Raw genomic sequence first — 144,179 nt, 5'->3', positions numbered from 1 at the left:
CCACTTATTCTGTCTCTGCCTGTACTGTACATTGTTCTCGGTGCATCATGCAGAGGGACTCTCCCTCAAAACTGTAACCTCCTCTCAACTCCACTTCCTCCTGTGATATAGCATGAAGCGAGAGCGCAGGCTCGCATGCTGCTGAGCAGGGAGCCTGGGTGTTTGTCTCAGTGTTATTCAATGTTTTTACATTTAGTTTACTATTACACTGTGCATTCTATGGTATAATTAACTATTTTTGTGTTTTAAAAATCTTTAAAGAAAATATATTTATATACAGTTTGTATGGTCTGAAACGGATTAATTGTATTTACATAAAATCCTTTGTGAAAAATTACTTCGGGTCACAACCAAATCGGGTTACGACCAGAGTTTTGGAACGAATTACGGTCGTGACCCGAGGTTCCACTGTACCTTGCTAACTTTTTTCATTTTTGGCAAAGACATCACAACTACATTTTCACCTCTGATAGCCCCTTGTATATCAAGAGGCCCTTAGATACGAATGCTAACAATATAAATTCTTCTCAATACAAATGATCACATTTTTTTTTTTTTGGATTTTTAAAGTTTGTCCTGTTTCACTACTACGTGTGCAGAGCTGCGGGGGACAGCTAGTTAAAGATAAACTGAGAACACGATAACCTGCTACTTTGTCCATTTCATGAAAACCTCTGCTTCTGATTAGCCCAGAGCACCAATTTATTTACAGGTTCATGCATTCATTTTGCAGAATAATATTTATTGTCCCTAAATGAAGTTTATTTAACCAACTTTTTCAAGATTTTATAAGGTATAGACTTACTAGATTCATTCAAACTAAATGTAGACATACATGGGTTATCATATTGGATGTTTGAGTACCTTTTTACACTTTAAAACTCACTCAAATGATAAATGATTATAGACAGGCTCATGAGAGGCCTTGTGCGGCAAGGTTCTCATTAAGAGTGTGCAGTTTGACAGTGTGAAGAATGATGTGGTATTATGCTGCATGTCTGCTTTTACAGTAACTGGGCTCACTTATCAGTGTTGGTTTGATCAGCCCATATTTTATGATTAGTGGACCCAGTTACTTGTGTTAATATGTTAAAATTAAAAACATGTAATGGTACAAGGAAGCTGCTGGGCGCAGTGTTCCTCAGTATTTCTTCTTTGAAGATTTGATCATGATATTTCTCAAAAGAAATATCATATAGTAATGGTTCTCTTGCTACATCGTGACCAATTTGTCCTTTTTGTCTTGCACCCTCAAATGTTTTTCAGCTACATTTGGAAAAACATCAAGAAGCAAATCTGTGTTTGCTAGTTGAAGCTGAAATACAGAATCCGCTTACTTGATCTCTCACCTGTCAAGAAAATATTAGGAGCCCATAAGTTCCTTTGATTGAATCCAGAAATATCTCATGCCCTGCGACTAGCAGCATTAAGAAGTTCAAAGACTTTCTCTAAATTTTGTGCTGATTTTAAAAACTGTGCAGTCAGAAATTTCATTCTGTATGCACATGCTAAATGTATGCCTTTCAATAGATATTGTTGACAACACTGGTCCTTGTCTTCAGCTCACCATTAATTTACACTTTCTGCAAAATGTCATGCCTTATGTAATCCACTTCACTCCTTATAAAGCTTTTGAGTATACATGATCAAAAGGTGAATTCTTGCACAGGCATTCTTCTCTGGTTGAGTATTTGCAGTTCTTTTGGGTATTAAAATATTCTACATATTTATACACACACACACAGTTACAGTTCTTGCCAGCATACTAAGCATCTTTAGATTGCTGAGTAAACCACCAGGATCTCTTTTTCTGACTGAATATGACAACAACTTACAAGCAGTCAAAGATGTAGGAGAGTCCATTTCCAGTCCACACTTGTCTTATGGTGCTCAGCAATGTGCAAACAAAGGAATTTAGCTGAGCATCTGTGTATTTGGACAGATTATACCCACATATGTGTTAGGTCACAGAGTCTAATGAATCATTCCTTTTACTATTATCATTCCTTTTATGGATGGCTTAATTGTTAGAAATTAGACCCAAATGTATTAACTTTCAGTTATTTTGTTTGTACTTAGTTTTAGAGTGGTTTTTGTGTGTGTGTGTGTGTACGGGAGGGTATGGTGTTGAAAAGGTTTTGAATCTGACCTATTAAGAGAAATACCACCAAAGGTAAACAAGTTTTATTCTTTAGCATAACCCCTGTGAACACTAATATACAGTACTTGTTATAATGATCACAAAGCTTTGCTTTGACACTCATATAAAGTATTTTGCATGGCTAATGCAACCATGTTGCACTTCAAACATGCGACGAGATATGGAGCATATTTGTAGTGTATATGCTCCATATCTCGTCGCATGTTTGTAGTGTGGCATCTCTTTGAGTTTTACAGCCTTTGCAGCAGAAAGTGAAGAGTGACCTTGCTAATGTTCAGTTTTTCAGAAGTAGATACATTCAACTGACCCATTGTTGCAGTGTCTGCTAACTCACACAATATCACTCTTTGATTGTCTGACATGACTTGTTTACTTTTGGCAAAACTTCCTTATCTCTTGTCTGTGGCAAAAGGTTCTGGTTCATGCTGACTCGGCAAGAGTGGATCTTCAAAGGCATTTTACTTTCTTGTTTTAGAAATTTAGTGATAAGAGAATACTTGATTTTGCATTTTTTAGCATCCCACTTGACTTGGATCTGAAACGAGAAGCATACAGCACACAATAAACCACAAATGCAATTCACATAACGTACACAGAGCTTATATTTGGAATCTTACAAAATATCGTTACTATAGAATACACTTTTCAGACTCGGCTTTATCACCTTTCTTATGTCATATGGTGAAGTGTTTCAGTGCTCCATTAGCTTTCAGACATTTTGTTAGTCTGGAAATACTCTTAGCTTAAGCTGATGTTACATTTGGCAACTTCTTGTCATAGGGTATGCAGATCTGACAACCGCAGTCACAGACCTCTTTGCCGCACTATTTCAATTTATGCTACTGAAAATTGTCGCCCAGGCAACATTTAGCAATTGAGTGCTGACCTACTAACACAGTCGTGCTGACCCATTCTTGTGACTGCCAATAATGTGCTGCTTGACAGAGCTGGCACTGTATGAAAGGTTAACAGGTACAGCAAGTTCAGTCACAGTCTCTGCCATTTATCCTCTTTTCCATTGTGTTTTAGTGCATAAAACATGACACATCAGAAAGACAACCTCTCTTTTGTTTGTCAGGTTCAATACCCCCACATTCCTTATTCTTCATTACTACATTCTATGCATTGTACTTCCAGAATTATCATTCATTGGTTTTAGGCTCTCGTGCACTTAGACCCTACCCATGCACCTAAAGACAAAATCAAAATTGTTTAATTTTATTGGAGAAAGTCATCGGATATTTGGGGTGTCACATTAGGCAGTCAGCTCACTAGGATTATGTAAATGAAGGCTATGACTGAAAAGTGCTTCGAAAGTCGCCTAATGTGATATAGCCATTAATTGTAAAGGTAGAATAAATCTAGGCTAGCACAGGTCCATTAAAAGCATATACGCATACAAAAAGGGTGAAAAATAATTACAAAGACAAAGTTGCAGTCATAAAATTGATAGCATAGCAGAAATTAAATCCTGGTTTTCTTTGAATTTTTTTAAATAGTGACAAAACTGAGGTTCTCCTCATTGGTACAAAATCAACATTATCCAAAACTGATCACTTTTCCTTTGTTACTGATAATTCTTCTGTCTCCCCTTCCCCACAGGTGAAGAGTCTGGGTGTCATCCTTGATAGTACTTTATCCTTTCAGTCTCACATCAATAACATCTCCCGGTCTTCATCTCTCCACTTGCGTAACATTAATCACTCCCCACACCACTGCTATCCTTGTTCATAGCCTTGTCACTTCTCATCTGGATTATTGCAGTTCCCTTTTCTTTGGTCTTTCCCGCAGATCTCTTTATAAGCTTCAACTGGTCCAGAATTCAGCTGCCCGCATCATTACTAGAACTCCCTCCCTCACCATATCACTCCCGTTTTGCAGCAGCTTCATTGGATTCCAGTTAAGTTCCGCATTCAATTCAAAATTCTTCTGTTAACTTTTAAGGCTATCCATAACCTTGCCCTCCTTATCTGTTTGACCTCCTCCATGTTGCCATTCCCTCCCGCACTTAGATCCTCTTCCTTCATCCACTTGACTGTCCCCTTCGTCCGTCTTACCACTACGGGGAGCACAGCATTCAGTTGCTCTGCTCCCCAGCTCTGGAACTCACTACCTGAGCTTAGAAATATTGAATCATTTTCACGTTTCAAATCTAAACTTAAAACTCATTTGTTTAAGACTGCTTTTTCTTTTTGATTACAATTGATCTGTCTGATTTTAATTTTATATTTTACTTTTGTTTATAATCTTATGTTTTATCTATTGTTTGGTGTCCTTGAGTGTTTAGAAAGGCACCTACAAATAAATAAAATGTATTATTATTATTTATTATAATATTATTATTATTATTTATTATAATTTTATTATTATTATTAAGTATAGACCATTTTATTCTTTACATGCAATCATTGAGTCCCCATTTGAAAACAACAGCTCCCCCACCAACATTGATTAAAATGATGAGCATGGCAAGCTTCAGCTGTAAAGAGTTAACTCCACAACCAAAGGTTGAAAGATTTGTTCTAGGAAAACAATTTCCAGCTTTCTAAACATTTTGTGTGCAAAAGGATTCTATTTATAAATAAATAGCTGGTACGAGTGTTTGTTTACAGAGGTAGAAGTTGCATATTGTTTATGGCGATATCTTAATGTTTTATGGTGTTGTGTTTTTTGCTTTATTTTTTTAGATCTCTTTAGGTAACAATCATATGCCATTTTTCATTGTTTGTAAGTGTCAAGCTTTCAGCTGAATACTTTATATCTGTGTATTGGGGAAAAAAGAAATTTTATATTGGTTTGCGTTAACACGTCTTACGTACATTTTGTGACCAGAAAACACAAAGGAACTGTTAGATGACAAAACTGGTAAAAGGACAAAAATATATATAATAATGTTAAATTGCATTAAATCAGGATAGATCCAGATCATTGAGGTAATTTGTGTGCCAATGTGTGACATCCCAAAATTGTCTAAAAATAATGTTACAGAAAATGGGGTGTGTCAGTTAAAGTTACTTGTATTGTAACGTTATATAAGTGTTTATTCCAAATAGAATGTGAATGTTGATATAGGTAGATAACTTCAGTGTATTTAAAATTTAGTTAATATTCCCTTAGATTTCCAAAGACAGGTACTTTTCTGTGACCTCAAGGGGGAAAAAAAAGCTTCTCACTTGGATTGGCTCAGTTTATCCAGTTTTTCTGGTTGCAATGAATAATCCCATTCTTTGCTCATGATTTGCTAAAGATTGTATCATGTCAAGGGATTAAGTTCCTAATTGTCAGTTTGTATCATAATAAATGTGAAGGTTTATGCTTTGCCACAGAAGGGGTCGTTTATTCACTTGTAACAAACAAGTAATTCAAATAAGGTGTTTTAAATAAACACGGTTACTTGATTGGCCACTACCTTTTGCCCTTATCTCCCTGCCAACCTGATCAAGAAAAAGTAGTTATAGGTTGATTATCATAAAATAGAACACTAAGTAGTTTTATACATTAAAATAGCCTTATAACCCATATAACTACCTGTACCCCTGTGTAAATAATTTCAAAAGAAAAAAATTATATATACTATTATATTTTTACAGGAGTTTCTTTTAAACTGCCTTCATCGAGATCTGCAAGCTGGAGTTAAAGACTTGTCAAAAGAGGAGAGACTGTGGGAAGTTCAACGAATACTAACTGCATTGAAGAGGAAGCTCAGAGAAGCCAAAAGACAGGTACATTTGTAACGGCCGACCCCTTGTTTCCAGCCGGCAGCTACACCTCCAAGACCTGTGGCCTGGATAATTTACTGAGAAACCTTTCCTGTCAAGCCGTACTCCTACACAGATAAACTTTCCCCACAATCGACGGTTTGAAATGCAAAGACACAGTAGGCAGAATGTAAAATTAAACAGGAATAAATGTATTAGATGAGACAAGACACGCCACAAGACAAATGCACACCCAAATATTCCTCCACCCCAACAATCCCAAAGCAAAACTGAAAATATATATATACAAATCCCCTCCCTTGTCCACGTAACATATAACACACACCACACAAACGACAAATGACTAGCAAACAGAATGATCGTGAACTTGAGTCCGAACGTGAATAAATGTCCTGAATACGGATACTGATTAGCGGCAATTGTAGTGTTTGTATTTCCCGGCGTTTGGAACAACCTCACCGTGATTCCTCGGCGTGTGGCGAATGATGATTCGACCCCGGGGTCTTCAGCGGCAAGCAGGTTGAAAGGCAGTCCGGATGAATGAAAAACAAACTGGATCAAAGCGCAATGAAAATGATTCAGCAGGCAGGTTGTATTCGTGAATGCGGTATTGGTTCTCCTCTTTCTCTCTCTCTCTCCTCGTGCTAGTTCTCCTTTCGTCTCCTTCTTTTCTCCTTAAATAGTGACGGCAGTAATTGATTAATTGATACACAGGTGCTTTCCAGATTAGTGGTTGTGAACTCCTCCCATCATCCGTCCTCCTTTACGGGGACAACATTAACTGATACACATACACGCAGTCAATGGGACAATGAAACGAGACATGCACAGAACTGACATTTAAACACTAACTATGTGGCACCGCTACACATTTGCAGAGGCTTTAGAATCATTTTGGAGAACCAGAATCTTTTTACTGCTGAGCCACTAAAGTTGATGGTATTTGTTTCAATTGACCCCCTGAATATTCTGAGGTGCTAATATGACCAGACCTGAGTAAAATACACAATTTAAAACAGAAAGAATTAACACACAACACATAAACATTTTGTTACATAAGTTAGTTACCATATGTTCATCATCTATACAATCACCAGGTAATATAAAACAATGGATAAATAGATAGATCCTTTCTGATCCTTGAGGATAAATGTACCTGCTATAGCAGCAACATAGAACATAAAGAGCAAATTATTACATATAATTTAGGAAATAACTGTACGTTATAAGTAGGGTGTTGTACAACATCCTGTACACTTTATTCTAAATAATAAAGGACCTGAGCTGCATCTATTCATATTTGTAAAACTTGTTCCTCACCCAATTCAGTCTGTTGTTCAGGTGGATCCCCAATATTTAAAGGTCTGTGGCACCTAAACTGCATCCCCCAGTATAGTAATTGATATCAGAGATTCCCTGATAAAATATAAGTTCACAACCAATTCCTTTGTCTTGGTAAAGTTTAGCTTGCCCAGTCTCCATTTTCGATAACTTTTACAATCGAGGAAACATCTCGGAACTTCTGCAAATGATGAAAAATAAAGTTGTACTTAAAATTAGCTGTAAACAGGGTGAAGATAAGGAGAGGCAGGTCATTTCACTGGGATGCCCCAGTGTTTCCTTCCACCATCTCCAATCCTAAGTCCTGGAGTTGCTCAAACTGTCACATGTAAGATGGTCTTGTCACCTGCATGAACATTTGCCTGCATCATCTTGATCTTATCAAAAATCCAGAGAGGCTGGAAAATGGTAAAAGCAATTGAGAAAAAAAAGAACATGATCCTTAGGCATAGGCATTAAGTGTGTCCTGTTGCAATGTATGGTTTAGTCTTTTTACAATTGTTAATGTACCACAGTTCTTATATACAAACAAAGTTTTATTGTTGTAGTTGTGTAAAATTATTGCTTGTTGATGCAGGATATGTTAGGATATTCTATGTACCGTACAATAAAAAAATACATGCCTTTTTTATTTTATTGATTTTATTGTAATCATTCCATACAAATAGATCAATTTTTGCAAAAAAATAGGATTGAAAAACAAATCAACCCCGACCCCTGAGAAAGAGAGCATGGCTAATGGAGTAAAACTTAAAGCTTGTATAAATACATAAATTGATGAATTTAATAGGTGGATATGGGAAGAGAGTTACTTCCTCAGTGCTTTAAGAGCTTATGCTAAAATATTATAGATTAGATCCTGCCAGGTTTTGAAAATGTTCTGCACAGATCCTCTAACTGAGAATTAGATTTTTTCCAATTTCAAATAATATAAAACATCAGTTACCCACTGACTTAAAAAAGGAGAGCTAGAATTCTTCCAGTTTAGCAAAATAAGTCTGCGTGCCAATAGTGGTCAAAAGGCGATCACAGTTTGTCCTCCTTCGCTTTAAGCCCATCTGGAAGAACACCAAACACAGCTGTTAATGGGTTAGGAGGGATTGTGACACCAAGGCTGTCTGAAAGGCACTTAAAAATGTTTGTTCAGAATGATGTTAATTTGGTGCAGGCCCAAAACATGACAAGTGAGGCAGGGACTTGATTGCAGCGTTCACAGGTTGGATCTTGCCCTGGAAATATTTTAGACAGTTTTAAGTGAGACAGATGTGCTTGATATATAATTTTGAGTTGAGTAATTGTATGCTTTGCGCATATGGAGCTTGAGTGAATTCTCTGCATTGCTACCTTCCATCCTTTTCTGATATGTTGAGTGAGAGGTCTTTTTCCCATTCCCATCTTTTTCCCAACTGCTAACCTGTACCAGAGCTTATTGTGTGCCTGCAAATGCTGTCAGGTGCATTCATTGACACAAATGTCTTTGCTGAGGGATTGCAGAGTGTCAAGTCTCCCCCTGTCAGTGGCAAATACTCCCTGAGATAGCATAGTTGAGACATGTTTTTGGGATGCTGAGAGTTAAGAGCAAGTTCTACTGTTCCAGCTAAACAGCCAGATGCTGATCAAGCCGCTTACCTGTGACTGGGCTTACTACACAGCTTGACATGGTGCTGGTTACGAAAGCAGAAAATGATAACACAGTCTGTAGTGTATAGTACTATTCCTAGTGACTGCTGCTACATATTCATCTGTGTTAAAATGGGAATGGCTATTTGATGAGTAAACCGCAAGACAATGATTTTTTTTATATTATGTACATTAAAGAACCATCAACAACAAATAAAATCAAATTAATAATATATTGAACAATTATTATGAAAGCAAAGTTGAATCAATCGGACTCTGCAGCAGCATGAATAAAAGGTAAAGTACCAGTTAATGGAAATATCCCAAAAGTTGATAGAAATCAACATTTTGTACCTAATACAGTAATCCCTCGCTATATCACGCTTCGACTTTTGTGGCTTCACTCTATCGCAGATTTTAAATGTAAGCATATCTAAATACATATCACAGATTTTTCGCTGGTTTGCGGATTTCTGAGGACAATGGGTCTTTTAATTTATGATACACGCTTCCTCAGTTGGTTTGCCCAGTTGATTTCATACAGGTGACGCTATTGGCGGATGGCTTAGAAGCTACCCAATCAGAGCATGTACTGCATATTAACTAAAACTCCTCAATGCTATAAGATATGCTTACCGTGCAGTGCTTGATTGTTTGCTTGTCTCTGCCTCTATCTCACCCTCTCTGCCATTCTCTCCCTGACGGAGGGGGTGTGAGCAGAGGGGCTGTTGGCACAGAGGCTGTTTGCCTAGACGATACGGACGCTCCTCTAAGAAATGCCGCTTTATCGCGGTGCTTCCGCATACTTAAAAGCACACTTATTAATTTTTTGATTGTTTGCTTTAATCTCAAGCTCTCTCTCTCTCTCTGACGGTTCTCTGCGCCTGACGGAGGGGGTGTGAGCAGAGGGGCTGTTTGCTTAGAAGATACTGACGCTCCTCTAAAAAATGGCGCTTTATTGCGGTGCTTCGGCAAACTTAAAAGCACACGTATTGATTTTTTGCTTTTCTTTGCGTGCGCTCTCTCTCTCTCTGAAATTCTCTGCTCCTGATGCGCGCACTCGTTTGAAGAGAAGATATATTTGCATTCTTTTAATTGTGAAAAAGAACTGCCATCTCTGTCTTGTCATGGAGCACCGTTTAAACTTTTGACTAAAGGGTGTTATTTCATGTCTAGAGGGCTCTAATAATGTTAACAGTGTGGGAGAGTTTATAAGGGCTTAAAATATATAAAAATAAACATACAAACATATGGTTTCTACTTCGCGGAATTTCATCTATCACATGGGGATGGGGTTCTGGAACGCAACCCCTGCGATCGAAGAGGGATTTCTGTACTTGTATGCAACATTTGGTTGACCTAAGTGAAAGTGTCATGCTTACATACATGCGTGCGCACACACACAGACATAATTCCAAAAATTGTATTTTCGGACTTGGAGGTCTAAAACGTTGAGATTCATCAAAATTTCGAAATAGAATTTTTGAAAGATTAAAATACTTCATATACAAGAAAGTAAAAATGAAGGTTGCTAGATCAAAATAAATTGAAATTCAATTTTAAAATATTGGGGGTTTTATATGCATATACAGGTACATATCTACAGATTGCTGTAACAGAAGACCTGTTCTTTGTAAGTAAATTATTTTTCTATTCATTGGCTCAATTTTTAAAGTAGCCAAGATCCAAATCACTTTTAATCTTCAATAACATCTTATTGATGCAGATGGAGTAGTAAATATTAAGTTTAATAAAATGTTACAAGAAAAGGTTAATATATTCAAATGCAGAAAATGACTTGTTCACTGCCCACACATAATAAAGTTAAAGTTGAAGGTGTCATTTTCATTTTTTGTTAAAACATTTCATCTGACTATTTACTTGTTAACGACATGTAATAACTTGTTTTAATACATATGTGTATTTCAGGAGTGTGAAACCAAAATTGCTCAAGAAATTGCAAGCCTTTCTAAAGAAGATGTATCTAAAGAAGAAATGAATGAAAATGAAGAAGAGGTCATCAATATCCTCTTAGCCCAGGTGTGTTAATGAAGTGATGAAATCTGTTATTAACGTTAATCTGCAGATTGTCTGGTTTCAGCAGTGGGTTAACAGTTAACTGTTTCCAAAGATGTTTTTTGGTCTTCTTGTTTCAGTTTGATAAATTTAACCACCCAGGCTTTATTTTGTATTTCATTTAATTTTCCTGGTCAAAATAATATCATGTAGCACATTGAAACACTGATTAGAAAAACTAGCAACCAAAGGAAAGAAGTATAATTGATCTGTTTGTGGCAGGCTGAAAGAATTTGCAGCTGCACATGATGTCACCACTTGCAGGATCAGAGGCCTTGTTGGCAGCTAGCTGAAGGGATTCTCTCTTTAGTTCAGCTTGTTAAAACAGGTGCTGTCTGATTCAGTGATCGGTGTTTGAATTCCACTGCTGATACATATCAGGGTCTGCTTGTAGCAGTTGAAAGAGAGGTGGGGTGGACATGCCCTGAACATTGCTTTTTGCACGTAGCATGGATCCAGTTCAGTTAAATAAAGTGGGATTTGATGTTCCTCAGATGGCATGTCTTGCAAAATATTACAGCTTCCTGTTTTCTATACCCTTATAGGAAATCCATTTTTTACTAAATATTACTGTATTAGCATGAGCTGATCGGTGTGTGAGAGTTTTATTTGTCTAAATTTCCCTGAGACACACACATTTACTTTTGTTTTAAAAAATATCAGAAGCAGTATTGATAAAATGTAGTTAAATATGTAACTGCAATGTAAAATATAATCTTTTCGTTTTTATTGTTGCACAAATTTGCTTTAGTGTTGACATACCTTTATAACCTATAATACCATACCATACCATATTTATTTGTTGAGCGCTTAAAAACACAGCATTACAACTGACCAAAGCGCTGTACAGTTACAACAAGCAGGACTAAAAGCAAAATATTAAAAATAAACATTAAGAGAGAATTAAAACAGAGATACTAAAAACAGGTCAAGGGACCAAATAAAATAGAGAAAATAGCAAAAGACAAGTGGAAAATGAAACAGGTTAAGAATTAAAAGCCAATGTGAAGAAGTGCGTTTTAGGCGAGATTTGAATGTGGCGACTGAAGCGGCTTGCCTAACCACTAAGGGCAGGGAGTTCCAGAGCCTGGGTGCACAGACGGAGAAAGCCCTTTCACCACGAGCTTTAAAACGTGCCTTGGGAACGGTTAGGAGCAGCTGATCTGCGGATCTAAGAACACGAGGGGGATTGTGACAATGGAGCAAGACACTCAAATAGGCGGGGGCTAGACCGTTTAATGCCTTATAGGTTAGGAGGAGAATCTTAAAATCGATTCTGAATCTAACCGGCAGCCAGTGAAGGGTTTTCAAAATTGGTGAAATGTGTTGGATTCTGCTACTTCCAGTTAGAAGCCTTGCAGCCGCATTTTGAGCCAGTTGGAGTCTAGAAAGTGTGGCTTTACTGATACCAAAAGGCAGGAATTAGAGTAGTCAAGCCGGGACGTAATGAATGCATGAATTACTGATTCCAGGAGGTGGTTAGAAAGAATAGGCTTGAGTTTGGCGATTCGCCTTAGATGGAAAAAGCAGGATTTTACTGTGCTGTTGACTTGAGCATCCATTTTCAGGAACGCATCCATTTTGATTCCAAGATTGGAGACAGACGAAGTTACTGGAATGGGAAGAGAAACGAGGCCAAGGGGTGGAGCCTGTTTGCAGTCGGGACTAAAAACAATGACCTCGGTTTTGAATCGTTCAGGTGAAGGAAGTTTACAGCCAGCCAGTCCTTAATGTCAGATAGGCAGTTGAGGAGAGGTTTGGTGGAGTCAGTTGGCTTGAGGGAGAAATAAATTTGGCAGTCGTCAGCATATAGGTGATATGAAATTGCATGCTTTCTAAAAATTGCACCTAAAGGCAGGATGTAGATTGAAAAAGTAGTGGCCCTAAAATGGAACCCTGGGGAACCCCACATGGGAGTGGGACTGATTCAGATGAAAAATCGTCTAGCATGACTCTGAGAGTCCTGTTGCAGAAATATGACCTGAACCAGTCGAGGGCTAAGCCAGATACACCAGCCCAGGATTCGAGTCGGGAGATCATGATGTCGTGGTCGATTGTGTCGAAAGCAGCAGATAAGTCGAGAAGAACCATAACCACGTGGAATCCTGAGTCCAATGCCAAAAGGACGTCATTTAGGACACGTAAATGCGCGGTTTCTGTGCTGTGTTGGGGCCTAAAGCCTGACTGAAAAGATCCATTACCTGATGGTCCTGTAGGTGATGAGTTAATTGCTCATAAAATGATATAATAATAATATATCATATAATGATTTTATACCTGTATTGCTCTAGTTATAGTATGGTTTTACGATTATTAAATAATGATGAATGAATTTTACATATGTTCCAGTTTTTAAATGCTGTAAATTATCTTTATACTGTTAGGCATACCCAAACAAGATGATATAGATAGTTAAAGCATGGAAAGAGTAATGTTTAGTGAACTCATATTAAATGCTAAGAGTTATAAGAGAGACATTTCAACAGGTTAAAAAATAGTGTGTTGCTATTATTGGTGCATAATATATTCTGAATCTGTAACATGCATCTGCCTGTAAATTCTCACAGTATCCAGGCTGGAGTCGCAGAATAGGTGGGTACAAGCCTATCATATATGCACCTGGCATAGAAATGTACAATAAACCTGAGAAGGTTGCTACATGCACATGAGCAGTTTGAGATTCTATTACAGGAAACTGGAAAATCTGTTAAAATAAAGCCTGTCCATCATGATTAAGTGTAAAATAAGAAGTAACAGATTGGCACTTTTTAACACATACATGTTTTTTTCATTTCCCTTCCTCATCCAGAGTTCATGTGACCTTTTGAATACATTGCATTGTTGACAAATATGACAGCAGGTTCTGGTGAGGTGTGGGGTCGATATGGTAAGTCCTTGAAGGACAATACCAGTTCCACCGTGTAGTGTGAATGATCTGCCTACCTCTCTATGATGAAAAACATTTGTGTTATACCATTGTTTTAAGATTTTAGCCTTTTTTGTTGCTGTAAAGGTTGAAAGCAAGACAAATTATGTCAGACATTTTTCAACTTTAATAGACATTGTAATAAACACAACTTGCAATGCCTTGTTTGCATAAGTGTGTACAGTCTTCATAACAGGGGCTGTTAATAAATTAATTCCTAGTAGAGCTAAATAAAGTCAGTTGTTCTTGTACAACCTTCCTGATTTAAATATTAAAGAGAGAGACCCATAGTCAATAAGGAACTAGGAAAAGATCTAAAGGGTCTTACCTTTCAAAGTTACAAATAATTTCAATTGGATTACACATATCTTTGGATATTCTGAAGATTATTATTAAGAAATGAAGAAGATATGCCACCACCAGGATACTGCAAAGATCAGGGTGCTCCTCCCAAGTCTGACGGCTATGCAAAGAGAAGGTTTCTCAAGATGGTTAAAGGCAAACTGAATGTAACCGTGCAAATTTATGGCTATAACAGGCACATTACAACTATTTTGAATATTATGCACAAATCTAAGCTTATAGCATAGGTTGTCAAGAATAGGAATTTCTCACAAAAATTACATCCATGCTTTTATATAGTACATTCTCCAAGAGGAAATCTTTTCATTCCCGAAACGAAGTACTGGTGATCACCCAAAGATCACAGTACCTCATTATCTAGCATGGTAGTGTCAGCATCATGCCATGGAACTGCTGCTCTTTACTGGGAACAGGACTACAGTTAGAACAGAGGACAACGTATAGCTCCTGTCATATATTTTCTGACACACAATCTGCTGACCTCTGGGGAAAAAAGGTGAAGCCCACAGCCAGCTTTGTATGATCTTGAACTCTTGCTCGGAGAAGACTGGATTAAAATTTGAAACTCCAGAGTTGCTAAATTAATAGAGACCATTCGACGAGGCTTCTTAAAACAAGTATTATTCAAAGTATGTGCAATTAAATACTACTGTCAACAAGGTCTTATTGAAGGTTAAAAGAAAAGACTGGCATGATTTGTGTTAATTTAAGCCTGTAGATCAGCAAAAGATGGAATTTCAGTTAAGTGTGTGTAGACTTTGTTCTTTATGATTCACCACAACAAAAATGCAAAGTAACTTTACTTATTTCATTTTGTTTCCACCACAAAAATAGCTTCAAAGGTAAAAGTATAATATGTCAACCACTGATAAAAATTAATCCCTTTAAATTGCATTAAGCAAAAATAAACACAAATCATTGGGTGCTTACTTGCCTGTCTTAGTCTTGTTTTTTAATTCATTCAGGAAAACGAGATCTTGACAGAACAAGAAGAACTAATATCAATGGAACAGTTCCTGCGACGTCAAATTGCTTCTGAAAAAGAAGAAATTGAGCGTCTACGGGCAGAAATAGCTGAAATTCAAAGGTAAGTATTAATATACTGTATATCAAAGTACAATGTACTCTTTTATTTACAGCTCCTACTAGTGTTAGAATACCTTTTTAGTTGATTCTTTGTATTCTGAGATTATGGTGGTCTGTAATGTAATTGTTTCTTCATCATTCTTTTTATTCAAGATTCAGATTTGACTTTGCAAAGAGACTAGTAAAGACTGTCCTCAACAATTATGGATATCATTTAGTTAATTAGTGACATAAAGGATGTAAAAAATAGAATGGACAGATTATGTATATGAAGTGCAAGATTCCTGGTCAGACTAAAGCATATAAGTACACATCTATATATATAATTCTATATAATTCACTAAGGCAAGACAACCATGGAAAGCACGCTGGAAGGGGCGTGGACTCACTGAGCCGCCGACAAGTAAGACACCTGTGGCGCATGCAGAAAGAGCCACGGCCACCAAGTCCTGGCTCCTCGCAGCCACGTTGACTGTTCATAGAGGCATGTTTCTCGCGGAGGTGAATTGCCATATGCAGCGTGTAAAACGGTTTTCGAGGGGTATCCCATGGGATCCTCAAAACAATCCTTTACAACTGAGGTTAAAACACAATGAAGTAAGCAGTCTTTAAAAACCGAGTTTTCTGTTACGACGCACGACCGCGTGCACCACAGCAAACTTTTACTGTGTTGGTTCGTTCCGTGCATTGTTACAATGTTGCTTTTCTTGCTGATTTATTACATTACCGATTTTTCAAATGTTAATTTTCTCCCTGTGCTTAAAAATCATTAAAAACCGGCCTGATTATGCGGCGTACGGTACGCCACGGGTTGGATAGTTTATTTTAACCTCTTGCTTCTGGAGAAAGAGGAGGGGCTAATTTTGACATTGAGGAGTTTATTTGATAGTTGATTTAAGATGTAGTTTTTGCATTATTTCACATTTTTGAAAGCAGAGCATGTCTTCTGATCAGTCTCAACAGCTGATACAGTATGTAGCTCTATGTTATGCTTACAATCCATAGTATTCTATAGAAGCACTGGAACCCAGAAGACATGGCAACAATGTGCTTTTCAAAATTGATATTATTTGAATGTTGATTGTAACCAATTAATTTATTTTCTTCTATCTTGATGGCTATTCTATTTGCTACTGAAAACAGAAAATGGAAAGCATTGAAGCCTAACTGATTAAATATTACAGTGGAAAGCACAGCACCTTTTCTGCCTGTATCCTAATTAATTCCACAACACTATTAAGAACTCAAAACCTTTTAATTTCAAATTATTATGTCAAATCAGGCATAGCTGGATTAATGTTTACTATGTAAAAACACTTAAACATTTACCAAAACCTAATGTTCACAGAACATTTCAGTGTTTGTTTCAGTCAGTGTGTAATTGATTGTCATTAATATAATAACTTGATCTTCAAAACGTATGTAAATATTAATGGTTTGCTGATAATTCTTTTAGGGCGAGCTAAGCAGTACTTATAATGAACTATAATAATAACCTCAAAACGTGTGCCAAGCAGAGTAACACTTAGCTGTATTCCAAGATTTTTTCCTTTTCACAGTTCAAGTGCAGTGCAGAACTTTACTGAAGCAAATAGTAACAGTAATGTGTAATGGAATACAAATAATGTGAAATATGTACAAACTGCATTTTCTGTGTGTAGTAATAATGTTAAATGCAGAGCGAGGCCAACTTCAGGTACTTTTGAGAAAAGACTCTGATTAGAAGACAATAATATATAACATGACTGATCTAAAATTAATTTAGAGAGATTTCTATCTTGTTTAATTGTTGTTGTTTTATCTTAACAATCTATTATTTTAATGTATTTTTTTTTCCAAGTCGGCAGCAACAGCATGGACGCAGTGAAACAGAAGAGTACTCTTCTGAGAGTGAAAGTGAGAGTGAGGATGAAGAGGAACTGCAGCTGATACTGGAGGACTTACAAAAGCAAAATGAGGAACTGGAGGTGAGATGTCATTAGTAATGAATGCTTCCCTGACGGTCACTAGGAGAGTTACCTTGTTAAAGTCACTTTCTTCCCTATCGTTAGGGGACCTGAAAAAAATGTAATATTTAAGGATCAGATATAGGTATTTTTTTCATAGCCTTGTGTAAGTACCTTGAAAAAACATTCATTCTCCAGTAGTTTTGGATTAGTACTAAAGAGTTGTCTTTGATATCAGTACAAGCTTTTGGACCTTGGTGCTGAAATAAATAACAGCATTCGCCCAACCCACCTTAATGTAAGTGAATGTAAATATTACACATAGGAAGTAAAAATGTTGGGTTTGATTACACAATGTGAAATGTGAATGAAAATCGAGAGTACACCTTATGAGAAGGATTTAGGAGTCGTAGTGGACTCTAAGCTATCAACTTCCCAACAGTGTTCAGAAGCCATTAAGAAGGCTAACAGAATGTTAGGTTATATAGCACGATATGTGAAGTTCAAGTCCAAGGAGGTTATGCTCAACCTTTATAATGCACTGGTGAGGCCTCATCTTGAGTACTGTGTGCAGTTTTGGTCTCCAGGCTACAAAAACGACATGGCAGTGCTAGGAAAAGGTCAAGAGAAGAGCAACTAGGCTGATTTGAGGGCTACAGGGGGCGAAATACAAGTACAGATTAAAAGAGCTGGGCCTTTTAAGTTTAAGCAAAAGAAGATTAACATGAGATATAACTGAAGTGTTTAAAATTATGAAGGGAATTGTTAAAGAAAATAAAGACCATTATTTTTTATTCAGTTATATATACGGATCTTTGCTTCCTGCAATTATTTTTTGGAGGTTCCGAATTAAGCATGTGCTGAATATAAAAAAAAAAACTGCTTTTAAAGAAATAATACTTGTAACACAGCAATTGAGCATTATAAAGAGTTTTTTTTAATCTTTTTAAGCACTTGTTTCTGATATAAAGTTGACTTTAGGATTCAGTGATTCATGACTTAGTAGCATGAAATTACATGAATTTAAAGATTTGTTGTAACTTTAAGAGTGTCATAAGGTATTCCAACCAATTTTTTGGAAGGTTTCTTTGGTTATCCATTACTAACCAGCCACCAAAATTTGGTTGATCTAATAAGTTGGTTCTTGGCAAAAGCAACTCCGAAAGGGCAGTGAAAAGCTACATAACAGCATTGAGGTTCCAAAAAAAGGATGTCTTTTTCTAAACACATTTGCACAATAATACAGTAAAACCTCGATTATCCGTCAGTCTGCATTAACCCTCAAGGCAACAAAAAAAACAACACGACATTGCGCCAGTGTCGCTGCGAGCTCTGCACATTAGAACAATTCTCCCTTTTGCTAGCACATAGTGTTTTTCCCCAGCACCACGTGTTGTGCCACATATTGAAATCACAGTGTCCGTTACATACCTTCAACTTTAATAGCATTTCGTAGCTTTTCTTTTTTTGTTAAAGTTAAACTACTCTACATTGTTATGGCTGATAAACGTGTGTGTGTGTGGTGTTGGAATTGTCACAAAAAATTGAAATGATAAAATGTTTACGAAACAGTAGAAGCACTTCAAGTATTGCTTCAATTTACGGAGTAGGAAGAACAACAGTGAACGATATAAAGCATGATGCCAACAAACTTGAATAGTAGTGTCGAAAATGGAAACCACTGACAGTAATGTTATTCTGTATTAATTTAATGTTTTGCAATGTTATTTTCTTTTTAAATTCTGTTATATTATGTTTTGTCAATATATTATGACATTCAGGCAGCTTGTGATGCGCTGTGAAGGAGCAGAAAGGGTGGAATGAATGCTGTAAGTGATAGGACTGGGTGAAGGGCTTCTGAGGGGCGAGCAGACATACGTCTTAGGAGAAGAGTGACAGGTGAAGGTGAGGCGGAAGGAAGTTTTGAGTTGGGAGTCAGGAGACAATAAGCAGTTTAGTAAAAGACCGAACGGGAATGGCAGGAGATCATTATTGGGAAAGCTTTCTTTTTGCTCTGTAACCCAGATAACGGAATATAAGACAGAATGAAGACTCCAAAGTAAAACAGAAAACTCCAGTACCTCTGAATTGTATTTTCTTCTTAAGCTGATCATTACAATATTATATACATTAATTAATTTTGTAATTTTGTACTATGATATATTTTGTTAATATTTTTTTTTTTTGTAAATAAATGACTATTCACTAATCTACTGTATATCATTTTTAAGTAGTGCCACAAAGCTGAGACATACTCAAAGAAAGGTTTAATCTATATAATCTCGAAACCTGGCTGCAAAATTGTTCTTTTCACAGAAATACAGCACTGAAGTGCATATAACGAGTCCAAGACAAGACTGAGGGAAAGGGGAAAAAGGGCAGGCTTTTAAAGGGGAAGACAGGAAGTGAGGTCATGGGAATCTGGCACGTGTTCGTCACTCATTGAATCAGGCCCGGACGTGACATCAGGGGGGCCGGCGCCGGTTAGTTCTGTCTCCATTGGTTCGGTCCCGGAAGTGATGTCACGAGAGCCAGGTGGAGTCTCCCAGGGATGGTCTACAGGGAAGTGAGAAAAAGAGTCAGTGCACTCTGCCACAGCCCGGCCTGTCTCAGATCTGCCGTCACTCAAGCCCTTTAGCTGCCTCACATACGCACGTGTGTGACAGTAGCTGTTCTGTTATCCATCTTTTCTCTTATCCGTCACAGCCTCGGTCCTGACCCATGATAGATAATTACTATCTAACTACTTGGTTAATTAGTTTTACTATATCAATAATTTCAGTGGAGCAACAAACTATGCAACCATAAAATTTCAGATTCCCTCCTCCAGATGTGCTGACTGATTATATTTTTTTCCCCATACATATGTTCATGTTTCATTTTGCTTTGTTATATGCACATGGATTAAATGAGATGTTCAACATTTACTCAGGATTAAAGGGTATGCAGTGACTGTACAGGGCTGCTAAGTTTGAAGCTGGAGAGTACGATGCATGTATTGAAATAGTGGTGTTTGAATTGTCGGCCCCCAGTGAAGTGTTCAGTGTTCGGAATTGAGTTTGTCTGGTGGTTTTTAGCCAAAATGGGCGTCCAGTGCTGCACATCCTCTCTCTGACACACTAGCACTGAGGATGTTAAGGCAACAAATCATTCAACAGAAGTGTGTCAGGAAACACTGCTGGGACTCCTTTATACCAACAGCAATGTGCCTCCAGAATGCTTCACCGATTTCTTTCTTGTTAGTTTTCTTTCTATCTTTTTACTTATTCTGTTGTGTGTTCAGACCATAGCATGTCAGTATTTATTTTTTTTAAAGAGCTTCTGTAAAAAGTAAAATTTCTCCCCGGGGACAAATAAAGTTCTCTCTTTCAAACAGTGAAACTGAAATTTAAGCAAGTGTGCCTAAAAAATACATTTGTTCATATTTTCACTTCGAACACAAGCTGAACTTTTGCACTGTTTTTTTTTCCCCCCTTTGTAGATTAAAAACACACATCTAAACCAAGCAATCCATGAGGAACGAGAAGCAATTATTGAACTCCGAGTTCAGCTCCGTCTTTTACAGACGCAGAAAATGAAACAAGAGCAACAGAACCAAGAAAATGGGGTGGAGGAGTTGGGAAAACGCACAGTCAGCACTGCCAGCATTCATCAGCTTAGAGATCCGGGGCTGTCGGAGGCCAAGGCAAGCAAGGAACCTCCAAAACCATCGCCAAGCAAAGATCGGAGGGAGACTCCCATCTGAGGAGTCTCTTCAGTGAAACTGATATGGCAGCTACTTTTTCACCTTGTAATTGCTAAAGGTGTATAACATTTTGATTTTCGCAGAACTTGGGGGATATTGTGCCTAAATCCCTTCGTGCTGCAGAATAATTTGTTGGCGGTGACGTGATAGTCGGGGTCAGTTCTGCCTGAGAGTGTCATGTCCAGCTACTGTTGGTTGTCAGCGAGTTTGATTTTTTGACTGTCTCTAGCCACATCATAGCATTTGAATTTGGACACCGTATGCACCACATTATTAATTAATTCACTACCAATAATGATGTTTTCGACTAGATATTTCAACTTACCATGGGGTTGGTAGCAGTTTACTTCTTACGATGCACTTGTGATTTTTTTATTTCTTTTTTTAAAGTATAACAGTGTTAGGGAGAGTAGAATGCTCTAGCTGAATAAACCGGACATGAGCTCCACAAAGTCAGTATAAGCATCCCATTGAAACACTGGCACTGTTTAACACAGTGGCTATTACTGCAAAAAGTAGAGACGACAAAACTGTGAAAGGCTTGTTTGAGTGTGCACAAATAAAATGCCACAGGGAACTCTGAATGTAGCAGTGTTTAAGATGTACACAAGTGAATTGGGACCCACACATTCCATCTTCTCATGCCATGTCCTTGTGTCCGTCACTGTTCAGACCCAGCATTGTGACATCTGCTGTCCAAGAGCTGGAAACGTGAGCTTATTGTTTACACAAACACGCAGGTGTGCACATAAAAATAGGCTAAATAATAAGAGGCGACTGGCAAACCATGAACCATGTAAATAAGAGTGCTTAAGAAATGTCCATTCTGCATTTGTTGCGGTTGAGTTGTGTGCCCAAATGCTGACCCATTCTTGATGTTTAGCGTGTCGGTATGCAAAATAATTCCTAAAATGCACAATGTATAGAAAACTTCATGTTCTTCTCAGCTAGGGTATTGTTGCACTGCACTACGTGTGGTATACTTGTTGACAAGGCACTTCCAGATAATGGTGAGTGTCCGTCTACTCTGCTCGTTTAGGATGTCTTGCTGTTGGGGTCCTCTTTTTAACCAAGTGCCTAATTTTTAGAGAGCTCTCCCCTTGGGGCTGGCAATGTCGTTATCCTTGATTTTAATGTTCAGACTTCTCATAATGAGATTACAGAAGTTATCGTCTAACAGACACCTTCATGTTAACGCAGACATGTCTTGTCAGTAGAGCAGAAATGAAGTGTCCGAGGCGACATCTGTCAGAACGGTTTTGCATGTATACTGCTAATGCACATGAAAACGACGCTCGGTGAAGTGGGGTGGCATCACTTTGTTGGCAGTTGACGTGAGCCTGGCTTGTGATGATACTTCCACATAACTTGAATTTAAGATGAAGCTGCCTATTGTTTCTTGTAATGCTGAAACTGTCTTTTAAAAAAAAAAAATGACATGCCAAGTGTTTTGGGACTTCAAGTGATAAAAAGATGAAATAGAAACACCAAACCGTGAGCCTGATCTGCTAAGTCAGGAATGAGCAGCTCCGTCCTTGGAGGAATTTCTGTGTCTTCAACTCTAATGCATCGTCCGATCACAAAACAATTTAGCTTTATAAAAGGAACGAGGACTGAGGGGTGGAGCAAAGCCTCCGTGACGTCCTGTGACCTTCTGGGACTGACTTGAAGCGCTCATCTCAGCTCCTCGGCAGATAGGTGTGAGCCGGCGACACGTGCAACATTGTGGTGTTCGTTTGACAACATTTATACTAATACCGACTTTTGATACCTACATCTAACATAAGCTTAATATTTTTGGGGGATTTTTTATTTTAACTCCAAGAGGTTGTTTTTTATTTTTAAAATTATACTTTGCAGATCAATTCCCTAAATTAAAAATACATAATTAAGTACGTTGTTTTTTGATTGCAGTTTTTTTTTTTTTTTCCTTTTGTAAACTGCGGGGCTGGGGTGGGTGTGGATTTATTATGTTACTCCATAAAGTTTGTAGTGATGGCCGAAAGAGTCTAATCTCATGTTCATGCAGAACGGAATAGCAAGAATAGAGGTCCATGGTGACCAGTACTGGACGACGGCAAACAAAGTGGAAGAATGGCCAGGAAAAAAAAAAATCTCACATATGACATAAGCCACGTGTCAAGTCATCCAGTCGTTGGCTCACAATGGCCCAAACGTTTCTTCTTAATAAAATGTTGTTACATAAACCACTTGTGGACGCATTCCGACATGAAGACCTGCCTCTCACCATTACGTTTATGTTCGTGTGATATTCGTGGTCAACTGACCTGCTGCTTGATCGCGGCGGGTGCTGTTCATTGCTGTTCATCTTTTAGCCTTTCGTTGTACGTCTCCTGGCACACTGCTGATACCACGACAGCATAATGTGGGCCAGTGAATAAGTGCTTACTGGGTGGTCCTGTTTTCTGGAAGTCATTAACTTGCTGATATTTTATTAAAAATACATGCATTTGGGATGCTTGCAACATACAAATGTGATTTTTGTTTTTTTTGTTTTTTTACTATTGTTACATAAACGACTTCCAGCAAACGCTCTTGTGAGCTAAAATAGGACACACTTCGATGGGATGAAGCATCAATTCAAAAGCTATGATGAAAAGTGTAATCCTGTTTGTGGACTGCCTTCATTTTACAGAGGGGTTTATTTAACAATATTTTAGCAAAAATGCACATATTTTGCACTTTGTGAGCATATGACTTGATATGTGGATTTGTGGCATGGACTCTGCTGGCTATTGCTCTGTGTTGGGCACCATAGAACCCCCCGTTATATCAGAAACTTTGTATTTTCCGTTCAGCATGGAAATGAGGGGAGGTTTTTCTCAGCTGTAATTACATGGGCCAAGCAACCTAAGAATATATATCATTTTTAGGTGGATATATTCACACGCCTTCTTCCTTAGTTTTACTTATCCTGCTAAACCAATGTCAGTACTGCACTTATGATTTTAGTCATTCATGTTGGAGTATGGGGGCAGTAAACGAGCCAGGCTTGACTTTAAATATCCGTTTGTACTGCAAGTGATCCCCACGTTTTTATTCAGACCGCTTTCTCAAATTGTAGCCAAGTAAGGGCGCTTGGGGAACTCCTTCTTTTGGGTTCAGTTGAAAGGACATTTTTTTTTTTATGAGATTTAACAGCCTCATTTTTTTTCCAGCAGCCAAACAATGAGATGCCATCAACGGCACGGGTACCTTGAACCTCCTGGCCCCTAAGTGTCGATCAGAGAATATCTGTTCCAATAAAGTATTTTGGAAAGGGAAAAAGTGAAGGGCTAAGAAGTACTGATGTGCTGCGAGCCACAAAACATTACAATGGAGCTGTCACAGGAAACGTCAGGTGAAGTTTGCACTTAATACACGAGATTGCTACTGCATTTTGGAGAATAAAATATTAACCAGAAAATCAAGGAATTCATAACAGGCCCAGTCACTTGTAATAATGAGCCACAAAAGGCTGAACTTGACTTTTAAGAATCAGATTAATGCAAACTTAATCCACAAGTAAAATTGCCATGAATTATACCAAGCCAGGTGGCACGATGGCAGAGGTGCTTATGTTTAGGCAGAGCATGTGGCCATGGCACAGCACAACAATCATTGCGCTCGGAGCGCCTGTTTGTAAACACGGTCAACCCCGAGAGTCTCTCAGTTTAAGGCGTTAAGACAGTATGCTGCTGTCCTAATATGTCCGATACTTCTTTGGGTTTTGCTACTCTTGAGTTAACTTAAATATTCATGAGAGGGGTGAAGCTTTCAACTAAAACAATGGCATGTGAAGATGTTAAGTCAGTTTTGGAACAAACTGAAAGTGAACCATACGTTGAACTAAGCGATAGTGATGGCAGGGTGATCTGAATTGACACGCGTCTAACACTGTATGACTGAACTGCCATGATACGCCTAGTGACTTCAGTCACAGAACACTGCCGATGGGTGGCAAAATGACATTAATCTCCAAAGCAGCAACTGTCACGGTTAATGTCAGAGGAGTTGTGGAAGTTACTAAGCCTTGTGCTGTGGGAATCGCTCGTATGCATCAGGCACTGAAATTCTAACGTCTCGAGCACAAATAGGAAAAATATTAGAAGTGTGCAAAGAAACACACTTGTACTGTCCTGATTATGACATCAAACTGCACATCGATGACCAGCTCCAAACTTGTCACATGAAGGCCGTGAACTAAATCTCCAGCAGTGGAAACTACACACACTTTTCCTACTGCATCTATGATGATGTTTTGGTATTTACATGTTTATCTTGCACATTTTCCATGTTAAAAATATTCAACATTTTTGTCTTGATTTTTTTGCAAAAGGAAACAATGCAAAGGAGGCTACAGGACTTTCAGGTTCAATTCAAACATTTTCTGAATTACTTTTCTTCTGCAACTGGTGATGGTTCTTGTGGTAGTTTTGAGCACAGGACTGGAGCCAACCCTGCACCCAACCTAACTTGGTGTCTCCAGTTACCCTTAGCCCGGGTTTATACTTCACACGACATGACATCCTCCAGCGGATGCTCCTGCTACGCAAGCGTTTTACTGTTAATACTTGCATGCGTACTTTACGTAAATCTGGAGGAATCCACCAGGTGGCAATGCGAGATATAATCACTGTGAGAACAGGTTCGGCTTTGCTGTGTTGTGAATTGCCTGGAACACCTATTAAATTCCGATGACACCTTACCGCAATCTCTCTGAAAAGGATGTTTAATGATTAATTCCATCAAACCAGGGATGTGTTCATTCCAGCTAGCATTGGGCACGAGACTGAAACAATCCCTGGACAGGGCATCAGTTCATCGCAAGGTGAATACAAGCACTCACATACACTAGCGTCATTTTAGTGTCACCAAATCTGCATATCTTTGGAAGGAAACTGGAGCACACTGTGAAAACCCAGCAGGAAAACAAACAAACTCCAGGCGCGTGGCAGCCATGATGTGTGCGCATACACGTTCTGAGCATGAATTATAAATGAATCTTAATGTATATTTTGGAGATTAAATCATGGCCAGAGGATGCACAAACCAGGGATGCTGGGCCAAGAACTGAAATGAAGTCCCTCAAGGTGCCAACAGCAACATTTTATTTTAAGACTGCCCTTCCTAAACAGGAGTAATATTTGCTGGGGAGGTAATTACAACTAAATCTTCAAGCCTTAGTCAAATCTCTTGTCTCTGCTAACACCAAACTAGTCAACAGATGACTTTAAATCCACAGTCTGCAGTGCTGCATTAAATGAACTGCTACTTCTCACTTTCAGACATGGTCTATCTTGTCAGACATTCATTTAGTTCTACAGTGATGAGCCAAAACATTATGAGAACCTGCCTAATACTGTGGTTGCTCCCGTGTGCTGTCACAGCAGCTCTGAACTGCCAAGTCATGGACTACACATGACCTCTAAAGGTGTCCTTGTGAGATCTGTCAGCAGGGCAACCCAGAAGATTCTCCAACTGCTGGAAGTTGTGACATATGGCCAATGCATCCCACAGATGTTCAGTTGGATTGAGATCTGGAGAACTGCGGCTACAGCAGCACCTTGAACTCTTCATTATGGTCCTCCAACTATTCCCAAAGCCTGCAGAAACATGTCACTTCCATCTGGGAAATACTATTGCCATGAAAGGATATGGTTGGTTTGCACCAATGTTTAGGCAGGTGGAATGCATCAAATTAACACCCACATGGATGCCTGGACTCAAGGTTTCCTGGTAGAACATTATAGTTCTTGACTGTGTCGTTTACCTGGGGAAAAGTTGGTACTAAGATGCACAGACTTACTGAGAAATAGACACAATGCAACAGAAAACAGCATGCCTCCGACCAGGTGCTGCCTTCCATTGGTCCAATGTGCAGTTCTACCCCTCCATGCCCACCGTAGGAGCTTTTGACAGTCGACAAGAGTTTAGAACAAGCACCCTCATGGCACTGCGGCTCTGCAGTCTCCCACACAGCAGCTGTTACATTACTCCTCTAACCGTCATTCGATATCTGCTATTGGTGGCACAGCAGTTCTGTTGGTTCGTATTCGTGCCAGGCAGGATACATTTCCTGACCTTTCACATCTATAAGTCTTGACTGCCCACCCCTCAGTCAGCAGTTTGTGATTTTCCCCTCCTTGGACCACCGCTGGTAAAGAAAACGGCATTAGCTATCTTCTGCATTCAACACACTGCTGGACCAAATCAATCTGACTCCGGATACAAATGCCAACACAGTAGCACAACAAACGGGCCCACTTTGCCAACCAACATGATCGATCACCTCCAATGGAGAGCCATTCTAGGTCTGGAGATGAACGTGTGCCCACATCTTAAAGTAAGTGGAAACTCAAGTCCTCCTCTCCAAGTCGATAGTTGCTCACACAGGTCACTAATCTGTTGACGTCAATCATGGCGGGGCAAAAAAGCAACACATCTTAATGTGAAATTCAATAGACAGGATTACGAAAACTTTGTACATGTGCACGTTTAATAAAATAATAAAGTTTACACTTTGCCTATACATTCTGATATCAGTAACTTTACAGTTCAACATCAATACCTAGCGCAAGAGGCAAGATTTGGTTAGCAGTGCGTTAGTTATTAGGTTGAGAAACATGGTTACAAGAATATAAAAAAGGCCATTTGTAGTAAAAGCCCAGAATGGGTTCTTTCTGTACTTTAAGTTTTAAAAAGATAATCCCTAACTTGTTGAACATGAAGAAGTTCAAATCACCCTGTGAAAAAAAATGGAAAAGTCCTGATTAGCGTAGTCGGCAATGCACTTTACCTCCTGCGCTCCCACTAATCACCTGAGATACAGAACAAGTCGCCATGTCCACAAAAAAGAGCAACTGTCCTCCAGCCTGCTCATCCTGGCATGGGCTATGGAGGAGACACGGCATTGAAGTATGTGCCATTGTAACATATTTTAGGAACTCGGTAATCCCCTCCACCCAATCCCGGATACACCACAATAAGCATAAGGCCGAGTCCACTGAAATAAAACAAAATCTTTGACAGCATTTCATCCATCATGTAACACAACGCATAAAATCAGAAGCCAATCTTGAATGCACCTTCTTTACCACCGAAATGAGGAAACCCCACAATCAAAATGGTGCCAACAATGTGGATTTGGGCAGGGAGTGACAGAGAGGTGGATGTCCTCAGCCTGATGTCAGAGCTCATGGAGCGATCAACCTCAAGACTTCAGCCTTTCACAAACACAATCACACTTTGCTAGAAATGGTTAGGATGCTCGTCACATCCTGATACATAAAAACACCAAAGGTGTCAGCCTTCCCAATGCTTTCCATATGAATAATACGAGCATTAAAGCCGAGCGATGCGCTAAGAGACTGAAAAGAGTCATCCATGCCAACTCTGACAAATCACTAAAAGGTTTTGAAGTCGTTTGCTTTATTTGAAAAATTACTAACAGTTTCCATCACAATTCATTTTCATGATGCTCAACCATTGTGTACAAAATCTGAAAGAAAAGAAAAGGCCTTGATGATCGTGAAAGAGAGCACCTTAGTGATTCAAGTTAAAATATCTTCAAGTACACGTGTGGCCATCTTTTTAATAAGTTCTCATCTAGCACTTCCTTAGCTGGCGCCGCTCTCAGGCACTCTGAAGATCTGCATGTGGGAAGGGCGGCAACACTTCAGGTAAACCAGGACTGGGAAGGCAGTGGACTACACGTCATAAACTCCAGCAAAGCCAGCGAGACGACTGCTGTTTCCGACAAATTCATTAAAAGCCCTCCTTTACGAGATTAGAAACTGGACATTTCCACGTTTTCAGACGGCGGCGGAGGCAGCAGCAGCAGCAGCGGCACTCGATAAAAAGCAGCAACTGTTCTCCTGCCTGAGCGGACTGTTCTTAAAACAGACAGCCAGCTCCTCCTTTCACAGAGACGCTCCCTGCAGAAGAGCCCCCCCCACACTGCAGCCCCCCACAACCCCAACTGCTTGAGGCTTTCAAGTATTTACTTAACTGAGGAAGACGATTTTAAGGCTTCACCGGCAAGTACAAACATTTGAGAGAAGTCCAAAAATGTTCACAAAAATTAAATATAAAAAAGTGTGAAAGATAAAACCTTAAAGAGGACGCCAGGTATCCACAAGGTAGGGTTTCTTTTTCTTTTTTTAAATTGTGCCAGAAACCGCCAGACAGCCAAAAAAAAATGCTTTTGGTGATTCTGGGAAGTTTTGGTGCAGACAAGTGAGTCCCCGATAATAAATCTGCCTCAGTAAACAGGAAGACATCTTGGAACGACCGAAGGAAAGGCATTCAGTACGTCGAGGAGGCTGTGCTCATGGCATCGTCCGCCAAGCGGGTGCTGGCAGGATGAAAACTGGCAAAGTATTTGACATCCTTGTCGTGATCCATCTGGAGTGCTACCAAGGTTTGCTCTAATGACTCCTGATGGGAGTTGGCAGAGTGCAAGAAATAATCTGGAGAAAGAAACAAAACAACAACAACATTAATAATTGGACTGTTGCTGGCAATGACATCGACTGCATGCACTGGAGGCTTGGGGCACTTTGGCTCACTGCTTAGAGAATACAAAGAGTATCCACCTTAATAAAAGCAAATGTGTGTGTGTGTGAGTGAGAGAGAGAGAGAGAGACTGTCCAGTTGTGGTCTCCGTTTCAACAGATGGCGCATCTCAAACGTTAACACTGCTTTACAAAGCTCCTATGAAATGGCATTTGACAGAGACAGGCCCGGTGCTGCACTGCCAACGTTAACTCGCACTTTTCTGCCTCACAGGTCTGGTGAATTGTTCACACTAAACTGGCCCGTGTGTGTTTGAGTTCGCCCTTTGATGGACTGGCACCCTGCTCGGGGTCTGCTCCTGCTTTGTGCCCTGTGCTCCACTCCTCCAGGAGCAGGTTAGAAAATGACAGACATGACCTGGCACTTTGTGCCACCCCAGCCCTGGAGCTCCGCATGGAAGAATATCAGATTTGATTTTTTTTCTGCTTTTTAGTGTTAAAAAAAATAAGCACGTGAATACCAAAGCATTTGTAATGTCAGCAGTTTTCTGGGAGAAGCAGCGCACTTGGGGTGCCAATAGGGCCGCACAGGAGAACATTGGGAGGTTTCACGTTTACCGAGGGTCACTTCAGTTTGTTTTTGTACGGTTGGTTACCTTTAAACAGACCCACTTTAACACATTTAAGGTTCTTCCAAAGGAGTTCTGTGTTTTCCACGCAGAGAGGTGGGTGTTGGCAGCGAGTCACTTCAACTCATAACAACTTTAAACACCGCAGGGATCTGCTGCAGAACAGCATTTCTAAAAAAAGAGAAGGTTATACAGCCGCTGGTGAAGAAAAAGGTGGGCTGGAGAAAACCCCCCTGCATGCATTCAAAGTCCAGAAGACAGACGAGGAGGCTGCCAAAAATGCAGAACCCACCAGGACGCAACATCTTTTTGGAATGTCTACTGGTAACAAAATCTTTTTGGCAAGATGTTCACCAGTGCACCGAGGACAATCAAAAGGTCATAAAGTTACTACGGCTAACCAAGTACTGGGCCTCAGCCAGAGATACCAGTCTGCCATTGATGGAAGAAGTCAATCGCTTTATGGATTGGTTACCCTGTAAAAGCCACAGCGACACGGAGCACTGATGTAAGATCTGCAGGCACGACTGGCACTGGTCTGTATCTCTGACATTATGGTGTACACAGCATGACGTTAAGAAAGTAGAAAACATTGCAGAGCACCAACAAGGCCTTCAGATGCATGGCGGAGAGAGCTTCAAAGGCGTGGGCCTGCTTCTGGTCCGTAGTGCTTTTCAATCTGGACCTCAGAAGAATACAAAGCTTAACGATGATACCTAACAGAGGAGTGGAGAACGACAAAGTAGCTTAAGCAGATCAAATGTTACACTTTAGAATGGCCAAAGGAGTCCTGACCTCCATTCTGATAAAATGCTTGCCGTACACACCTAGAAAAAGAAACGGCTTCAAGTCCTACATCGGCCTCAAAAAGCATCAGCAAGCACCAGTGCCCCATAGACTCCTTTTTAAACCACACACACAGGCATGAAAGTTTCAGAATTGATACAAAAATGCATCACCTTACAAGACAACGTGCCTTACTGGATAAAGAATTACCAGGAGTGTGAAAAGGGCCTGGAAACAGATGTAAAAAAAGTGTGGCTTTCAAGAGCTGTACCTTTGTCTAAAAGACTTTGCCGGAGAGTCTTTGCAAGTAGGATTCGGACATTTGGAACTGGATCAAAGACTAACTGAAGCAGAGGAGGTAGCATGTACTCGGCAAACAGGTCCATAGTTACGCAGTCATCTTCAATCACTAACTAGACAGAAGAAGAAGGGCACAATTAAAAATGAATGAGGCAATACAAGCATTAAAAACCCTGCATCCTAGTGAAGGGCGTCACATAAACACGTTGCTCGTTTCTCTTCCATTTCACTTGAAGCCAAGCACAATAAGAAGTCTGTATGAAGATAGTCAGGTGGACTAAATGGACATTAGATGATGTTAAAGAAAAAAATACAAACCATAAGTATACAGTCAAGGCCAAAATTATCGGCACCCCTGGAACTTTCCCAGAAAATGCACCATTTCTCCCAGAAAGTTGTTGCAATTCCAAATGTTTTGGTATACACGTTTATTTCCTTTATGTGCATTGGAACACCACAAAAAAAGAGAAAAAAAGTCAAATCTGACATCATGTCACACAGAACTTCAAAAATGGGCCAGGCACCCTCAACTTGATATTTGGTTGCACGCCCTTTGGAAAAAATAACTGAAATCAAGCGCTTCCTATAACCATCAACAAGCTTGTTACACCTCTCAACTGGAATTTCTGACCACTCTTCTTTTGTAAACTGCTCAAGGTCTCTCAGATTTGAAGGGCACCTTCACTCAACAGCAATTTTGAGATCTCTCCATAAGTGTTCAATCAGATTTGGTGGTGCTGGCCACTTCAGAACTCTCCAACGCTTTGTCCTCAACCATTTCTGGGTGCTTTTAGAGGCATGTTTGGGGTCATTGTCCTGCTGGAACACCCATGACCTCTGACGCTGACACAGCTTTCTGACACTGGGCCCTGCATTGCGCCCCAATATCTTTTGGTAGTCTTCAGATTTCATGATACCTTGCACAGAGTCAAGGCATCCAGTGCCAGAGGCAGCAAAACATCCCCAAAACATCTTAGAACCTCCACCATGTTTGATTGTAGGTACTGTGTTGTTCTTTTCTTCGTAGGCCTCATTCCGTTTTCTGTAAACAGTAGAATGATGAGCTTTACCAAAAAGCTCTACCTTAGTCTCATCTGTCTACAAGACGTTCGCCCAGAAGGATTTTGGCTTCCTCAAGAACATTTTGGCAAACTCCCCACTGCTGACACAGAAACATAAAAAAGCCAGACTGGTCTTCCTGGCTCTCCTGCCATAGCGTTACATTTCGTTCAGATGTCGACGGATAGTTTGAGCTGACACTGTTGCACCCTGAGTCTGTAGAACAGCTTGAATATGTTTTGAAGTTGATTGAGGCTGTTTATCCACCATTCGGACTATCCTTCGTTGCAGTCTTTTATCAATTTTTCTCTTCTGTCCACCTCCAGGGAGATTAGCTACAGTGCCATGTGTTGTGAACTTCTTGATTATGTTGCGCACACTGGACAAAGGAACATGAAGATCTCTGGAGATGGACTTGTTGCCTTGAGATTGTTGATATTTTTCCACAATTTTTGCTAGCCCCTGTTTCTTGCCACAGGCGAGTTCAAACGAACATCATATGCTTGAAATAAAACGTTTTACCCACAATTTTGAAAAGGTGCCAATAATTTTGTCCGGCCCATTTTTGGAGTTCTGTGCGACAGGATGTCAGATTTGACTTTTTTTCTCTTTTTTTTGTGTTGTTCCAATGCACATAAAGGAAATAAACATGTGTATACCAAAACATTTGGAATTTCAACAATTGTCTGGGAGAAATGGTGCATTTTTTGGGAAAATTCCAGAATCGTACATAATTGTACATAAATACAAGAGATGCAAAAGCAACAGTGACAACCAGTCCAGTGAATTACCCCGTTTTTAGTATACAAAGCCTATAAAAAGCATTCAACAAATTGGAAATGTTCACAATTCATTTTGTCCATGTCACAGAGATCTGTTTTCACGTTCACATTAAAGAGCTTTTTTTTTTTTCCCTCTTGATCAGTCAGTGCGTTTACATGCACTTTAATAACCTATTTATTCAAGGAAATCTAGTTTCTAAAACGCCATGTAAACACTTATTTTGGTTAGAAAAACCAGGATATTTGTCTCTGAGAAACCAGATTAGCACACGCGCATTCCTCTGTGAGCACTCTGGTTATTTGACCATGTAAACTCTTAACTGAATTACGGGTTCTGAAGTCTGGGCATGTCCGTGGCCACGCGTCCAGCAGCCCCAAAGATAAAGGCCATGTCACACTACACGACAGTGACTGTTAGATGTAGTCTATACGCACACAGAGTCTTAGTAAGAGTGGAGTCGGCACCAGCATGCGGCCTTCAATCCACTCGTGTAAAGTGACATGTCCAGCAACTCACTGCCCCTCCTAGTCTGCAACTCACCCGGACAAAATCAAAAAGGTTTGATCGACTTTTTGAGTATCTACTTCCGATTAGACCTGGAGTGCTGCCTCCATGGGACATGCTGGATCACTGAAGACAAAGTCAAGCAACACAAAATGCTGAGCCCGAGCGGCTTAGAACAGAAACATTGAGACTGTAGTAACAAAGTGCATCGACCTTCACAGGCTTGATTTTCAAACGCGTTCACTTTTACTGTTGTTTATCCCTCAACAGTCAGGCTCAAAACCTTTTCATCACCTCTCATTTCAAGAAAATCTACTAAAGTAGGTAACTAAGAATTTTAAACATTCAGTTTTTAAAGCACGTCATGTTGGAGAGTTCTGTGACGTTAAGAGCAATTTAAGAGAATGGAAAATTTCAAATAACAGTAAGAGACATTTGAGTGGTTCATTGACAGTGCAGCACAATGTAATATGGTTGACGGTAGAGGGCACGTAAAGGAAAACAAACGTAATACAAAACAGACATAAATGATGGTTAGCAGTCTTACCTGACAAATGAAAGCAAACGCCTGTCTACCTGACCATTTCGGACAGTGACAGAACTTTTCCACCAACTCAATCAAAAAGTTGGTGGCTAATGTAGAATCTGAAGCAAGTTTTCTAATGATTTCACTAATCTGGGGAGAGAGAGAAAAAAAAATATTTAAAAACACTTTGTTTATTTGAGTCATGTCAGCGGATATGGTAAAAATATATAATCACTCACTTAGGCCACTGTGGATTACAAGACAGATTTTAATTTTTCTTAAATGTAAACGAACTTAGCCCTGATGTTACATTCAAATGGTGCTTGAAATAAATGTAAAAATAGCCAAGAACTACAAATTCTTATAAAAAAGAAAGATGTCCATTAATATTCAGGATGGGTTTGTGTAATATTTTTAGGGGACTTTTTATGGCCTTTGCAGAAAAATCTTTGTAGCATCCTTTGTCACCTGTTTAGTCCATCATTAAATCTTCACTGCTGTAAGAAACATCTGGATTGTGCATTCGCAAAGGCGGCAGACACCTCTTCTTCTAATGACTACAAACCAGTGGCACTTGCATCTCACATTATAAAGACCTTTGAGAGATTGGTCCTGGACCATATGGTAGACCACCTGGACCCAATGCAGTTTGCCTGGTCGGACAAACACTGTAGTGAGTGGAAGACTACAACTTGCTCCACACAGCTTATTCCAAGCAGTCGGGACTGTGATGATTGTGTTATTTGATTTCTGCAGTGCCTTCAATACCATCCAGCCATTAACATCTCGTCATGATTCTGTACTTCAGAGTGTATTGGATAAGGATGATGTGACAGAGTATAGGAGTCAGGTGGAGAAAGAATTGTCTGACACTTAACATCAATAAAACCAAGGAACTGATTATTGATTATTATCCTTAGAAAGATCTGTTCCTTTACACTTCCTTCATATTTTCTATGATTCTGTTATGGCCACTGCAATATTCTATACGGTGGCATCCAGGATAGTAACATCACTTCCAGAGAGGACCACTGAACTAACAAGCTAATTCAAAGGGCAAGTTAACTCATAGGACACACTCTCAAACCGCTGGAGGTAGCAGCGGAGGAGACAATTAAAACACTGCACATCCTTCCTGACAAATAACATTGCGTACTTTCATTCAACAAATTATGTTGCTAAAGATGTTTCAGGAATTGCTATTGGCGCTCCTTTATACCTGGCCCAACATGTCCATTTTTTTTATTTTATTTTATTGAAATCACACAACATTCCATACAAATTGATCAATTTTACAAGAATAGGACTGAAAACAAATCAACCCCCACCCCTGAGAAAGTGCGCAACAACATGCCCTTTATAACACCTCACTGCAACTGTAGCTGCCAAGTCAGCCATTTTCTTTCTTTTTAGTCATTCTGGTACATATTTGAGAGAAAGTCGTTGTTTGCCATACTATAATATCATCATATATTTATTGAACTTCTATAAAAAGCCAAATTCCACTTTAGGGACCAAAAAATGTTCAATATATCTATCGGACAGTGATATCCATAATGAGTCACATGATGAATCAAACGTTATTTGCAGGGCTGGTGGAGTATGGCAGGGAAGGTCCCTCATTCCCCGATTGTTGAAGTTTTTTAGAATGTGATTACTGTATGAGCCCGCAGTCCATCTTTACTCTACTGCTGTTAATTAGATATACAGTACCACATACTGTATATTCCTCTTCATGTCATAATCTAGTAATCCAGTACTACAGTCTTCTGAAATGTTCTCACACATACTTTAGTTCAACAAGAACTCATTTTACAGACCTAGCTGCAATGTACTGTATGCACTCGAGTGAAGAATGGTAATAATTAAGTACCTGTGCAGTATAGTTGGTGTACAGTAGCTATTGATAAGCATAATGAGAAGAAGCTAGTATTGTGCAAGTCTAGAAAAGCCATTTGGGTGAAACACTAAATGATAATATATTCTAGTGAATAGACTACAACAACCGCAACATCCTGTGCTTTTTAAATATTTAAATAACTGTTTATTTCCATAAAATGTGACAAAAACAACAGTCACCAAGATAAATCATAACCAATCTTACCAATTTATAAGAGATCCATCGGACTGAAGAAATTCTATCTGTACACAGGCTGAATGCTAAAGGTCTCAAGTACTCATATACATCCTTGCCACTGTAAAGCTCTAGTAGTAAAATTAATTGCCTGCAAACAAATAACACATTAAGAAATCACTAAAAGCACACGGCTGAAAATGAAACTTCACATATAATCTTTGAAATGAACACCTTTAACTCTCTAAGTAAAATACAGTAAATAGACAGTAATATGAAAATTTTAAAAACAAATGCTTATTCCAATACTGAGCTTCTGTATTTCTCACTGAAAGAATAACCAAGACGTGCTGGGTGTTGATGGAAGATGGAAAAATGAGAAACATGAAGAGTCAGAAATCACTTAAGTGTTAACTAGTAAAGACTGAAGAAAGAAACCCTATAAAAAAAAAAAAAAATAGTGTACAATTCACCTATTTTGTCCTTTCCAAGCTATTGCCTGTGAATTAACAATAATTATGTTTTTTAGACAGGAATCGGCCCTTGCATCATGATTGGATTTTTAATGTGTATATGTCTGCTGTGCTTTCTATATCAAAAACAACTAAAGCATTCATTTCTATAGTGCATTCTCATACACACAATGTAGCCCAAAGTGACTTTACAAGATGTCAAAGAAATAAGAAAAGAAAAATTTAATTAGGCAAGCATAATAATGTAAGTAACAAAAAAAATGTATATTCTGTGTTCTTAGTTATTGTTTCCATTATATTTCACTGGGGCGTGGTTGCTGCACTGCCACATAATGCAGTCAAACTTTCAATGTACAAGTGCACTTGGGTCCCAGTTTGAGGAGGCCCATCACGGTAGGCGAGTGGAACATCTCATCTCTCCAGCATGATGATCATCTTCCTCCGCTATCAGAGGAGCTTTGTAAATTCTGTATTTCAGTGGCAGCACTCTCTGAGGTGTGCAGACCTGGGACTGCCCAGACCTGTGTTGGTGGGTACACCTTTTATTGGTCAGGTTACTCGGATGGCGGTCATACTGAAGGAGTAGCCGTTGCTGTTGCAGATAAGCTCTTCCCAATGGGGTCTGATGTCACTCCTTTCAAGAGTGTTATTTGTGAGACTCTCTAGGTGCCTTGTCTGTTGTCTCAGTGCATGGTCTGAAAGTGGTGAGTGATGTCTTGGAGACGGAAGCATTTTATTTGCAACTTCACTCAGTGGTTGATGCGTGCCCACAAGGTGACACTCCTTTGGTCATTGGTGACTTCAGTGCGACCACTGGCACTGACAGGACTAAATATGTGGATTGTGTTGGATCCCATGGGTAGGCGACTATAGTGAAAGTGCCTCTATGTTCCTTGAATCTGAAAAAGGTCAGGGGCTGTGGATCACTGGATCCTGGTGCCAGTGCCCTGAGCCACATCGTTGGACTTGGTACTCCAGTACTGGTGGTGGAGTGAAAGAGATCGATCACATCCTTGTTGGCAGATGCTAGAGGCTCAGTTTGTGAATTCTGACCACAGATTTGTTGGTACTCTGAAGATCCAGCTTAGGTTCACAAGGCTACCACCTACAAGGAAGAATGAGGCTGGACCTGACCAGGCTCCAAGACCAGGCTATTTCTAATGAGTCTACATGCAGCTTGTGTGAGGAACTTGCAGACTTGGGTGCGACTGCTGATACTAATGTGACGTGGGAGACCTTCTGTGACAAGACCCTGAAGGTTGCTGTGGGATGTGTTGGTGTTACTGGTATTCCCAGAAGGAGGTTTTTCATCTTGTAGTGCATCCTAGATATCATCAATAGAAGTCCCAGCACACATTGTGATGGCAACTTCGGTCTGTAACGGGAACTGAGAAGGATGACTGTGAGGTCTCTGAGAGCAGATAAGGAGGCGTTTCTTAGAGGAATCTGTGAACAAGTGACATACTATATGTGGTCTAGTGACCCATGCCCTGTTTACTGAGGAATCGAAGTATTACACACATCTGAATCTGTCCTCGGAGAGTCACAGTCAGGGTGGGTGATGGAACAGTCCTTAAGGATGACACTGTAATTGTGACCCACAGAGCTAGCTACTTTGAGCAGCTGTTTAAAGCTGATCTTCCGGCGAGGATGTTGGACATTTCTGGGTTCATGGTTCTTGAGACTGAACCTCCAAATCAGCTGTGAACCACCCAATCTCACTGAGACTGCACAGGCAGGTGGTGAACCAACTGAGAAGAAATGAAGACAACAAGGATCTGGGGTGAACTTCTCCAGGCTAGTGGTAAGGCTGTCCTCCTTGCATTGCAAACAATCTTTGCTTCCATTTGGGAAACGGGCATCATCCCAACTGACTGGAAAACAGGACTTGCCATCCCTATCTGGAAAGGGAAGGATGATCGCCTGGATTGTGATCTGTGATCACTTGTTCACCTACTAGCGATCATAACAGTCTGTTTTTATGCCTAAGAAATGTACCATCGACCACACCCTGACACTAAGGGTTCTCATGGAGCACTAATGTGAATATCGGCAAAGTTTTATTGATTTTCGTAAAGCGTTCGACTCCCCTGTGAGATATCCTGAGACTTTGCAGGATCCAGTAGAAGTTGCTGGATATCATGGCTGGCCTGTACACCAGTACTGTGCAGAGTAGAGGCAGAATCTCTGATTTTCCCCAGTTGATTCTCAGGTTCATCAGGGGAATGTGGAAAATTTATTGGTGAAGAAAGATTCACTGATCTTGACTTTGCCGATGATGCTCTAATCTTCTTAGAGAAAAGGAAGGCTCTGATCAGGGCTTTTGAGAGACTGAGCAAGGAGTCTGACTGTCTGGGTTTGCGAGTGTCCTGGACAAAAAACAAGATGCAGGCCTTTAATGACCTCTTGGGCACAGACATTAGCAGTGTGCAAGTCTGTGGAGAGAATGTCAACTTTGTCGAAAGGTTTACTTACCTCGGCAGTGACATTTATGTGTCTGCTGTATCCTCCTATGAAGTCAGGAGATGGACTAGGAGAGCATGGGGTCGTCATAAGGTCACTGGAAAGGGGTGTGTGGGGATCCCGATAATTCTGCAAAAGGTCCAAGTCTGGTGCTGAGTCCTGGTGCTTCCTGACTCAGTACTGTATCTCTTCAAAGAATCCTTGGGTACTGCTGGCTTGACTTTGTGTTAAATCAGTGATTGCTCATGGAGTTCCAAACAAGGCATATTACTGCATTGTGAGGAAGCGTCAGTTACGGCACTACAGCCATGTGGTTCGATTCCCCGAGGGTGATTCAGCTCGCATGATCATCATTATTGAGGACCCGAGCAGCTAGACCAGGCCAAGGAGACTCCCATGTAAAACCTGGCTGTGGCAGAGAGAAGGTCATTTCTTGGGGGTGGAACTGGAGTGCAAATCTGCCTGTGGGGTTACCAACCAGGATCCCAAGCCGTTTCATTGTGTGGTGGGTGCAGCAATGCATTGTACCAGAGCATGCTCCCCAACCTGACATGACAAGTGCCTTTATGTTTGTTTTTTCCTCCTGATGCAAGGACAGTTGGAGCAATTGCCATTAGTGAATGAAAGGTCAATAGGAAGTGAATGTTTACAAGTTTGTCATCAACACAGATTTCCTGCAGAAGGGAAGCCTTCTAAAAAGGTCATAAGAAGCACAAGAAAAACAAAAACTAAAAAACGAGTCACCCAATTTTTGTGAGTGAAGAAAACCTGCAAGTGTGCAGAGCTGCAAATATCCAGGGACAACAAAACTGGAGGATTATGAGCTGGGGGTTCACTGGACAGGGGGTCATCTTAAGCAGCAAGTATAGAAGTACACTGGAGTAGTTATAGCAACTGAAGGTAGGATCGGGGGTCATGCTAAGCAGAAGTGAATAGGAGCTTCCCAGAATCAAACACTGTGAGACTAATTCAGTTTAATTTGTCGGGGATAGAGTCAACTTTATCTTTTCTACGTGGTTTGTTTTCCTGTAATACTTTCCATTTATAACTGAAGTTACATTTAAACTGGACTTTTCTGTTTTGATCTAGGATTGTCTTATTTGTATATTATATGTGTATGTATTTTTTTAGATCATTAGGAAATATAGTAAAATTGGGAGTGTTAAGTTTTGTGGGATGAGTTTTGGGAATTGTTGAAAGTGTATGGTATGTATTTTCTGTCATCTGTTCCAGAATACATTTTTAACTGCTCACATGCTAATCAGAGTTTCTTTCCTCATTTTCCGTGCTGACAGTGCTGTAGGTGGATTTTGTTAAGGGATAGGAAGAGCTTGGGACAAAATAAAGTTGTTGTGTTGGCTGCCTTTTCAGACTTCATTCCGTCTTAGGCTGAACCTTGATTGATGGCATTTGTTACATTTCGATGGTCTTTCACTAGGATGTAATACTTAATTCTTGAGTACAGTATTTAAGGAGTATGTAACAGCTCACACCAGTATCTGTGTTAAACCAGGTACTGTTACAAATTAATTTATTGTATTAAAAGACATGACCAACATCTTAATATATTTTCCTTGCTATTCTGGCATTACTCTTTTAATATCCTCATAGAATATTCTGGCACCTTAAAGGTAGCAAACCAAAAAGACTTTTTTTTCCTACTACAAGTTCTTCAGACACTTTGTGTTATTTTATTCAGTGAAGTAAAATGTGGTCTGTAAACAAATCTGTAAAGTCTGTTGGTTTTACTTGTATTTTGACTACATAATTAGAGGAGAAAGCAGAAATGTTAAATAAACATTTTCTTATTTGAGTAAGTGTAAAACATTCAAAGGCATTGCTGTAATCATATGAATTACAAAGATCTAATTTTGCTTTGATTAGTAAGTCAAACATTTCAAAATAAGCAGAACAATAGTTTCATCATGAAGGATGCATTCAGGCAAACAATTCATAATAGGCTTAACCTTACATACATTTTCTACAAGATTTAATAATAAAAAAATACAGTAAAGTTAAATAGGTGGACAACAAGATTAGATGGTCTTCGGTACAAAAAAAAAAAAAAGTTCTATCATTGCAGAAAAGAACCAAAAATGTAAACATTTGTCATTCCATTATTTGTATGTTTGGCTACAAAGAAATCAAACTTGACTAAAGGATACTTACTCTGCCAGTTCAGCTCTGAAACGCCAGTTTCTGCTATTATCAGTGATCAGGAATTCCTGCAGCTGGCATAAATATTCTCTCCTCATCTCCTCATGAAGCAGCTGGACACAACACAGAGCAGGCTTGTTTTAACCTTACACAAAAAAAGCTTTAGAGCATTTCAGGCTGATTACTCCTCAAGAAAGCTAATAAAGTGCAAGGTGACGCCATTACATTGGAGTTGGAACCCAAATGGATTGAAAGTCAGAAAAGACTTATCCACAAAAGATCTAAATATTCAACCCTTAATATTACTATACATTACATATACTGTATTGCAGTCAATACTCCAAAATGTAGTTACTGTTTAGCAGTTTTAACAATATCTCCATATCATATTTCAAACAGTGTATAGAGTGGCATGCATGGCACACTCATTATGATTTTTATTTTAACAAATGATGTTGGTATCACAGACAAATACTGTACATCACTGATAATGAACACACTAAACATAAATTGTGATCCATAATATTTAACTAAAACAATTAACAGTATTTTTAAAAACAAATATTTTTCCATTGAAAGTATTTTCACTCACATGTTTGTTACAGAAATTTAACTCAATTTACTAAATAAGTAAAAGAATATAGAATGCATATATTTTACCTAAAGCCCAACCTCCTCTTCCTGTTGTACTGTATAGTGTCACACACATGCGCTTGGGGAACAGCTTAAGGGCTTAGTTGTAATATTCTGCTGAGACACAAGGTGGTACTGACTAATAACAATCTAGATGGAATTCTGATATCCTGATAAAGTGCATGGTGTCAGAGGGAAAAGCCCAGTTGGAAGACTCTTCATTTCGGTCTGGAGCACCCCGACACACAAACAGGACGACAAACATCCTGTGCGCATGGTAACCATGGACTGAACAGCTATATTACAGACCTCAGCCCATAAGTTGAAGTCCTTAAATTGTCAATGGGGTTTAACATGCACTGTTCAATGCAGTTTGCAGCAGCAGGGACTTCTTGCTTGCTGCCCATTGCTTTACAAACCCTTCACCCTTAAACAATAGCCAACTGCAATTATGCCAAGAACACCATCAATGGCAAGATGGCTGGCATAACATTGTGCTTGGTTTTCGGATAAGTCCCAGTTCAATTTACTGCACCTTGATAGAATGATCCACGCATGAAGGCATCATGACATAAGGCTCCTTAAGACATGAATTTCACAGCACCATAAGGGGCCAGCAATACTGTACATGTAATGGAGTGAGGTGCTGTTGGCCGCTCCCTGGTCCTCATATTTGTCACCGAGTAAATCAGGTACATGGTTGAACAACAACTGGCATATTAGAGACTACCATCAGTTAATATGGAAGTGCCTTAGGCATGTATAGAGGATGCATAATGTGCCAGTCCACCAATACAAATCCGGAGTCTCTTCATGTCCATACTAGGATGTGCACAAATTCTCATCTGCGCCTGTGATGAATATTCCAAACTACAATTATTGTGGGTTCTGTGTGCGAGATTGAGAGGCTTCTATTTATGTATGCCATGTATCATAAATAATCTGCCATATAAATATCACTTTGATAACTCATTTTTGTCTTGGTGTTGCAATTTTAATGACCAGCAGTGTAGATATTTTATAGCAAAAATCCCTGAGGACGGCTGCGTTGGCAACAGGCTAAACAGCATATACTAGACAACAAACATAGTACTGTTATAATATTTAAGAGTAACTAAGGACTTCTGCACTTCTCTGCTACTGCTGAAAAGTCAAGCTGAATACCTTTGCTGAAGCAGTGTTTTTGGGTAAAGGCACATATATATACGTATTGCAACAGATTAGCCAAAAATGGAAATCAAATAAGGCAACAACCAGGATCTGCTGAAATGTTTAGTGGTTACTAAACCATTTCCAAGACTCTAGGACTCTACCACCCTACAGTAAGGGCTACTATGTTCAAATAGAGAAAATTCAAACAGTAGGGAATCTTCTAAGGAAACGCTTGCCTACCAAAATTATCCCAAGGGCACACAGTGTCGACTCATTTAATAAGTTACAGAGGATTGTAGAAAAACATTCAAATAACTGCAAATCTCTCTAACTTCAAGTATGTGTTCCATGACTCCATGATAAGAAAGACACGGAGTAAAAATGGAATTAAGGAGCAAGTAGCTAACCAGGTGAAATATTGGTACTCATCCCCATCTCTCACTTGCACCTAAACACCTGGATTATTCCCCAAGTCCTTTGAAATAATGTTTAACTTTCGACTTTGTTCTTTGAAAACAAATTATTTAAAAACAATATTGTGTGTTCACTCAGGTTCCCTTTCTTTAACATTGCATTTGGCCTAAAGGTATGAAGCAAATCACTGCATAAAAGATGCAAAAAACAGAGGATGTTAGGAATAGGGCAAATACTATTTCATAGCACTACATTCATCTATTCGCTCTCTTAAAATGTAAACAAAACATACTGTTTTTTTCTCAAGGGGGCAAAGCCCCCTAGTACCTCAAAAAAATTAAATGACATTGTTGTAATTAATGGCACATTTTTTTGTTCAGATGAAGTAGATGAAAAAATGTGGAATAACTCGTCGTAGCACAGCTCTTTCCAAATGTTCACTGATCTGTTCAACTCATTCAGAATTTGGCATTCCCTTGATATATTCTGCCCACTGGTATGCTCATACTATTATAAAGGAACAACGGAATACAAAAAAAACAATTTTGGATACAACATATTTTTGATGATCTGCGAGTGTAGTAGTTTGATCAAAATATTTGGGATGCTAATCGAAGGAGCAAATCAAGACAGCAAAATTTCCTTACTGATGAAAGAATCATTGGAGAAAAAGCAGCTCAGTTTTCCCTTGCAACACTGCAAGTCCTTAAAGAAATGGCTTACAAGACAAGAGAGTTAAAATGAAATACATTTTGAATGGATTAACAATGGCTGTGAGGCCCAACTTAAATCAGGTACTGTATGTTTCACTTAATTTTAACTTTAGTACTACAGGCTTCACCTGTATCATGGAGCCTGAGTAATTATTGGAATGCAAAGACATAACTACCATTAACCTAAATGACAACTATTTAAGTGTATCCTGGCCCCAAAAATGACCCAGCGTTTTGCTCAAACACCACTGGCATAAATGAAAATTGACAGAATTGTTTTAACAACATTAGTGAACAAAACAAACCCTAAAATGTAGCACTGCAAAGCTGCTTACCCTCACTTTACCCCTTTAAGATTCACATTCAAAGAAATAGTCTTTCGATCTTTCAGGGGCTCTTCTGACCATTTAGCTCTTTTAGAGCTATGATTATCTGAATAATATAAGACAGGTGAGCAACAAACATGACAAACTGAGTGAACTATAGGTTATGAATGCAAAAGTACACCTTGTTGCACCACATAGATCCTGCGTCACCTCATTTGGCAGACTGTTATAATGAACACTGCATCAGCTATGAGAATGACTAAGACTCATCAACCACATCTAGTTACACACCAAGTACCCAGCCACACTCAGTTCCATAGGCTACAGTGAGGTGTAATTGGAATGACTATACTACACTAGGTGTTAGCGTTAGCTGCATGTGTTGCAAAATTAAATTATAAAAACCTTCATTGCATACTTCAATTTTCACAAAGAAGCAGAGAGAGAGAGAGAGATACAGTGCTCAGCATAAATGAGTACACCCCACTACATTTGTCAGAAAACCTTTAGTTTCCTTTCCGTATCAACATTTTCTATGAGATACTGTACTACAAAATACTCCAACAAATGTGGGCCATTGATTGCAAACACGATTTGTTAATTTGCACACACAAAAAAGTGATTTTCTTAACAAATTCATTCAAGCCCATGTTGCAAAAATGAGTACACCCCAAATATAGTCTTAGGAGAAAAGCCACACTTAAGACTACAAAATTCTAATTAACAGGCATTCAACCACAGGCGAGTCTAATGATTCATTTAAGAGGTGTCAATAAAAGGGCATTACTTAACAAAGAAAAGACCTTCCCATTTCATGCTGTCAGCAATGGCTCCACATGGAAGAGAAATGTCAAAAAATCTGAGAAAGGAAATCTTATTTTACACAAGAAAGGTGAGGGTTACAAGAAGATCAGCAAAGCTTTACATATCAGTCAAAATACTGTAGCAAAAATTTAAGAAAGATGGAAGTGCAACCATCTTACAGAGACGTCCAGGCTGTCCACGGAAGTTAACATCCTGACAGGAGCATCTTCTGATGAGAAGGGTTGAAGAAAGTCGCCATGCAAATTCACTGCAGTTAGCTAAAGCAGAAGAAAGCCAAACTGGAGTGACCGTTTCCCGTAACACCATACGGCGCACACTGCAGAGGAATGGCATGCATGGGTGTCATCCACGAAGGAAGCCTCTCCTAAAGCCCATACACAAAAAAGCACGCCTAGAATTTGCTAGGGCCCATGCTGAAAAAGATGAAGACTACTGGGACTCTATACTCTGGAGTGATGAGACAAAGATCACTGTTTTTGGAACTAATGGTTTCAAAACTGTATGGCGTCGTAAAGGTGAGGATTTCAAAGAAAAATGATTGATCGATCGATCGAGAGAGAGATGTAGATGATATAGATAAATATGTAATTCTGGAACACATGCTCATGCCTCTGTGCTTATGCAAAAGTTACTGGAAAAAGCAGTTGAAAGCTATTTGACTGTATATATGAAGTGTTATTAGTTGACCTGATTGGTGAAAAATTAAATAGTAAGTGGAGTCAATGAGAGAATTTTGCTCTGTTTTTACACCAATTTAATAAAATACTCAGCAGCAACAGTACATATTGTCTCCTAGTAATTACAACAATGGATTTCTTTCAAGCATACACACACTTTAGCTGTCTGATCAATCATTTTTTTGTCTTAATTTCCCTTTTTGTTTCATTTGACATAAAGGGGGGGAAAAAGTCACAAAAGCAGTTCCTGAAGAGCTAGAGGTCTCAGTATAAAACTCTTAAATAACTGATCCATGACAAAACACTGAGAAATAGATTCAAAGAACATACATCTTGCTGACGCTCAAACTGACTACAAGCTTTCAATAGCAACTCGCATCATTTCAGTACTTGCTTCACAATTTGTGAATATGCTAAAACTGTGGATATGAACACTGCAACTAGTTCACCAGAAACACCTATAACATTTGTTCAAAGCTGTATTTACTTTTTAAAGAAAAAATGTATTAGTCTTATTTTAACATGAGCTTGTATGCCGAGAAGAATGCTCTGTGCAGACATGATGCCAGTCTATTTATAGCAAAATTGAGAAATACATTAAAAAAACGAAAATATTCCCCTCAGAAACCACTGTCCAGTTTTCTGTATTAATATAGACACATTCAAGCATCCCAACTCTATACCTTATATTACTGAATGCCATAGCATTTCAGAATAAACAAATGAAAGAGAAACCCCTCTATCTCTGACCACAAAAATCACTGTTTTGTTGATTTGACAGCAAGCACAAACTTCTTAAAAGTTTTACAATAGCTATTACAATTATGAAAAGACTGACTCACAATTATCTTACTCCAAGATGTGATTATATTAAAGAACATTTAACTAATTGGACATTTAAGAAAATGTGGTAAAGCACCAGAGTATTTTGCTATACCCCAAATTAAAAAGAGCTCCATGAACACCTTAACAGTATCTTGTGTTTTGGGTTTCTTGGGAGACATTATATTTAAACTTAACTATGGTGGAAGCGTTTCATTTAATTTCCTTATCTAACCTTCCCCCATGTGTTTCATTTTCTTATTTGTCCATGCTGGACTAGGCTATAGTCTTGCATTATTTAATGGATAATATTTGGATAAAGTATTACTTGATTCATTTTAGATACCATGCATTATGAAGTTTGTATTTAGAGTTTTAATTTGGATGTTTGACTGTAGGTTGAAAGATTTTTTTTTATGTTTATGACTGGAGTAAGGGATTATGATAAATTGGTTAGTATTAGGAATTTTCACTCTATGTCTGTCAGTAATGTTAGGGTTAGTTTAATAGCAATCTTAAATAAATAAAAAAAAAAGTAGTTAACTACTTTCTTCTAAGGTATCTGCACTGTCAAATGTATGCAGCACCACCCACTGGTAAATTTAAAATGAGGCTCATAGCTGAATGTTCCAGAATGTGAAATAAATTGCAAATAGAAAATTCAAACAGATAGCTGACAAAAAATGAGTATTTGCATTGCAATGTCCCTTAAAAATCAGATTTTTTCTAATAACAAATACCTTAAGAAAGTCATACAGGTGCTTGAGAACTCCAATCCTGACTTCATCCAAATCCTTAAGGAACCCATTAAAAATGGGAACCAGGTCGGCAGCAGTTAGCTGGTCTCCAAGAATAACTGCCAACTCATGGATTGAAAACGCAAGTGTTCTTCGGACTTTCCACTGTAGTAAAAATATATTAAGCAAACTGACTTAGAAAAAAATTCAAGGTACACAATAACAAAAAACATGTTACACTAAAGTTAAAATTCATAGTATGGTCACTTGGGTACCAGTAAGATTTCAATGCAAAATTTAAAGAGGGTTCAGATAAAAAGTAGTACTGAATCCAGCATTTTTGCTTCTTTAGCATTACTTGTGCCATATATAACAAAACACGCGGATTTCACTTCATCTTGAGTTTGGCAAAATCATGGAAATGTACAGGAACTTTGCCAAACTCAGCGAAATGTAACAAAGTCAATGGAGAAGAAGGAACTTGACTAGTTTTAAGTGGATTATAATGGTGAAATGGTACATTAAGTGTCCCTGACGGCTAGGGAAGCATCTGCCAGATAGACTGGACTTATTATAGTGACCAAAATGTGATCTGAACTTTGAGGAGACAAAATGTGTATCACAGACACAATACAACAAAAGGCCACAAATTAGCAATAAGTAAATAACATATAGATCATTGTCCTCACAGTGTTCCAGTCTTAGAACACACATTAGCCGTGCCATAAAGCAGGGTCATTGGACTGTCTCGTTCTATTGTTTGAAGATGCAGCCCTGGGCACAACTTCCCAGGTGTCTGTGCAGATGCTTCACACTTTTTTCTTCCATCAAGAAAAAAGAAACAACTTTCTATTAGTAGTAAATCTTTTGTTATTATTTAATAGGGTCTCTATCTAACAAGGAGGTTGGATACTTTAATGCTTGTTTTGAGATCATAGCTTTGCACATGGCTAATTATGCATGCAAAACTAACATTCTCAGCTATGGTCAGTTAATGCAGTGTTTCTAAGCATTATGACACGCAACCTAGTTTTGCCTCATTAAATTCAATGATGACTCGCTCGCTGTCAATGCAAATCACCCGTGAAACCGAGCACCATCAGAAGACACTTGGTGGGGGTTTAATTCACCCTTGATAAAACTTGGCTCATCTGATTTGGGGTGTCTTCTGTTGTGAGACAAGCTCAATTAGAAACAGTGAAACGTATCATGCAACTCTGGCGATCACTTAGGAACCCCCACCGGTGACAAGCTACAACAACCCACCGGTAGCAACACGTGACCCCACTGTGGTTGAGAAATATGGAGCTAATGAACCCCACAAATGAAAATATTGCAAGTTATAAAAAAACACATGCTATATAGAAATCAAAATGGAGTACGTGTTACTTTTGGACTGAAAAACAGAATGAAATTAGGATTGTATTCTGTTTATTAATTTCTTTTTGAAAATAAGTTCATAATTATATTTTGATGTAATAAATATTATCTGCAATAGCTAATCCTACAAGGTTAACTATATTGCTTAACTTTATCACAGAGTAATGCTGAATCAAAATATCTTACGATGAAACAAAGCAAAGCATACCATTTTTATGTGCATATAAACGTGATACAACGTCACCAATTGATTTAATAATGCAACAAGACTGTATAAATCAAGGACACTTTAGAAGTTCTTAAATATACACTACTGTAAAAGAGATGTGCATGCTGCTGAGCACACTTACCTGCATATCAGATGCCAGAGTTTCATATGTATCTTTTAAGCAGTGCCAGTTCTGTCTGCCAAGGGTGAGTGCTACACCAGGAAGGCTGTAGGCACAATGTTTTGCTATTTCTGTATCAACAGTCTGGGCACGGGATGGATCTGTCATGGACAAGTACTGATCCAAAAGCACTTGCGGTACAACATCCTTAAAATGAATAATATGCATGTAAATTATTAAAAAACGACAACAAACCTCTTGCATTAGGATATCAAGTTTTTATGTCACTGCAGGAGAAAGCTGGAATTAAAAGTTTACAACTAATTTAGAATATATCACTTTTTTCCCCCCCCCAAACACTTTTAGACATTTTTTTGATATTCTAGATCTAGACCCTACATACCCAAGTACACTTCAAATAACTTTATCTTCGTATTTGCCATGTGCACACAATGCAGCAAAAGCATTTTTGCAAGTCTCTGAAAGACCAATGAGAGCAGTAAAATATAAACAATGAATATTTACATTAAATACAGCAGAATATAAAGATAACACATATTTGGTATGCTCATGCAGTAGATAACAAAAACAGTTGTTGAGAAGCCTTATGACCTATCAATATAAGCTGCCCCTGAAGCTGGGGGTTTGATAATGTACAAAAATGTCACAGAAATTGACAACAATGCAATTTGCACTATAAAGCTGTGCAATTACCATATAAACTGTGGAGTGCAGGTCTTAGTGAACACTGTGCTAAGATTTGCAAGAAATAATTTGGGGCACATTAATCTCATTCTTGTATCAGAGCCAATGAAACACACAGAAGGTTTGATTTATAGATGAATGAGCAGTACAGTTGCTTTTCAGTAGCAAACTTCCTTGAGGGTGGAACAAAGGAAATAATTGAAAACAAAACAAAAAACCCACTATTTTTGAAACAGGTTAGTTGATGGTGATGTTTGTTATGCTTCTGATTTGTGCATGCAAAACATTAAATTTTTATACATCCCTCTCCCATTGTACCCATTCTTTCAATATGCCAGCATTCCTATTATTCATATCAAAACTGCCACTGTCAATAGTAATGAAAGCAACATCAGCCAGGCAAATGAGGACAGATGCATCCAGACAAGATGTAGGTGGCAGAGTGAACAAGTGCTTTTAATAAATCAGAAAGAGGAGACGCCCAATTGACAGTCATAGCCAACAATATTCTATAGGTCTGGGTCCCTGCTGTTCCATGGCTCCCAGCAGGGCTCCCAATCTGAAATTCATCTCTTAGGCCCAGGTCCCAACTGCCATCAGTGGCCACCACTGGACTCCCAATACACGCCTTAATGACTCCCACTGCCTTCTCGGACTTTTGTAGGATCAAAGCTCTGGGTAACTCCAGCTCCCTGGTCGTTCACATGTCAAGACATCCAGTTATATGCTCACAAAGTGCAAAAGCATGCATTTTTTGCTAAAATTCTGTTAAATAAATACCTCTAGAAAATGAAAATAGTCCATAAACAGGAAGCCCCTTCAAACTAGATGTGCTTTTCATCATAGCTTTTGAAATGATGATCATATTTGACCATATTTCACTTTAGATCACAAGAGCATTTTACTCAACACAAGTAACACTTTTGGTACTGTCTGGTGTCGTCTAGTGCTGGTAACCATAGGCTCCTGTTCTATCAGAATCGCTGTTGTGACCATTTGCCATGAAAATAGGAGATGACAATTTGTTCTTGGCCATCACTACAACAAACTATATGGGGTAAATAATATAAAAATATATTAAAGGAATTCTCCACCCGAAAAAAAAAAAAAAAAATCTAGTGAACATCCAATTTCTACTTGATAAATTTATAGTTGAGTATAAACTTCTCATTTTAAATCCTATCAGAATACTGAAGTGGGGGTTTACACTTGGACTTTAAGTCATTCCAAAACACTATTTCCTTTCTAACAAGATTTTGATGCAGACTTGCTTGTATGTTTTGGATCAATGTCTTCTTACAAGTCAAGAAATAGAGATGGCTTGATATTTTCTTAAAAAACTCTCAGATAAATATCAGAATGAATAGTTCCTTCAATGATGGCAAGTTGCCCAGGCCATATTTCAGTATAAAATTCTCAATCCATGACACTGCTACCATCATGTGAAGGTATTACTGTTTAATGTAGTGTCTTTGACTCATTACAGATACCACAGCTAGATACTCTTAGGGCTGTGCAACTGGATAAACCTCTTACACTCAAATTACTTTATGCTATAAACTCACTTCAAAGTGTGAAAGGAACCAGCTCTGATGGCTACTCAGGAATTTTATTAAAAAAAAAAAGTTTCAAATAAGTTAGCTCCGCTATTATTAGCAACGTTTACAGAAGCTAAAGACAACATTTTACCTCAAACTCTTCGCCAAGCATTAATTTTTGTCTTTTCTAAGAAAAATAAGGTCTTATTACAATGTGCATCATACAGGCCAATCTCACTTCTAAATAATGACATTAAGATACTTAATAAAACACTTGGATTATAATCTCTGAAGTTTATTTAATATGTTCAACCATTAAATCTAACAACCCAGAGATCTCACTATCTTTGGATGCAAAAAAGCATTTGACATGGTTGAATGGGACTACCTATTTACCATATTGGACAAATTTGGGTTTGTTCCAAACATATGTGCATGGATCAAACTACTTTATACTAGTTCAGAAGCCTCAGTTCAAATTAACAACAATACTTTGGAATACTTCAAACTATATAGAATGCAGTACTCGACATGGATGTTCTTTATCACCAATGCTTTTTTGCAGTTGCCATGGAGCCATTGGCTGTTTATTTTCGAAATGCACGAGATTAAAGAGGGTTTCCAGAGAAGTACTTGAACAGAAAATATTATATGCAGATGATAGGGTATTATATAAGTATAGATGATATATACAGGCAGTCCCCGGGTTACGCACGAGATAGGGACTGTAGGTTTCTACTTAAGTTGAATATACATGCAAGTCAGAACACGTTTATTATTTTAATAAATGCTATTGTTGACCGACTGTAACCAAGTGCTCTGCCAATGAATGATGGAGTTTCACCCCCCTCTGACCTTTTTATTATTCCTACTTTATTTTCAATGGTGATGGTTTTTCTCTTCTTTACTATATCAACAGCACTTGCATCAGATTTGTGATTCAGAGACATTCTTGAAGGGTGAAGACAAAAGGTTAAGATGAGCACTTCTGCACAGCACTGTCCGCGCTATCACAGCAGGAAGGCACCCATCAACACGTCTGATATACTGACAAGAGACAACTTCCTCCTATGTGCGTAACAGTACAAACAGGTTTGCTACTGAGAATGACTTAGGGTGACGAGGAGGGGTTCATCACTTGCTCACCACACAGTCACGTCCACTACAGTATGCTGCCTGCATCGTCCGCTCACCGAGAACAAACACAGTGCGGCCAAAGGCGGGTAGTGATTCGCCCAACCCCAATTCAACAGGCAGCCATCCAAGGCATACTACAATGCTACCCCCACCGCCCCATTCACTCTCAATGGCCCCCGTTCAGCCACAACCGGGTCAGCGCTTGCAGCATTACCAGACGTGTATAATGGGCGGGCAGTGAAACGCCCCCCTTCACTCCATCCAGCTTGCGTCCAGTCAGAAGCAGGAGCTGCTGCGGCGGCGTAGTGAGCGGGCAGCAAACCATCGTCCTGCACACGAGTGATAGCTGTGGCCCCGGTGACTATGGACTACGGGTCACTGCTTGCCGGCAAGAGCCGCCCGAGGGACACTACACTGCGCGAGCAGCGAAATCGCCCCTCTCCAGCCACTGCTTGCAGCATCCCCAGGCAGAAGATGACAGAGCAGCAGTTACTGAGGCACATGCGTCGCAGCTGTGACCTTGTTCGTAAGTCATAGGTCGGATGTCCGTAACCTGGGGACTACCTGTAACCTGACCCACAAAATTCCATGTCAGCATTCCTAAAAGCACTAGCAGATTTTCAAAAAAAGACTGCTTTTTCCAAGTAACTCAAATTCATTTGCGAGGCACCCAGGATCAAACCCATGGCCTTTTGATTTCAAGTCAGCAGTTCTTATCGCTGTACCACGGAAGCGGTCTTATTTCACTTGTACCTTCTGAGAAAATGTTTATTTGATATTTGGACTTCAGCCTTAACACATCATACAGTTCATGTCGACATTTTGTCATTTATTACTAAAAAATGAAAAACATTTCTGTTTTAACAATGTCTTTACATAGATTGTTGTAGACACTGAACACACATCAAATGTATGTATTTCAAATTGCGATCTATTATTTTCCCACTAAAACTCTAGCACTTTACTCAAAGATAATCAAGGCTAGAGCAGGGAGAACTTCTTGCCCTTTTTTGCGACAGTGGGGGTGATAGTATAGCAGGCTGTTTGTGCTTATTGACATTTACAAGACAAAAGATGCTGATGGAGAGGTGCGAAGGGATTTAAGGTGGGCTGGATTTACCAGTGTTATCATAGGCTTTGGTAATTCTAGTGTTATTGGGCAGCAAATATACAAGCCATTAAGACCTGCACATTGATACCAATTAGTAAATATAAACAAGCATGGTGTGCAATAGAATTTAGCACTACTTCTTTATATTTCCTGCTCGCCTGTTCTCTTTTGCACCTCTACATAATAACTCTTGTCCACCCTCTGAAACAAACATAGTATTTAAGGCTTGGAAAATATCTGGGATTAAAACATTTAGAGACTTGAATCTCAATAACGTTTTTGCATTTTATAAGCAATTAAGCTTCAGATTTAACTTATCAACACGATCTTTCCACTATTTCAAGCTAGAAACTTTGCTAAACCAAAACCTGCCCAATTTTCCTTTATCTTCCACCTACTGATCAAACTTGAAGACTCAGATAGCATCTCCAATTTCTAAAAACGTTTCAAAGTCCCTTCCTTTCAAAGATTCCAGGGCACAATGGGGAAAGGATTTTTCATTTAACATTTCAGAAAAGGACTGGAAAGCAGCCATGCACAGAATACATTATAGCTCCAAAGCTAAAAGTGCAAAACACTCAATTATTCAACTTTAAATATTCTATTGAGATCATTTATCTTGATTAAAACAACACAAAATGTTTCCACTGCAAGATTTAAACTGTGAACGTTGCAATCTAGCTCTAGCCTGACTGGGCCACATGTTTTGGGCATGCACCAAATTAACATTGTCAGACAGCCTTGGGAATCACAATCACTCCAAATCCATTAAAGTGGAGAGGGACAAACAAATCATAATTGCCTTTACCTCACTACTTGAATGTAGACTTATCTTGCTCAACTGGAAGAATCCCAACCCACCACCTTTAAGTCAGTGGGTAACTGATGTCCTACACTATCTGAAACTGGGGAAAAAAATCAAATTCTCTTTGTTAGATAGAGAGAGATACATATATAGCTTATTAATCTCAAAGGGAAATTCACAATTCAACAAATCTTTGTTGGTGGGCTACCCTCTTTCTTTTGGGTAGGGGTTGAATTTTGGCTTTAAGTTTGGTTTGATTTGATTGTATGAATTGTTATTTGCTTTTAATTAAAAAAATAAATAAATGTAGTCTTAACTTTCTTCCAGACATAGCAGGGTTTACTGTCCATAATGTTCAATTTTGATTTGCCTGACAAGTGTTAAGAATCATCCAAAGTAAACATGCTCAAGCGACTCATCCTTATTAGTAAAGAGTGTCTTTCACTTTGCTAATTAAATGTGCTTCCTATTGTGTCTTTCTGATAGAAACAGACTTAATGTGCAGTGACAAAACATTGCAATTGCCAAAATGCTTTTCTAGGTTTGTCTGTGACTTCTTGAAAAAGATATGTAAAAGGGAAATTTTGACAGGACTAAAATTTCTTCAATATGAAACTGCACATTAGTCTATGGTATGTTAAGGGAAGTATTCTGGAAAGATCTATTGATTTATGAACTTTGTCTAAAATGTTCAAAATGTTTGGAAGATAGTTATTTAAGTGTCGAACTGAATATAGCTTTCTGGAATATCCAATCAACTTTGAAGAAAATGCTTTTTTTCAATGCATGCAAAAAAGGTGACTTCATACAAAAAACCCAATTAGGTGATGTATTATCTAGAAAGTTTTTCCTTTCAGCTTCCTAGAGTTACTAGTAGTTGAGCTATAGAATGTGTGTAGATGAATGTTTTGAGGTAAAAGATGTGCCATTCAGAGTTAGTCAGTGTTTCTCTGCTAAAAACGGAACACTTTCCATCTTTATCAGATTGTAATTTAAAAAAATGATTGCCATGGACTACAAATTTCAGACCTGAAAACAAAAATTGCGTGTGTTTTGGTGGGGAAGTAAAAAACTGGTGCTTTTGTTTTCTTTTGGCTTGATATTAATACAGCAGATTTAACTTGTAAATTTTTTGTGTAGTTTATGAAGGAACATGTTGCAACTTAACAATCTAGCAGGGCCCATTTTCAAATTGTTTGATTTGGACCCTCATTGTATTCAGTAGATTAAGAATAACTGACATAAAGAGAAACTACTGCTCATAAAAATTACCTGCTGCTTGGATTTTCTCTCTTCTTCTGGGCTAAGACTGCCCTCGCTTATCTCTGAATCATCGTCATGTATAAAATGAAGACTAGATTTGAGACTCTATTGTAAAACAAACAAAAAAAATATATAAAGTTAAAAAATTGTACAAGGTGGGACAGCACAGCTATACAATGAACACTAGCTTGACAATAATAAAGTATATTCTTACAATGTACACACTCTATACAGTACAAGGTCTTGTTGCTTCTCCATGGAACCTTTGAAGAAATGCATAGTAACTAAGTATTTTAGGAAAATATTACCCATCTAACTAATCAAACAAGGATGCAGAAATTATGTAAATCATGAAAGACGGAACTGTGACTTTGGGCTTTGCACTACAACGTCTTGTACCTACTTCTGTTAGGAAAAAAAATGTGCCGAGTTGTTGCCATTTCATTTCTAAATTTCTTCTAATAATTTAAACTAAAATGTTTTTGAATTCACATTTTTACTCATTAGGATGTACCATGCAAACTACTGAAACTCTATAGTAATAAATGCAATACATGGTAGACTTGTTTGTAGTAAAATCACTAACATAGGCCATGCTGAAGTACACATATGTGAAAATATTTATGTCTAGGCTAATTTGATGCATTTTAACACAACAACACAAAAACATTATACTCCACAAGTTTACAACAAAATAAATCTATTTAGCAATAAACCAATACATTAATATTACATTGATAACAACATAAGATGCAACTAATTTTTGCGACAATTAAATTTCTGCCAATTCACTTTTTATAGGAATCAATATTTGGTATTGTCACTCCCTTGCTTAGTTAATCTTTATAATGGCCATATAACATTTAATGCAGAATATATAAAACAAGCAAAATTTTAATTTACCATAAACTACTCTTTATAAATGGAAAAGTTACAGACCTACAAATTAATTCTAGATTTCAAGAATATTAAAAGATGTACAAATGTGTTCAAATAGATAAAATAAAAGTGAACTAATGGCATTTAGAAAGCACAATTCTGCTTTGTCACTATATTACAGCATGCAAGATCATACGTATTAGACTTTGTGCTGCTGCACACAAACAATTTTTACCTCTACATTTAACAGTAGGGCAAAATAAAATCAGTAATGTTAATAGTTCCTATTAGTCTAACAATATATTACTTAGCTTTATATCATTCCAACCAAATGAACAGAGTTTTCATACCTCAGTGTCTGCTGTGTTTGTGATTAAAGGCACTTGTTCTGCGGTAAACTGGTCCCGACAGGCTGTATCTCTCTTGTGTTCAATCAGATGATCACGGTGCTTATGGCTGGAGCTTTTCAGATGGGAGTCTATTGTGGTGGCTCTCAGTGCAGCAGTCAATACATCTACTTGTGCTATACCAATTGAATACAAATATATTTCGTTTTTCTTAATATTTAATACTGTATTGAAATAGCCATGAAGAAAACAACATTTGACACCTGTTTCAAATACAAAATATGCATTCTTTTTCTTCATTAGGAAGATAAGCCATGTTTCATTAAAAGATAACAACTGAATCATATTTTATCTTTTTTAGTTAGCCATTTACTTCCAATTTTGGCTAAAACAACAACCAAATTTATTTGGCACTTCAGACATCTCTTAGCATCATAGTAGGCTCAATCTAAGAGGAAGTCTATTTAAGTCCAAACTACTTATGCTATACAAGACCTACTATAACATTGGTAACCTACAAAGCAGCAGTGATGAGGAAGTGAATCTATCCTCAGGTGGTGAAAATGACCCTTGCATTTGGCTGTCTGTTGACCCTACTTCACATAAAGCAGCTCCACCTCGTTTTGATTTTGTGGGGCAACCAGGAATAAAAAAGTGGATGTTGACAGACAAGATCCACTCACTTACCTGAAGTTATTCCTGGATGATGATGTGATCAACAGAAATGTCAAGACAAATCAGTGTTGGGCAAATAACTGTACACCTAAGCAGTTCAAAAAAATGGGAAACAGTATCTGCCGACTGTATGTGGGCCTTTTTGGGCTTATTGATATTGCAAGGACTTGTACCGAAACCTGAGCAGCGATAGTACTAGTCCAAGAACAAAATCTTGGGAACACCGTTCTTTGGAGAAATATGTCCGAGTGTAGATTTTCACTTATGAAATATCTGCACTTTACCAACAATGAAGACTTTGACGAGAATACCCATCCAGCACTCAAACTGATGAAAATCTGGGAGATATACCAGGCCATTGTTTTGCCTTCCAAAAGTTTGGAGCGTTTACATTGCAGACCATGGTGTCAGCATTGATGACAGTCTCGCTGCTTACAAGGGCTGACTGTCATTGATACAGTACATCACATAAAAAGGAGCAAGATTTGGCAAAAGTTCTATGAGTTTTCTTCATCTAAAACAGGATACATTTGAAATTTGTCCCATTCCCTGCGTACAAAGCCAAAGGGAAATAGAATCAGTACAGTATTGCTATATCATTGGTGATTACTTTGATAGATGCTCTGATGGATCAAGGTTACTGTGTAACCATGGACAATTTTTATACATCACAAGAGCTATTTGACATCTTGCTGCAAAGACAGACAGACGTATATGCAACAGCGCATCCCAACTTTTGTGACATGACTGAAGACTTTGACAAACCTAAATTACAGTACTCGCGCTGAAATGGAAGGACAAGAAAGATGCTTGTCATCTTAGCACTGTACAGACAAAAGTCAAACAGGTAACAAAGCCTTGTAATGTGGTCGATTACTGTACAATGGCTTGATGGGCGATGTAAATTGTGCAGGTCAACAATTTACTTTCTATCCCACTATGTGGAGGAAGCAAAAGAAATATTACAAAAAGTTATTTTGTCATCTGGTGGAACAGTGCATTTGGAATGCATTCGTGTAATATAAACAAGAAGCTGGCAAAACTGTATCTCATGCAAACTTTTCATGCCAGCTTGTAGAACAAATCACTACCGCACATCCACAGTCCACACTACCACTAAAGAGTCGTGGTCGACCCAGCACACCATGGATCAATCTGCAGCATCTTATTAGTAGGTATTTTACAGAAAATATACAGTACCTCCCACAGAAAAAAACAGAATTTGACTTGTACCTATGCAGTGTGCTGCTCAAAAACTGATACATTTGGAAAGGAAATCTGAAAAGAAACACGCCATTATTGCCCCAACTCTGACACTGGATTAGGTCTTTCATCTTGCTTTAAGATTTACAACACAAACAACTCATTTTGAGATTATATACTGTTTTGGCATCATTAGTAGTATTATTATTACTGTCATTGTTGTTCATTTCATATAATTATTTTTATTCATCATTACTATTATTTGTATCATTATTATACTTTTGAGATTTAACAAAAATGTAATTTTTCATGCAAAAAAAAAAAAAAAAGCTTTTTACATGTTTTTTGAAATAAAATGCAATGCTATGGTGGTTAAAAACAAAGTAAGAAAAACGTATGCATGCCTCTTTCACTGCTTTTTATGTACAGGCACCAGCATACATTCCTGATATAATTCTGGTTTATTGTAATTCTTCTAATAAGCTGTACACTGCTATATTATTGGTAGTGTTTGCTCCCACAAAATATTGCCATAGATGCCACAGGTTTTTGTTCAAATGCAGTTTATTAATTTAAAGCTAATTATGGACACAGAAGCAATTATTGCTCACCGAAAATCTCTATGCTTCATTTTAGTTAACTTGTTTGTTAAGATCACCAAGCCTTATTTCCTTCTTGGTCTTTAACACCTGCATTTACTGATTTCATTTCCTTCTTGTTTTCTTAACAATCAGTCAATTTACAATGAAATGCACATGACAACGAAGCCAGCCGTTCACTATATACCTGAACTGGGATGTGGCCCTGTCCTAGAGATCCAATGTAACTTTTAGCTATCACCCCAATCATTTTCTGGTTTTAACTGGACTCCTGCCTTAACTAAGTAAGCCGTTTCTTCCCAGTTTCTACATTTTGGTGTCATTTTCATAAATACAAAACCTAGAGTAAGCAAACTTTTATTGGAATGTAGAAAGCATTTATGTATGTTATGTGAGAAATTTGTGTTTTTTACCTTGGTTTTAAGACTTTTACTATCATTTTAAGTTTGACTTTGCCTGTTCCTGGTGTTCTGGTTATTTAAGTCATTATTTCTAAATGAATAATAAAGCATCCTTGCTGCCACCTTTTAGTGTCATTTGATGAGGTCTTTCCTCTGCTTGTCATTAAAATTATTTTCTTAGATTACAATTAAGGGAGCAAGCTGCACATAAAAAGGTAGGTTACTACAAAAATTAATCATTTAAAACTCAAAAATAAAAAGATTTCTAAATTTTTTATAAATTCAAATCCTGCTCAACCTCATTTTACTGAAAGAAAGAGTAAGAAAAAAAGACCAGCTAATTAAAAAGAGATCAGAGGTAAAATAAAGTTACCATTAAACTGGTTGTAACAAAACTGGCAACACAGTGGCATCCCAGGAATGAACTAGAAAAAACAATCAATCTAACATGGTCCCATTTCAAACTGTACATGTTCATTGTGAAGTTTTTTTTTTTTTTTTTAAACCAAACACAACTGGAAAGAAACAGAGCAGAAAGAAGAAGAACTGACAAATACTAAACTGCTCCATTACACAAAACATTATTCAAGGAAAGGAGAAATCTACAATGCAAGATTAATCTAATATGGCAGAATAAAAACACTAATAGGCCATAAAATATTTGTTTTTCAAATTAATTAAATGCACTAGTAGAAAAACCTTCACTCCTGGAATGCTGCAGAGGCTGAACCCTTATACTACTTTAATGACTTTTACTTTACTACTGCTCTCTTTACTACTCTCTCCTACTCCTGTTGAGAGTGCACCTTTCTTTCTCTCTCATCAATTCTTAAAACTCAGTACTTCTCCACTCTAACCTTTATCAGCTGCAACGCAGGTTTCTATTTTAAATTCATGTACACGTCTGGTCATTGCAATCCTTTAATTCCACTCAGCCTGTGCCATGTACCACTTTTGTTCCATCAGTGCCGATTGGATGCTTGCTGGTATATTAGCTTTATGTCCAATGGATTATTATGCATCAATATTTGAAATCCAGGGCTTTGAAATGCAAATTTAGCTATAATGGATTACAATCTTAGTATTTTGATGTGCTGATGTTATAAAAAGATACAAAAAATGTGTTAGTTATAACACGTAACTAACAAGTAAATGTTGACTGAAGGGGTCTGCTGTATTTTTGATTTCAGCAAATCAGTCCTTAAAGTTAAGAAACCACTGTATCAATATATTGCATGCATTTACACTTTTTTTAATAAAAAAAAAAGCAAATATATTGACTGATTAATTTGTAATTTTCTTTTGCTACTAATGAGTCCTAACAGTCACTTACACTATTCTAAGAAGGTAAAATGTTATTTTGTATCAGAACTGTAGAATGGAGGCAAACACCACCTTAGATACAGCAAAACCGAAGTATGCACAATTCATAAACCCAAAAGAGGACATAGGAAAGAGTGCAGCAAGAAAAACAATATCCTCACTCACGCTTAGAAATGCATGGGAAATGTACTTGGACCTTAGGGGGCAACTGGTTTTTCCAAGCGAGATCACAACCACCACCCACAGGATAGACATTGTAATGTGGCTGATGGCTGCAAAGATGGTCCTTATCACTGAATAAGAGGTTGGCGGGAATGCAACTATCCACCCTTTGGAAGTTGGATGCAGGGGTTTTGTCAGCACAGCAACCATTCAACGTCTTTGCTGAGCTGGCATGACTGGACCTAAATGAACAAAGGCTACTAGGGAGCTAGCAGAGGAGCTGCAGAAAGCAAGGCACTGGTTGTGGTTACAGATAAAGAGCAGTGTTTGGAGGTCAACACTACATTAAGGGCAGCCACAGAGAGTGCGGCTAGATGTCCCCAATAAGCCACTGTCCTCACCACCAGGAGATGAGCTGGGCCTGGGAGTTAAACATTTGAGAATGGTGCTTCCAGCTCACAACCCTGCAGCTAACACATGGGCACTGGTGAAGGTGTAGCAGGTAGGAATGCTGAAACAGGAGCAAAAGCTATCTATATGAGGATATGATGGGGATGATCACATATTAATATTTGAGATCTTTAAAAGAAATACCAGGACCAGCATTAATAAAAACATTTTTTGTGTATTTGTTTTTGCAAGTGATTAATTTTTTTTACATTAATGCGCTGTATGGTGGGATTTACTGTCTTGCTCATTTCTATGGCTAAAACTGCCCTGTAAAATCAAATTTTGACAAATCCATTTTTCACATCTTATACTTAGAAATTAGACAAATGAAAAACAATATGTAAATTCAAATAAGGGCTTGTTTACATGGAAGCAACAAACCTGATAATTTTCACTCTAGGAATTAGTTTGTTTGTGTTAACAAACAGATTAAAGATCAGTAATAAAAGGTGCTGTTTATTAAAAATACACACTACGGATAAAAAGTGGTTTGGGCACTGACACAAGCTATTTTGGCAATAAAGAAATATTCTAAAAGAAGCTGAAACTCCTCTTTAAAGCTTTACTACAAACAATATAAATACAGTGGTACTCTTCTGGCCTTTAGTCAAACTAACATTTAAAATAACCAGGATGCACCACCGTTACATCACATTTTAGAGTACAAACGTATACCAAATTATCAAAAGTAATAACAAAAAGAAATTTTGTAAATTCAGTTTGTGCTAAAATGTCTTTAGGGGCTTTTTTCCTTCAAGCATACTTTTTTCCTGGATTATATTCAACATAGTTATCCAGTGAAAAATTACAAACATAGAAAAACAAAAATTACACAAGGAAGTGATATCTAGTAGAATTAAGCAGCTGAAGGAAAGCTGCCTCTGACCATTGCTTGTGAATAAATAAAAGTTGAATGTTAATTTTAAAATGCATAATGGTTTTGAGAATATTTTTATATCAACTAGTACAATTTTTTTCATGTACATGTGTTTCTTTATTCAAATCAACAGAAATTTAATATTTATAAACATACTTTTTTGATTACTGTACATTGACCATATTGTCACATATTGTCCATAAAATTAGTCAGTCAAAAATGCTGCATGTTAAATTGCCATTCTTCAAAGTTGCAATGACACTGACATGTACAGTCATATGAAAAAGTTTGGGAACCCCTTTCAGCCTGCTTAATTTACTTTCAACAAAAAAGATAACAGTGGTATGTCTTTCATTTCCTGAACATCTGACTACTGGGGTGTTTTCCGAACAAAGATTTTTAGTGAAGTAGTATTTAGTTGTATGAAATTAAATCAATGTGATTTTTTCAATGTGTATGTGAAAAACTGGCTGTGCAAAAATGTGGGTACCTTGTAATTTTGCTGATTTGAATGCATGTAACTGCTCAATACTGATTACTTGCAACACCAAATTGGTTGGATTAGCTCGTTAAGCCCTGAACTTCATAGACAGGTGTGTCCAATCATGAGAAAAGGTATTTAAGATGGTCAATTGCAAGTTGTGCTTCCCTTTGACTCTCCTCTGAAGAGTTACAGCATAGGATCCTCAAAGCAACTCTCAGAAGATCTGAAAACAAAGATTGTTCAGTATCATAGTTTAGGGGAAGGCTGCAAAAAGCTATCTCAGAGGTTTAAACTGTCAAGTTTTACCTGTAAGGAATGTAATCAGGAAATGAAAGGCCACAGGCACAGCTGCTGTTAAACCCAGGGCCAAGAAAAATACAGGAGCGGCATATGCACAGGACTGTGAGAATGGTTACAGACAACCCACAAATCACCTCCAAAGACGTGCAAGAACATCTTGCTGCAGATGGTGTATCTGTACATCGTTTTACAATTCAGAACAATTTGCACAAAGAACATCAGTATGGCAGGGTGATGAGAAAGAAATTCTTTCTGCACTCACGCCACAGAGTCGCTTGTTGTATGCAAATGCTCATTTAGACAAGCCAGATTCATTTTGGAACAAAGTGCTTTGGACTGATGAGACAAAAATTGAGTTATTTGGTCATAACAAAAAGCACTTTGCATGGCACAAGAACACCACCACATTCCAAGAAGAACACCTGCTACCTAATGTCAAATTTGGTGGAAGGTTCCATCATGCTGTGTGGCTATTTCAGGGACTACCCCAGTCCAAGGGCCCCCCTTGTTAAAGTCAAGGGTCGGATGAATTCAACCCAATATCAAAATTCTTCAGGATAATGTTCAAGCATCAGTCACAAAGTTGAAGTTATGCAGGGGTTGGTTATTACATCAAGACAAAGACCCAAAACACAGTTTGAAATTAAAAAAGGCATTCATGCAGAGGGAGAAGTACGATGTTTTGGAACGGCCGTCACAGTCCCCTGACTTGAATATAGTTGAAAATCTACGGGATGATTTGAGGCAGGCAGTCCATGCTCGGCAGCCATCAAATTTAACTGAACTGGAGAGATTTTGTATGGAAGAATGGTCAAAAATACCTCCATCCCGAATCCAGGCACTCAAAGGCTATATTTGCAAAAGGAGGTTTAAATAAGTACTGATGTAATATCTCTGTTGGGGTGCCCAAATGTATGCACCGGTCTAATTTTGCTATGATGCATATTGCATATTTTCAATTAATCCAATAAACTTAATGTCACTGCTGAAATACTACTGTTTCCATAAGGCATGTCATATATTAAAAGGAAGTTGCTACTTTGAAAGCTCAGCCAATGATAAAGAAAAAATTTAAAAGAATTAAGAGGGGTTCCCAAACGTTTTCATATGACTGTAAATAACCAAATTTGTAAGACAATATTGGTGAGACAAGACATTGCTTCTCACTCATGCTGGAGTGCCTTAGGGAAGCACATTTGATCAAATATAGTGTAGGCTGCCGTGTTTGTGTTAGAAGGTTAAAGTGAGTGTAAAGTATTACAAAGGGCAAAGCGGCAGCAAGGTGTTTGGGTAATGATGTAAGGAAGCAAACAAAAGCAGGAAAAATAAAAAGACAGGAATATGACCAAAGGCCTATAAACATTGACTGTGTTGTCTGACATCATTGAAGACAAGTAGACAGGGTCACGGGGTGATTGGAAAACTCTGCATCAATTAGAGAAGAAATATGATATCTAAACACATCCCTCCCTGAGCAAGAGCTGCAAAGGCCATGGCATGAATACAGTGCATCCAGAAAGTATTCACAGCACATCACTTATTCCACATTTTGTTATGTTACAGCCTTATTCCAAAATGGATTAAATTAATTTTTTCCTCAGAATTCTACACACAACACCACATAATGACAACATGAAAAAAGTTTACTTGAGATTTTTGCAAATTTATTAAAAATAAAAAAAAATGAGAAATCACATGTACATCAGTATTCACAGTATTCACAGCCTTTGCCATGAAGCTCCAAATTGTGCTCAGGTGCATTCTGTTTCCCCTGATCATCCTTGAGATGTTTCTGCGGCTTAATTGGAGTCCACCTGTGGTAAATTCAGTTGATCGGACATGATTTGGAAAGGCACACACCAGTCTATATAAGGTCCCACAGTTGACAGTTCATGTCAGAGCACAAACCAAGCATGAAGTCAAAGGAATTGTCTGTAGACCTCTGAGACAGGATTGTCTCGAGGCACAAATCTGGGGAAGGTTACAGAAACATTTCTGCTGCTTTGAAGGTCCCAATGAGCACAGTGGCCTCCATCATCCGTAAGAGGAAGAAGTTCGAAACCACCAGGACTCTTCCTGCAGCTGGCTGGCCATCTAAACTCAGCAATCGGGGGAGATGGGCCTTAGTCAGGGAGGTGACCAAGAACCCGATGGTCACTCTGTCAGAGCTCCAGAGGTCCTCTGTGGAGAGAGGAGAACCTTCCAGAAGGACAACCATCTCTGCAGCAATCCACCAATTAGGCCTGTATGGTAGAGGGCCAGACGTAAGCCACTCCTTAGTAAAAGGCACATGGCAGCCTGCCTGGAGTTTGCCAAAAGCCACCTGAAGGACTCTCAGACCATGAGAAACAAAATTCTCTGGTCTGATGAGACAAAGATTAAACTCTTTGGTGTGAATGCCAGGCGTCACGCTTGGAGGAAACCAGGCACCACTCATCACCAGGCCAATACCATCCCTACAGTGAAGCATGGTGGTGGCAACATCATGCTGTGGGGATGTGTATCAGCGGCAGGAACTGGGAGACTAGTCAGGAAAAAGGGAAAGATGACGGCAGCAATGTACAGAGACATCCTGGATGAAAACCTGCTCCAGAGCACTCTTGAACTCAGACTGGGGCGACGGTTCATCTTTCAACAGGACAACGACCCTAAGCACGCAGCCAAGATATCAAAGGAGTGGCTTCAGGACAACTCTGTGAATGTTCTTGAGTGGCCCAGCCAGAGCCCAGACTTGAATCCGATTGAACATTTCTGGAGAGATTTTAAAATGGCTGTGCAACAACGCTTCCCATCCAACCTGATGGAGCTTGAGAGGTGCTGCAAAGAGGAATGGGCGAAACTGGCCAAGGATAGGTGTGCCAAGCTTCTGGCATCATATTCAAAAAGACTTGAGGCTGTAATTGCTGCCAAAGGTGCATTGACAAAGTATTGAGCAAAGGCTGTGAATACTTATGTACATGTGATTTCTCAGTTTTTTTTTTATTTTTAATAAATTTGCAAAAACCTCAAGTAAACGTTTTTCACGTTGTTATTATGGGGTGTAGTGTAGAATTCTGAGGAAAAAAATGAATTTAATACATTTTGGAATAAGACAGTAACATAACAAAATGTGGAAAAAGTGATGCATTGTGAATACTTTCCGGATGCACTGTATATTAATAGTTTATACAGGCATTTAGAGAAATTCTGCAATCTAGGCCAACACAACATTAGACTTCTATAATGTTAAACATTTTAGAAGTTAGCCAAACATGTTGATAATCAAACACTGAGTACATAATTGCTGAACTTAGGAGCTGGGAGCTAGGCTGTGTTATAATAAAGGACTAGATGAACTCTGTCAAGTGTTCTTTAAAGAAAGAATGTGAAGCCCAAGCATGGAGTGGAGGGAGACTTCAGGCCAGAAAACTACAGACAGCTGGTTTCGTGAATGGACATGGGCACAACGTAAGAGTTGCTCACTGTCCACAGACAGACATCAATACTGGAGTTACTGGTGTCTAATAATTTTCAGGTCCAGAAAATGCTATTATCGCAAGACAAACAAAGAGCTAGGTTCTAAGATGAGGAGTAAAATTCTGTCTATTCTAAAGGTGACTCCAGATTAAGACTGACTCCCATCAGAAACACCAAGGATTATAGTAGCATGTCCAGATTTACTATTCTGTCATACTCAATCAAGACAGAAGTAATTGAACCATTAGGATCTACTGCTAATAACAAAAGTATTTTGTTAGAGTATATAAACTAAAACCACTAAATTTAATTTTAACAGGTCCAGTTTGAGTGAATGTAGCAAAAAAAAAAAAAACCTTTGACTTCAAAGATCGCTGAAAAGTGGTGACGGTTTTAAAATACACTAAATACAATGGAATATCCCAAACCTTAGAAACACTAAGAAATGTAATGAGGAATATGCAGTGCATGAAACAGATGTTAAGAAAGGAAATACAAAAGAAAACATGTTGTAGAACATCTACTAGATAATTAACTTCAGCATTAACCATAGACATTATAAGGACATGGATCTATGGTTGAAAATGACAGAATGGTAAAAGACCGTTAAAGCGAGGTAGAACAAAAGAAATGTAAAAGTTGACCTGACAAGACTTTTTCAATACTTTAGTTGTAAAAAAAAGTTAAGGAGGTGGTGAAGTATACTAGTAACAGTGATCTTAAAATTATATACAGAAAAATATTAAATTTAGCATATGCCATAAAAAATATTTTTCATAAAATACAAGAGACTACAGGTAGACAAATGTTGATCCATTACATAAAAAAAGTTGACTGGGCTGATCCTACAACCTATAGACCAGTAAACTTAACGTGCACCATGAGTAAATTAAAGGAAGCAATGATTAAAGGAAAGACTGAAAAACATGCCAAGTACAAGTATACCACTCAACAACCAACACGGGCCTAGGCAGAGATGATCATGTTTTACAAATACTGTATACTGGAATTCTTTGAGGACATGACAAAAGCAAAAAGGTACATACTGATTTGTAAATTGTAGTGGGAAAAACACTGCTTAGATTAAATAGGCTGAAATATAACAAATCACCTGGATGACATTTAACCTCTCGTCTTTAAGGAGATAAGCAAGATCACATATAAACCCTTGGTACATATTTTTCAAGGTCACTGGGGAAATTCCTAATGACTGGAAAATAGCAGATATTATCCTGTTATGTAAAAATAGTGATCTGGCACATCTATGTAACTACAGGTCAGTAAGCTTAAAGTGCACCACAGGTAAATAACTCGAAGGAATTTTTAAGGATAAATATTGAGCAGCAGGTGCCAAGAACAAATGTGTTAATGAGCAGTCAACATTTGTTCAGACAGGGGAGGTAGTGTTTTACTAATATGCTGAAATCCTAAGAAGGATTGACAAAAGAAGATTGGCTTCGTTCGCCAACCCCCAGGTTTGGTCCAATGGAAATACAACTAATTTATTTTGTTTTCATGGGAATTGTTACATATGCATTATGTTCACTTTTTATTGTAAAATCTCCATAAAAAATTCTTAAAACACTTTTGTTCTTTTGAGTTCCAACATACTTAATCTTTTCAATGTGGTCTGTGAGACATTTGCTTAATGATTTTGTACCATAATTCAGAATAGGTTTCTCTGTTTGAGATCTCAGCACAAACCTATCTACATCATCAGCAGTTAAATATTTATTTTGCAAACTAACCAATACGTGAGGCAAACCCCGTTTTTGAAATTCGATGGTGTAAATGTATGCTTTGATTTGCCCGAGCACTGTTTCAAGTTCATTCAATAAAAATAAGACTTTCTGATAAAAACAATCTACTTATGAAAGTGGGAATATCCAGAGCCAATGGCATTGTTGTCAAGAATCTGTGGATTTCTGGCTATTGTGGAGTGCAAGTCATTGTAAGAAATAAATCCGGCTGACTGATAGTTCTGGATATTGTCATTGCATCATGATATAACTGTTGCAATGCTCTTGGACTACCTTGATATGATGAAGGCAATATTGCTGCTTTACCAATTTTGAATTTGTCTGAACTATTGATATTTGAATTTTGAATGTGATCAATAAGCTCTTGCATATGTTCCGTTCTAAGTTTAGCTTGATTCGACTTTTAGATATGCATTAATAATGTAATGTTGCAATAGACGTTGAGTTGATAGAAGTGGGTTAAATAAATGGGAACTTATCGCTAATTTGGACCAAAAATATTGTGTGAGCGTTATACGTTTTTCTGAGTGCATTTCTTTCATATTGTACGACCATCCTATTTCATCATCTGGGAAAAGCAAACGAAAGAGTAAAGGATCTGACTGTGGCAATGTATTTGACAGAAATGACGAATCATGCTTTTCCTTTGGATATACACAAATATCTACTCTGTCTTTGATATCTCTATCTTTCGAAATTACTATCGTTGACAATTCGTCACATGTGGGTTTATTATAAACGCGACTGTAATCTTTCAGATTCAGATAGAAATCCAAGACAATTTCTTCGTCCATGTTCTAGATAAATGTGTACAGTGCAACACTTTTGGACGTATCAATTTGTATCCATTATTGGCTGTATAATTTCTAGTACGTTGGATTGTTTAACTCTATCGATTCTATGTTGCAGCGCTTCTCCGTGAGCACAAATATAGACCTGACCAAATAGAAATTAAACTTGTTATAGATTTAATTGTTGCAGGACCACAGATTCTCATAACATATGGTCCATTATTGTGTAAATCAACGTTTTGTGCATTGAACGATGCTAAAGCAAGAAGATTATTGTGGATGTGTATATTTTGCCTGTAGTGTTTGTGGATTTCCCTCTTAATTCTCGCGGAAACGCCTCTTCATTGGGAAGTAGCAGTACTTTTCCCTGATGACAACACAAATTTGCCGATTTACAAGTCTCCAACTTAAACTTTAAAGCCTTACAATATCTACATACTTCCAACATATTACCTATGTTCATATATTAGATCAGTGTTTGCTATTCCGTTATTTCACCGAGTAATCTGGGCTAATTATCCCTTTTTTGTACATTCTTTTCTCTCCGACGCTTTTGGGTCTCTTTTCGATGCATTGCAATTTCTTCTTTGCTTAGTCGTGGACGTGTGATGTTTAACTTATTAATTTTGTTTGAGCTTATCTTTCTTCTTTGCTTAGTGAGATTATTATTGTTCTTTTTTTGCATTCTGTTGAGCATTCTTTTCTCTCCAGAGCTTTTGGGCCTCTTTTTTCGACACACTGCTCTTTCTTCTTCGCTTAATCGTGGTCGTGTCATCTTCAACTTATCAATCGTTTTAGAGCTGCTCTTTCTTCTTCGCTTTTTAGATGACCATGATCTTGTTTGAAAATGGTTGTAAGTAGGGCGGGGCAACAACTCAGAGGTTACATGACTGTGATCTTGTTTGACAAGTCACCGTCTCACTGGAACATGCTTCCAATGGATGTCAGTATGACATGCCTTGACCGTGTTGCGGGAAGTGAAAGTGTCTCTGCCTCTCTGAAGTGTCTCTCTTCAAGATCATGTCTCGTCGCAGGATTTTCTTTTATAATAGATTTGATAAAGTCCCACAAAAGAAGATGGGCATCAAACTAAAATACAAGTACATACACATAACAGGCAGAAAAGACATACCAATCTCTTAATTACTATTATGAATTCAATTATTCATTTCAGTGCTGGGGAATTTTTTATTTATTATTGCACCTGCCTACATGAAGCCATATTAAGCATGCACAAGCACTTCGGAGTAAGCATCCTCTTTAATAAAACCCCTGTGTGCGTCCAGGTGTCCGTGTGTGTGGGTCTTCTGGTGCACATACGCAGGCCATGCCGCGCATCACACCATGCCCCGCCCATGCGCACGGCGCCGTGGACGCACACACACTGGAAGCTGGGCACACAGTGAATGGCCTAGCCGCTGCTGCACACTATAAGAAATAAAGGACACCATTGTTGGGGAGAGTGCTGATTGGGTAGTTGCAGCTGCATACATAAAATCCGTTGCTGGGGAGACGCCAAACATACAATAATCAGCTGCACGCCAGCACATATTAAAATACTTGCTGGGGAGACGCTATGGGCATGATTATCAGCTACACGCCACACATTACATCAGATGCTGGGGATACTCTGCTGATTGCCCACTGTTGTGACAGAAAATTGAAGTCATATTACTGACATCAAAGCCAGTATTACTGTCAGAGAAAATTACAGGCATTTTACGGAAATACAAACCAGTACTACTGTGAGAGAAAATTAAAGACAAATAATACAGGTACGCATATTACAGCCACATACAAGCCAATATTACTGTAAGAGAAAATATTACGGACGTATCTACTAACATGCCACCCAAAAAAAAAAAAAAAAAGGTCAAGTAGGACAAAAGACACGGACAATCAAATCCTATATAAGCAACATCTCCTGGAAGAACGGTCAGCTCAACAAGTAAACATCAACAGAGGAAAGGCTGAAAGACAAAGAAAAATACGAGCAAATAGATCGATTAAAGAAAAAGACCGTCAGAAAAACGCTAAGAGAGAAAGACTCAGAGGAACAAACCTTAGAAAAAGTTGGCATTTACTTGCCAGAACCAGTATTCAGCCAGGGTCAGTTATATGTTACATTATCAAGAGTTAGAAGTTTTCCAGATGTTGTTGTCAAGGTTGTAGATGGTCCTGAGCAATTTTATTTTTATTATTATTTTACTTTAGGCTTCTTGCAAAAATATTTTTGACAAAAAAAAAAAATTAAGACAAGAAACACAATGAGGTCAAGGTCCCTTGCCATTTAATATAGACTGTTCCTACTAATGTTTATGCACTACTGTTCTAGTGCCCATTATTGTAATGGGCTTAATGTCTAGTAAATAAATAAGCACCAAGTCTGTGAGAAGGGAAAAAAAAAGACTACATCTATGGTGAAAAATAAAAAGATCAGAGACCTTTTACCTTAGACTTAAGCAATTATATCAGCAGTTGAAATATTAGTGACAGTATGCATCTTTTACAGATACATGCCGACATGAATCTTTCTGAAATACATCTACAACTTTTAAGCTTTCTTTTAAATGTGCTGCAGACCGCTGTGCATTAACATCAGTATTTAGGCAACATTAAATTATAAGCAAATCTACACAACTCTCTATTGTAATTTTTGAAGATGGGACACAAAAACTAAGACGGCACAATATCATAACAGCTGAAAATAAAAAGTAATCTGTGTGTTCATTTACACTTTGGAATAAAATACAGGTTTACTTTTATTATTTAACACTGAACCATAATGCATAAGTAAATTAAATTAAAAGAAACTGCCCTTTCACTGTACATACCTTTTACATCTGGGTCATCCACATGTGGTTCTAGGTTTTCAATCATTTCCTCTAGTTCCTTTCTCCGTGCAGGACTAATAGAAGACATATTCTCTGAAGAAATGGGATTCTGGAAGCTTTTTTGAGTATCCTCAGTTGCTTCTTGTGACAGTAGTTCTAAATCCAGGTCAATCTGGGGAATAGGAGTTCGCCAGTAATGGAATGAGTTGTATAGTTCTTGATCTGGTACAGAGTCACTTGCTGCAACTTTGCTTCTATAACATGAAGGAACACAGTCTGAAGACAATGTGGGCAAAGTTTCCTTAGAGCCCTCAGAAGTCTGTAGTGAGTCTGAAATATCCAGGTCGTCTACAACGGCCAAGATGTCCTGCCCTTGCGGGTTGCAACAAACTTGTAAATCATATCCCTGGGTGTTCTCTGCTGGCATTACACTAAGTGAGTCTTGCTGGTCATAGAGTTCTTGACTGTTGTCCTCATGACAATTATTGCTTTCTGCAGTTTCAGAAGAATGAACATTCTGCATAATCACATAAGGCTGGTTGACCTCTTTAACTTCTGTTTCCTGTTGATGTTCTTCTTCTTTTGTACAAAGGATCCCTTTCTCGCAGTAATCAGGATTAGACTCTTCTGAAATTCTCGATGTCGGTCCTGGATTCGAACTATAAGATAAGAAACTGTTAACTATGGAAAGTCTGTTGTGTCTGTAAATATCTTTCAACTTTGAACTGAACAGCAGGTATTAACTTGAAACCATTTGATAGACATTACTGTCATTTAGTGCTGGGAGATATGGACTTAAATTGACATTGTGATTATTTAGAATCAAAATGTGATATTCAATATATCTCAAATACCTCAAAACATTGAACATCAACACTATACAGACAAGCATCTACAAACTTGGCATGTTTTCTTCACTCAAATAATATGAAATATTAGCAAAGGGAACTTTTTTTTTAATTTAACAATTTCACAAATAGCTGTACCTTGAGAAAATATCTTAACACCCCCCCCCCACCACCCTTTTTCTTTAATTCTCCTCTACTTAAGTTTGTATGTATTTCCTTCTTTGTGCATCTGTGTCTGCCAGTCAGTAAACACTGCTGTCACTCCCCTAGCCACTTGACGGTTTTATATAGGGAAACACAAACTAATGTTATTTCCTATTTTCTAAATATAAAGAAATACAGATCTTCAGTCTTACAACATTTGTATGTGTGGCCTAAAATAATGAAACTGAACAGTTAACAGGAATGATGAGTAAAATACAACTTGGTGTCTTTGACAGCTCAAGTGAAAACAGTTATGAGAAAAAAAAATCCAGTTCTTGAAACAGAATTACAAAACAAATGTAACAATTAACAGAAGCGGAAGTAAAAGAATTTGCTTTTTATCTACAAAGGCACACGATGCTCATGAAGCAAGAACACTGATGCATACCAAGCTTAAAGAAGTGAAAAAACACTTACTAGAAAGGTAATATATAACTAAAGATAACAATTGAATAGACAATCTTTTAGAACAGTTTTTTTAATATATACACTGTGTGCACAATTATTAGGCAAGTGAGTATTTTGACCATATCATCATTTTTAATGCGTATATTCCAACTCCAAGCTGTATTAACTTGAATGCTTATTGGATTTAAGCACGTCAGGTGATGTGTATTTGTGTAATGAGGGAGGGTGTGGCCTAAGGAGATCAACACCCTATATCAAGGTGTGCAGAATTATTAGGCAGCTAGTTTTCCTCAGGCAAAATGGGCCAAAAAAGAGATTTAACTGACTCAAAAAAAGTCAAAAATTGTAAAAAGTCTTTCAGAGGGATGCCGCACTTTTGGAATTGCTAAGATATTGGTGTGTGATCACAGAACCATCAAACATTTTGTTGCAAATAGTCAACAGGGTCGCAAGAAACGTGTTGAGAACAAAAGCAAATTAGCTGCCAAAGATTTGAGAAGAATCAAACGTGAAGCTACCAGGAACCCATTATCCTCCAGTACTTTCATATTCCAGAGCTGCAACCTACCTGGAGTGCCCAGAAGTACAAGGTGTTCAGTGCTCAAAGACATGGCCAAGGTAAGGAGGGCTGAAACCCAACCACCACTGAACAAGAAACATAAGTTGAAGCGTCAAAACTGGGCCAAGAAATATCTGAAGACAGATTTTTTTCAAAGGTTTTATGGACCGATGAGATGAGAGTGACTCTTGATGGACCAGATGGATGGACCTGTGGATCAGTAATGGGCACAGAGCTCCACTCCAGCGTGGAGGTGGGGTACTGGTATGAGCTGGTATTTTTAAAGATGAGCTAGTTGGACCTTTTTGCATTGAAGATGAACTCAAAATCAACTCCCAAACCTACTGCCAGTTTTTCGAAGACACTTTCTTCAAACAGTGATACAGGAAAAAGACCATGATTTTTATGCAGGCCAATGCTCCATCACTTGCATCGAAGTTCTCCACTGCGTGGCCAGCCAGTAAAGGCCTTAAAGATGAAGGAATAATGACATGGCCCCTTCCTCATCTGACCTAAACCCTATCGAGAACTTGTGGGCACTTCTTAAACGCTAGATTTACGGGGGAGAAAAACAATACACCTCTCTGAAGAGTGTCTGGGAGGCTGTAGTCACTGCTCCACTGAAAGCTGATCGTCAACAGATCAAGAAACTGACAGACTCCATGAATGGAAAGGCTTATGACTGTTATTGGAAAGAAGGGTGGCTATATTGGTCATTGATTGATTGATTTATTTTTTCTGAAATGTCAGAGATGTTTATTTGTAAATTTTGAGGTGTTTGTTTATTATTCTCACTATAACAGATGAAAATAAACAAGTGAGATGGGAAAATTTTCATTTTTCCTTTAGTTGCATAATAAATCTGCACACTAATAGTTGCCTAATAATTGTGTGCACATATGTATTCCCCTGATGATGTTCACACTCACATTTCCGTTGTGAAACATTCAGGTTTCAGGTTTATTAACATTTTGGATTGACTGATAGCACTGTGTTTGTTCCATATTAAAATTAATCCTCAAAAATACAACTTGCCTAATAATTCTGCACTCCCTGTATATATACTTAATGTTTGATTATTAATGCATGCAACCTGGGAACTTTTACAAGTGGCAAACTGCCGTTTCTTAACGCTACAAGGCACAAAACAGAAAAAGCGGAGGGTTGCCAGGTCCTGAAAAAATTTCCAGCTTAAGGACAGCTCCAAACTCACATAGTCGCGCAAGGAACTAGCCTAGTACCTGAAGTGCACAAACTATCACACCAAAAAGCAGAGGGCAGGGCCTGCCTAAAAGATTTAAGAGCAATGGATTAGGTACATGCCGAAAAAAATTCGACAGCAATATAGAAGGTGTAAAGGTCCAAACAGCAAGGGAGTGGGGTCCCTAGTGGTTGAAGGGTATGCTAATAGAGTGGAGGAACGGGTCTGTAAAGCAACCCAAAACTCTGCATTGTTTAAAAAAAAAAACACAACCGGCAAAAGTCCAATTGCCCTGAACATGGCAACACTGGGTAACCGTACTAGGGCAAAATAGAGCGCCACACGGGATGAGACACAATATCATAACATTAAATCATTCAGGACAGTCTTTCTCAGAGTCATTAGAAGGCTCAATTCACCTACTAAACAAAAATAAAAACTCATAATGAAAATAAAATGGGCAAAAAAAAAAAAAAAGAATACTGTTTTTCATTCCGTCTGTACAAGCATATGAAAAGGACAGATGAGGGCTTATGTACTCTAAGGCATAATGTGAATTACTGATTAGTGTAGTTATTTGACCATTACTCTTATTTATTAGCATTCTGCTTGCGCAAGGCTGTATGGTGTAACAGCCAACGTGCTGAAATGCACGGTTAGCCTAACAAAGACACTTAATTTGCCACTGTTTCAGCAGTGAAAATATAGAAGAAATTGTAAAATTAAGACTTTAAGCAAACAAGTGCACCCATTAAATACGTGACTGCACATAAAGTTGCTAAGACTATCATTAATCAGGCTTCTGTGTGAAAAATGTTTGAACATAAATTAAAGAAGTCTTTTTTTATAATAAACAGTTATATAACAGTGAGCTTACTGTGTACTCACCACAGGTCATACTGTCAGGGTTCATTAAAAACGTTACTTGCTTTTACTGTTCTGCAATTCAATATAAGCTCCTTTTGTATAATGATTATATTAAACAATAAAACAATGTACCAAAAAAAAAAAACTTCTGCAATTGACCTCATGCGCAGCAGACATCTCTGCTGTTCTTTATTTCTGCCAAGTCATCCCCTAGATCAGGTTCAGTTTGTTGTGAGAAAGTAAAAAAAAATGTGACTGCTATATTGCCGTCAGCCACATTTCTTGCTTCACCAGTCCCTATCATGTCATAACCTTTCAAATTCAGATCAATATCCTAGCACCACTAGTACATACATACATACACACATATTAGGAAGTTGGCTGGTTTTCTATCCTAATACAGAGCCAGAGGGGAGATGTATTATATTTATACTATTCATGATGAGGAACACCCGAGTGAATGAAAAGTGAGGTACATCTAAGACAAAAATTAAAAGAGAATGAGTTCGAACCTTTTTATTTTGTCCTGTAATTTAAACTGACACTCTGTCTCAGTTTGAACCATGGGTGAACTTTTGTTTAGTACAGCATCTCACATTTTTAATTATTAAAAGACAAAGACGAATTTCTCCTCGTTCCTTAGTCAAATGTGCTGATTTTATATGTACACTTGTGAAGCATATTAGCCTTATATCTTCTTGATAAATCTAAATATTTTATTAGAATGATGTCTTACAAGAACAACAATTTTTTTTTTCTTTTATGGCACGTGCAATATTGGTAAATATTTTTGTGCATGTTTCATTAGATTTAAAAAGTATTTTTAAGAGTATTTTATCTATTTTAGTATTCTTTATGGTCACTGAACAACAAGTCTATAGAATTTCATTTCGTTAATAAGAAATGAACCTGTGGACTGCAATTTTATTATAAATATACCACTTTAATATAGAACATAAGGGTTGCACATGACTGGATATGCAAGAGCTTTGTGTGTATGGGGGAAATAATTAAAGGATATATAAAGTAAATCTGAATCATTTTCAAATTAAACCTTTAAAAAAAAACAAAAAACTGATCGGCGCATCCCTATTTCAAATACAAGTCATGATCTAAATATGACACATTCACTTTACATCAAGCAATAAGACATTACCTGCCACACTTCATCAAAATTATTTAAATACTGATTCAGGTAATAAGGATGACTGAAAAAAATCAATACATATATTTTCACTTTATACAAAGATGCACAGACTAAAATATTTTTATTACACTCTTTATGTGGTTTTTAGAAACTTTCAGCTTTACATAGCCATGCATAAAACCAAATAAATAACTTTATTAATAAAGTGATTAAAGTCACAATAACTCATGACTATCATGTTGCCTTTTGGCAAGGGGTGAGGTAAAAGTAAACTTAAGTTATTATATTTATATTTATTGCATGCCACTAATCCTTAGTTCAGCAATGAAGACCCACCTGTTTGCCGATGTTGCATTAGTGTTAAGCTCTTGTAATTCATTTCCATCTTTGAAGTACTGACCAGAACTTGTTGGACTGGCAAATGTGGAAATAAACTGGCCAAGAGACTGAAAAGCAGCCTGACGAACCTAGAATTAAAAGTTTAAGTATACATTTTGAATAAAATATCCAAAAATAAAAAGGAAAAGTAAAGAAGAAACTCTTTTTGGGACTGTTTCCATTTGAATTGCTGTTTGTATAGATCTCATTACAAAGAGTTACTAAATTTTACAAAATGGACCAAAAAAAAACAAAAAAAACACAAATATATAACTCTATACATGTTCAATGAAACTGTATAAACATTTTAGACAGGAAATATTCATTTGCCATGTTAGTGTTCTTCAGCTTGACATGAATAGCTCAAGTTTTTAAAATCTGTCAACAATATGTAGTATTTGTTCTTGTTTATAGCTAGTAGGGAACATATCAATGCTTCTCCCTGAAAGACAATTTGATCTGCCTAGGGAGCATTAAACATAGTTCAGATACCACAAATCCTCTCTTTCTGAATCTAAAACCAGTATAAACCTCCTAACTTCTGACCTCCTTTTCTTCGAAAATGTGCAATACTTGCCAGTTCTGATTATCCTTTGCACATCTGCCTGCTTCATTTTCTCAATATGCTTTGAATATCTGGTGAGTGGAAATTACATTACAAAAAGAGCATTATCACTTAAATTTAAATAGACAATATTTTTTTATGAAGTAGTGTTTTTCATTTATCTTCAAAGCAAAATTACTAGATTTTACTACACAATATTTGCAATTATTATCCCACATTTCTCAATACCCACCAACTATTCTGCATGTAAAAAAGTTACTTTTACATGGAGTACTACCGATTTCAGGTTCGAAACACATCTCTAACATACACATCTTCATTCGTTACTATCCTAGTTTGCTGTACAGTACAAGTTTGGGTATTATACTTTATAATACTATAAATGAATAATTACTAACCAGTCAAAATAATAATGTGACCCATAAAAGCTATGATTAGAAATTTAGCAAATACTAAAGGTGCGATAGAATTTTAATCTTTTACAATTTTTAGAATTGAGTTGAAAACATTTTCAATGAACCCAGAACCCCTGGTATTCTGATGCATTTAAATGAAAGACAAAATTTGCTAACTAATCTTTATAGATGTCTCATGGAGTTTGATTAAAAAGCTAAATATTTCTTTATTTTGGTGACAATGTCCAAAAAGGAAGTGTTGGTTACTGAACCACTTAACAATTGGGTGTTTAATAATAGCTTCTTTACTTTCAAATTATTTTGTTCAACACCAGATTTAGGACAACACAAACAACATATAGTAGTCATGTCACTGGCCAATGTGCTCCACCTTCAAAAGGTGCCATACTCCTAAGTCCAAATTGCCACTGAGGCAGAAAGCCACAGAACTGGGAACAACAGTGAAGGCTTTGTACATACAGTGCATTAAATAAAACAAAACCAAGAAGGTTTGTCTTTCATCATCTAAATTGCAAACCTCTACACAAACAATAAGAGAACAGCACAAGTGGTAGAAGACAAAATGCATTTGATTTGGAGCAGCTGATAATTAAGATGAAAGAACAACAGATATGAGAGGGTACAGTATCTGTCAGGAAATAAAGGAATGCCTAAGTAAGAATGAAAAGAGTTTTAGTAAAATAAGTGGAGAGTAAAATTATTTACAAAATGGATATTGCTTGGGGTACAACTCAAATCAGTGAAACATCAATTAACAACCCGTATTACACGTTTAAAACAAATGGCCAGTACTACAGATAAAAGAATGATCATCTTAGAAAACATAAGCAACATGACTCAGAATAAACTGGTATTCCAGACACAATGGTGCTTGGAAATGTTTTTCACAAAGGAGACATCCCTTCCATTCCAATTTAGTGGCAAAGAAACCATCAGAAATAGGGCAGCACACTAAAAATTACATCGTAAGTCCATCCCTAATGCTTAAAGCAGATGCCACTTTTATTCCAGCTCTCTGGTAATAATAGATGACGTACTGGTATCAGAGGCACAAATGGAGAAAAGACTCAAAGTCTGTCCGGTCTTTTCAGGATGAATTTGTTTAAATCAGAAGCAAGGACAAAAACTAGAAGCGAGTTACAATGAACATTCCTTAACAACTGAGTTCAGAACTGAAAGCAGCACCATTCAACACAAGAAGGCAAAATGCACATAGTACACTGGTGAACTTAACTGAGAATGATGGAAGTGAAAATGTATCAAGACTCAGCATTAGCCAGAAAGAAATATGAGGATTTAGCACATTTAACATGGAATTGTAAACTCCACAATGCTGCTCCGTTCAATTTACACGGTCATTTTCTGGTTTTAGTCAAGAGGTGTGATTCCCTCCTCCGAGTATTGACCGTGTTTCAGATTCAGTTTTTCATCAACAATAATTTTCTGTTTTCATTTTATCACTCAAAATATCCTGTCCACCCAAAAGCACCAGATTTCTTTTCTAACTGTAATTCAGTCATTTCTAAGGATTCAAATACTATAAATTGGGCCTCAACGATTAGTCGACATGATCAATGACGTTGACGCGTCATAAACAGAACCTTCAATAGAGGCCCCAGTCACAAACAACATTGGTTTTTGTAACTGCAATGCACTACATTAAAGTGTGGGAGCAGTATCATTTATTGTTTGTCAAGACGCACAAAGTCTTACCAACGAAAGCATCCTGGAGCTGTGATGCTGTCGTCTCTCGAGAGGCAAGTTTTAGCGACTAAATTTAGTATCACGTGTTAATGTTGTGTTAATGATGTTTGTATGGATAGATGGATACATTATTAATCCCAAGGAGAAATTCGCATACTCCAGCAGCAGCATACTGATAAAAAACAATATTAAAGAGCAATAAAAAAGCAGGTAAAACCGATAATAACTGTATAATGTTTACCCCCCCGGGGTGGAATTGAAGAGTCGCATAGTGTGGGGGAGGAACAATCTCCTCAGTCTGTCAGTAGAGCAGGGCAGTGACAGCAGTTTGTCGCTGAAGCTGCTCCTCTGTCTGGAGATGATACTGTTCAGTGGATGCACTGGATTCTCCATGATTGACTGGAGCCTGCTCAGCGCCCATCGCTCAGCCACAGATGTCAAACTGTCCAGCTCCGTGCCTACAACAAAGCCTGCCTTCCTCATCAATTTGTCCAGGTCTGAGGTGTCCTTTATGCTGCCTCCCCAGCACACCACTTCGTAGAAGAGGGCATTTGCCACAACTGTCTGATAGAACATTTGCAGTATCTTATTGCAGATGTTGAAGAACACCAGTCTTCTAAGGAAGTATAGTCAGTTCTGTCCTCTCTTGCATAGAGCATCAGTATTACCAGTCCAGTCCAATTTATCACCCAGCTGCACTCCCAGGTATTTTTAGGTCTGTACCCTCTGCACACAGTCACCTCTGATGATCACGGGGTCCAGGAGGAGCCTGGGCTTCCTAAAATCCACCACCAGCTCCTTGGTTTTTCTGGTGTTCAGGTGTAAATGGTTTGCACCATTTAACAAAGTCCTTGATTAGGGTCCTATACTCCTTCTCCTGCAGCCCACGATAGTGTCGTCAGCAAACTTTTTACACATGGCAGGACTTAAGAGTTGTATTGATAGTCCAATGTATATAGGCTGAACGGGACCGGAGAAAGTACAGTCCCCTGTGGCGCTCCTGTGTTGCTGACTACAATGTAAGACATGCAGTTCCTGAGACGCACATACTGAGGTCTGTCTGCAAAATAGTCCACAATCAATGCCACCAGGTATGAATCTATTCCCATCTCTGTCAGCTTAGCCCTAATGAGCAGAGGCTGGATGGTGTTGAAGGTGCTAGAGAAGTCCAGAAACATAATTCTTACAACACCACTGCCTCTGTCCAAGTGGGAGAGGGATCGGTGTAGCATATAGATGATGGCATCCTCCGCTCCCCCCTTCTTCTGGTATGCGAACTGCAGAGGGTTGAGGGCATGGCGGACCTGTGGCCTCAGCTGGTGAAGCAGCAGCCGCTCCATGGTCTTCATCACATGTGACGTCAGGGCGACAGGCCGGAAGTCTTTCAGCTCACTAGGACGTGATACCTTTGAGACTGGGATGATGCAAGATGTTTTCCCAAGGACTCTCCCCTGTTCCAGGCTCAGGCTGAAGATGTGCTGTAGAGGATTCCCCAGTTCCAGCACACAGGCCTTCAACAGTCATGGCGATACTCCATCTGGACCCACTGCTTTGCTGGCGCGAAGCCTCCCCAGCTCTCTGCTCACCTGGGCTGCTGTAATTATGGGTGGGGATGTCTCTCCTATGCTGTTATCAGCAGAAGGATGGGTGAAGGGTGCAGTACTCCAAGTTGAGAGTGGGTTAGGGTTTAAACCTGTTAAAGAAGTTGTTCATTTGGTTTGCTCTCTCCACATCTCTCTCAATGGTGGCGTCCCGCTTCGAACTGCAGCCAGTGATGATCTTCATCAAACTCCAAACTTCCTTCGTATTTCCCCGGGTGTTACAATCCACATACTGAGAGAAGGCAAGTAATGTTTTGTCCAGCGTCACATGGTTAAGGTTTCCAAGAATTAGCACAAGCGCCTCAGGGTGCTGTGTTTATAACTTAGCAACAGCAGAATGGAATATGTCACCCGCTATCTCCATGTCCGTCTGAGGTGCGATGTAAACAATAACAGCAAGGATGTGTCCAAACTCTCTGGGCAAGTAATAGGGACACAGTGTATATCAAAGTTTCGACAATGATAATTAACCCTTAAACCAACATATACTTGGGGGTTAATGCACCCCTGGACGCCAAATACTTTTTAGCTGCACTTTAAGTAAACATCACAATTCACAAAGAAAATCTAAATTTTTAACGAAACACTTTTTTCATGCAACCATCATCACAATTACTGCAACACTGATCATTTTACACACTGCAAATTAACTTTAAAAACATAAAAAAAAACTACTGCAACAATCTATTACTATATATTCAATATGCAACTGAAGTCATTGATGAAATTCAGTATATCACCGAGCCAACTGTGCTTGAACTCGCTGCATGCAAACACACAGGGGTAAACGCTGATGATTGCAGGCTCGTCTACTGCAGCGGCTGAATCCCAGAGACAGTGTTGTTGCAGTTCTGCTGGGGCCGGCAGTGGTCGTGAGCTGGCTGTTCAACCAATATACGCCACTGATTGATCAGCTCCGGCGTGCTGGCAAATTGCACTAAGAAACAACTTTAGCCGGCTGCGGAGTTCAATGAATGTACATCGCCGAATATATGTCGCTGCATATACTCGGCTTCGGCATGCTTCCAAATTGCACTGGAAACCAACTCTAGCTGGTTGCGGCATTCAACAAGTGTACTTTTCCCGAATATACTCAGCTCCAGTGTCCTGGCAGTAATTACCTTGTTACATATTTTAGTCTGTTATTTTGTTTATTTTGGCATAATATAGTACATGATGTGATAAACTACACACACTTTTCTTTCAAAGTGTGATGATTAAAACATCTTTCTCCATATGCAAAATCATTCTCATGTATTCCTGCTACCTCTACTCCCTCTGAGCGTCTCTTCTCAGCAGCTCGGAACATTGTCTCAAAGAAGAGAGCCAGCCTCACACCACAGCACGTCGAAATGCTCACGTTCCTGTACTGCAATCAGGAATATATGAACTGAATCTTTTATAAACTGTACATTATTGTTTTAATTTTATTTGAATTGAAGCTTTATTTAAACTTTTGGGCTTTAAGACATACCAGTGGCCATTTTTGGTTAAGTTAAATAAACAATACAAACTAAAGTGTAGATAGTCTTTAAACACAAAAAGTGTAATGTATTTCTTTTTTTATTGTAATGGTCACACTAAAATAAAAACATCTGATTATTTTCAAATTCATATGTTTCACTGGTTATTTTAATTTGATTATTATTAATTTTAATCATGTTAATGCAGAGCCATCATGGTGACATTCACAGGTGGACAGATGTGAACATGAGTTAATGCATGCACTGGAGCCCATAACAGGATGGGCAACCACAGGTCGCATGCATCAAAATAGTCAGGCATGAAATAATCGTGACTAATCGAAAAAAAAATGACCGATTAGTCAACTGCCAAAATAATTATTTGCAGCCCTAATTATAAAGAACTATTAAAAATCTCGTATAAACTTTCACCACCTAAAATGTCAACCTACAAGCACCTTTAAACAAGACCTGCTACTAAGGTGACAAAGAAAAAGAAAAAAAAACAACTGTTGATAAAACATTAGCAACATAAATTTTCTGAGAGCTGGAACAACACTATGCATCACACTTTACATTTTTCCAAAAACTACAGAGATTCAAAGATGGCACTCACCCATCTGGAAGGGTCACTGATGAGGTTAATAAAAAGAGCAGAGAGCTTTGTCCTTCGAATTTCCTGAGATGTTGCAGAGGAAACAGTCATGAAACATTCAGCACAGGCTTTCCGCACACCCCAGACATTATCAGAACAGAGCTGAAAGAATCTAGGCAGCTGTACAGGAAGAATGAGGGTGGAAAAAACAGTAAATCAGGGTCCTGCAGCTTCCCTTTCTGTGCAACAGCCAAGCTGCCCAAGCTTAGCTTTCAGACACTGTTCTTTGTAAACATTAAGTCAATGCTGAGTAAAGCAACACATGCCAAACTAACAAATGAGATGAAATTCATGCATTTATTTTTCATTTACATCCTTGTCAGAGCTGTTTAAATGTATGCTAGCACTAGCCAGAATAACCAGCGCAGGATGCAAGATCAATTTACCAAAGGGCACAATGCCCTAATACAGAACAAAACTTTTTAACTGCAAGAGAAAAATGCAAAAAACTCCAGAAGAAACCAGATGGCATTCCAGATAGGAAATTAAACAGGCCAAGTCCGGTAAAGCACCAGCATTACTGCTCCATATTTTTACACTGATAACACATGTCTATTAAGAAACAAGTTAACACTGTGCCAGTCCATTAAAATAAAGATTTAGGTTAGGTCTATAATTCATGTGTGGTAAGGCAGAGGATTCTGTTCAGAGCAGGATTTAAGACATCATGGCTTTCATGTCAGTTTCCATTTTTTTTTTTTGTTTTTTTTTTTTTTTAATTCATTATGTCCAAAGACAATTAATTACATCAAAGTTATTAGAAATGGAGGTAGGGAACAGTTATGTTCTTAAAAAGCTGTCCTTTAAATAGGACACTGGTACATAATGAGTTAATATACTGATGTGCGGAGTTAGAAATGTTTAGTATGACCCAACAGCAGTCACACTGAGGAACTGTAATTTACTTAAAGACCTCTCAAAGCAGAGATCATGTTATAAATTCAAATAGCTTACCAGGAGCTCTTCCGTGGCTTCTCTGCCTACCACAGTGCAAATGTCCCCAAAATTTGCCGCACATACCTAAAAAAAAATAAAAATAAAAAAAAAATATCATTGTATATAGCAGGTGAATAAAGTATAATCCATCTATACGAACCTATAAATTAGTTATAGCGGTTTATTACTTCCATAAAACCTATAATTAATTTTTCTTACAATATATGTTTGAAAGTTAGTTTCTTTAAAAAAAATTAATGAATACATGAAACTTCAATATCTCTTTTGTTAATATTTTTAAAAAGTCATTAAAGAAAGAATAGGTTACTAGACAAAAATCTAACATCATTTGTAATTAACTGCTATTTATACTCACCTTACGAACATGAAACATTCTACAGTCACAACACATCTCACAAAACCTGGGCAGGAAAAGTCTCTCTGTTATGTCTTTACCAACCATGGGTGCCATTTTACAAATAATCTAAAAAAAAAAATAAAAATAAAATAAAATGTAGTTATGAAACTTTGAACCTGTTATATTCAATTAAAAAGTAAATATTTCTTTAATACTTGAAATTATATGTTGTCCTTAACATTTTTTACGAATAACTATTTAAATTATAACCACAATCACTACTCAAAAAAGCATCTAAGAAATGTAAAAAAAAAAAAAAGATAACTTCAATATTTATTATGAACTGTGATTATAATGTTGAAAATCAAATAAAAAATTATACTCACAATAGGATAAAAAAAGGAATACATAAGCAGAGCGCTGACTTACTTACATGATTAAAAAAAAAACCACCACACACATGTAACATTTAGGTGTGTTTGGAAGCCAAAATAACAAATATAAAAAGACTAAAATATCCGCGCTTTGCAGCGGAGAAGTAGTGTGTTAAAGAAGTAATGAAAAAGAAAACATCTTGAAAATACCGTAACATGATCGTCAATGTAATTGTTTTGTCACTATTATGAGTGTGGCTGTTATATATATATATATATATATATATATATATATATATATATATATATATATATATATATATATATATATATATATATATATATATATATATATATATATATATATATCTCAAAATACCTGCGCTTCGCAGCGGCAAAGTACTGCCTTAAAAGTTTTATTACCTTTTAAAACTGAGGGAAAATATACCAATAATTATTTGTTAAGTATCTCTTTGTATACCACATTGTGAGTTCGGCCCTCCGGTTGTAATATGACCGAGCTGTGAGCTGAGCTTACTCTTAAGCATGCAAGTACAGTTGGCCATGTGAACAGTAATCTTGTTTCAAATCTCACAGCTTGGATTGCTGCTGTCATAATCGGTTTGAGTTTCATGGTTTGTTTCAATTACGACAGTATTTTGTAGGACTTGTGTTGAAGTGACATTCGGCATCTGTCAAGCATTGTAAGTATACTACCAGTTTCATCAATAACTTCACATCCAGCTTTTGAGAGTTTAAACATTCATAAACATCAAAGTGTCCACTACTGAAATTGCCACCTGTGAATCTAAGATGTTTAAGAGGCATTGGCGGTTGTCCAAAGGTGTAAAATATTTGGCCATTTCGGTACACCTGAAAGTGACAACCGAACAATTCAGCGGCAGCCATCAACTCACATGCAGATGCATAGGTGAAGGGCTTAAGCATTTCACTCTTACAGTGCTCCTGTGTAAGTATAATTATCTCCTGTACTGTCATCAGTCCACACCTTGAACCTGTCCCAGTCATTCAACACATAAGACACAATGTTTCTCCAAATATCAAGAGTGAGCCAGATATGGCTGTGCAATATGTACTACAGAGAATGGAAAAGGTAGGTGCCATCTCCGGGCATGGAAACCACTTGGTAAGCGACAGTTCTTTGATCGATGGTGATCACCTCGATAGACATGTTAATGCGGGTACGGTTGGAATGATAAAGGAAATGGGTACCTGAACAATGTAAAGTAAGTCTAAAATACCTACACAATAACTATAATCGTAATAAATGAACAATAAAACAGCGGAGAAGACGTGGATTTGCAAGGAAGGGAATGTAGAGACTACAGCGACGGACGGCCTTATATAGGCAGGCAGCCAACAACGTGGGAGGCATTGGGATGGGGGACCCAATGCCGCCTCACATGGTGACTGAGCTGCAGGCTATGGACGTATATATGTACGTAAGTAGGATTCAGTTAGCGTTGGGAACCCGCGTACCAAATTTATTGAAGATGGGCCCATAAGTAACAAAGACTGTTGAAAAGTTCAATAAGGCGGCCAACAGTAGCATCATACCACCGAAATAAGTACCAAATTTCAGCCTTCTACCTACACTGGAATTTGGAGAATTAGTGACATTGGAAACTTCAATATGGCGGCTGACAGTGGCATCATACCACCGAAATAAGTACGTACATTGGTTTCGGTTAGCGCAGGGAAGCCGCCTACCAAATTTCGTGAAGATGGGGCCATGAATAAGAAAGTTCAACATGGAGGACATTGTTGACCGTTATGCGTAGAATTTCTAAATGAAACCTGCTTAACTTTTGTAAGTAAGCTGTAAGGAATGAGCCTGCCAAATTTCAGCCTTCTACCTACACGGTAAGTTGGAGAATTAGTGACGTTTGGAAAATTCAATATGGCGGCCGACAGTGGCGTCATACCACCAAAATAAGTATGTAGATCGGTTCTGGTTTGCGCAGGGAAGCCACCTACCAAATTTCGTGAAGATGGGGTCAGCCTTCTACCTACATGGGAAGTTGGAAAATTAGTGACGTTGGACAGTTCAATATGGTGGCCGACAGTGGCGTCATACCATCGAAATACGTACGTACATCAGTTTTGGTTAGCGCAGGGAAGCTGCCTACCAAATTTCGTGAAGATGGGGCCATAAATAAGAAAGTTCAACATGGCGGACGTTGTCGACCGTTATGACCGTTACATGTAGAATTTCGAAATGAAACCTGCTTAACTTTTGTAAGTAAGGTGTAAGGAATAAGCCTGCCAAATTTCAGCCTTCAACCTACACGGGAAGTTAGAGAATTAGTGATGAGTCAGTGAGTGAGTCAGTGAGGGCTTTGCCTTTTATTAGTATAGATGGAGCATTGCATTTTTTTTTTTTACTTACATTATCCACAAGTCAGCTATCACATTTTTGTTTATTAAATATTTTTGTAGCAATGACTTATACTGAAAAAACAGAAGTGATAAAATAATGCAATTACATGTGTTTATAGATTACAATAAATGTGTGCTTTACAATAGTAACATATTTCATATAGTTAAAAACAGACTACACAGGCTTGTGGTGGAGCAACACAGTAGATTTCATACACAGCAGATTCCAATTCAAGTGATGAAAAAACGTCATGAATTGATGTGTTTTAGTGGTAGTGGGTCTGTGATGAACTGTTGTTCAATTTTCTTAAACATAATATTTTGAAAGTATACCCAACAGAGTACTATTCAATAATTACCAAAACCAAAAAAAATACAAAATGACTAATACTAGCATAAAATCACTATCAAGATTATCCTATGAAGGGAGAAAAGCAATTGAAATATGTGTTCTCTTTGCCTCGAGTTCAGAGAAATCAGAAGCGTTTGCAATTATCTCTGAACTCTGCAAAATGCATTGAAGTCAATGGGGATGGACTAACTGATCTAGATTTGACAGGATTATAATGGTGCAATCATATTTCAAGTGTCCCTGAAGGGTAAGGAAAACATCTGGCAAACATACTGGACTAATTACTATGGCCAAAGAGGCGACCTGAGCTGTGCCTAGAGGTCTACATCACAGAGGACCTAACCTGGTCCAAATATACGGACACCTTGAAAATGAAGGCAGAACAACATTTTTACTATTTCAGACACCTCAGGGAATTCAGTCTGTCTTTCCAGTTACTAAAGAACTTCTATAAATCTACCATTAAAAGTATCCTGACAGGATGTATTTTTGCCTTGTTTGAGATCATCATGGTCTGCTAAACACATCACTGTGTGTGTACTCTAAGGCTGGGTTTATACTTCACGTGACGCGACACATGCTCCAGGGGACACTCCTGCTATGCAAGCTTTTTACTGTTTATACTTGCACGCGTACTTTACGTAAATCTGGAGGAATCCACCAGGTGGCAATGCGAGATATTATCACGGTGAGAACAGGTTCGGCTTTGCTGTGTTGTGAATTGCCTGGAACACCTATTAAATTCCGATGACACCTTACCGCAATCTTTCTGAAAAGGATGTTTAATATTAATTCCATCAATCCAGGGATGTGTTCATTTCAGCTAGCATTGGGCACGAGACTGAAACAATCCTTGGACAGGGCATCAGCTCATCGCAAGGTGAATACAAGCACTCACATACACTAGCGTCATTTTAGTGTCACCAAATCTGCATATCTTTGGAAGGAAACTGTTTTCCTGCTGAGTTTCCACAGTGTGCTCCAAACTCCAGGCAGGGAATAACAGCGACGTGACTCCCTGAGAGACAGCAGCGCTACAGCTCCGCCACCGTGTCACCCCCATGTATTTAATTATTAACAGTGTTCATTATTTAAATGAAATTAACAATTTATCTGTAAAATGTAACACATATTTTAATGCAGTTCATCACGAAAGTGATATCAAGTATAAATCTTAGGATTCTAAATGTACAGAGAGTTGGAATATCATAAATTTAATGTGTTCTGTGTGGCAATTGCTGCTGTCAGTTCAGGAGGAAGTCTCAGAAAAAAAAAGACGGGACAGAAGATGGTATATGAGACTTTTAAAATTTATCGTGTCATTGCGATTGGGACTATGCGATGCTTGAATATAAAAGCACCACTTTTTTTCATTTGTATGAGGGCATTTTGCTTGACCACATTGAACCATTCATCAAACATCGAAGCACGCACATCGAACCTACTAGGATCCAGACTCTGACATCACGTTTCGACTTTTATTACACTGCGCCCCCCGACTTTTTGCTGTACTGTAACTCGTGAATGCAGCGCGTTAATTTCTGAGGACCTGCTCAGAGGACGCGTCAAATGAATGCTGGGAACGCATGGCAGCCATGATGCGTGCACGTATGCGTTCTAAGCGTGAAGTATAAATAAGCCCTAAAACTTCCAGGGCATCTACACCAAGCAATGCCAGGTCAGGTCGGGCCAGGGAACGTCTGTACTGGTACAGTGTGTTGCCACACCCACCACACGACAAAACAGCTTGGGATCCTGGTTGGCAACCCCCTCAGGCAGACAAGTGGTCTAGTCCCATTCTTTGGAAATGACCATCTATCTGCCACACACTTGCAAACCAAGACACTCAAGACTCATTTTTTCCCTAGGGCTATGCAAAGATCACAGTATTGTTGGCAAAGTTAAGATCAGTAAATCTTTCTTCACCGACAGATGCCCAACACCCAATCCATGCAAGCATAGAACAGAGTAGGAGCAAGAACACACCCTGATGAATCCCAGAATCAACTGGGAAAAACAGAGGTTCTGCCTCCGCTCTGCACAACACTCACAGTACCGGTATACAGACTGGGCATAATATCCAGCAACCTTGAGGGGATCCTGCAAAGTCTCAGGATGTCCAAAAGGGCAGCTCGATCAACCAACCCAATCACTTTATGGGTAGACTTTTTAGGTGTAAAACCAGACTGCTCCAGTCGTGAGTAAGTGATCACGGATCCTATTGAGGATGACCTTAGCAAGGACCTTACCTGGCATCAAGGGCAGTGTTATCCCCCTGTAGTTGCCACAATTTAAGTGATCACCCCTCCCTTTCCAGATAGGGCCTTTAAGTCCCGTTTTCCAGTCAGTTGGAATTACACCTGTCTCCCAAATGAAAGTAAAGATTGCTTGCAATGCCAAGAGGACAGGCCTCACCACAAGCCTGTAGAAGTTCACCCCAGATACCACCAGATCTTTGCAGTCTTCCCCACCCTCAGCTGGTTTACCACTTGTGCACTCTCAGTGTGTGATTGGGTGGTTCACAGATAATTGTAGGATCAGCCTCAAGAACCATGGACCCAAAGATATCCAATGAACTAGCCGGAGGATCAATTTTAAACAGCTGCTCAAAGTAGCCAGCCCAGTGGGTCACAACTGCAGTGTCATCCGTAAGGATTGTTTCATCATCTGCCATGACTGCGACACTCCAAAGAACAGATTCAGATGTGCATAATGTTTCAATTCCACTGCAAGCAGGACGTGAGTCACTAGACCATAGATGGTGTGTCACTTGCTCACAAATTCCACTAACAAACACCTCCTTATCTACCCTCAAAGCCCTCACAGCCATCCTTCTCAGTTCCCAATACAGACCAGAGTTGCCATCAAGCTGTGCGCTGCGACTCAGAGTGCCCTGCGAGATGAAACACATCCTTTTGGGAAAGCTGGTAACACCAACATAACCCTCAGCAACCTTCTGGGTCTTGTCACAGAAGGTCATCCACATCATATTAGGATCGGCAGTTACACTCAAGTCCATAAGTTCCTCACAAAAACAGCATGGAAACGTGTCACAAACAACCTAATCTTGGAGTCTGGCCAGGTCCAGCTTCATTTTCCTAGAAGGTGATAGCCTAGTGTACCTAGGTTGGGTCTTCAGAGTAGCAACAAGTCAGTGGTCAGAATTCACAAACTGGGCACTTCTGTAGACCCTGCAGTTTTGTAAGAGCCACTAGCATCCGCCCACAACGATGCGATCAATCTTCTTTGCCGCACCACCAGTATTGGAGTACCAAGTCCAACAATGAGACTCAGGACGCTGGAACCAAGATATAGCAATGCACATAACCTGAACTTTTGCAAACTCAAGGAAAATGGAGCCACTTTCACTCTGGTCACTAGACCCATGAGGACCAACACAGCCCAGTCAATGCCAGTGCTTGTACTGAAGTCACCCATGACCAGAGGAGTGTCGCCTCGTAGGCACCATCAAGCGAAGTTGTGAATAAAATGTCTCTCTCACATCACATTCCGCTACAGCAACTACTCGAGTACGACAGCTATCAGATCGACCAGACCAATGAAAGGTGTACCCACCTATAGAGATCTGGCCTATCCCAGGTCTGCATACCACACTGAAATGTGGAGTTTACGCAGCTCCTCCAACAGCAGAGGAAGATGATCATCATGCCAGAGACAAGGCATTCCACAGACCTACCCAAATGGGCCGCCTCAAATTAGGACGCGAGTACTGGCATGCAGCGGGCAATGCCTCAGCACCACACCAGTTCCGATCCCCAAAAAGCCTGACCCCCTTGGTTCTCTGATGGTTTTTTCCTCTTCCAGGGATAGGGCTCATGAGGGCTTCCCCATCCTTTTCATAATGCGAGCAGCCTTCGCAACAGAGCTACTCCTGCGGAGAGCACAAAGGGGTCCTCTCGGTCATCTCAGAGCTGCATGAAGTTTTTTTTTTCCCCCCTGCCACCTACCCCCATGAGTTCCCTGCAGGTTGGAGGACCGCTTGCAGGGCCGGATGCAGTTTAATTATCATACCCAGGACCAGGGCAAAAAAATTATCCATGATACTAGCCACTCCTACAATGGCCTCTTTTCAGTGCCGAGGACAGGTTTCGCTTAAGTTTCTAAGCTATTTATTTAGATATTCTATATTGATCACATATTTATAATTCTATTAATGATTTTTGCTATTATAAAAATCACATACTGTATGGCTGTTATTGTCTTTTATATTTTTCTTAAATGCTCAGTCATTGCAGCTGAGTAAGTAAGCATTTCAGTACATATTGTGCTGTATCAATAATGTGTGTGTGACAAAATTTGATTTGATTTAAGCTATAAAGCATATTAGCAAATCCTCATCTGAAATACTGGGAGTAGGTTTAAATTGAGTATTACAAAAAAAAAAAAAAAAAAATCACAGCACTACATAAGGTTCAGCCAAGAATGTTTAGCATACAGAAGATAAGAGGAGATATGAGTTAAAAATTACGACGGGAATTAGAACACTGAATTTCCAGCTTTTATTTTAAAATAAATTTTTCAATAAAAACATAAGGCATGAATGGAAGTTTATTAAAGGAAAATTTTGAACAAATGCTGGAAGGTTTGTTTCCACTCAAAAAAACTACCAATGAGATTAAGGGCAGCATAGGCAAGGGGTGGGTGTACACTGGTGAAAATTAAACAACAGTAGAAATCTGTTAACGGGTTGAAATTTTCATGTATCACTCCCGTGGTTCAGTACATCAGGAAGCCAAATTTGTTACTTGTCCTTCTGACAACACAGCATATGTTGGTACAACTGAGGAAATGAAAGCCCACACAGTCTTCATCTTGCTACAGCTAAATTTAAATGTTCACAAGCAATTATCAGTGTACAGCCTACATTAACTAAACCCGAAAGTATGTTTATATAAACGTGTGTACTGCAGAAAAGGCATGTTATAATGATAATTGTGGACAGTGCTATCAGATGGCAGTAGAGTGCCAACTACTTTTGTTAAAATTTGTATTTTGCAATGTTATTGTTGCAACTTGACCTGTGAAAGAAGGAGCAGAACCATATGAGCTTAAGAAGCTTAAAAGGAGGTGTGTGATAAACAGCAGAGCAGGTTGGATGGTCTGACTTGGAGTTACAAAGGAAAGAATGTGTATGGTGCAGTGCAAAGCCCAGTGAGGACAGTGAACCCCTTTGAAGTGGGAAAGCAGCATCTTCTGAGCCTAACTGTGGAAATGATCAGGGTCCTTTCAAGGACTATTAAACATATTGAATCTTGGTGTCTTCCTCTGCTGTACCTTCGGTTATTACATTATCGTATGCTGCATGACATGATGAAACATAACATTTTTTTACTCACCAAAACTTTAAACTATTAACGTTTTCAACTGCTAGGTTCAAACGTGCAATTACAGCACTATTAATGCCCTTTCCGGAGAATACTCTCTATGCATTTTATAGACACTAAACAACTGAACAGCTAAAAATAATGTAGAGATGTGAAGTATTAGAAAATAAAAGTACTACAAAACCACTAACATTAATTCTGTGCTGCCAATAGAAAATAAATTTGTGATGTGATTTAATGTTTGCCGGTTAAAAATAATAAAATAGCCCAGGATTAACCATAATAAACATATGCTTAAGAAACCAAGGGAAATGTGAAAGTACAGAGCTCCTGCAAAAGTATGAGAAAACTTTTAAATATAAAATAGTTGTAACTAGGAAACAAGCATTTTTTTTTTATCCATGTATGTTGAAATGCTACATATCTACAACATTAGAAAGCAATGGAATTGAAGATGTTTTGTTTGGAACAAATAAGGATTTTTTTCATTAGAATATGCTTTAAAAATATTATTTTCAACATTAATTTCAGCAGAATGAGGATTTAGAAATCTTTGAAAAGTATGCTCTCAAGATCGCTTAATATCAGTATTAATACAGGCTTGAAAACTTTCTTTAGTACCTTGTATTGAAGAGCTTGTTCTGATGGCCTATGCTAAGGCAGTTTTCAATCAATGTAAAGGTACAGTTTCTTTGTCTTTATACAATTCTTCACGTTCACAAAAATGTTTTTGAAGACAATATTAAAGTCTACTTGGGCTTGCTTGTTTTTGTTCAATGGAAAACCAGAGAAACTGGGAAATACAGATTTTTAAACGCTTTTTCATTGTTATTCTTGTTTTAATTTTTTACTGTATAGTCTATATGGTACACATTTTCCAAGATTCTGTGTCTTTAAAGGCATGTGCAATATATGTTTATTTCTTGCCAAGTTCATACTTTATTAATTTGCACATTACAAATATTTTGGAAATTACTATAGTTGATTAAAAATGGTCCTTATGAAAAGAAACACTAGAGTAGAACTACCCACTGTTAACCTATGAAATCTGGCCAACAGAAGCACCTAAATTGGATTCAATCGGAAAAGTAAATACACATAAGATTATACCGTGTTATATAACATAACCACAACCATTTTAATTACATTGTGATATAAATTTTTGGCCATAAAGCCTACACCTAGCCTGGTGTAAGCACAACAGTTATAGATACACCACTACCAGGAAGACAACAGTAAACATAAATGAAAACTTACAGCCATTGCTTCTGTTTTAACATCATCATTGCTGTCAGGGGCAGTAAGGTCCACAAGGACTGGACACACTTTGGTTTCCACATCATGCCTTTCAATAAGGTCCTGTTCCAGTAGTACCAACAGTGCTGCTTGGCTTGTTTTACGGACCTATAAACCAAAAGGAAGGACAACCTGATTTTAGTCCCCTTAGAAGCAGTCTTGAGAAATATGCTTGTAACTAAAAAGTTAGAGAAGCACAAAACTGGACTAGTAGTAAAATAATTACCAATACAATTGCACTAGTACTGTATAGGTGAAATTGAAAAATTATTGACAACGCCAAGAAGAAAAGCAAGACTGAACTTACTGTGTGAAAATGGAATTAACTGTGTTACGGGTGATTGCCAAACATACCAAAAATTATAGATGACATATGCAGTAAGACTCAGGGTGAAAATGATTATCTACAGGCAAAAGGCTTGCATATTTTAATCACTCATTATTATTGCTGATTTAATTTCTTGACAAAGTTGTAAAATGCTATTCCTCAGACATTTGACTGCATAGCAATTTAACTTCATCTACACCACTCATTTTTACAAAGATAGGACTAGGTGTAAGAACAAACCATTCAAAGAAGACCAACATACAACAAATTGTTACATAAATCAATTATCAATTAAATAATCTAATTTGTCTTTTGTTTAATAGATATCAGAATATAGTCAATACAATATAAAAAAAATCAGTATATTAAAAAAATAAGTAGATAAAGGTTGGAGATAATTAATACTTATTTACATTGAAAATTGAAATTATTGGGGGGGGAGGTTAGAGATTATGGCAAGGTGTTTAAAAATAAAATGCTAATTCTCATTATTAAACATCTATTACACTGTGACCTGTCACAATTCAGATTCAGAGATGAACAACTCCACTGTAACAAGTGAAAAAGATGGACTATTCCATTCACTACTATGCAGGTTTTAGTTTGACACATGTAAATCTATAATTTACTATGCGTGCAAGTATATTTTAAGTAGTCATTATTAGTGTAAGAAGCAATCTTAGAAAGTTAACGTCTGATGTTAAATTCATATGTTTGCTTAACTTTTATGGAACATCAGCTTCTTACAGCTACCTAGAATATAGTATAGCCTTTTGCTCCCTGTATGTTATGAGATAGAACATTCTTAGTAATATCTTAGACTAGAGTGTTAAATAAGCCAGTTAGGAAATAGTCTTACTGCTAGTATTAACTAATAGATATGATTACTAATATAGTAGATGACAGTTTTCTGACCGCTTTGAACGTGTCTTTAACGTTTAACATGCCTCAAGTATGACTGTATGACCAAACTTGGAGAAATTAAACAAGATATAGTCTTAAACAGAAATTTTCTTTATCATTAATTATTTTCTCTATTTTTGTGTGAATTGCTTTGAAATTTTACTAAAACCATTAAAATGAAGATATCTGGTCTGTGCAGTTATTTGAAAACGTGTCACACTGATGCCTGAATCATCCTATGAAGCAAACTAAAACCTACATAACTTTTGGTAATTTTGGATAAATGCAGAATCAGAATTAGTGGTAACTGCAGAAATGTTTAATTTAAATTCTGACTAGTTAAAATGTAGTTAAGATATTTCTAAATACAATGGAAAAGTCAAAATGAAGCTAGAGACCATCAAATTTGATTTTTGAGTAGTCAAAAATATATTGAAGGTATGTTGAATCTGAATCCTGATTAATCAAGATTTTTATTACATACATTTAATATACCAGTCAAAATAAATGTTAACTTGGCTTGCTAACCGCAAGTGACAAGAAAATTACACAACTAGAAACAAATTTGAAGTTACTGGAATTAAAATAAACCTTTCAGCCAACTCCTTCAACTAAACTGAAGCAAATATTCTGCTAAAATATAAAAACAAAATTCAGACAAGTTTCTAAACTTGATATTTATAGTCATTTGTTCTTCAGCACGACAACCCAGGCATCTTCAACTCCACATGTTGTGCAATTGAATTTCTTTCAGAGCCTAGCTTTTGAATATTTTAATAGTGCTAAATGAAGGGCGGCTGAAAATAATAAAGAAAACTACAAATCAGCAGGTATTGTAATAGCTTCAAATGCTGTAATATTTTAACATAGCTACAGAAACCACTCAGATAATTTCTGTATTTTAAAATAGGAATTGTTCATAAATTGCTTTTGAAGGAAATGTTACATTCCTTAATCTCAAGAGTTCTTAGTCTTCTTTTACATTACGTTCTTCTCTGTTGGTCCCAAATTTTTATTCTGCTTCATTGGAATAACTAAATTCAACCTAGTCAGCATAATCATAGCATTACAGAGATCCCCTAATCGCTTCAGTGGACCAGCTTCTATAATATAAATTTTCAGCCTTTACTCGCTGCTGTCATATTTGAAAGCTATTAAAAATACACTGGGTGCTATCAACTTGAAGATGATGAAACCAGGCTCAGCAATTAAACCTGACACATTTCATGATAAAAGGCAGTCCACAGTACCAAGACTTAATAAACATGGCTTCATCTGATACTATATCTTCGCTTTAGAGTAAGGGGACAAATACTATTACCATATGCACATTCTACTCAGCAATTTCTATATCACTGTTCATCCTAAATATTCTGGAGTCTAGAGGCATCTTCCCACCACAGGAACTTTTCTTAGGAACCAGAGAAAATTTAAAAAACTAGCATTCCCACTCCAGGAACTTGAGGCATTTGTAGCTCCTGGTACTTTTTTTAGCTCCTACTCCATGACATGTATTTTTAATTCAACCAGAAACTATAGTAGGCTGGGTTCAGGTGATGAGTTGTGCCGACTGGTTGACCACAAGTACAGTTAACATCTGGGAGTACACCAAACACTGTTATTAATGGATTAGGAGTGATTGTGACACCAAGGCTGTTTGTTAGGCATTTAAAAATTATTGTCCAGAATGATGTTAAGTACACGCCCAAAACATGTGGCCTAGTGAAGTTGGAGCTCAATTACCACGTTCACAGGTTGGATCTTGCCCTGAAAATAATTTGAATAAAGGTGACAGTCCCTTTGGTGTGGTGGGATTGCACGACAAACTACTGTAGCCAGGGACCACAAGTGACCCAGGGTCTAAATTGTACCTGAACTCATTGGTTCTTGAAAACAAAAGATCCTTTGTGGCAAAATGCCTATTTATTTAATATTTTTATCTTCGACACTAAACAACCCAAAAACACAGGTTGTTATTCTGCAACTATTTACTCCTGACAAAAACAGCAAAACAGAAATTAAATTTGAATTTGTTAACATTAATATGAGCTAAAGAAAAACAAATACAATGCAACAAGGAGGAAAAAGTTACTGCAAAGATCTTACAAACTATTTTAATGACAATTCAATAAAACTACATTGTGTTAAAAAAAGTAAAGCCATTAACAAGCTTTTAGGGATTCTTTACGTTTCTATTATAAAAGTAATAATTTTAATCTTAATTTAAAACTTTTAAACTTCTGAAAGCATATACTACAGAGAAGCTTTACGCAGAAAACTTAAAATGTTAACATTTTTTCCTAAAAATATTAATACTGTATATGAACTTTGAGACCTACCTGGTTATTTTGATCTGCGAGGTACCTAACCACAATTGGTAACAAATATTTGGAGAAAGCATATGGAATGGAAGGCCTGTTTTCTTGACAGAAAATCGCTATATGAGGAACCTGCTCCATTAGTTCTGTCCGCACTGTAGGCTCTAAAAAACAAACATTACTTTAATGCCAACATCAAATTCATCCTAAATACTTCAAAATTAAGGAAATGCAATTTCAGATTTACAGTGGATTCAGAAAATATGCAGATCCCCTTCACCTTCTGCACACTTTAATATGTTTAATATGATTTAATTTTAAATGGATACATTTACCATTTTTCAATCCACACTCAATAACCCATAATGACAAAGTGAAAGCATGCTTTCTGAAAGGTTGCAAATTTACAAAAAAATCAAAAACTAAGTATTCAGACCCTTTTCTGCAATACTTCAAATTATGGTCAGGTGAATCCTGTTTGCTTTAATTATTCTTGAGATGTGTTTAAAAACTGATCAGAGTCCATCTGAAGAAAATTAAACTAATGGAGTTCCACAACTCAGACTGCATGCCAGGACAAAAACACAGCCATTAAGTCCAAAGAACTCAATATAGATCTTTAATAGTCAAAATATTGGTAAGGCAAATGTATAAAATTATTTCTAAAGCTTTAAGTATTCCAAGGAGCAGTAGTTGTGAAATGGAAGTCTGGAAACACCAAAGCTCTATTTAGAGTTGGCTATTCATCCAAACTAAGCAACTGGGCAAAAAGGGCCCCATTCAGGGAGGGAGTCTAGAACCAAATAACCATTTTAACAAGCTTCAGAACTCTGCTAATATGGGCCAACCTGTTGGACAGACGACCATCTCAGCAGCAGTCCTCCAGTGAGGCTTTTACGGTAGAGTGGCTAGACAGAAGCAGCTCAAGTAGAAGACATTTGCTTCTCATGGATAGTGAGACTGTTTAGAATTGAGGATAGGATGAAGAGACACAAATAAAGAGAGGGGAATGAAGAAAACCTCCTCCAGAGTCCTTGCAACCTCAGACCAGGGCAACAGTTCACCTTTCTGCATGACAATGACCTGAATCATTCTCCCCAGACAACACTACAGCAGCTTTGGAAAAAGTCTCCGACTGCCCTTGAGTAATCCAGCCAAAGCACAGACTTCAAGACCAAAGGACATGTGTGGACAGGCCAGAAGATGGCAAGTTACAGATGTTCCTCTTTCAGCCTAAAGGAGCTTGAGAGGATCTGCCAAAAAGAATGGGATAAACCTTTGACTATGCAAGTAATCTAACTCAGATCCTGTGGTTTGGCAAACCTGAAAACTATACAGACATGACATCCTATTTAACACATTTCTTAGACAAATCTAGGAAAACATTAATACATGTTCTTTAAATATAAAAATATGCGGGAACTAATTCATAGCAAATGACCCCAAATTTCCAAGACCAATTCAGTCTCTGTTTAAGGTGCAAAATTTGATTAAACATTTCTGGCTGAAAGCAACCAAGGTCACCTTTTAACTGCTTTACAAATTAGCAATGAAACAATTTTTTTTTCTGTTTTTAACTACAGAAAGTAATTTTGGATTATAGTATTTCAACAACCTCACACAACAGTTGCTTGAACCTATTCTCTAACTTTAATAAATGATTAATTCATATAACTTAATTAGTCCTCTTCTATTAACAGCCATATCACAAAGTGACACATACCTGAATCTTCAGCAAGTCTACTAATTCTCTCCAGCACAGCAATGCAGTCCCTTTCATCTTCACTTACTGCTTTTAAGGTGTCCAACAAACTTCGTGCTACCATTTGTCTGTTTTACAGAAAGAATTAATGCTATTTAGCAATGCTTATACTACAAAGTCCTCAGTAATATGTATTCAGCCACAGCATAAAACAAATTATAGAATTTTATAATATGTTAAAAAAGACAAACTGCCTTGAGAGTAAAACCAGAAATTATGCACAGCAGAAAGTTCCAAATACATTCAGTTTTGAAATCATCTTACAAGAATGTTAACAAGAAATAAGTAAATAGCCATAGCATTACTTTACCAAAAGACATAAGATCTTTAACATTAGATTTCCTGCTTTTAGCCCTAGAATTGAGCTCCACAAAAAAGTGCTTGAAGTTGTCATACTTGCTGTCACTAACAGCACGAGAATGATAGTGTTTTCACAGCCTTTGAATTCTAAAACGGTGTCCTTTGAATATATGCAAAGCAGAATTTTGCTCTGCAGGATGAGCCTATGATTATTTTTTACATTTTTTTTTTTTTTTTTTTACAAAGTTTCACTTGGTTGACAAAGCATTACCCCTCTTTCTAGTTTCAATCTGACCATACAAGTTTAATTTAGTAGAATGCTGGGGAAAGCACTGAATTTGAGGGAGATGGGAGAAGTTACACTAGCTTATATTGTCAAATTTCATATTTCATGTGCATACATGTATAAAACATGTCATTAGTTACTTCCACATAAGCAGTGGAGTTTTTATATATGTGTGTGTGTACATACATATATACATACATATATATATATATACACACACACACACACATACATACAATTCACTTAAAGCAATTGTTTTACCTGAAATGCAAATTTATACTGCAAATGTTTTGCCTGCTACATAACTCAGTTAAATAAAAACTCAACTGTTCAGCTTGATGGCATAAGTACAACCTTATGTGTGTGACACCAGAAATTAAAGTACTTAAAAGTCCTTCAAATGCATTTGCTATGACCTATGAAAACTAAGAGGCTGAAGGAAAATTAAGAGGGGCTTTTATACTGGGTTGGATTAACAATGTATCAGAATGAATAAACACTAAATAAATAAAAGGATTAATCATTATGAACAGTACTGTCAAATATTCAGCTTTCTGAAAAACCATTGTATCAGAAACATAGTAGGTGGTTTAAAATGGTGCTCTCCACTTGTGCTTTTACAGTTAGTCTAGCCTTTTGAGCCTGTCAAGCACTTTGAGAATTTGTCCTTCAAAAGACAAAAGGAAATGGGATTTATGTATAATGACACACTTCTACAAATTTCATCAGTCATTCAAGTCATTCACCATAACCATCCTAAAGAACAATTAAAGCATTTTTTTCTTTAACAATATCAAATAATGAATACAATCAATGATATATTTCAGCATAACTGTTTCAGAAATTACAGGTGTATTACCAGTCATCTGATAACTGGAAAATATAGTAATTAGTCCAATTAAAAAAGCAGTATGTCAAGGGCAGTTATCATACCCCATTCATTAAGTTAGGCTGGGATGCACCAAAATACAAAATATTTGGGCAAAAAAGTAAACACATTCAGGGTTCGGCTGGGGAGAAAAAAAAAAAAACACAAAAATAACATTTAAATATGTGACAGTCTCCATTGCTCTCCTGAGTTTGTAATGGATTATTCTTTCAAAGAGCACATTCTGTTGTATTGGGAGTGAGAAATACGTTACCCCAGATTGTATTATGGAGTATAGATATTATTTTTACAGTATTGCCCTGTTTTTTTTTTTTTTACAGTGAGGAATGCTGGTAGTAGTGATGTAACTGCGAGAAACCACAATGCTCTTTACAAAAGTAAAAACATAAAAAAAGAGGGAAAGACAAAGAATCACACTAGGACGAGCTGAATAAGGAAGCAAAAACATTTAATTCACAACGAAATAGTTCAGAATCCTGGTTAGTAAACCCCCAGGCAGAAACACAATGCAGTCCAACCTCCCAGAAATGACCATGTATCTGCAGCAGCCAGGTGTTAAGTGGGTGTTCCCTTAACCTGTCCCAGCTGCTCAGGTCCTCAACAATGAGGATCACGCGAGAAAGATCAACCTTGGGGAATCGTGCCACATGGCCATAGTGCCATAACTGACTCTTACTCACAATGCAGGTAATGTGCCTCATTTAGGATTCCTTTAGCGACTGCTCTTTCGACACAAAGTCAAACCAACATTATCCAAGGATTCTCCAAAGCGACACAGTACCTAAGGAGTCCAGTCTTCATCTCAGGTCACTGGATAGCATTCATGTCTCGCAACCATATAGCAATAAAGGAAGCACCAGGACCCTAAAGACTTGGATTTTAATTCTTTTGCAAAGATATCGGGAGTGCCACACACCCCTTTCCAGTGGCCTCAAGAACCCCGCCCCATTGCTCTCCCAATGTATGTAAACCTTTCGAATTTTCAGTTTTTATGGAAATGCATGCAGTTTATTGTCTTAATGCTTCATGAAAGCAAAAAAAAAAAAAAAAAGTCAAGGAATCATAAAATGTATAAAATACAGTATTATTCGAATTTTTGATTAATGAAAGTATCCACCTTTTGCTGATATAATCGGAAAACCATGGTAACCCTTTTGATTCAGAATGCCACACTGCAATTCACCAACTTTGGCCCTACCAAAAGAACTCCAGACTATTAAACGTCTTCCTCCAGGTTTGACAATTGGTGTCACACACTAAGGAACCACCCTTTCACCAACTTGAAGGCATACCCAGAGAGATTTAAAATTTTCATTCATCTGTCCACAAGACTTTCTTCCAGTCTGTAGTACAGTAATCCCCCGCCTATTGCGGAAGTTATGTTCCAGACCCACCCGCGATAGGTGAAAATCCTGGATATAGAAAGACCACTTTTTTTTTTTTTTTTATATATATAGTTTAAGCCTTAAAACACCCATCCCACACGCTTTAAAACACATGTCAACTTATTAAAACACACTTTGTAAACACATATATGTGGATGTCGGGCTAAGGATATGAGTAACATCTCTCTATTATAAAACATTTTAACTTCACACAAGCCAAGGCAGTGAGACAGGATAAGAGCTGCTGTACAAGCTTTTAAATGATTGACACACAGAGCAACAAGCTGAAAAAGCATCTTGGCAAACGCAGCACAGAGCCAGCACAAAGTCCACTTCTCCTTAGCGAGCATTCAGCTCCCCCCCCCTTCATAATATCATAATATGAAGTGGCAGGAGCATAGCGCGCCTCAGAGGGGAAGTGGGGTTTTGAGCGAAACGATCCCAGCCGTCACACACACACACACCCTCTTCCTCCTTCGGAACGCACAGAGCAAACAGAACACCAATCTTGGCAGAAGCAGCACAAAGCTAGTAGCTGATCTGTCCACTTCTGCTTAGCATGCGTTCAGACCCCCGCTTCACAACGCGGGGAGCATTATAAGTGCCGTGAGAAAGAGATTTAACCATGCCCGGGGCAGGAAATAAAGGACAAATATTGTTTTTACAAAAGTTTTAAAGTAAAAATGAAAATAATGCATATGTAACAATTCCCATGAAAATAACAATTGCTTTAAATTGTTTATCCGGTAAACCAAATGAGGGGGTGGGCGAGCGAAGCGAGCAGGGGGCAGAGCCCCCTAATGATAATAATAGTATTAATAAATCCGTGATGTAGCGGGGGCACGATAGCTGAACCGTGATAGAGTGGGGGATTACTGTAATACACAGATGGTATTTCAAGATCCTATTTTGTCCTTAAAGGAATGGCTTTTTTACTGTCACTCACTCTGTCAAACCTACAGCACAAAGTCTCTTCCTTACAGTAGAAACTGAGACTTGCTTTATCTGAACACTGTTAAGCTGTGCTTGAAGCTGTTGTACTGTGAGGCACCTATCACACAAGCTGGTGACGCTCAGAAACTTGCCTTTTGATTGGGTTGCAACTTTGGGTGTGCCAGATATCTTCCTATTAAAGTTTCTTACAAGTTTCCTTTGGATTATGTGGAACACCGTACTCACTGGCACTTAATTTTGTTTTCCCAATTTCTCTAAATTAAAGGCCTACACTTATAACTGTAATAATGCTCAGTCCCATTTCATTTGTTAACTGCGGTTTTCTTTCCATTATCACGACTATCCAAGTAGTACTTCAGAGAGTGCAGTAACACAGTCTCTTCCAATTCTGCTTTAAGACAGACAGAAGGCTTTTAATCAACAGAAGGTGGGACACTTGTGCAAATTGTTTGCTTCAACTTGCAAGGCTTAAGTCTAACCAATTAGTTGTTCCCTGAAGAAGGACCATTTGTAATATTCTGAAATTTCCTTCTTTTTCAGTTTTTGCTAACCTAAACTTTCAAATTAAACCTCTGCCAGTTTACTACTTACCTTTTCACCATTTTAGGTCATTCATTGTATTTCACCTCATTAAATTTGAAAGAAAAACTGAGGGGATCTAAAACTTTTGACCAGTAGGGTATATCAGACAGAAAAATAACAGCATAACAAGCCAACAAGTCATACTTGCAGAAAACATAATAAACCAGTGATAACAAAATGTTTTCTAAGAATTCCTTTGCTCAGAGGAAACAATTATTTGATTTTTATTATTCAAAACAGTGCGATTAAGGCAATATCCACACTACCACTTTTTCATTTAAAAAGTTTTTAAACAGAAACGTAATTCACAGTGACCTTTGTCTACACTGGATACTGGATATTTTTTTGGTAAAATAAGCTGGATCCAATAAAGGAAGGGCCACAAAATAAGCACAAACCAATCAGAGCACGATTAGAGCATCATTTTCAGAAAAATCACATTTATGCCCATTCACAATGAAATCTTTAACCTCATATTTAAAAGCCTGCACAGCAGCTGCTGCTACCGAGCTGTGTGTTCTGCGTGTCGAGCTGCACAACGATCATTTAAAAGTCTGTACAGCAGCTGTACTTTAGTCTCACTTCTTTGTCTCCCAGGATGTTAAAAGCATCTCCGACAAATTGCAAGTAGGGTGTGACGTGAAAGTAGTCTCTCGGGACTTCAAAGTGTCTCCCCGAGATGATCACGTCTCAACCCAAAATTTTTTTACACAATAGATATATATAATTATATATATTAATATAAATCAACTATGCTCCTTATGAAGGTCACATCAGCAAAACCTAAAGCTAGATGAACCCGGCCACTCTAACCTCAGTTCCAGTTTTCTGCTCCTTCTGGTAAAATCCCAGGTACCCCCAGATCAGTGATGCACTGAATATTCCCTTCACTGTGCTCTGGGTCTGCTGTTGGGTTGTGGCTAAAACGCTCAAAAACAGAGGCACACACACACACACACACACACTCCCAATCAGCAGAAAGAACAACTCTACTGCAAAATGTTATAACACTGCTTAGCTATTCATCCTAAACCTGAGGCTACGTCACACTGAGCTACAAAACTCTTAAGTGTACACAAGAGATCACAGTCTCATGGGTTCAATAGGAATTCAGCAAGCTTCAGATGTGTCCTTTCAGTGTGTTTGTAAAGGAGGAAACAACACTCAAACTTAAAGAGTCCCACATCTACACTTCTCAGACGATACTAAACATCAAAGCCCTTGGACCCCAGACTCTTTGTAGCACACTGAGCAGGACACCACACAGTGTATGCAAATACAAGGTTTTTCAAAGAAAGTCCTCAGCTGGTTTCCTGTCTCACAAACAGAAAAAAACCTATACACTATAGAAAAGTAATCTATTTATGAAACTACCTTAATTCACTTCATTTACAAAATTTAAATGGATGGCAATACAAATATCATCCACCCATTATATTACATCAAATAAATCAAGTAAGATAAGAGAATTTCAAGGGTTTATAAACACATTCTCACATATACAGTACACACAGAAGTGCAAACTTATTTGTAAATTGTTTCAAAACCCAACCAAACTCCTACTGTCTTTCAGATTTATTTATAAGTAAAAGCAGATTAATATTATGTTGCACCCATACCCCCCATTTGTTTTCATACCTGTTAAAAATATTTTCACTTGCAGCGTATTTATCCAGTCTTCCCAAAGGCGTCAACATCTCATCTTGTGACACAAAGTCCAGTGCTGAAGGTATAATAATGACATCAGACTCTGAGCTGTAGTCATCCACACCAACTATCAGAGATACCAGAAAGCAGTTAGACTACAACTATAAATACAAGAAACCAGACCAATATTTGTTTGTAAAGCAATTTAACCAAATGGAGGTTTGCGGAAAAAGAAAATATGTGCATAGGTATTCAGCTTTATTGTAATGTTTGTACTCCTAACAAAAATATCTGTGCAATAATAAAATACAAGAGGATGTGTTTTAACAGGCTACTTTATTCTGGCATTTTTTTGGAAAAAGCGTGCATGCAAGAGTGTGACCTCTGATGGACTGTTCCAGATTGCCTCCTAGCTTATGCCCAATGTACTATTAGTTGGCATGTTTTAATACCACACACTATTAAGTACAACAAACCTCTGAAGTTTCCAGAGAACAGGTAATTTCGACCAGTCAAAATTTCTGGAATGCGAATAATTAAGCCAGACTGATATAACACATTTCTACAGTACAGGCAACTCAGCTCAGTAAGAAATACATAGTGAGAATATAAAAGCAAAGCTGTGCGTTAAGGTATTTTGTATTTTCCCACTTTTGAAACTGCACTAATAGAAAAACATAATGGTGGAGCGAAATATGTAGAAGTCAGGAAAGAGTTAATGTCAGGTTTCAGTACATTTTTAACCTCGTAGAGTCTGTCCATAATTCCAACTAATCTGAAAAGGAACGGTGACCCACAGTGTTCTTTCTAGAAAGGCTTAAACAGAAAATCAAAGGTAAAGAAAGCACAGCTGGGCTCAGGCAATAATTTATAGCCAGACTCAGATGCTGGCCATATCTATGTACAGAGCCCTACATTATTTTTCTTAAGTGTTCAAATATGAAATGTTGCATTTATGGTGCATTTTTACTCTCCCACCAGCACATGAAAAAAAATCTAAAACATAAAAAGTTCAAGATTTATCATTGACACTAGCAGCAAAATCAAAAGTCTTAAAGAATAAAGTGCACTTGGCCTAATTCACCTATGGATATTTTTTCAGAAGGTTTGTGTTAATTTAACTCTGGCATCCTTGCAATTTTGCTACTTCTCCTGCAATGTATAAATACATGTATTACTTTAGTTCGTGCAAAAAAATACAATGTTATGCTGGACTCGAAAGATTCATTTCTGAGGAGGAAGATTTAAATGTGAAACAATTACTTCAGAAGAGATAAATGAGAACTTCACATAATAATGATAAATAGGCAAGTGTATATCCCTTGGGAGGCCCACCAACAAATGCAAAGTGTTGATGTTTGTAGAATCATTTGTCCACGAGGGAGAGCTTATTTACCTATGAAACAAATGCAAAAATGGTGCAAAGCCTGCAGCGGCCACCTTTACCAAACATTTCTCAAAGACTTAAGCTGACAAATGAATCTGAAGAGATGAAGTTGGTGGATCTGGTAATAGAAAGAGCAATACCCTTTTTTGATTTCCTTATGGAAAAGGGTAGAGAAAGGTCTCAGTCTATTCTTAAGAAACCACCAGAACAGTGGACAGAAGATCCAATCTTTAACACATTTTGTGAACTTTTGGCGATCATGACAGTAGTGGATGATGTACGTGAAAGATTAATTAACCTCATTAAAGACCGTGCTTATGTTGTAGATCTACAAGTGTACAACAACCCCCTGCTGTTCAGTTCAGATGACATTAAAACTTACAAACGGAGTGACCACTAAATCTTGTTTATTTTCATTAAAGATTTGTGTGTTGGTCATAAATATGATAATGAATAAGACTAGCCTGGTGCAGAGCCCGAATCTGTTAACGATTTTTTTTTTAGGACCATCTCAATGAACCATGCAATATACAGTGGTGTGAAAAACTATTTGCCCCCTTCCTGATTTCTTATTCTTTTGCATGTTTGTCACACAAAATGTTTCTGATCATCAAACACATTTAACCATTAGTCAAATATAACACAAGTAAACACAAAATGCAGTTTTTAAATGATGGTTTTTATTATTTAGGGAGAAAAAACCTACATGGCCCCGTGTGAAAAAGTAATTGCCCCCTTATTTTAAAATAAGCTAACTGTGGTGTATCACACCTGAGTTCAATTTCTGTAGCCACCCCCAGGCCTGATTACTGCCACACCTGATTCAATCAAGAAATCACTTAAATAGGAGCTGCCTGACACAGAGAAGTAGACCAAAAGCACCTCAAAAGCTAGACATCATGCCAAGATCCAAAGAAATTCAGGAACAAATGAGAACAGAAGTAATTGAGATCTATCAGTCTGGTAAAGGTTATAAAGCCATTTCTAAAGCTTTGGGACTCCAGCGAACCACAGTGAGAGCCATTATCCACAAATTGCAAAAACATGGAACAGTGGTGAAACTTCCCAGGAGTGGCCGGCCGACCAAAATTACCCCAAGAGCGCAGAGACGACTCATCCGAGAGGTCACAAAAGACCCCAGGACAAAGTCTAAAGAACTGCAGGCCTCACTTGCCTCAATTAAGGTCAGTGTTCACGACTCCACCATAAGAAAGAGACTGGGCAAAAACGGCCTGCATGGCAGATTTCCAAGAAGCAAACCACTGTTAAGCAAAAAGAACATGAGGGCTCATCTCAATTTTGCTAAGAAACATCTCAATGATTGCCAAGACTTTTGGGAAAATACCTTGTGGACTGATGGGACAAAAGTTGAACTTTTTGGAAGGCAAATGTCCCGCTACATCTGGCGTAAAAGGAACACAGCATTTCAGAAAAAGAACATCATACCAACAGTAAAATATGGTGGTGGTAGTGTGATGGTCTGGGGTTGTTTTGCTGCTTCAGGACCTGGAAGGCTTGCTGTGATAGATGGAACCATGAATTCTACTGTCTACCAAAAAATCCTGAAGGAGAATGTCCTGCCATCTGTTCGTCAACTCAAGCTGAAGCGATCTTGGGTGCTGCAACAGGACAATGACCCAAAACACACCAGCAAATCCACCTCTGAATGGCTGAAGAAAAACAAAATAAAGACTTTGGAGTGGCCTAGTCAAAGTCCTGACCTGAATCCAATTGAGATGCTATGGCATGACCTTAAAAAGGCGGTTCATGCTGGAAAACCCTCAAATAAAGCTGAATTACAACAATTCTGCAAAGATGAGTGGGCCAAAATTCCTCCAGAGCACTGTAAAAGACTCATTGCAAGTTATCGCAAACGCTTGATTGCAGTTATTGCTGCTAAGGGTGGCCCAACCAGTTATTAGGTTCAGGGGGCAATTACTTTTTCACATAGGGCCATGTAGGTTTGGATTTTTTTTCTCCCTAAATAATAAAAACCATCATTTAAAACTGCATTTTGTGTTTACTTGTGTTATATTTGACTAATGGTTAAATGTGTTTGATGATCAGAAACATTTTGTGTGACAAACATGCAAAAGAATAAGAAATCAGGAAGGGGGCAAATAGTTTTTCACACCACTGTATATATATTTTGATTTTACAAAAACAAAGAAAATGAAGAAATAATTTAAGAATTATTTTCAGTTAAAACTTCAGCAGGACATGCAGGGGACTAGATCTTTGTTCAAGGCTGGTTTCTGACCTGCTACTGGGAACAGGCACCAATCCCAGCAACCATGAATAGAAATTTAAAAAGTGGTTTAAGAAAATGATTAATGGATAAATACATTCAGAAATGCTCATGTCGACTGTATTAAATTTAAATTATCCTTCCCTATTGGATTACCCTTTATAATCTGCAAAATCCAAAATGTGATTTTCAATTTATATATATATATATATATATATAAATAATCAGTCAGTGTACAAAAATTATTGTAGTTTACAATCAGAAGCTCAAACCTAAGACAAAGTCTTAGACAGCAATTAATGAAGGAATCAAGAAACCCTAATTTTATATAGCATATACAATACACTTATGGTTATTCCCGTCACAGTAGTTTACACAATAACAATGTTTTAACTTCCTAAACTAATCATATTATTAAGTCACACAAACTGCTCAAGTCTGTTTTTCAGTAATAAGATTGGAATCCTGTTAGACTATTAAGAGCAATGCTCTACACGACAAGGTATGAAGAGCATTCAGTATTGATATGCCCCTTTGAACCAGTGTAATCAACTGTTAGTTAACTTACAGTAACATGAACACCGCCAAATAACAGGACAAAATTGCAATTACCTCAGAGTTAATATTGTATATGTCAGTTTTAATAGAGTTTTAACAAGGGGTACATAACAGAAGCATTTTTATATTTATACATTTCTGATATATTTTGGTGACAGGCAGTCTCAGGTGATTAGCCTTTAGAAGAAATACATCTCTCTCTCTTACATATCTCAAACAATTAAATACACAATTCAGGCTAAACTGATGGCATGCACCTAGCTTCATTTTTGTGTGAAATGCAAGGCAAAGGCGATATTCTCCAAGTCTGAAACAGGTAAGCATATAACAAAAAATATTAAATCAAAATTCAAACTGAAGACCTTCAGAGAGTTTTAAGAAAAGATGCATTCTTACCAAATGGACAAGTTAAGTGTAAAACAGAAAACACAGACACAAACACAAAAAAAAAACACCTGAAAAAGGGTAAGGATGGCATAAACAAGCCTAGGTTTACATTTAGAATAAGGCAAATACAAAAGAAAATAAAGAGCAGGGATCCTGAGCATGGTATTTTATACAGTAAATAAAACAGTAGCTCAGTATGCTTAAAATGAACTGTGAATGTGACTCTTCACTGAAAAACAAGCCGGCATTTAAAAGAAAACAATGACATGTTTATTCTATAAGCTTCAGTCAGGGGCAAATTAACCAAGTGCTACATTTTTTGAAAATACAGCATTTTCTTGTCCTTTATCACTGACTAAATCTCGATCAGAAAATTACAGACCAGTAATTTACTCCATTCTGCTAGTGTTACACATGAACTTACTAAATTCGGGTTTTCCATTGCCTACTATAAACATATGGTTTGTATCAGTCCTGTAATGAAACTGTTCATGCATTTGCTAACCAACCCCAATTGTAAAATACTTTTGCAGTGAACCAAAACCTCTCCTTGCACGATTCACCTTAAAGAAAAATGCATTCTTGGTGCGATGTCACCATTCAAACAGATGTGGAAGGCAGCAAATTACTGAGAAACCTCACAACAAAGATGTAACAACATGAAACTTAACTAAACTCAGAAGAAAATATGCAAGCTGCCATATGGTAGTGTGTAAAATTAAAATATTCTCATTTTACAAATGACAACTAACCATTTCACAAGTTGACATCTATGAATATTAAATTCAAATCTGCAATTAAATCAGATTTAACACAGATATGCTATAGACTTTGGGTTTCATTCAACTAAGATCAGGGTGAATTTATTTATTTCAGTAGAAGTAACTTGAGATTCTTTAGTGACAGACACAACGTACACATCCCTACCATGCTTCACATACAAGTAAGCCCTGTGCTGTCCTCTATAACTTAATTTTGTTTGGTTTTCTGATATCAGGCAATCTGCTGCATAAAGTCTTACTAATAATCTTTAGCAGGTCACATTTGTGGATTTCTTAAGTAGCAGAAGTGCAGAGTCCAGAAGTCTAACTAGAACTGTGCGAAAATTTCCAAGTTCAGATGAAGGCCTATTTAGAATATTTTCACCAATTTAATTTTTAATGCAGTTCAATGCCTGTTGACTGGTAGTGATGCCCTGTATAAAGACAGACAAACAATTCTCTCCTTACTCTGTACACTGTTTTCCATTATGTGGATAGCATTAAAGCCTTACAACAGCTAGTTACATCACGGCCCACTTACTAAGTCCTCCTCCACTCTCCAGATAAATTAAACAATCCCAGCATGTCCTATCTCTTAGTACCAATATGCAAGTAATGACAGTTTTCCATGAATGTCTGAACTGTTCTCTACTTTCTAATTTTGAGGTCCAGTATACTGGATAAATGAGTACATACCCTCAGAACATAGAAATATATTTTTGCACAAATTAGGACCATTCACAATTCACAAAGTTAATGCAATTTAAATGTATTAAACCTACATATCATATGACATGTCATCAATATCTATAAAATAAGTAAATTAGGCAAAATTTCCTAAATCAAAGGGGAAAAGACGAGTCTACCTTTGGGAAAATGCCACATAATTATGCAATATTCTAGTACTTAGCATGTCCACAATTACTTTGATTCTTCTTGCCATTGTGGTTAATAACATACTGTTTCACATATCCTGTTCCACTCCAGAAGCGTTACCTCTTTGAATTCTACCTTGATGTTTGATGGGGGACGGCTACTCAACTTGTATCTTAAATATTCCCCAAGAGGGTTGAAGTCGTGTGGTATACTTAGCCACTCCAGCACTTTCATTTTGTTCTTCTTTAAGAAAGCAACTGTGCTCTTGGAAGAATATTTGGGGTCACTGCCACGTGAAAAATATTTAATAGGTTAAGTACTACTCATAATTGAAGGTGAACTTGTTACATCTGTTAGAGTGCTATAGATCAACAAACTAATCTCTTGATTAATTACCATTAAGTAGGCTAAGAAAACAACTTTCGGACTATACTTGTGTAATTTTTATAAGGTTACTCATTTTTGTTTCTTAAAATACTTTCCTGAATTAATATTGACATATTTTATTGGTAACTGATAAACCAGTTTTGTTGACAAACCACCATCATATATGAAGTCTTTTGATTGAAAAGAGCAAAACAGCTACATTTGTCAGTTTTCAGACTTTTAAACAGATGTATTCATTTCTGCCATACATGTCATTTTCAAGACACCTCTTCACAAAGCACCCTGAACGTTTCACTTGCTGCTCTCTATCATCCATTGTTTTTCTTCCTAACTGCTGCTGTGCCTTAAATTCTAATGTGTAATACCAAATAACTCCCAAAAGTGCCCCCAAGGGCTACCAAATCCTTTTGACTCGTGTCAAAACCAAAAATGATGTGGCTTAGGTTGAGGATGTCTTAAGAGACTTTTAAAGACCTGGGAATATATGAGGTGTCTCTAAAAGTCCTTGTGTGATTTGAATTTTTAACAACTTCATGCTTACATAAGAAATAAACAATCTATAAAATGTAACAAAGAAGAAATAAATTTAAGATTTTGATAGAATGTTTAATGGTTCATTTATTCCAATTTATTTTTTACTTTGCAGATAATAAAGTTTACTTCTGGCTGAATAACTAATTCTTCTTGAATAAAAGGTCAATTGCTTGCTCTGGTTAACACAACTAAGGTTCATTAGCCATTAAATTTGTTTTCATTTATTTTTTTCCTGTGAGGCAACATGAAAACTGAATTTTACTCAATAAAACCTTGCTCTGTAAACAATCTTTGTGCTAGTATAATAAAAGTGATCAGTGACTCAAACACAACTGCCGACCATATTTGGGGAACTTCAGCATCATGGTCGTCTTGTGTGTATATAAGATTAAGGTATATTAAAAAATAAATATTCTTTATAGACACACACACATACACACATATACATACATACAGTGGAACCTTGGTTCATGAACGTCTCGGTACACGACCAAAAAGTTCGCCAAACTTTTGCCTCGGTTCACGACCACACACTCGGTATACGAACAAGCCAGTTTCCCTTTCGGCTTGTGCGCACCAATGATTTCTGCATGTGTTGCATTGTTATCGTGCGTGCCTGCCTTGCCTGCTGGTTCATACGCGCCAATTACTGTATTTAAGCATGTGTTCAGCCGCTCCCTGTTCATTGTTCACCGTCAGACGTGTGCGCTTTACCTGTGATCTCTGTGCTTTACAGTATTTCGTGTGCTTTAGCAGTTAACCATGGCTTCTAAGCAAGTGAAGAGTGGGGAGAACAAAGTTTTGAAGAAAATTGAAATCGAAGTAAAGAAAGAAATTATTGAAAAATTTAAGTGTGGCATTCGTGTTATGGATCTTGCTGCCGAGTACAAGAAGTCAAAATCTATGATTTCGACTATTCTAAAGCAGAAAGAATCTATTAAAGCAGCTGATGTTGCAAAAGGAGTTACAGCGTTAACCAGGCAGAGGCTTCAAGTGCTGGAAGAGTTGGAAAAACTGTTTACTAGTTTACTCATTTACTAATTTGAGAACCCTCATGCTTTCAAGCAGCACAATGTAAACAAAGCCAGACTGCCAGTAATGTGGAGGGCAAACAAGAAGGGTTGGGTCACAAGGACTTTGTTTTTGGAATGGCTGCATGAAGCTTTCGCTCCCACCAGCTAAACAGCTAAAAACACCAGAAACCCAAGAAATCACAAGAGAGAAAACACCTGAAGGAAAACATCCCTCCATCGCGGAGCCAGACTCTCCCTCAAAACTGTAACCTCCTTTCCACCTAGTTCCTCCTCACTTCATGCCAGAACTTGACTCATGTAAGGTTAGTTTTCTTGGTGGTTTATGGTTTTTGTATTAAGGATTTTTCAAAAGTTAATTTTTCAGTTCGTAGCATGAATTGTTGCAATGTTACTTTTCTCTTTTTTCAAATGTTCATTTTTTTCCCTGTGCTTAAAACTCATTTTAAAAAAGTGTTTACTGTACAGCGATCAGGCTGTAAGGCTATTAGCATGAACTCCTGCAAAGTTACTTTTTTGGTTGCTTGTGGTTGGTTTTTAAATAAATTTTGGATTTGTTCTAAATGTTCCTTTTTTCCCCCAGTGCTTAAAACTCATTAAAAAAAAGTGTTTACAGCGATCGGGTCATAAGACTATAGCACGAACTCTTGCAATGTTAGTTTTCTCTGTTGTTCAAGGTTTTCTCGGTGTTATTCAATGTTTTTACATTTAGTTTACTATTAGATGTGCATTCTATCGTATAATTAACTATATTTGTGCTTAAAAATCTTAAAAAAAAAATCTATTTAAATACAGTTCCTACGGTCTGGAACGGATTAATTGTATTTACATACAATCCTATGGGGGAAATTGCTTCGGTTTACGACCAGAGTTTTGGAACGAATTATGGTCGTAAACCGAGGTTCCACTGTGTGTGTGTGTGTGTGTGTGTGTGTGTGTGTGTGTATATATATATATATATATATATATATATATATCTCCAAATACCACTGACTCACTCATCACAAAATCTCCTGAACCATGAGGACTTGGGACTTGAAATTTGGAATGTAGGTTACCCTTGGCCTATAGGTGCTCGCTAAGACACGTTTTAAAACTTTTGCGGTCCAAGCGACTTCTGTCTCTATGTCTGTCCACTTTTCACAGGAGGACAGAAAAAAAAACTCCAGTTAGGCTGGAGAAAAAAGAAAAAGAAAATCTGCAGGGGATCCAAGGCCAAAAAGACTGCCCAGCCCCCACTGGACATTTATCCTAACATAAACGTTCTTAAATCACTCCTCTTTGTCAGGGCTGTTTCTAACCTATTTGGTCCCCCAGACAAGAAAATTTGTCTGTCCTCCCCACCCCCATATACAGACACTCACACACAATATAGTACTGATACAGATTAACCACTTATTTAATTTGAAATAAATAAAAATAGAATAATAATATAACAGAACTCTTTTGCATGTAAATTGTGTATCTACAAAAACATTCAAAACTTCTCATATATATATATATATATATATATATATATATATATATATATAAAATCCAATGTCTGTCTGTCTGTATGTTTGTCTGCTTTTCACAAGAGACTATGTAACGGATTTAGATCAGGTTTTTTTCTATTTGCTTGAACATTTCAGTTGATTTTGCGACTTATCACATCGTGCTAAGTACCATAGTTCGCTTGCGGTAATGATGTATTTATGCAAATCCAACAGAGTGGCTGTGGGCCGAGAGCAGGGGGACGGGCCCTTCCTCATTCTCTCACCAGCCTCCACTTAACTAGAGATACCCGTTTGTTCAACAGACATTATCGTCTACAGATTGTTAAGGAATAGCATTTGACATTTTTGAGAGAGAGATCAGGGCTCCATGTGTTTTAGAGGGTAGGTGCCAATTGCCAGAGATATCACGGCCAAGTGCTTTTCTCCCTACGCTGGGAACGCTTTCCCGTCACAGCTGAACACGATCAGATATAATGCCAACGTCTATTGATTTTTAAAGTGTATTCTGTTTAATTACTATGAGGGCCAAAGCACGAAGTACAACTAGTCATATGATAAAAGTTACATTTCCCCTTGGTCGCATTAAACATTTTCTATATAAAAATACAATTTGCACAAGGACTTTATACTTATCCTGTGCTTATTTACCACACAAATGACCTGCAGGATCAACTTATACAGGTACATCCTCATTTAACAAAGAATTTTATTTTTCCTTTAATTTTCTATTTTGCCCAAATGTAATTTTTGAATACATCACCATTAGTACTGGTATTTCATGTAACATTTTTTTTTTTTTTACAAAATTGTGTTAAGAAAGAAAATATCCTGTATGATTCAAGAGTTTAAAGAGGGTTTAGCTTTTTACTATTATTTTATGAATAACAAAACAGCTATTGTAACATTATTTCGAACCATAACTGCTTTTAGTCAAGTCATTTAGTATTAGGATAATAAATAGTTTTCACTAATACGGTTTTTCACATTAACCAGACTTACTGCATACCCAACACAGAGGGGGGGGGGTTATGTGGTTAAATTTTCAAATTTTACACATTTCCTGGAGAGGCAGTGGAAAAATAATTTCCCAAAGATTAAAAAAACAATTCAGTATGCAACTAAAAATGGAGGAAACCTTCTCCAAGTACTGGAACTGGAAACCTTGACAAAGTATTTTGAAGAGTAAAAAACATACTAATGCTTAAAACCCCCTTCATAAATAAATAACTTTCACATATAGGCAATATACATACATAGCCTATATTTGTATTCAGGAACATTCAAATCTTCCAGATTGTTCCTAATATAGTGATAAAGTCAGCATCTATAAATCCATTAACATAGCTGTCTAAACCCAATTCACTGTGCTGATTGGCAATGCTTATTTCAGCAATTTGCACTGCAAGGCAGGAACCAAAACTGGACGGGACAACAGTGATAAAATCTTTAACGTTTATTTTCTTATATGCACATTTCATATTGTATTGGTTATTTGATTTTGAAACCAGTAAAACCATAAAAAATTGTAATGATTAAGGGGACTTATTTGTGTGAACAAAAAGCATGCATGTATGACTTTTACAGAAGTACGCCTCTCCAAAATGGAGTTTTAGACAATGAAAAATGCTCATTACATATTTAACTTTATAAGTTCTGCTTTATATTTCAACATAGTAAATGGGCTGCACAATAACCATATTACTCATGAAGATATAATGCTTGGTCTACAACAAAATCCTCCAATGTCCAAACAAACAAACAAACAACAAAATCAGTGTACTTTACAGATTTAGGTGTGCTGAATTTATTTCCAAAACTGGAATTTCTCTATCACAAATCATTTCTTTGAGATATTTGATTTAGTGAAAAATTTCATTTTGAAAATATTTTATGATTTTTTAGCATTAGTTGAGGTGGAAACAACCCAACATTAATTATTTACCTTATAAATTTTTGCTCTGTTCTTATTAAAATAACCAGGGATTTATATTTAGAATGTTAGAAAGATGCCTTATTGTCACAATGGAGAAAGTTTTGTTTAAATGGTTTTTACCGAAACATGCAAAGTCAAGGTGATCCATCCATTGTCTCAACCAGGTAACAGTTAAGAAAAAGGTAAAAACATGGGGAAGGATTCAAATATGTCAGGCAGACATTTCCTCGCATCACCAAAGCAAAAATAAAAGAAGGAATCTTCACTGGACCTTTTCAAGGACACAATTTTCAACTCCAAGCTGTACAAAATTAAACAAAGAGAGTTTGGGAGGCATTTGAAAGCATGCATTACAATTTTCTTGGGAATACATGGAAAGAAAACCACAAGGAGCTAGTTTAGGAGCTTCCCTTTTCCTTAGGTGTAACACGTCTTCAAAACTCAATTTCCTACACACTTATTTCGATTTGAACTTTTCAGAACATGGGAGGGGTCTCTGATGAACATGGGGAACGGATCCACCAAGACATCTCTCAAATGGAGAGACATTATAGTGGAAAGGGGAGTAAGTCTACAATAGGGGTGCCCACATTTTTTCAGCTTGCGAGCTACTTTTAAAAACGACCAGGTCAAACCCACACATACTGAGTATCATAAGTGGGTAGTAACAAGTTACATTTACTCCATTACATTTACTTGAGTAACTTCTTAAAAAATTGTACTTCTAAGAGTAGTTTTACTGTACCATACTTTTTACTTTTACTTGAGTACATTTGTGAAGAAGAAACTCTACTCTTACTCCGCTACATTGGACAACACTCGAATTGTTACTTTTGTTCCATTAGATAAAGTCTGACAGACAATTTTCAATCTGCTCTGTGTAGCGTATGCTGTCAAGTTGTGCACATGCCTTCCATTGCGTCTCCAGCTCTGACACGAGGTTTTGGATGTTCCCCAAATCAAGGCACTGCAGCTTTGAGGACAGATGTTGCATTTTTTGTTTGAAAGCATTAACTGAGCTACTCATACTGACCATGATTTTCTCTTTTCCTTGCAGCTGTAAATTAAGCTCATTTAACATGCTGGTCAGATCGGAAAAAAAATGTCTAGCGGCCATTGATCATTATTAAGTTGCTTGTATTCTGCATGTTTAATGACAAGGAGAAACACCATTTTCTCCGGCCAGGGGTCTTGAAATCTCAGGAGGAATTTCTCCCTAGCCATCTGCATCAACGAAGGCATCTTTTATCATCTCTCCATCTTGGAAGGACTTCTTATGCTTAATGATCGAGTGAGAACGATGCCTCAGTGTGTCTGCCTTTGCTTTTGAATTCAGCTGAGTGAAAAATGATGGCTATCCGATTAACTGCGATTTTAGTTCCCTCTCCTTTCTCTTTCTCAGATCGCTTTTAGGAAGGAAGTCAGTTTCGTAGTTTTTATCAACAGTTCAAAAGTGCCTTTCCACATTTTCCTTTTATGGAATAGCAATGATAGATTGACAGATCAGAAAAGCACACTTCGATTGTGACATTGTGAGAGAAAAAAATCCTTTTCCAATTCTACATCCAGCCCATAACCAACAAATTTTTTTTAAAAATCCCTTCTTTAGTCGATATAAATTGGAAGGCTAACTAGATCACTGAGACAGCCAGAGTTTTGCAGTAGTTTGCGCATTTGATCATGTGTGCGGGATGAACAGTGTGTTAGAAGAGATCTCAGACTGGCTGCCATGTATGTCAATTAAGTGGCAAATGCCATAGGGAGGATATATGAAAGACTAGCAGAATACCCGCGCTTTGCAGCGGAGAAGTAGTGTGTTAAAGAAGTTATGAAAAAGAAAAGGAAAAATTTTAAAAATAACGTAACATGATTGTTAATGTAATTGTTTTGTCATTGATATGAGTGTTGCTGTCATCTCTCTATATTTATATTTATATATATATCTATATATATCTATATACATATATCTATATATATCTATCTATATATATATCTATATATATCTATCTATATATATATCTATATCTATCTCTATATATCTATCTATCTATATCTATCTATATCTATATCTATATATCTATATATACATACATACACACATACATGTGTACACATATACACACAAACATATACTATGGGGTGCCAAACAGGCAAATACATTGATTTTCTGAATATATAAAGTCAAGGCGTCAGAATATATAAAGTCAAAACTTGAATATATAAAGTCAGCGTCGGTATATATAAAGTCATTCCTGATTATATAAAGTCAAAGTCAAAATATATTGATTGAAACGACTCTGAACTGAACAAAGTTAACAAAAACGTATTCAGAAAAATAAATTAAAAAAACACTGTTCGGTTAATGTTTTGAAAATGATGCATGTGCCCTGCCCAGGATTGGTTCCTGCCTTGCGCGCAGTGTTGGCTGGGATTGGCTCTAGGAGACCCCTGTGACAAACACCAGCAGCAGCCTGTCTATGAACTTAATTTAAATTTTAGGTTTACACCGTGCTTTGTTTCTGAAGTAGCTGCAGGCATGAATATGCTTGTACAGTATGTGTCACTCGCTCGCTTCTTATTGTTTCGCTGCCTTCTCAATTATATAATGCATGTTTTCTTCAGCGCTTTTTGGAGCTCTTCCTGGTTTTCTACGTAATGCGTTGACAGTCAGTTCACGGATTACGGGAAGCGTGATGATGTCACACGAAACTCCGCCCCCCCATGGCCATCGAGCTCAACTCCATTACATTATATGGAGAAAAATAGGTTCCAGTTATGACCATTATGCGTAGAATTTCGAAATGAAACCTGCCCAACTTTTGTAAGTAAGCTGTAAGGAATGAGCCTGCCAAATTTCAGCCTTCCACCCACACGGGAAGTTGGAGAATTAGTGATGAGTGAGTGAGTGAGTGAGTGAGTGAGTCAGTCAGTCAGTCAAGGCTTTGCCTTTTATTAGTATAGATTAACATTAAAAAAAATTTTTTTTTGAATGCAACACGATCTACTTGCACTACCTTTCTGATCTACGGTCGATTGCAATCGACGTATTGGACACCCCTGGTCTGTTGGTCATTCCACTGTAAAACACCTTCAGAAGAATTTAAAAGGAAAAAACTACCAAGTGACTACTTTTCATAAGTAATGATTATTTTTTAAACAACTGTGTTTGATTTATAATTTTTTCCACCATAAATGATTGATTTTAAAAATATATTTTTTTCTCTAAAATTTTTGTATTTTAAATGTTCATCTCTCAAAATATGGATGTGATAGAGGATTTATGTTGCCAGATTTGAATTCCGTACCCTCAGATCTATTAAGAACCCCAAAGTATTCGAAATACAAAAGGTTAAATACTGTTAAGTACTGCTCCTATAAATAGAAAGATCGGGATTAAATTTATACTATTATTTTTAAAATGTCCAAATATACCCTGAGATACATACTTAGACTCCCACAAGTAAGGCTGGTAGAGGGCACGATCTTTATGATACTTGCAAATTTTGGTGGCGATTGCATGGCGTTCACCGAATATGTCCTCCAAGCACAGGCCTAAAATGTGCATGTCAAACCATTCTTAGACTTTTTTTGGTTCAGTTCATAGTTGCGGGGCAGGGGGGTGCTAGAGCATGACAACAACAGCAGTCACCACTAAATTGCTGTGGTGAGAGTATACGCAGATTGCAGAGTGTGGGAGGCATGTAATGGACTTGGCAACCTATAACTACTTGACTTATGCCTCGTTTCCAATGTTGTCAGGCTAAATTCTAGCTTGTTGCATCCCAGTGCTATGAAAAATTAACTCCAAAAAGTTTGATTGTATGTATAAGCAAGTCTGAAATTCGTTGTCATTTTTAAACAGATTCTTCAGGATGAACACGGGTGTCATAAAAAGAACACTTCAAACAATGACAGAAAATGCACCTTCATGCAAGGAGTAATTTCTGTGGGGTTTTTTTTTTTGGCTCTTTATTTCACCATATACAATTTCTTGTATAAGGAATTTGGTAGTTTTCGCAAGGTCAGCCATCCTACATTGCCCCAGGGGCAACTGCAGGTTAACAGACTTGCTCAAAGACCTAGCAGAGCAGGATATCTTTTGGCAGTAATGGGGATTCAGGGCCACATCTCTGTGCATCTCAATGTAGAACTCTGTGGCCTTTAGATTTTGACTTAACGATAAACGGGGGGAGGAAATATGGGACTATTTATGTTGAGCTGAATGCCTTTGTCTCCTCCGTTTTTTTTTTTTAAAAAAGGTACGTACTTTAATCATATGCATACCCAAATTGTTCAAACCCTTGCCCTAAAGTAATTCTTGATATAAATGTGCACTTTTCACGGGAAGGTGCATGGCTATTTAGATTAAATGGGAACGATGGATTATAAGGTTTAATGATTGTGAAAAACTGGCACAATATTAATGTGCTGCAATATCCAGCTACTACTACTGTACTGTCCAGTACATTCACGTCCACGGTGCTATTGCCATTCAGTCGGATTGCTCTGTGGCTTCAAGCTCCCGTCGTTGTAAATGTGTCTGACGATTCCCCCTAAGATGAAGCCATAGACTCTTAACAGAAAGAGCGAAAGGGACCCGGAATACGAGTGGGAGAACGCAGTGTTTGAAACACAAAGTGAGCGTGACGGTATCGTTTCCTTTTAAATATAAGAAAATCTTTTTTGCGTTTGCCTGGCGATAGATACACGGGAAACGCGAATACACTCACAAAGACAACTGCTATTTGCCAGGAGCTAAAAAGAAAAGACGTACTGTGGTGGATCCATTAAAAATAAAAATCGTACAATACTATAGCTATTGCCGGACTAGATAAATGGTCACATAAATCGTCAATGCCAGAGGGTAGCATCTGCATTAGGCGCTGAGCAACAATCATCTTGCTTAAACGTAAGTATTGAGAGGTTTTCCTGCACTTTTAAAGACTCTGTACTTCAGATGTCAAGCAGATTAGCGCGTAAATTCGACTGCATATGCAGCCCAATGTCGCACAAGAAACGCGCAAAGACATCGCAAACACCTACCGGAAGATCTGGCAAAATTCGTAGCCCCTGATACAAGAAGCATGCAATGTATTTAATAACAAATTATCAGGAGACATATACTCACATTCCTCTGACTTATACCGGATTGCTCATTTCCTTACTTACTCGACAATAACGAAATAAACCTCACCTACCAAGACGTTCTGATCGTTTTAAGCTATAAAGACAAAAGTATTCGCAGGAGGTCGGCAAGCACTTAAAGGCTGCCCCTTAATCGATTTTTTAAAGAAAAAAACTTCTAAAACGTTGTTTATTTCCGGATGCAACTCCCAAGGCCTCGGAGCCCATCCGGGAGATCCCTAATCCGCCTCAGTATGACGGGGAAAGTTGCACCGGGCAAAAGGCAAGAAAATACAAGTCAGCCGGACACCAACACGCAATAAACAAGAAGTGAACTTACATCCGTCAATCTCCTCCGTCAAGTCGTCCTGAAACAGGGCTAAATCTGCAAAAAGAAGAGAGAGTCATCAGGCGCGAATATGGGGGCACAAGCAAGCTCTCAAGGAGATGCGGAGTGAAAACCCCAAATACGCTCACTTGTTTACACGAGTCAAACTGCACTCTTCAGCTGAAACAACTGAAGTAAACTATGCGTACCCGACATCTTGTCCTGGTGCTACATTTAAAGAGGCTTTTTCTAGAGCGCAAAACATCCAAACAACTGGAAGCCAAAGAAACAGAAAACGAGCAAACAGTAGAACGGCTGTGAAAGCAAGCGCGTGTCCGACAACGGGACCGCGCACGTTAGCGCGCCACCTGGCGGAGTCATCCATTCGGGATTGTGACATCACTCTGAGAACGCAACCGCAACTGAATCAGGCTATACTAGCCCACGTAACGTACGGTTACAGTTTGACAGTTCATCTCTCTCAATAGAATTCTCTGCGGTAATTCAAGTCACACATCTTCAAGTCGCCAAGTTAATTTTTGTTTCTACCGTATGTATCCGCATAAATAACCTTCAGGATTCCGAATGCTGCAGCGCTTGTGCTCTTACTAACCGATAGGCTCGTTTTCTTTTATTTAGTGTAGCCTATAACGTCTGCAATACCACTCAAATTCTGTTAAATGTATTAATAATCGGTGATTAGCGAAGTTCACGTATATGAATGGAAGAACTAAAATTGCCAGATTACCTGGAATTAAAGTGAATGACACAAAACAACACATGTATCTTCCCATGTAGATAGCCAGGTTTTTAGAAGATGAAGAATTTCGCTAATTCTATGAAGTAACAGGGGAGGTCATCGTATCTCTTATTGCCAAGAATGGTAAACACACCGTTAAAAGTAATGTTTCTTTTATGGCACATTATTTGGGTTTTGTGGTTCCTTGTAGACAACGATGTTAAAACGATAACATCTTGCAATCTTCAGTGAGGGCACCCTGGAGTTATAGGGTATATTGGGTCTTCCAAACATCATAAACCCTCGCCCAGAAGACTCTGCCAGCGTTGATCACAGTCCAACTTGTGCCTGAGCAGCGTTCTGCCATGGTTCATTCTGCTTTTTCTGCAGCCATTGTGACTCTTTCTCAGCCTCCTCCATGATGTTTGTGATGGCTTCCCTCTTAAGGGTACCTGTTGTGCCCAATCAACTGAGGGCCTTCAGAGAGATTGACTGGCAAACCCTCTGCATCCTGCCTCTTTTGGCATACAGTGTGCCCACCACCTCTTGCTGTAGTACTCCTCAGCCAAGCCATAATACTTGGCTGTCTTCCTTTCATATGCCTCTTACATTCGGTCTTTCCAGGGAATTGTCAGCTCGAGCATTACCACTTGTCTGGATGACGCGGATGGTACTATGTTTGGCCTAAGTGTAGTCACAGAGATGATCTCAAGAAATGTGAGTCTTTTACCCAAGTCACCATCAGCTGCCAGTCTCTGGTTGTTCCCACAATGCTTGACTGCCTACATGGATGATGATGTGGCTTCTCACCTATACTTTAACAAAGGAAATGGTTGTTCTGCTTGCTGGGGATTCCTTGCTTTGGGTTATAGATGGATATATATCTATCTCTGGCTCTAAATATGTCAGCTACTGTTCTGAGCACCTGGTTGTAGCACCAATGATAGTATTTTTCTCCCAAGGTTTTTACATAACAGTTGAGAATACACCCCAGTAACCAATTTAAATTCTGGAAATAGTTCTTTGCTGTTTTTTGGGCTATGAAAATGTGCCTAATATGGACTGAACAGAAACATTGAACATATAGTAGTCTAACTATCAGGTTGTTAAAAATCAAGAAAACCTAAACTTTGCCTGTGCAGTTTTATGTAGCAAGAGTCCTTTTAAAATTATAAATTGATTATAGTGCGTCACAAATCTGTTAACACCAATTCATTCCCATTTATGGAACTTGTTATGAATCTAAATAAATAAAGGTTCTTTCTGGAACTTTCATGTGGCTGGTTCTTTTGGGAACCAAAATGGCTCCCTTATGAAGTTGCTCTGAAGATCCAGTTTAGCAAGTTTATTTTTAAGAGTGCAGTGCCAGTTCTCCCTGAGTAGATGTGTGTGTTGTGAGAATCAATGACTCTTTACTGCAGTTGCTGACCTTCCAAATTGCTTTCTGGCATGGCATTATACTGTATCTGCTGAGGAGAAGACTCAGTCAGATAGTGTGATGCATCTGCTTCTGAAATCAAAGGATTCTATTACCTCTCTGTAAATTCACCGTCTTGTGAAAAAGGAACTGCACTCCATGAAATGTTTTTCCTTTTTAACATAATAGTAAAGACTTGAACTTCATTTAAACTGTATCTTTGGATAAAGCTATTGCAGCTAAAAACAAAAATGAAAATATGACTCTGTAATAATTTATTAAATGAAAAATGAATAGATATACTATTTCATCTTTGTAAATAGTAAGTATACCCTTGATTGTAATACCTAATATTGCCCTTTCAGGTCGGCATTTCCTATAATTGAATAGTAGTCTCTGACATTAATTGCTTGAAAGTTTTTCCCACTACTTCATGCAAAATTCTGTAAGATATATGATGTTAGAGGGATGTCTTGCATGCACTGTCCATTTCAAATCCCCCCAACTGCATCTTGATGTAATTCAGATACAGGGTTTGACTTGGCCAATCCAGAACCCTCCAGTTATTTTTTTCTGCCATTCCTTAATGGATTTATTGATATGTTTAGGGTCATTGTCATGTTGCAAGGTCCACTTTGGGTTGAGCTTCAGTCTTCTGACAGATGTTCTCACATGCAATGAAGAATTCATAGAGGAGTCAGTGATGGTGTGCTGTCCAGGCACTGATGCAAGGAAATAGTCCCAAACCAGAGCATTTGGTAGCAGGTTCTTCTGGTCAAATGCTGTCTTTGGTTTTTGTCAAATATCTGTCACAAGACAGTTTGTTGTTTCTCTCTTTACTAATAATCCCATAAATGTAATCTTCTTGCACTAAGAAAAGCAGTTCCATCCATGAATACATAAAACTAAAAATGACATGAAAGCTACAATACAACCTAACCCATGCACTCACTCATTCATTTTGCCCTGCTCTCCATGGACTTTTCCTGGGAAGGATCACAATAAGAACATATGAAAAATTTTGCTAACAACAGATCAATCAGCCAAACATGTCTCATCAATCTATGTTCACATAACGTTTGTAGAATATCAATAATTTTAGATCAGAAGGCTTACTATCTTACCAATGTCTTGGTAACATTTTCCAAGACTATGTGGTAATAAATATTACCAGCCTATTCAAATAAACCTGATAACAATTTTTGGTTAACATATTGGGATTTGCTATTTTTACTGCACTGCTTTTGTTTGGTTTGACCTCAACCCATAAGCTTAAATTATTGAAAAGAGAAGCGGGAACTGTAAAAAAAGTATACATAATAAACTATATATAAGTTTATTAACATTTTAGGTGAGGAGCAATGGCACTGTATGCAGGTGACATACAATACAATTTTATTTTTGTATAGCCCAAAATCACACAAGAAGTGCCACAATGGGCTTTAACAGGCCCTGCCTTTTGACAGCCTCCCAGTCTCGACTCTCTAAGAAGACTCTCTAAGAAGACAAGGAAAAACTCCCAAAAAAAACAGTAGGGAAAAAATGGAAGAAACCTTGGGAAAGGCAGTTCAAAGAGAGACATCTCATTAAGAGGCAACTCAGAGGAGGAACCAGAAAGGAAGGTATAGGAAAGGAATCAAGTGCCACTTGCCCATGGAATGTGTGTGAGTAAGGACAAAACAGAGGTATTAATGGTAACAGCTAATGGCAAGTCAAAGAGCAAAAAATAATAAAACTAGTGGATGTGGAGATGAAATATTAAGAGCAATATGTGGAGTTAACCTTGCAGACAGAAGGTGTAACAAAGCAATCAGATAAGAAGTCAAAGTAAGGGTCATTGAGACAAAATTCAAGAATCAAGGCTGAGATAGATGTGTGTAGAAAATGGTGGGACATTTACAAAACATGAGCAGCATTTAATTAAAGCATTTATTCAAGAAGAGATGGGATAGAACAGATAGATGGATTGCATCAAGGAAGATAGCTGAGAGAAAGACCTGCACTTCAAAACAAGCAGAGGCAAGGAGAACAGCAATGACCTAATCTCTAACCGTAGTTTCCATGGCAGGCTGAGCAGATGGCATCCCGTTGGTTGTGGCAGTGCCCTACACATCCACTTATTTCACTTATGACTTGTGACAGTTATGCTCCTGGTATCATAACCATTACTTGTTTTAACCTCCTACTTAATCATCTCCTGGCTTTCTTGCACTCACAATAATCCTCAAGTGTCCTGTGTTGTATCCATAACACTGGAAAAGTTTAGTAACATAGACTCAGGAACTGCAGGTCTAACATTGTAGTCAGCAGCACAGGAGCGCCGCAGGGGACTGTGCTTTCTCCGGTCCTGTTCAACCTATATACATCGGACTTCCAATACAACTCGAAGTCCTGCCACGTGCAAAAGTTCTCTGATGATACTGCTATCATGGGCTGCATCAGGAGTGGGCAGGAGTAGGAGGAGTAAAGGAACCTAATCAGGAACTTTGTTAAATGGTGCTACTCAGACCACCTACACCTAAACACCAGCAAAACCAAGGAGCTGTGGTGGATTTTAGGAGGCCCAGGCCCCTCCTGGACCCTGTGATTATCAGAGGTGACTCTGTGCAGCAGGTACAGACCTATAAATACCTGAGAGTGTAGCTGGATAATAAATTGGACTGGACTGCCAATACTGATACTCTGTGGAAGAGAGGACAGAGCCGACTATACTTCCTTAGAAGGCTGCCATCCTTTAACATCTGCTGTAAGATGCTGCAGATGTTCTATTAGACGGTTGTGGCGAGCTCTCTCTTCTACGCGGTGGTGTGCTGGGGAGGCAGCATAAAGAAGAGTGACACCTCACACCTGGACAAACTAGGGAGGAAGGCAGGCTCTATTGTAGGCATGGAGCTGGAAAGTTTGACATCTGTGGCAGAGTGACGAACGCTGAGCAGGCTCCTGTCAATCATGGAGAATCCACCGTATCCACTGAACAGTATCATCTCCAGACAGAGGAGCAGCTTCAGCGACAGACTGCTGTCACCGTCCTGCTCCATTGACAGACTGAGGAGATTGTTCCTCCCCAACACTATGCGACTCTTCAATTTCAACTGGGGAGGGGGGTAAACATTAACATTATACGAGATTATAGAGTGCTATACCTGCCTCACACTCTCCACCTTGCATTTTTTAACTTGCACTGTGCTTTTATTGCTCTTTAATTAATATTGCTTTTATCAGTATGCTGCTGTTGGAGTATGTGAATTTCCCCTTGGGGATTAATAAAGTATCTATCTATCTATCTATCTATCTATCTATCTATCTATCTATCTATCTATCTATCTATCTATCTATCTAAATGTTTAGATCAAAAATAACAAATGCAGACTGTTGCCTCTAAAGGAGGTGACTCAAAAAATAACCAAAACCAAGTCCACAATGCAAACAATAATACCTTAAACTAAAACAAAAACTTGGTAATCCAGAGAATCCAAAGAGAAATCCGTAACAGAAACATTAAATGTCTTAGACTTATCATATAGTTTACAAGAGACATAAGACAAATAACTAATAAAAACATAATAAACATAATGCAATAACACAAAATAATTAATAGCCTAAATAATATTCACAAAGAATTAATAATATACAAACAAAAAACAATAACATTATTTACAAAATATGACACAAAATATACAAAGAATACATGAATTGAAAATAGAGCCAGGGAAGAAATCCTGGTCAATGTTTAACAAAGTAAGGTAAATTATAACTGAGCTTTCAACATACAGTGGGTATATCTTGGAGCATATCTTTGTACAGGTTTTTAGGCTCTGTCTCAGTGAAGACTATAGCTCAGTTAAAGACACAATTTCTGGCCTCGGAGTCTGTTATTAAATCTCTGCCTGTCATCAGCCTCATATTACAAAACATAACATCTTTAACTTTGGGATTTTCGTACCTCGTTTGCATGTACCTTCATCCTGCTCTTATGTCTGACATGACTATTTTCTGTACCTCTCAGGATTTTTTTCTTCTCCCATACTTCTGCTCTGATACACAAGAGTTCTGCAAAGGACAAGTGGACAAGTTTCTTTTTGCACCACACGAGTTCAACTATTATCTACTTAAATTTAGCAACTTTTATTTTCATGTGCTGGAGAACTTAAAACCAGTAATTCTTAAGAGATGCAGCTCTCTTATATGTCTCTAAACACCTATACCTTCAAAGAATTATATTTTCATATGTTCATGCAAGTGCATCTCTATCTATAAGGGTTTAAACTTTTACAAGCCTGTTCTTCATGTGTCCAAATACTAGAGCAGCTTGCTGTGTGTTTCTGTCTATTGAGAATTACATTTCCAGGCATCTCAAGGCCTATGTTTGACTTTTCTGCGTTAGTGTCTACCTAAACATTTTTATCTTTTTATGCAAATAAAAATGTCTGTCACTTGCTCTGCCAAGAGGTGGAAAATAGTAGGCCGTAAAGACTAAGTGAAAACAGGTCAAATGTTAAACTGGAAATCATGAAATGAGCAAGATCAAAACGAGAAATCAAGCCTAAGAGACATATACACCCTGAACATATTCAAAAATAAAATTCATTACACAGTTGTTAGTTTGTTACACATGATTCAAAATTTGAAACATTTTAAATCATTCTATGAAGTAGTCAGACTTGGATGGCATATGTACTGTGTCACTGGCTTATAAATCATCGCTCCATTGGGTTATTTGATGAGACATTCAGTGATCCATTACCTAGCTCCCTGTAGTCCCATCCATGCATAAAGTGGCAGTACTAATAAAAAAAACAAAATGGCATTATAAAATTATAAAAATAAACAGTTATTCTTTTTTGCACCACAATGCTAATCCATAACAAAAATAACTAAATGTTAGAAATGTGGAAAATAGTCAAAACATTCTATGAGAAAACATTTTATAAAGTTAGATATTCACAACAACACTGGCATCTGGCCTTCTCACCTGCACCCTCAATTTTACCTGATAATAATGTGCTATGTACAAGTTAACACTACTTTCTCCTTTTCACCCATTAAGGTTTTTTTACACAACTCTTACCATAACATATTCTAAAATAAGCTCTGTTAGCAAATACGTTCACACAAGAAATTCTGGCTACTGTATTTGTAAATGACCTTTTACCCATTCTATTACCTTTCCACTTCGTTAAGTTTCTTCCTTTGTCCATTGATGATGTCTTACAAATATGAATAAAACTCACAAAAAGGATTAAGTGACCAACATCACTAGTTATAATTCTTAGAATTTGGGGAAAATGCACAAACAAACATTGTTACTGTGCAGGTGAAAAATCAGCATATAAAGTATTCTAAGGGGGATAGCTGATGCAAAAAACATTTGCATGACACTTTAGTGCAAGGTAATGTCTTTCCTGACTACATCATTTTAGTCCTAATGTTTTCTATAATGCCTAGTTAGGATGTAATAATTCTGTTTCGAGCTCTCCTTTTGATATGCACTTTATTAGCACTATAATAACTAACCATAGTTTAACTAAAAAACCCAGACAAATTGGTTTAATTATGAATAAGTTAATTATCATTTCACCTTTAGATGTGCAGAACTATGTATTAGAACTATAGCAACAGATTATAGATTAAATAAAAAATCCATACAAAGCATCATAAACACTAATAACCTGATTTACTATTTCAAGCTGCCATAACACTCTGATTCAGCCCTGCTCCTCCAAGACCTTAAATATGGCTGTACTAAATATTAGAGTGTTAACTAGCAAGACTTTTTACATTAATGATCTTATCAGCGATAGGAAAATCAACTTCCTTACAATAAGTGAAATATGGCTCAGCTCAGAAGGTGTGGCAGTATTAAATGAAGCACACCTCCAAATTACAGCTTTGTTCATTTGATTTTCTAAGGGATAAAGGAAACGGTTTAGCAAGTATTTACTCGAGTTGATAAAATGGTAAAAATACTGGTTCTGGTACTTTAAAATCTTTTGAGCATCTTGTAGTTGTTATTCAGGGAGTACTCCAGTCTCCCATTTGACCATTTATAGACCTGCTAAATATAATGCATCGTTTATTGAGGAATTATCACACTTAGCATCTATAATAATAACTGACTATGACAGGTGGAAAACCAGTGTGACCTGAAAGACAGAGAATTCATGAACTTACTGGACTCAGTTGATCTTAGTCAGCACATCAGATAGCCCACATATAAAGGAAGACACATGCTGGATTTAGCAATTTCAAAAGGATTAAAAGTTGATATGAGGCAGGTTGTGGATGTCGGTATATCTGACCATTTTTGCATATTATTTAATGTAGAAATACTGATAACTAAAGCAAATGAGAAGTGTATTGTTGAAAAACATTATTTTGATATTTCTGCAGGTTCAATATTTGATAATATTCTAAACAATCTGTTTAATTGTAATGCTTACTCCAATAGTGCTAATAGTACTAACAGTAAGGTGCAACATTTTTATGCTAAGGTGAGAGAAACAGCTGACAAAGTGGCCCCTAAAAAGACAGTTATGAAATCCTCCAACCCTATAACCCTATTATACCTTGGATGACCCAAAGAGTGTGTGATTTAAAGAGAAAATGCCGGTGAGCTAAGCATAAATGGAGAAAAACTAAACTGATAGTCTACTATAAAATATTATGGATAAAATAACTAAATACAGTATAACATTGCAGCCCACCTTGAGAGGCAGGCCTGTTTCCCTAAAATTATAAATGATAATGCTGGTAGTCCAAGATATTTATTTTTAGCTATAGATTGCCTTCTACATCTAGCTCACTCAATGGAATGCCTCCTAAAAACTACTACTAGTAGTGAGGCTTTTTCAATATTCTTTAAACACAAAATAAATAATATTTGAAATAATATAGTACACCCTAGTTTCTGATGTGCTAATTGAGAGTGTACTTGACATAGTGAATTTGTTATTAGATTCAGCGATCTTCCCTGACTGTCTTAAGACTGTAGTTGTTAAAACCCTGCTCAAAAATAATATAGACTCCTCTTTTTTTGACAGCTTTAGACCAATTTCTAACCTGCCTTTCTTAAGTAAAATTCTAGAAAAGGCAGATATTAAACAGCTAAATGATTATTTGATTAAACATTCTATTCTTGACAAGTTTCAGTCAGGTTTTAGAACAAATCATATTACAAAAACTGCACTGGTTAAAGCAGTAAATGATCTCGCAAAGCGTTCAATTTTTCAACTTAAAATCTTTTATTGAGCACATTTATCTAATTTAAAATTATTTAAAATGTTTCCAGGGCAAGATTCAGCCTGTAAATGTTACAATCTTGCTCCTGTCTCACTGTGCCACATGTTTTGGGCATGCACCATATTAATATAATTTTGGACAAAAATGTTTGAATACCTATCAGACAGCCTTGGTGTCACAATCACTCCTGACTCATTAGGAGCTGTGTTTGGTGTACTCCCAGATGGGCTTAAAGTGGAGAAGGATAAACAAACTTTAATTGCTTTTACCTCACTACTAGTATGTAGACTTATCTTGCTCAATTGGGAAAATCCTGCCCCACCAGTTTTAAGTCAGTGGGTAACTGATGTTCTGTACTATTTGAAATTGGAAATACTGTAATCAGATTCCCACTCAGAGGATCTGTTCAAAAGATTTTTTAAATAGATAGATAGATAGATAGATAGATAGATAGATAGATAGATAGATAGATAGATAGATAGATAGATAGATAGATAGATAGATAGATAGATACTTTATTAATCCCAAGGGGAAATTCACATGGCAGGATCTATTCAATAACATTTTAGAATAAGCTTTTATATCAGAGAAAAGAATACTCTTCCTTCCCTGCTGCTTTTAATTTTTTGCTCTGGTTGTTGGCTCTCCTCTCTTCTCTTGGGTGGGAGTTGAATTTTGGTTTGTTAAGTTTGACTTGATTGTATGGAATGTTATTTGCTTCAAATTAAAATCAATAAAAAAGTAGTAAATGATCTGTGGGTTAATGTGGACAAAGGCTGTAAAACACAGTATTCTTATAAATCACCTTAGACATTGGGTGGGCCTCTCGGGCAGAGTCTTAAATTGGTTCCAGTCTTACTTAACAGGTAGAAAATTGTTAGTTGAGCACCATGATATTGTGTACCACAAGGATATATTCTGGGCCCACTGCTTTTTTCAATCTACATGCTTCCATTAGGTCAGATTATCTCAAAGCACAAGGTAAGTTACAACAGCTATGCAGATAACACATGGCGCCTGATGACCTTGATGCTCTTGGCTTTCTGATCCAATGTCTTAGCGGTATTTTCAATTGGATGAGCAGTAACTAAATAAGGAGAAAACAGAAATCTTAGTGATTGTCAAACATGGATATAGTAAGGGTATTAGAAATAAACTTGATTACTTAGATTTAAAAGTCAAGGCAGAGGTAAAGAATTTAGGGGTAATCAGTTGCAATTGGTTGCAATTAGTGCAGAATGCAGCAGCCAGAATCATAACTAGGAAAAGAAAATTTGAGCACATCTCACCAGTTTTAACATCGTTACATTGGCTAGCCGTGTCATTCAGAATTGACTTTAAAATACTACTAATGGTTTATAAACTCTTCAATAATCTTGCTCTGTTCTTTATTTTGGAATGCCTATCCCACTACACTCCAAGTCATAACCTTAGATCTTCAAATGGAGGTCTGCTTATAATTCCAAGAGCCAAACTTAAAAGAAGTGGTGAGGTGGCCTTTTTGGTTATATGCATCTAAAATCTGGAAAACTTTACTAATATAAATATGCCAGGCTAATACTGTGGAATATTTAAAAAAAAATTACTAAAAGACCCTTATTTTAATATGGCTTTGTCGTACCTACATTTTAGTCATACTTCTAATAGACCATGTGGGCATAGAATTATCATATTCTTAAGGGATCTGCAATCTGTACTAATCTCCACTATTCTTTGTTGTTTTTTTGTGGTTTTGATCAAGGCACCATGCACCTCTCTGTGTTGATGGAATGAAGGCGGGTGTCCCAGCTGTCCACAAGACCAACATCATCAAATACCACCACCTTAAGCATGAAAACAAACAAAAGGACCGTTTCTGGGCATAGGCTTTTTAGTCAAGGGCCTAGGGCACTCTCTTGTGGTCAGGGAGCATTACTGTAGCCCTCTGTATTGATTCCTATCTTTAATTTGTGTAGAAAAATTAAATTTGATGAAATGTTTATGTTGTGTGCCTCAGCATCACCTGCACTATGCACAGAATAATCTGTGTGCTATTGCATACAGTAGTGCAGGCAGTGTGCCAGGCATCTCGTGCGATGTGCAGCCTCCTTGCTACCTGTTCTCTGTACGTGTGACAGTGAGGCAGAGCTGCTTCAGCTTCTGCAGTTAGCCACTGCTAGGGCCAGGAGTCAGGACTCACCTTTTGGTCTTTCCATGTGATGCGCAGCCTGCCAGATGGACACACAGCTAGATCCCAGTGCTCTCCACCTCCTCTTCAAGTGTGGTTCAGCAGGGTGAGTTACGGCTGACCTGGGTGAATTGAGTGACTCAGCGAGCAACTGAGTCCATGCACCCTCCTGCTGTCATCGCTGCCACCTGCTTGGCTTGTTCCTCAGGTCAGGAGGTACTAGGGTGAGAGAGTGAACCTGAGGAGAGGAGGTCTTGGAGGCAGGAGCACTAGCACTGCAGAAGGTGGAACTGAGGCTATTATATCACCAGAGATTTTTAACTAATACAAACTGTACACTCCAGGGGGACATTACATAGTGACACATTTAGCACTACACAAGCACAGTGCCAGTTGTCCTTACCTACAAAAAGGCCCTGGTGGTGATGGTACAATGACCAGTCAGACCTTGATGGGAAAGGACTAGCACAAGAAATGGAAGTTTTCCTGGATTTTCCAAATGTTAACATGACCACACTGGAACTGTTATATTTCCTGTAAGAAACTAACGTATTGTAAATGAAATGCATCTAAATATGTTTATCGCCCTTGAAATTGTATGCACTATTCCTATTAACTGTAATTTCTACAGTGACAAACTTCTCAAAACTGAAGCCCAAAAAAAATATCCTTGAGGTTTGAAATGTCACATGAACGTCTCAATGACCTAGCAATGATGAGCATTAACAGAAACATGTCCAGGAACATATCATATGATGATGTTATAAATGATTTTGCTGTAAGAAAGTCAAAAAGACTTTTATTTGCAATGTACTTCACTTTTCTATATAAAGTTTCTAGACTCTGTTAAGTAAGTTATTTACATGCAAAGTGTTCTATTTTGTTATCTTATTGTTCTACTAGACATCACCCATAGCTTCGTCCATGTAGAAGTGAAACAGGACACCGAAGAGTACCCTGCCCGGCTCCTTATTCCTAATGCAGCCTCTGTCTTGGATTAATGTGAATATATCACTCCTGCAAGTAAACTATGATTTTGTGAGTAGTCACAAAATCAACCAGAATGTTCAAGAAAATTTTAGAAAAAAGCCTGATCTAAATCCGTTAAGTAGTTCTCTCGTTTGCTAGCTAAGCGGATGTAAATTACGCCCAGAGACTAGCGTGTGAGTGAGGAGGGAGTTGCCTCCCTCCCCTCAGCCCATTGTGTATCTCTTGGATTCACGCAAATAAATTGGTACTGCAAGCGAACTATCATACTTAGCGGGATGACAGAGGTCGCAAATTCAACCGAAATGTTCAAGCAAATTATAGAAAAAAAACTGATCTAAATACGTTAAGTAGTTCTCTTGCAAAAAGCAGACAAACATACAGACAGACAGACATTGGATTTTATATATAGAGAGATATATGTTTTAAATGTTTTGGTCGATACACAATTTCATGCAAAAGAGTTATGTTGTTATATTATTATTATTTTATTATTCTACTAGCAAAATACCCGCGCTTCGCAGCAGAGAAGTAGTGTGTTAAAGAAGCAATGAAAAAGAAAAGGAAACATTTTGAAAATAACGTAACATGATTGTCAATGTAATTGTTTTGTCACTGTTGTGAGTGATGAGTGTTGTCATATATATATATATTTACACACACACACATAAACATATATATATACATATCTATACATATACACATATATACATACATATATATATCTACATATATACACATACATACTGTACATACACACACATATATACACACAAATACATATATATACATACACACACACATATATAAACATATATATACATATACATACATATCTACATATATACACACACAGCTATTTCGTATCAGTGCAATACGCTGCTTGTTAAAATGGATAACTCCTGCTCTTACGTGCAAGTCTGCGTGGATATTATGAACGTATTTGTTCAAGTTCTATTTAAATTTTAAATAGAAGGAATTTTTATTTAGTCGACAGAAATATCTTTGGTAGGAATGGTAAAAACAGACAGGAATATTATTTCTGAATAAATCAACTCAAACCTTAAACAACTTATAATATTTTGCTCTCCATAAAAATATATCCTGTCTAAATTATACAAGTTAGAAATAAAGTAAACATTAAAAGAACAAACATTCAAATTTCTTTACTCTTATGTAATTTTATATAAAAAATAAACTTAGATTTTAAATATCCCAAAAGATTTTGCTCTCCATAAAAATATATCCTGTCAAAATTATACAAATTCAAATATGAACATGCTGCATAACAAAACCTGGAAATATAAATAAAATGTGTTCCTTTCAGCAATAACAAATCAAATCATTCAGTTGTCTTTGCTCATATGTCATTTTAGAGCTGGACGCCTGGCATCTTTTTTGGCACAGGTTCGTTTCTGTTTGGTGTGAGGTTCTGTGTTGTGGAGATTCTCAGGATGGATTGCAGGTGCTCATCAGTGAGGCGACTCCTGTGTGCTGTTTTGTTAGTCTTTATCACTGAGAAGAGCTTCTCACACAGATATGTGCTACCAAACATGCACAAGGTTCGAGCCGCATGTAGACGGACTTTTTGTTCTTCAAAGTCACCAAAGCGCCGTGCAAACTCAGTGCGCTCAGTTTATCAGCAAAGTGCGATTTGGGAACACCGTAGTGACGACTTGGTTTAACATTACTTGGCAACAGGGAAAGTGGGGCAAGGTGCACTGGTGCATTTGTGTCTCCCATAAAAGCAGCTTCACTTGAAATCACTTTGTGATTGTGCACGGGTAAAACGTCCGCTGAAGTGTCAGATTCTTATTTAATTATTCTGCTTTCTGTATCTTCTGCATTGCATTCAGGTTACCCTGATGTTTTGTCTCATAGTGCCGTCTTAGATTAAATTCTGTAATTACAGCCACATTAGCTCCACAAATGAGACACACGGGTTCAGTAAACATATACTCAGCCTCCCATCCGTTTTAAAGGCTCTATTTTCAGAATCAACTTTTCTCTCAGCATCGTGAGCTAGCTTCGCAATAACTTGCAGCATCATAAGCTAGACTTGATTAACGCGTAAGTGTTCGGCAAGGCAGCTGAAGCGCTGCATTATGGGATCTGTAGTTTATTGTGTTACCAGCGCTTCATATACCTGGGCCATTAATAACAATAATACAGTATATAAAATGATCTCGGGCGGATATAATTACACGGGCGGATGTGGCCCGTGGCCCTTGAGTTTGACAAATATGGACTAAATAGAACTTGAAAAGATATATTTTTGAAATGTGATCGCGCAATTCAGATAGAGTTGACGCAAGACTACAGCCTGCATCCTCCCTCGCTCTTACTTTTTACCGCTCATCTAATGAATACACTGAGTATGGCTTTACCAAAACAATCATTGATGGCTAATAAAGTATCCATTATTCGAGTATGTAGATCGGGATATATATATACATATATATATACCCGCGTATCGCAGCGAGAAGTAGTGTGTTAAAAAGCTAGAAAAGAAAAGGGAACATTTTAAAAATAACGTAACATGACTGTCAATATACAGTATTTGTTTTGTGAGTGTTACTGAGTGTTGCTGTCATCAAGGATTTGATTATCATTATTTCTTTCAATCAGGTTCGTATTTGTAGGATGTGTTGTGTTCAAGTTACATTCCGTGTTTGTCAATCGCTGTAAAGATGACAGGTTTCTTTCATCGATTCGCTTCTTACTGCATCAATAAACAGCTCGTCTTCTTCTTTATCTGAGACCTGACACACTGCATGCACGGGTTTTTTTACACTGTCTTCCTTTAGCGGACATTGACTTTTTCCACCGTGTGCTTTGTTTCCGCAGTAGCTGGATTTATGAATATGCTTATCAGACGCTTCATATTTTTGCTGCCTTTTCAATTGTGTAATTCGGTTTTGTTCAGCTCTTTGGAACTGTTGCTTTTATCTGTGCACTGCGCCAGTTCACGTGAGCCGCCGGTGTACATGCATCGAAGGTTCCCAGCTGTGCTGGTGCCATCTCGTGCTATGTCCATGGCTGTATTTAATGTTACCTTAGTCCTGGCACTTAAAACTTTCTCTCGCAGTTTCGCTGAGTTTGTGTCAAACACCACCCTGACCATCTCATCTTCCTCTCCATAAACACAGTCCTTCACCCGTGAATATTTAGTGGAGTTTGCTATTGGATTGCCGCTGACGGACGGCCTTATATGGGCAGGCACTAAATTACAAACGCCAGCAGCAGCCTGTCTATTATTTTAATTTAAAGTGTAGGTTTACATCGTGCTTTGTTTCAAGTAGCAGAACTCATGAATATGGTTGTATATGTCACTCGCTCGCTTCTTATTGTTTCGCTGCCTTCTCAATTATATAATGCATGTTTTCTTCAGCGCTTTTTGGAGGTCTTCCTGGTTTTCTATGTACTGCGTGATTACGTGGGAGGCGTGATGATGTCACACGAAACTCCACCCCCACGGCGTTGAAGCTCATCTCCATTACAGTAAATGGAGAAAACAGCTTCCAGTTATGACCATTACGCGTAGAATTTCGATATAAAACCTGCCCAACTTTTGTAAGGAAGCTGTAAGGAATGAACCTGCCAAATTTCAGCCTTCCACCCACACGGGAAGTTGGAGAATTAGTGATGAGTCAGGGTAGTGAGTGAGTGAGTGAGTGAGTGAGTGAGGGCTTTGCCTTTTATTAGTATAGATTCTATGTATTTATTTCAAATTAAATAAGTGGTTAATCTGTATTAGTACTATATTGTGTGCGTGTGAGTGTTTGTATATGGTGGTGTGATTGTGTGGGTGGGGGGCAAACAAATTTTCTTGCCTGGGGGACCAAATAGGTTAGAAACTGCCCTGACAAAGAGGACTGATTTAAGAACATTCATGTTAGAATGAATGCCCAGTGGGGGCTAGGCAGTTTTTTTGGCCTTGGAACCCCTGCAGATTTTTTTTTCTTTTCTCCAGCCTAACTGGAGTTTTTTTTGTTTGTTTTTTTTTCTGTCCTCCTGGCCATCTGGACTTACCTTTGTTTTTTTGTTACTTATTCTTTAATATTATTGCCTAATCTTTGCCTAAAGTTATTTTTCTTTTCATGTAACTTTTTCTTTGTTGCCTTGTAAAGCACTTTGAGGTACATTGTTTGTATGAAAATATGCTACATAAATAAATACTGCTGTTGTTGTTGTTGTTACAAAATATTTATTTTCAGGGACAAGCAATAACAAGCATGTCCTAGCTAAGAAAGTCTCATAAATGCCAGTTCACATGCTACAAGTTATTAAATCTTTGCCCTGGATTCTCATTCTCAATGACATAAATGATCTTGAAGTTGATATGGACTGCATTGAGAATTAGAAACAGAGTAACAATGGCTAGCTACAAATACCCTTCAACCCTAGTCAGACTTTCCTGTCTTTAAATTATACACAGACAGATAGTCCTAATGATCTTTTATCACAGCTGTGCAAACATAAATAAACAAACAAATAAATAAATAAATGAAGGCCTACATCGTTTGTTATTTTCAACAAATGGCAATTTAGATACAGGTATAGTAGGAAAATCACACAAAGATGGTTCGAAAGTATAGTTGAGTTCCAGACAACTTTATATTGCAGTGTATGGCTCATGAGTCTTCCTATCACATACAGCACTAAGACACTATTATTTTATCAAATTATAATAAATGTACACTTCCTGTTAACAAAAGTTGCTGACTGTGTTTCTGCAACTACAGTATAACATCAAGCAAATATTTCATATTACTAATCATATCTGCTTTGATTACTTTTTGCATATTCTTCACTATAAAACTGCTTCATCTACTCCAGTGATGTCTTGAAATAACAGACCTCTTTGGCTCATACCACAAACATTCCATTGGATTACAATCAAGATATTGATTTGTCCATTGCAAATTATCTTTGGTAGATTTGGTAAAAAGTTTAGGACAGTTGTCTCAATAGAATGCCTATTTCAGACTCAAATTCAACTCTTTTGCAGAAAATACTTTTGCATTACTTGAAGTACATAATTCCCTCATTGTCTCTGTTGTGTTTTTTCATTCCATCTGTTATTATTAAATAATAAGTTGTCTTGTTAACCCATAGTATTATTTACATTTAGATTCATTTGCTTAGCAGACATTTTTATCCAAAACAACTTACAAAAGAGGTCAACATAATCAAATAACATCAGTTTGGCACTGTTTGGGAACATGTGTTATAGGATAAGGGTCGATTTCCAGAAGTGAAAAGCACAAAGTATAAGCAAATAAGACTTTACAGATTTACAAAACCTAACAGCTATCATTTAGACAGAAATTCACCAAACAAGAGAGTCTTCCAATGCTTCTTGAACACATGAAGGGACTCAGAGTTTTGAATGGAGGTGAGCAGTTCATTCCACCAGTCAGGAGCTACACATAAAAAGAGCCTGGACTGAGATTTGATACCATGCAGAGGTGACATCAATAAATGCTGCTCATCAGCAGATCTGAGTGGTGAAGAAGGAGCATGGGACCTCAAAAGTGTCTCTGCATATACAGGGACAGACCCTCTGACTACTCTGTAGAAAAGCCTCAAAATTTTGAACTTAATACATACCATTACAGGAAGCCAGTGTAGTGATCTGAAAAGAGGACCTTGCCCACCTTGGCTGATTGAACACCTGATGTGCCACTGCATTTTGAATCATTATTCTAATTTATTTGTCAAAAATTACTCAATAAATGAATGGATTATTAAATGACAACAACAGAGTAAGGTGTAGTATACTGTATTCTATGTCCACCCTGAAAGCTTCTTAGAATCTGTGTACAGGATCAAAAAGAACATAGCTGACTGTTTGATGATTAAGTTAATTATCTTGTAGTTTAATTTTTAGCTACACAATTGCAAAGAAGTAGTCATTCTGGGTTATGTGCCTCCATTGTCTTCAGGGAATATGTTCAATGTTTCCTCTGTTAAGTGTATCAGGGTTCTTTACTGAGATATATACAGTACAAATAGTCAAGTCCCCACAACACTTGAATGAAACTATAATGAATAATAATTATTTTAATATAGGAATTGTTCTAATGTTAAAAACCTATAAAGAACAAAACATCAAAAATGCAGTTGCTTGCAGGGGAAGATTCTTTTTGCTCCTGTGGCATTTTAGTTTTGTTTTCACCAGTTTCTTTTTCATACAACAATCTATTTAAAATGGAACACTGATCCTGTAATGCCCTGTCTACTGTCTTCTCTCGTCATTTGAGCAATTAGAGGATAGTGAACCAATATATAATGAGTTATAACTTGTTAATGGGTACAAACCTGAAAATTTGTTCATTACACACAGAGACATTCAAAACTTTGTAATTATACAAAAATATTCATGTTTTTGGTAAAAGCTAATACTTTTTTATTATGGTACACTTAAATAGATTTTGAAATATAACAAAGACATTACAAAATCTTGCAAATTGCTATTACTGCTTGTAATGGAATCACCCAGAAATCTACCCTCCTGTGCATGTGTTATTATTTCCATTTTAACCTTTTCGTTTTACTGTTGTAGATGACAGTGGTATTTGGTGTGTACTATTTAAGGAAACAGACAACCAACCAAAGACCACAAGGCCACACTGTTTGTCATAGTGGGTTTGTTGTATGAAAGTAGAGTGGCAAAGGGACACTGTAGATTTTCATTTATGTGGCAACTATGTTGGGCGCATATCTGATGATGGCACTTGTTAAGCAGCGTGCATTTTAAGGACATGAGATGAACATAGTTGAGTTGGATTAAAACATCATAGTAAACAGAATAAATTAAGAGCAAAACTTGCAAATTCTTAAAATAATCAAAATATATCCTGAAATAATAGCATCTTTTCAGTAAACACAACAACTGACTGAAAGGTCTTAGTAGACCTTCTTTTACAATTTATCTGATTCGGATATTAATATGACTGCTTGCGGCAAATATTACTGAACCTAGAATGTTCTTCTGGCAAAATATGGTAGATAAAGAGCTGATTGTGCTGGAATAGCATTTCAAATAGGGCTAGGTTTTTACTTTATTGTGTCAATATTGTATGGTTAATTTTTGGTAAATCTTGTTGGGGTTGCCACAGCGTATCATCTTTTTCCATATCTTGCTGTCTTCCTCTGCATCTTGCTCTGTTACACCCATCACCTGCATGTTCTGTCTCACCATATCCGTAAACCTTCTCTTAGGCCTTCCTCTTTTCTTCTTGCTTGGCAGCTTTATCCTTAACATCCTTTTCTCAATATACCCAGCATCTCTCCTCTGCACATGTCCAAACCAACGCAATCTTGCCTCTCTGAGTTTGTCTCCCATCCGTTCAACCTGAGCTGACCCTCTAATGTACTCATTTCTAATCCTGTCCATCTTCGTCACACCCAATGCAAATCTTAGCATCTTTAATTCTGCCACCTCCAGCTCTGTCATCTGCTTTCTGGTCAGTGCCACCGTCTCCATCCCATCCCTGTAGACCTTCACGTTCAATCTTGCTGATAACAGTCTGTCACAAATTACTCCTGAAACTCTTCTCCACCCATTGCACCCTGCCTGCACTCTCTTTTTCACCTCTCTTCCACAATCCCCATTTCTCTGTACTGTTGATCCCAAGTATTTAAACTCATCTACCTTTGCTAACTCTACTCCCTGCATCCTCGCCATTCCACTGACCTCCCTCTCATTTACACACATGTATTCTGTCTTGTTCCTACTGACCTTTATTCCACTCCTTTATTTCCACCTCTCCAGGACCTGCT

General features: G+C 37.8%; 2 protein-coding genes across 7 annotated transcripts in view; one reads left to right on the top strand and one right to left on the bottom strand.

Annotated features, from left to right (window-relative positions):
- The window catches only part of ralbp1 (ralA binding protein 1), a 67,512-nt gene extending 45,099 nt beyond the window's left edge, over positions 1-22,413 (top strand). For both annotated transcript variants that reach the window (XM_039754774.1, XM_039754775.1), the window contains exons 6-10: positions 5,752-5,883; positions 10,771-10,881; positions 15,172-15,293; positions 17,133-17,259; positions 20,720-22,413. In XM_039754774.1, the coding sequence (XP_039610708.1) occupies positions 5,752-5,883; positions 10,771-10,881; positions 15,172-15,293; positions 17,133-17,259; positions 20,720-20,983 (756 nt within the window). In that variant the 3' untranslated portion in view covers positions 20,984-22,413. The remainder of the gene's footprint in view (positions 1-5,751; positions 5,884-10,770; positions 10,882-15,171; positions 15,294-17,132; positions 17,260-20,719) is intronic.
- Positions 22,414-27,460: 5,047 nt separating this feature from the next.
- Positions 27,461-124,194, bottom strand: ppp4r1 (protein phosphatase 4, regulatory subunit 1). 5 transcript variants are annotated; one of them, XM_039754770.1, is made up of 20 exons: positions 123,992-124,194; positions 123,855-123,899; positions 106,784-106,868; positions 100,711-100,817; positions 99,009-99,151; positions 95,400-95,546; positions 85,690-85,797; positions 85,332-85,397; positions 84,339-84,497; positions 77,932-78,062; positions 72,362-73,020; positions 57,050-57,222; positions 55,830-55,925; positions 49,283-49,468; positions 47,556-47,717; positions 41,266-41,366; positions 36,191-36,311; positions 34,108-34,236; positions 31,186-31,327; positions 27,461-29,454 (listed from the first exon to the last, which is right to left on the bottom strand). In XM_039754770.1, exons 3-20 carry the CDS (start codon positions 106,840-106,842, stop codon positions 29,291-29,293), a joined length of 2,853 nt encoding a protein of 950 aa, XP_039610704.1. In that variant the 5' UTR covers positions 106,843-106,868; positions 123,855-123,899; positions 123,992-124,194; the 3' UTR covers positions 27,461-29,290. The 5 variants fall into 5 exon arrangements, with proteins under 5 accessions (XP_039610704.1, XP_039610702.1, XP_039610703.1 ...); XM_039754768.1 differs by having other exon boundaries at positions 106,784-106,919; positions 124,052-124,194; XM_039754769.1 differs by having other exon boundaries at positions 124,052-124,194.
- Positions 124,195-144,179: the final 19,985 nt, after the last annotated feature.

This window comes from Polypterus senegalus, chromosome 5, assembly GCF_016835505.1.
Source record: "Polypterus senegalus isolate Bchr_013 chromosome 5, ASM1683550v1, whole genome shotgun sequence".
NCBI lineage: Eukaryota > Metazoa > Chordata > Cladistia > Polypteriformes > Polypteridae > Polypterus > Polypterus senegalus.
The sequence above is the reverse complement of the archived record's forward strand: the minus strand, read 5'-3'. Positions and strand labels throughout refer to the sequence as shown.

Bases quoted from the DNA above. Each gene is read 5' to 3' on its own strand.
- ppp4r1 (XM_039754768.1), bottom strand. The intron at 49,469-55,829 runs GTAATTTTTATG...ATTCATTTTAAG, and splicing joins AGAGAAAATCCAAGCAGCAG to GATGTTGTACCGCAAGTGCT. The intron at 47,718-49,282 runs GTAAGTGTGCTC...TTTTTACTACAG, and splicing joins CTCTGGCATCTGATATGCAG to TGGAAAGTCCGAAGAACACT.